The sequence below is a fragment of the Gorilla gorilla genome, chromosome 3 (genome assembly GCF_029281585.2).
Source record: "Gorilla gorilla gorilla isolate KB3781 chromosome 3, NHGRI_mGorGor1-v2.1_pri, whole genome shotgun sequence".
NCBI lineage: Eukaryota > Metazoa > Chordata > Mammalia > Primates > Hominidae > Gorilla > Gorilla gorilla.
In genome coordinates this window covers 103,666,491-103,810,669 of record NC_073227.2, presented here as the reverse complement: position 1 = coordinate 103,810,669, position 144,179 = coordinate 103,666,491, and the positions used below count along the sequence as shown (strand labels likewise).

Below are 144,179 nucleotides of genomic sequence, written 5' to 3'. Positions count from 1 at the left end.
CACAAAAAAGAAGAGAAGCAGGATTTTCTTTTTCCCCTCCTGAAGTGGGGACACTTTCCTCCTCCTGCCCTTGGAAATAAGAACTCCAGACTTGGCCTTGCAACTTCAGACTTACACCAGCAACCCTGCATGTGCTCAGGTCTTTGACCTCAAACTGAGAATTACACATCAGCTTTCCTGGTTCTGAGGCTGTCAGACTTGGACTGAGCCACACTACCAGCATCCCAGAATCTCCAGCTTACAACTGCCTGTTGTGGGACTTCTCAGCCTCCATAATCACATGAACCAAGTCCTCTAATAAATTCCCACTATCTGTCTATATTCTATTGGTTCTGCTCTCTGGAGAACACTAACACACTTTATAAAAGTGCTCCTGAGGGGCAGTTCCTTTTTCTTTTCTTTTTTTTTTTTTTTTTTTTTAAGGCAGAGTCTTACTCTGTTGCCCAGGCTGGAGTGCAGTGATGCAGTCTTGGCTCATTGCAACTTACACCTCCTGGGTTCAAGTTATTCTCAGGCCTCAGCCTCCTGAGTAGCTGGGACCACAGGTGCGCACCACCATGCCCAGCTAATTTTGTATTTTCAGTAGAGACAGGGTTTCATCATGTTGCCCAGGCTGTTCTCAAACTCCTGGCCTCAGGTGATCCTCCTGCCTCAGCCTCCCAAAGTGCTGGGATTATAGACATGAGCCACCAGCCTGGGGAAGTTTCTTTTCTTTTCTTTTCTTTTTCTTTCTTTCTTTTTTTTTTTTTTGAGACAGAGTCTTGCTCTGTCGCCAGCCTGGAGTGCAGTGGTGCGACCTCGGCTCACTGCAACCTCCGCCTCCTGGGTTCAAGTGATTCTCCTGCCTCAGCCTCCCAAGTAGCTGGGATTACAGGCACGCGCCACCACACCCAACTAATTTTTGTATTTTTAGAAGAGACAGGGTTTCACCATGTTGGCCAGGATGGTCTCAATCTTTTGCCCTCATAATCCACACACCTCAGCCTCCCAAAGTGCTGGGATTACAGGCGTGAGCCACCGCGCCCAGCTGGGGCAGTTTCTTACTAGCTCCTCTCCTATCTAGATAATACCAAGAGACCTGGATAATACTGTGACCCAGTCTCCCCAGCATTCCTATAGCCAAGGCCATGCAAATGTATAAATCTCTTGCAGAGATCCTGCAAGATTGCCTAGGAATGAGCTATCCTGATGAGACAGGTTCCTTCTGTAGGAGTCCTGTGTTGTTACAGTGAGACAGAATGTCAAAAACAGGGGCCCAGCACTACCTAAAAGTGTGATTATCTCCCTTTGATATACATGAAGTGGCTTTCTTTTTTCAGACGGAGTTTTGCTCTTGTTGCCCAGGCTGGAGTGCAATGGCGCAGTCTCGGCTCACTGCAACCTCCACCTCCCGGATTCAAGCAATTCTCCTGACTCAGCCTCCTGAGTAGCTGGGATTACAGGTACCTGCCACCATGCCTGGCTAATTTTTGTATTTTTAGTGGAGACCAGGTTTCACCATGTTGGTCAGGCTGGTCTCAAACTTCTGACCTCAGGTGATCTGCCCACCTCAGCCTCCCAAAGTGCTGGGATTACAGGCATGAGCCACCACACCCGGCCGTGGCTCTTAAATTTTAAGATCAAAACCATGATTTCATCAAAAATCTTGTGGCCAGTTCATAATAATCAAATTCACAGGAGACTGAGTTATAAGTCAGAATGCCATGTACAGTGCTGTATGTATTTTTCTAGTAACTAGAACATCTTTGAAATATAATGCCTCCTCCTTCACTATGTCAGAGGGATGGAAGTCCAAACTCATCATCAGAAGAAATGAGAGTGAGAGAGCAGTATACTATTGAGGGCTTTTTTATCCAGGCCAGGAAAAGCCTGAAATGAGGCCACTGTTGTGTGGCTAAAGGATGAGTGACCAACATGCAGTGCCTCTGTTGGCCAGGTGACCTGCACACAGTCCAGGTGGGGCTCTCTGATGTCTCTCTTTGTTCCCGATTCACCTGGACTCCCTGTCTTCCTTCGTTAAACAGATTACAATAACCAGTGATATCACAACTTACTTTCATATTAGTCATATTTTTAGTCATTTATCTGGGAAATCTACTCAGGTCAGCTTCATGGGTGTTCCCCACATCTCTTCAGGACCACATTTACCAGTTTTTTTGTAATGGGATTTATTGCTACAAATGACATTATGCATAGTTTCAATCATCCTCTTGGTTCAGAATAAGTAATTGAGGGAGGAAATGATAGGCAATAAATAAATATATATATTATTCTCATTCTCAAAGAATATTCTTATTTTCAAATTCTGAACAATCTGGGGATGTCTTACTCCATACATATAATTACTTTATTAGTAATCTCCTAATGAAAAAGTCCATTTATTCCATAGGCAAATGTGGAAGGCATAATATATTATATATATCCCAGATATGATGATGAATCTTAGGAGGTTAATGAATAAAATGATCCCATGCCTGGTGAAGAAAGGCCTATAAATACAGAGTAACCTAGAAGGAATCCGCTTTTGCATCTTTCAAACTATTTTCCACTCTGCTGTTAGAGCTGTCATTTCTAAAGCAAGCATCACTGTATTGTGATTCACTCAGTCTTATAGTCATGTGTAAGTTATCAACAATCCAGCATAGGTTGGGTTATGCCAAGCCCAGTCTCATCCCTCCTTACTGCTCTCCTGGTCGAGGGTAAAGACTCTATCCAGGACAAAATCTCTGACCTTCGGCAAGCAATTCTTTTTTTTCTTTTTCTTTTTCCAACTGGGTCTCACTGTGTCACACAGGCTGGAGTGCAGTAGCAAGATCGTAGCTCACTGCAACCTCAACCTCCTGGGCTCAAGCAATCCTCCTACCTCAGCCTCCTGAATAGCTGGGACTACAGGTGTGTGCCACTATGCCTGGCTATTTTTAAAATAATTTGTAGGCCGGGCATGGTGGCTCATGCCTGTAATCCCAACACTTTGGGAGGCTGAGGTGGGCAGATCACCTGAGGTCAGGAGTTCGAGACCACCCTGGCCAGCGATGGCCAACGTGATGAAACTCCATCTCTACTAAACATACAAAAATAGGCTGGGTATGGTGGCTCATGCTTGTAATCCCAGCACTTTGGGAGGCCAAGGCGGGCAGATCACTTGAGGTCAGGAGTTTGTGACCAGCCTGGCCAACATGGTGAAACCTCTTCTCTACTAAAAACTACAAAAATTAGCCAGGTGTGGTGGCAGGCACCTGTAATCTCAGCTACTTGGGAGGCTGAGGCAGGAGAATTGCTTGAACCTGGGAGGAGGAGGGTGTAGTGAGCAGAGATGGCGCCACTGCATGGCAGCCTGGGCAACAAAGTGAGACTGTCTCAAAAAAAGAAATAAAATAAAATAAATAAATGAATAAATAAATAATTTGCAGAGACAGGGTCTTACTATGTTGTCCAGACTAAAGCAATTCTTGAGTAAGCTCACACCTATCTTCCCAAGGGAAGGTCTACTTTGCTGTACCACACTCATCAGGTGTAAATAAAGTCAAGAAACATCTTTCAACACAGAAGTAAATGAGTCCCAGGGCACAGTAATCATTTAACTATACACAATTACTTAAAATTGGCACTGCCCACCACTTATGTCTAAAACATCTACAATCTTTTCTTTCAGTTTCCTCCTAAAAATGAAGGATAAGTGCTTGCTTTACATTTGTGCAATTAAAGGGTCCATTCACATGATTTCCCACAACAAAGAAACGGTTCACAGTTGACTCAAAATGAGATTCCAAAATATATTTTAGTTTTCTCTTTCAGCTCAGGCAACCCTTTCCCCAAGTTTTGATCATCACTGCAGAAGTCTTATTTGTAGTAAGAGGTCATAAGGTAGAGAGCTGCAAATAGTGCTGCCCTAAATTGGAAAGTGGTCTATTTGTCAACAATGTGCTTAAGATTGAAACTGGCCCGCTAACGCCATTTTAGGCCTGAGCCTGCCTGTACCCAGGCGCTCATTAAAACAGCATGTTGCTCCATACCGCCCCATATTGTCTGTCAGCTCGCTCTCAGGGTTCAGACCGATACAAGACCCTTACATCTGGTGCCGAAACCCGGGAGGGGTTCAGGTCTGCATCCCCTGTGGACCTACCCCTCCACCCCAGAAAGCAGGCCACAGTAGCCAGACAAAGGAAGCTCCTCAGCCTCCAGTCACCTCTCTGTGCATGCACATACGTCACTGAACTCGCCTACTGGTAAGTTTCCCCGGGAGCCTGGTTTGGTTTACAGGGGAAAATCTGCATGGCTTCTCTTGGTTTCTCCGGTACGAAAAATCCAACATTGGTCCAAGAAGGCTCCCGTGTGTGCCAGGCACTTGCTGATCATCTGGTCTTAGGGGGACACCTCTAAGCCATTTGATCCTGTTCCCAAACGAAAAAGGCAGCGGTGATGATTGCTCCTTTTATTGTCTCCCTCCGGCCGTCCAGGACGGTCTACTTTTCCCTGTTCTCCCGAGCCTACCCTCAGTTATGGGAAACTCCTGGTCCTACATTCCAAAAAACAACCCTCTAGGCTGCCTCTCCAAATGGCCCACAATGGAACATTCGAGTTTACAGTTTTAACTGACTTAAGCAATTTTTGCCAACGTATGGAGAAATGGGGAGAAATTCCTTATGTCCAGGCCTTTTTGCATTCAGCTCACAACCTGACCTCTGCAATTCTCGCTTATCTGTTCAAATCCTTCTCCTCCATTCTCGCCGCCCTGATAGCCTTTCTCCACCCGACCCTACCTCTTTTTCCCTCGTTCAATCCAGCTGACTGCTGTCCACCCCTCCCAGCCCCTACCCCTTCCTCTCGATCATCTTCTTTAACCCCCCAACCCTCCTTGTTATCTTCTCAGCCGCCATCTTCCCAGCTGCCATTTTCCCAGCCAACGTCTTCCCAGTGATCATCTTCCCAGCCACCATCTTCCCAGTCAGCTGTATCCACTTCTTTTCCTACACCATCCCCTCCTCAGGACAATTCTAGTATTGCCTGTACCCATTCTCCTCCTCTACTGCCCTCTCCAGAGGCTTGTAAACCCATTCCACCACCTTACGCCCCTATCTATCCTCCACTGCCTGTTAACTCCCCTTCCCCCTTCAAACCCTCAGCAGGAACCACTTCCAAGTTCTTCCTTCTCTCCTGCCCATACTGGCTCAGGCGCCATCTTTGGCCCATACCCCATTCTTACTTCAGCGCCTTGCTAGAGTGCCCCCTTCAGGAAGCAGCAGGAACTGAAGGTATTGTTAGAGTTCATGTTCCCTTCTCCCTCACTTATCTCTCTCAAATTAACAAAAGACTCAGTTCATTTTCAGAAGACCCGACCTCTTATATTTGGGAGTTTCAGCACCTTATGCAGTCTTATGAACTAACCTGGCATGACCTGTACATTATCCTCTCTTCCACCCTCACCCCAGAAGACTGGGACCATATCTGGACCCTAGCTCAGGTATATGCTGATACAATTCATCACCAAGCTCCTGCCCAGCCTACTGGTGCAAAGGGGGTCCCCAACCAGGACCCCCACTGGGATTATCAAAACAGGGGCCTCTGGATGCCGCCATCAAGACCACATGATTGTGTGTCTCCTTGCAGGACTCAAAAAGGGTTCCCATAAAGCGGTAAACTATGAAAAACTTTCAGAAATCACCCAAGGTCCTGACGAAAACCCAGCCCTTTTTCTCTCTCATTTAACTGAAACCATGAGAAAATATACCAACCTAGACCCAGCCAGCCCAGAAGGAACCACCATTTTAAACCTTCGGTTCATCTCCCAATCCACCCCCGATATTTGGTGCAAGCTTCAGAAGCTTGACGACAGCCCTCAAACCCCACAACGAGACCTTCTTAATTTAGCTTTCAAAGTCTTTAACAGTCATGATGAGGAAAGTAAAAGGCAAAAACACGCAGAGTTTCAAATGTTTGCCTCTGCCATTAGAGGCCCTGCAGGCCCACGAGGCCACAGCTCCACACAGAAGCCTCCTAGCAATCCACCTCCACTTGGCACCTGTTTCAAGTGCGGCAATGAAGGCTACTTGTCCAAACAATGCCCAAACCCAAGTAAGACCACCAAGCCGTGCCCCCTCTGCAGAGGACCCCACTGGCAGTTGGACTGTGAGCAGCCCCCACAAGGACTGCCCCCATCCCTTCCTGAGCTGGCCAGAACCTCCTACCTGGATCTCATCGGCCTAGTGGCTGAAGACTGATGGTGCCCTGGAACGGACACCCTGGCAACTACCATCGCTTCATCCAAGCCAAGGGTAACCCTGATGGTGGCGGGTAGGCCAGTATGTTTTTTTAATTAATACCGAGCAACCTACTACTCTGCTTTACCTAATTTTTCAGGACCCATCCAGTCCTCCCAAGTCTCTGTTGTGGGAATTGATACAGAAGTCTCCAAACCCCGAGCCCCCCACTTCATTTTTCTGCTCCCCGAACACCTTTTCCTTCACTCACTCTTTCTTAGTCCTGCCCTCGAGCCCATCTCCGCTCCTAGGCAGAGATATCCTTTCAAAACTTCACAATACTCTCCACTTCCACGTTCCCCATCACACCCAACACATCAACCCAGACCCCTCTGGGGCTTCTAACTTTCTTCTACTCCTCCAACCTCCCACCTTAAAACATGCAACCTCTTCTTATCCCCCATCCATAGTTAACCCCGCTTTTTGGGATACTTCCACACCCTCAGTCGCAGAACACCACACCTCCGTCCACATTACCCTTAAACAGCCCACCCATTTCCTAACACAGAAGCAGTATCCCATCCCCCAAGCAGCTCTCATAGGCCTAAAGCCTATCATTTCTCACCTCCTTACCAGTCGTCTACTCTGCCCAACAAACTCCCCTTTTAACACACCAATTCTACCTGTTAAAAAGCCAGATGGAACTTAATCACTTAGTCCAGGACCTCAGGCTCATTAACCAAGCTGTACTCCCAGTATGTCCAGTAGTTCCTAACCCATGTACTTCACTTTCCGCAGTTCCCTCCAATACCACCCATTTTTCTGTCCTAAACTTAAAGGATGCTTTTTTCATAATTCCTTTACACCCTGATTCCCAAAACCTCTTTGCCTTTACGTGGGAAAACCCTGACACCCACATTTCACGTCCACTCACCTGGTGCGTACTACCTCAAGGTTTCAGAGACAGTGCCCACCTTTTCAGACAGGCCCTTGCTTGTGACCTCTGTACCTTATCCCTAAAACCGTCCACTCTCCTTCAATGTGTTAATGATCTGCTCCTGTGTAGCCCCTCCCAAAGAGACTGCAACGCCCATAGTATCTCTCTGTTTTAAACTTCTTGGCAGAACAGGGGTATCAGGTCTGCCCTAAGAAAGCACAAATATGCACCCCCTCATTCACTATCTAGGCCTAGCCCTTACCCCGCTAACCCGAGGGCTCACAACCGACCACGTATCCCTCCTCCAGTCCCTCCCGCCTCCACAAACTAAGCAAGACATTCTCTCTTTTCTAGGACTAGCAGGATATTTTAGACTCTGGGTTCCCTCCTTTGCTCTACTTGCCAAACTGTTATGCCAAGCCGCTAAAGGCCCTCTCCATGGGCCTTCAAACCCTGCACAGCCTATTACCCAGTCTTTCCATCTACTCTAAAAGGCTCTCATCTCAGCCCCTCTCCTCACTCTCCCAGACCTCACCAAACCTTTCTCCCTCTATAGCGACGAACGGCGTGGAGTTGCATTAGGTGTTCTAACCCAGTCTAAGGGACCCACCCTCCAGGTTGTTGCCTACCTCTCTTAAACAGCTTAAAGCCACAGTTCTCAGATGGCCTGCCTGTCTCTGAGCATTGGTGGCAGCTGCTCTCCTTTTAGGCCTTGAAAGCCTAAAACTTTCTGTCCATGCCAACCTAACAGTTTATTCAACCCATGACATCAAAGACATGCTGGCTCACCACAGTGTACTAAGTCTTTTCTCTGCCCCACGGCTCCTCCAACTGTATGCTCTATTCATTGAAACTCCCCACATCACCATGCTAACCAGCTCCCATCTAAACCCAGCCATGCTCTCTCCCTATCCTTGTTCTCTCCTCTTTACTCCTCAGAAGAAAAGGAGGACTTCCGGGCCCAAAACCTTCAAAAGCAAGGACCATGGTATGTCAAGAAACGGAGCTTTATTCTTCCTCACTCTCAAAGCCTTCCTCACCTCCAAAGCCTCCACAACTCTTTCCATGTTGGTTACAAACCTCTCCTGCAACTTCTCCGCCCTATTCTCACTTGTCCTCACCTTTCCAGCCGTGTTTGAGAAATTATCCAGTCCTGCTCTATCTGCCACTCAGTGTCACCCCAGGGCTCCCTCCTGCCTCGGACTTTTCCTACCCACCAAGCCCAGGGCCAGGTACCTGGGCAAGATTGGCAAGTAGACTTCACTCACATGCCACCCGATAAACAGCTCTGCTATCTTCTAGTTTTTGTCTGTACTTTCTCCGGGTGGGTAGAAGCATTCCCAACAACTTCACAAACTTCAGAAAGTGCAAATATTGTCACACAAACTCTCATCATGCATATAATTCCCGGTTTCGGACTCCCAATAGCCATCCAGTCCGATAACGGACCCGCCTTCACCAGCCAAATTACCCAAGGTGTCTCTACATCCTTAGGTATAAAATGGGTCCTCCACACACCCTAAAGGCCTCAATCTTCAGGCAAAGTTTAAAAAGTTAACTCTGTCCTTAAAGCCCAACTCACCAAGCTGGCTCTAGACACCCACCAGTCGTGAACAAAAACAATCTCCCTTTTGCCCTCATGAGACTCTACACAACACCAAAGACATCCTCTTTTTATAGTCCCTTTGAAATCATGTATGGCCAAACTTTTGTTTTGGGGCCTCTACCCTTACCAGACTCTGAGCCACTCAAGAATTACCTCCCTTCCTTAATCCAGACATGATCTTTCATTTGTGAAGCAGCAAATGAGGCCATCCCTCTCCCTGTCAACACCACCTTGTCCTCTCAACATAACTGTCTTGCAGGCATAGAAGTGTTTCCAGACAATCCAGACAATGCTCCTGCTACAACGACATGGTGGATACCAACCCATCTCTCAAGAATACCCAAAAAATTGAGGTTTTCTTTTTCCAAGGTACCCACGCCACCCCCTATGTCATGCCTGAAGTAGTTATTGAGAAAGTCATTCCTTTTCCCTTTGCTATAACCAAATAGACAAGAATGTAAGGTTCTCCCCAGGGCCTGAAAGCTTAAGGGGATGAGTGATTCCTGCCTGCTCAGGCCCAGTCCCAAGGCGCAAGGCCACTTGCGTCAGCAGTGTTTGTCAGCAAGATAGCAGAAGCAAGAAGAGAGCCAGCCAGAAGACACGTACCCCTGAAGATCAAGAAAGAGGCCATCCAGGTACAACGTAGCAGTTACGTCAGACTGGGACACTTCCTGCTTATAAAATCTTTGCCTCATCTTCACTTGGGGCTGACACCATTTTAGACCTCAGCCCGCCTGCACCCAAGTGCTCATTAAAACAGCATGTTGCTCCAAAAAAAAAAAAGATTGAAACTGGCCCAATAGTCTCATAGACTATTCTTTTTGATAAACACAGAAATTGACCCTTCTGGCCTCAGCTTGAAAGTTATATTTATTTTATCAGAGTTCCTTCCTCAGGAAAGGACCTTCAGGCCTCTCAAAATATAAGTATCAAAGAACTGAAAGTCACCAGATCACGGCACCAGGTGACTGCTTCCTTGCCCCTCCCCAGTTCTTGTTTTCTTACACATTGTTACACTTCGTCCCTGATATATAAACCTGGCATTTTAGTAGTCAGGGAGATGGACTTGAGACTGAGCTCACATCTCCTTGGCTGCAGCATCTGGCTAAAGCTTTCTTCCTTGGTAATACTCGTCGTTTCAGTGATTGGCTTTCTATGCAGCAAGCAGCAGGACCTAGACCAAACCACTGGTGTTTCAGTAACAAGATCTCTGTCCCCAGGCTACAGGTTCACTCACAGTGAACTCAGGTGAAGGTGCAGACCTTAGAGTCAGATAACAGTGAGTTTGAGTTGAAGGAAAGCATTAAGCCTCAGTTTCTTCCTAAATAGAAAAAGAACAGCATCTCTTAGGACCTTAGTGAGACAAAATTATGTAATACAATGAATGCAAAGTGTCTGGTCTGAAGTGAGCATGGCCTTCAGCAAATAACTTCTGTGAGCCTAAATTTTTTAATCTATGACTTTGATATAGTAGAATAGTGGTTTGTTATGAAATGAAATAGTGTACAAACACAACAGACACACAGTACTTCTGCACTTCCTGCCCCTGCCCCTGCCCCCAGCCCCAGCCAGCCAATCACAACTTTTACATTACAAAAAAGTCTGTTTCAATTTCCTGACGCATTTCTGTGAAGAGTAACTCACCACAATAATGAGCAAAGATTAATTTAAAACATAAATAGGGCTTAGGCAACATAGGAAGACTCTGTCTCTACAAAAAAATTTTTTTATTAGCCAGGTGTGGTGGCACATGCCTGTGGTCTCAGCTACTTGGGAAGCTGAGATGGGAGGATCACTGGATCCTGGTAGGTTGAGGCTATGGAGAGTCATGACTGTGCCACTACACTCCCGCCTGGGTAACAGAGCAAGACCCTGTCTCAGACGCACACACAAAAACACACACACATAAATAGGCTGGGTGCAGTAGATCACACCTGTAATCCCAGCACAGCACTTTGGGAGGCCAAGGTGAGAGGATTGCTTGAGCCTAGGAGTTCAAAGTTGCAGTGAGCCATGATTGTGCCACTGCACTCCAGCCAATGCGACAAAGCGAGACTCAATCTCAGAAATAAATAAAATGAAATAGGGATGAAAAATATATGAGTGAAGAAAAAAATGACCATCTTAAGAAAAAAACCTGAAAAGTCCAAATGCATGAGACAATATTGTAGCATATATGCAACCTTCAAAATATGCCCAGTGGTATATCACTGGTTTCTTTCTCCGATGAATAAAGAAAAAAGTTTGGGGAAAGAGTCCAATTTTTGGAAATTGGGCCACTTGTACCATAGTTTATTCTTCTTAAAAAATTATGACTTCACTTTTATGTTAAATATTTGTTTGAAACAAGCTGAGGCAAGTTTTATTAAAGAAAAATTTTGCTTGATGGCTGGGCACGGTGGCTCATGCCTGTAATCCCAGCACTTTGGGAGGCCGAGGCGGGCAGATCACTTGAGGTCAGGAGTTCAAAACTAGCCTGGCCAACATGGTGAAACCCCTTCTCTATGAAAAATACAAAACTTAGCTGGGCATGGTGGCAGGCGCCTATAATCCTAACTACTTGGGAGGCTGAGGCAGGAGAGAGAATTGCTTGAACCTAGGAGACGAGGTTGCAGTGATCCAAGATCACATGCCACTGCACTCCAGCCTGGACAAAAAAAAAAAAAGAAAAAGAAAAAAATAAAAAGAAAAATTGTGCTTGTTTTACTTTTCACCAGTCTGCTCTGGCATGCTACTAATGATATTAGAATGGGGTCAATGATAGCCAGTGTGTGTAGTATTTTCCCCACCCTGTGCCCAATTCCAAATTATTGCCACTGTGGTGATGGACACCAGTTTTGGCCAGTGTGGCATTGTACTTTATTTTATATTTCCTCAAAGCTGGGCAGTTGTGGTGAGGTCAACTGATTTCGCTTTGCCTTGTCTGATCATATTCAGAGTCTGCTTGCATCCCAGCATGTACTATCCACTTTTCACAATGAGTTGGAACCTAGAGTTTATCAACTCTAGTGACTTTTTCATCTTCACTGCAGCCAGCATCTTCCTGCCTTAGGTATGCGATGCCCCCCAGTCAAGAGCAGCCACCAAGATAGCCAGGGAGCAAGAAAGGAAGGAGTTCTCACAATGCAAAGTTCTTCACAGCCTACATTAAATATTTTTTAAAATCATAGTCTCCGGTTCTGCCTTTTGGGTACATTCCCCATTTTTGCAGGCTTTAATGACTTCCCACTAAAATTTAACAGGTTTATAATGGGGTTCTATAAACATATATATTACTGGTATACTAAAACCTGATTTTCCAAGTGCTATTTATACTACTTCCCAATCCCACTATTCAGCCACTTATACAAAATCCTCATTCATATATTCTAGTACTTTCTTTTAGTTGGGATGTAAATGTGTTGTTAATTAATTTACTTAAAATGGCATCAAATGCCATTACCTTGTTAAAGGGTGCCACAGATTTAAGCAAAATATTCAATGGGGCTGGGTACAGTGGCTCACACCTGTAATCCCAGCATGTTGGGAGTCTGGGGCGGGTGGATCATTTGAGACCAGGAGTTCGAGACCAGCCTGGCCAACATGGAGAAACCCCATCTCTACTAAAAACACAAAAATTAGCCGGGCGTAGTGGCAAGTGCCTGTAATCCCAGCTACTCTGGAGGTTGAGGCACGAGAATCGTTTGAGCCTGGGAGGCAGAAGTTGCAGTGAGCCGAGATAGCACCACTGCACTCCAACCTGGGTGACAGAGCAAGACTCTGTCAAAAAAAAAAGAGAGAGAAAGGGAGAGAGAGAGACAGAGAAAGAAGAAAGAAAGAAAAGAAAGAAGAAAGGAAAGAAAAGAGAGAAAGAAAGGAAAGAAAGAAAGAAAGAAGGAAAGAAAAGAAAGAGAAAGAAAGGAAAGAAAGAAGGAAAGAAAGAGAAAGAAAGAAAGAAAGAAAGAAAGAAAGAAAGAAAGAAAGAAAGAAAGAAAGAAAGAAGAAAGAAAGAGAAATGTTCAATGGGTTCTGAGGCAATTGGTCTAAGAGAGTTGTGGAGGGCAAGACCACACCCTCTGTGATGGTGCAGTTCTTCCCTTGGAGGTGTGGCAGTCCTCCTGAGGGGAGACGGATTCTAGAACAGAAAATAATGTGGGGCAGTGCACCTTTCATTAGAAGGAGGAAGGAAAACCTTTCCTTTATCTTGTCTTCTGCCATTCGGCTTAGACTCTGAGAGTAGAGAATCTTAACGCTACACACAGTAGTAGTGGGACTGAGACTTGGGCTATAGCAGTGTTGGTTTGGGGCCAGTCAGAGAAAGTTCCATAAAAGACCCTGAGTAAGGGTCTGGCCCTTATAGTTTTTTGTTTTGTTTTGTTTTTAACCTTAATTTTAGGCTGGGTGCAGTGGCTCACGCCTGTAATCTCAGCACTTTGGGAGGCCGAGGTGGGTGGATCACCAGGTCAGGAGTTCAAGACCAGCCTGGCCAACATAGTGAAACCCATCTCTACTAAAAATACAAAAAAAAATAGCCAGGCGTGGTGGCGGGTGCCTGTAGTCCTAGCTACTTGGGAGGCTGCGGCAGGACAATCGCTTGAACCTGGGAGGTAAAGGTTCGCAGTGTGCCAAGATTGCACCACTGCACTCCAGCCTGGGCAACACAGCGAGACTCTGTCTAAAAAATAAATAAGTAAAATAAAAAACTTTAAGTTCAGGGATACGTGTGCAGGTTTGTTACATAGGTAAGTCTGTGTCATGGGGGTTTGGTGTACAGATTATTTCATCACGCAGGTATTAAGCCTAGTACCCATTAGTTATTTTTCCTGATCCTCTCCCTCCTCCCACCCTCCACCCTCCTGTAGACCCCAGTGTCTGTTGTTCCCTTCTTTGTGTTCATGTGTTCTCGTCATTTAGCTACTACTTGTTAGTGAAAACATGCATATTCAGTTTTCTGTTCCTGGATTAGTTTGCTAAGGATAATTGTTACAGGTAGTTAGGCATGGGGTGGGGGAGGCAGGAGAAGACTCCCCAACCCACTAGGAATGTGGATGATGATTCAGTAATTATCACATCACCTCTCTAAAAGTGATAAATTGGCAGCCGGTGCCAGGGAGAGGCCATTTCCTGATGGTCCACACCTTTTGCACTAAGGTGTTAATTGAATACAGACACCAGGGTGAAGCAACTTCCCAGGCATGCGCATTAAGAGACAAAATGGTGGAGTATGACCCTCCAAGAAAACAACACCGAAAAAGGGGAGAAAGCTTCAGATGGGCATGTGTACAACTTCCTAAACACGTGCACCCAAAGATAAGGAGGGCGCTGTGTGTGTGGGCAGCCCATCCTAAGGGAAGAGTCATGGGAAAGCCAGCCTATAAAGTTCCAGGGTCAAGGTTAAACACCACACTTGATCTCAGTGTCTGCTTGGGTCTCTTACAAGCCTACTCTCCTTTTCTTTCTTTCCTGTTCTAAAGCCTTTTAAATAAACTCCCACTCCTGCTCTGAAATTTGTTTCGGTCTCCTTTTCTGCCTTATACCTCTCAGTTGAATTCTTTCTTCTGAAGAGGTAAGAATTGAGGTTGCTGCAGACCCGTACAGATTTGCCACCAGTAACTCAGATACCTTCCACCAGTAACATAATGGCCTCCAGCTCCATCCATATTCTTGCAAAGGACATGCTCTCATCAATGGAAGACTAGATAAAGAAAATGTGGTGGAGGAGAGCCAAGATGGCCGAATAGGAACAGCTCCGGTCTACAGCTCCCAGCGTGAGCGACGCAGAAGACGGGTGATTTCTGCATTTCCATCTGAGGTACCGGGTTCATCTCACTAGGGAGTGCCAGACAGTGGGCGCAGCCCAGTGGGTGCGCGCACCGTGCGCGAGCCGAAGCAGGGTGAGGCATTGCCTCACCTGGGAAGCGCAAGGGGTCAGGGAGTTCCCTTTCTGAGTCAAAGAAAGGGGTGACGGACGCACCTGGAAAATCGGGTCACTCCCACCCGAATATTGCGCTTTTCAGACCGGCTTAAAAAACGGCGCACCACGAGACTATATCCCACACCTGACTCGGAGGGTCCTACGCCCACGGAATCTCGCTGATTGCTAGCACAGCAGTCTGAGATCAAACTGCAAGGCAGCAGCGAGGCTGGGGGAGGGGCGCCCGCCATTGCCCAGGCTTGATTAGGTAAACAAAGCAGCCTGGAAGCTCTAACTGGGTGGAGCCCACCACAGCTCAAGGAGGCTTGCCTGCCTCTGTAGGCTCCACCTCTGGGGGCAGGGCACAGACAAACAAAAAGACAGCAGTAACCTCTGCAGACTTAAATGTCCCTGTCTGACAGCTTTGAAGAGAGCAGTGGTTCTCCCAGCACGCAGCTGGAGATCTGAGAACGGGCAGACTGCCTCCTCAAGTGGGTCCCTGACCCCTGACCCCCGAGCAGCCTAACTGGGAGGCACCCCCCAGCAGGGGCACACTGACACCTCACAAGGCAGGGTATTCCAACAGACCTGCAGCTGAGGGTCCTGTCTGTTAGAAGGAAAACTAACAAACAGAAAGGACATCCACACTGAAAACCCATCTGTACATCACCATCATCAAAGACCAAAAGTTGATAAAACCACAAAGATGGGGAAAAAACAGAACAGAAAAACTGGAAACTCTAAAACGCAGAGCACCTCTCCTCCTCCAAAGGAACGCAGTCCCTCACCAGCAACGGAACAAAGCTGGATGGAGAATGAGTTTGACGAGCTGAGAGAAGAAGGCTTCAGACGATCAAATTACTCTGAGCTACGGGAGGACATTCAAACCAAAGGCAAAGAAGTTGAAAACTTTGAAAAAAATTTAGAAGAATGTATAACTAGAATAACCAATACAGAGAAGTGCTTAAAGGAGCTGATGGAGCTGAAAACCAAGGCTCGAGAACTACGTGAAGAATGCAGAAGCCTCAGGAGCCGATGCGATCAACTGGAAGAAAGGGTATCAGCAATGGAAGATGAAATGAATGAAATGAAGCGAGAAGGGAAGTCTAGAGAAAAAAGAATAAAAAGAAATGAGCAAAGCCTCCAAGAAATATGGGACTATGTGAAAAGACCAAATCTACGTCTGATTGGTGTACCTGAAAGTGATGCGGAGAATGGAACCAAGTTGGAAAACACTCTGCAGGATATTATCCAGGAGAACTTCCCCAATCTAGCAAGGCAGGCCAACATTCAGATTCAGGAAATACAGAGAACGCCACAAAGATACTCCTCGAGAAGAGCAACTCCAAGACACATAATTGTCAGATTCACCAAAGTTGAAATGAAGGAAAAAATGTTAAGGGCAGCCAGAGAGAAAGGTCGGGTTACCCTCAAAGGGAAGCCCATCAGACTAACAGCGGATTTCTCGGCAGAAACCCTACAAGCCAGAAGAGAGTGGGGGCCAATATTCAACATTCTTAAAGAAAAGAATTTTCAACCCAGAATTTCATATCCAGCCAAACTAAGCTTCATAAGTGAAGGAGGAATAAAATACTTTACAGACAAGCAAATGCTGAGAGATTTTGTCACCACCAGGCCTGCCCTAAAAGAGCTCCTGAAGGAAGCGCTAAACATGGAAAGGAACAACCGGTACCAGCCGCTGCAAAATCATGCCAAAATGTAAAGACCATTGAGACTAGGAAGAAACCGCATCAACTAATGAGCAAAATCACCAGCTAACATCATAATGACAGGATCAAATTCACACATAACAATATTAACTTTAAATGTAAATGGACTAAATTCTCCAATTAAAAGACACAGACTGGCAAGTTGGATAAAGAGTCAAGACCCATCAGTATGCTGTATTCAGGAAACCCATCTCACGTGCAGAGACACACATAGGCTCAAAATAAAAGGATGGAGGAAGATCTACCAAGCAAATGGAAAACAAAAAAAGGCAGGGGTTGCAATCCTAGTCTCTGACAAAACAGACTTTAAACCAACAAAGATCAAAAGAGACAAAGAAGGCCATTACATAATGGTAAAGGGATCAATTCAACAAGAGGAGCTAACTATCCTAAATATATATGCACCCAATACAGGAGCACCCAGATTCATAAAGCAAGTCCTGAGTGACCTACAAAGAGACTTAGACTCCCACACATTAATAATGGGAGACTTTAACACCCCACTGTCAACATTAGACAGATCAACGAGACAGAAAGTCAACAAGGATACCCAGGAATTGAACTCAGCTCTGCACCAAGTGGACCTAATAGACATCTACAGAACTCTCCACCCCAAATCAACAGAATATACATTTTTTTCAGCACCACACCACACCTATTCCAAAATTGACCACATAGTTGGAAGTAAAGCTCTCCTCAGCAAATGTAAAAGAACAGAAATTATAACAAACTATCTCTCAGACCACAGTGCAATCAAACTAGAACTCAGGATTAAAAATCTCACTCAAAGCCGCTCAACTACATGGAAACTGAACAACCTGCTCCTGAATGACTACTGGGTACATAACGAAATGAAGGCAGAAATAAAGATGTTCTTTGAAACCAACGAGAACAAAGACACAACATACCAGAATCTCTGGGATGCATTCAAAGCAGTGTGTAGAGGGAAATTTATAGCACTAAATGCCCACAAGAGAAAGCAGGAAAGATCCAAAATTGACACCCTAACATCACAATTAAAAGAACTAGAAAAGCAAGAGCAAACACATTCAAAAGCTAGCAGAAGGCAAGAAATAACTAAAATCAGAGCAGAACTGAAGGAAATAGAGACACAAAAAACCCTTCAAAAAATCAATGAATCCAGGAGCTGGTTTTTTGAAAGGATCAACAAAATTGATAGACCGCTAGCAAGACTAATAAAGAAAAAAAGAGAGAAGAATCAAATAGACACAATAAAAAATGATAATGGGGATATCACCACCGATCCCACAGAAATACAAACTACCATCAGAGAATACTACAAACACCTCTACGCAAATAAACTAGAAAATCTAGAAGAAATGGATACATTCCTTGACACATACACTCTCCCAAGACTAAACCAGGAAGAAGTTGAATCTCTGAATAGACCAATAACAGGATCTGAAATTGTGGCAATAATCAATAGTTTACCAACCAAAAAGAGTCCAGGACCAGATGGATTCACAGCCGAATTCTACCAGAGGTACAAGGAGGAACTGGTACCATTCCTTCTGAAACTATTCCAATCAATAGAAAAAGAGGGAATCCTCCCTAACTCATTTTATGAGGCCAGCATCATTCTGATACCAAAGCCGGGCAGAGACACAACCAAAAAAGAGAATTTTAGACCAATATCCTTGATGAACATTGATGCAAAAATCCTCAATAAAATACTGGCAAACCGAATCCAGCAGCACATCAAAAAGCTTATCCACCATGATCAAGTGGGCTTCATCCCCGGGATGCAAGGCTGGTTCAATATACGCAAATCAATAAATGTAATCCAGCATATAAACAGAGCCAAAGACAAAAACCACATGATTATCTCAATAGATGCAGAAAAAGCCTTTGACAAAATTCAACAACCCTTCATGCTAAAAACTCTCAATAAATTAGGTATTGATGGGACGTATTTCAAAATAATAAGAGCTATCTATGACAAACCCACAGCCAATATCATACTGAATGGGCAAAAACTGGAAGCATTCCCTTTGAAAACTGGCACAAGACAGGGATGCCCTCTCTCACCGCTCCTATTCAACATAGTGTTGGAAGTTCTGGCCAGGGCAATCAGGCAGGAGAAGGAAATAAAGGGTATTCAATTAGGAAAAGAGGAAGTCAAATTGTCCCTGTTTGCAGACGACATGATTGTTTATCTAGAAAACCCCATTGTCTCAGCCCAAAATCTCCTTAAGCTGATAAGCAACTTCAGCAAAGTCTCAGGATACAAAATCAATGTAGAAAAATCACAAGCATTCTTATACACCAACAACAGACAAACAGAGAGCCAAATCATGAGTGAACTCCCATTCACAATTGCTTCAAAGAGAATAAAATACCTAGGAATCCAACTTACAAGGGATGTGAAGGACCTCTTCAAGGAGAACTACAAACCACTGCTCAAGGAAATAAAAGAGGATACAAACAAATGGAAGAACATTCCATGCTCATGGGTAGGAAGAATCAATATCGTGAAAATGGCCATACTGCCCAAGGTAATTTACAGATTCAATGCCATCCCCATCAAGCTACCAATGACTTTCTTCACAGAATTGGAAAAAACTACTTTAAAGTTCATATGGAACCAAAAAAGAGCCCGCATTGCCAAGTCAATCCTAAGCCAAAAGAACAAAGCTGGAGGCATCACACTACCTGACTTCAAACTCTACTACAAGGCTACAGTAACCAAAACAGCATGGTACTGGTACCAAAACAGAGATATAGATCAATGGAACAGAACAGAGCCCTCAGAAATAACGCCGCATACCTACAACTATCTGATCTTTGACAAACCTGAGAAAAACAAGCAATGGGGAAAGGATTCCCTATTTAATAAATGGTGCTGGGAAAACTGGCTAGCCATATGTAGAAAGCTGAAACTGGATCCCTTCCTTACACCTTATACAAAAATCAATTCAAGATGGATTAAAGATTTAAACCTTAGACCTAAAACCATAAAAACCCTAGAAGAAAACCTAGGCATTACCATTCAGGACATAGGCGTGGGCAAGGACTTCATGTCCAAAACACCAAAAGCAATGGCAACAAAAGACAAAATTGACAAATGGGATCTAATTAAACTAAAGAGCTTCTGCACAGCAAAAGAAACTACCATCAGAGTGAACAGGCAACCTACAACATGGGAGAAAATTTTCGCAACCTACTCATCTGACAAAGGGCTAATATCCAGAATCTACAATGAACTCAAACAAATTTACAAGAAAAAAACAAACAACCCCATCAAAAAGTGGGCGAAGGACATGAACAGACACTTCTCAAAAGAAGACATTTATGCAGCCAAAAAACACATGAAAAAATGCTCATCATCACTGGCCATCAGAGAAATGCAAATCAAAACCACTATGAGATATCATCTCACACCAGTTAGAATGGCAATCATTAAAAAGTCAGGAAACAACAGGTGCTGGAGAGGATGTGGAGAAATAGGAACACTTTTACACTGTTGGTGGGACTGTAAACTAGTTCAACCATTGTGGAAGTCAGTGTGGCGATTCCTCAGGGATCTAGAACTAGAAATACCATTTGACCCAGCCATCCCATTACTGGGTATATACCCAAAGGACTATAAATCATGCTGCTATAAAGACACATGCACACGTATGTTTATTGCGGCATTATTCACAATAGCAAAGACTTGGAACCAACCCAAATGTCCAACAATGATAGACTGGATTAAGAAAATGTGGCACATATACACCATGGAATACTATGCAGCCATAAAAAATGATGAGTTCATGTCCTTTGTAGGGACATGGATGAAATTGGAAACCATCATTCTCAGTAAACTATCGCAAGAACAAAAAACCAAACACCGCATATTCTCACTCATAGGTGGGAATTGAACAATGAGATCACATGGACACAGGAAGGGGAATATCACACTCTGGGGACTGTTGTGGGGTGGGGGGAGGGGGGAGGGATAGCATTGGGAGATATACCACCAGCATGGCACATGTATACATATGTAACTAACCTGCACAATGTGCACATGTACCCTAAAACTTAAAGTATAATAAAAAAAAAAAAAAAAGAAAAAAAAAAGAAAATGTGGTACATATACTCCATGGAATACTATGCAGCCCTTGTAGTTTTGCATTACTCTTAGCTTTCCGTATCTGTAAAGCATTCAGTAAAGCTACATCAATTGTCAGGCCATGAGCCATCCAGCTTCTTTCTCTCTGGAGACCGTATGTCCCAAATTATCATCACAGTCTCATGGATTAAGAACAGCAGATGGCTGGGCACGTGGCCCATGCCTGTAAACCCAGAACTTTGGGAGGCCAAGGTGGGAGGATCACTTGAAGCCAGGAGTTCCAGACCAGCCTGGGCAACACACCAAGACCCCATGTCTACAAAAAAAATTTTTTTAATTAGCTGACTGGTGGTGGATGTCTATAGTCCCAGCCACTCAGGAGACTGAAAAATACATAAATGGCCAGGTACGGTGCTCATGCCTGTAACCCTAGCACTTTGGGAGGCTGAGGCGGGTGGATTGTCTGAGCTCAGGAGTTCTCGACCAGCCTGGGCAACACAGTGAAACCCCGTCTCTGCTGAAAAATACAAAAAATTAGCCGGGCGTGGCAGCATGTGCCTGTAATCCCGGCTACTGGGGAGGCGGAGACAGGAGAATCACTTGAACCCGGGAGGCAGGGGTTGCAGTGAGCCGAGATCGCACCATTGCACTGCAGCCTGGGCGGCAGAGCACGTCTCCATCTCAAAAACAATCAAACAAACCAAAAAAACCATAAACATTTAGGCTGGGTGTGGTGGCTCACGCCTGTAATCCCAGCAGTTTGGGAGGCCAAGGCTGGCAGATTACTTGACGTCAGGAGTTAAGACCAGCCTGGCCAACATGGCAAAACCCTGACTCTCCTAAAAATACAAAAATGAGCTGGGCATGGGGGTGCATGCCTTTAATGCTGGCTACTCGGGAGGCTGAGGCACGATAATTGCTTGGACCTGGGAGGTATAGGTTGCAGTGAGCTGAGATTGTGCCAGTGCATTTCAGCCTGGGTGACAGAGCAAGACTGTCTCAAAAAAATAAAAATAAACATTTAAACAAGATATTTTAGTTTTCTCTTGCTTCATAAAAAAAATCACTCTAAAAGTTAGTAGCTTAAAATAACAATGATCTATTATTTCTCTTGATTCTGTAGGTTGACTGAATTTAGCTGGGTGGTTCTTCCACTCCACTTGTTGTATTTGAAGTCACTCATGAGGCTATGTTCAGCCCGAAGCACACCTGGGGCCAAACCATTCCAGAGAAGCTCATCTTCTAGAGTGTCTCTCCACATGGCTGTCATCATTCAGTGGTCTGGCCTGAGCTTTTGTACAGCACAGAGGCTGACTTCAAAGATGTTGAAGGTGGAAGCTTCCAGAACACTTAAAGCCTAAGTGTGGAAATGGCAGAGTCACACAGGATGCATTGTATTGATTAAAGGAAGTCACAAGGCCACCTCAGTTAAAAGGAAGGGAAAATAGACTACTTGATGGGAGAAGCAGCATGAGTGCATAGGGTAGGAGAAATTGTTGATGGCCATGTTTGCAGACAAACTACCACACACAGTAATATATAAGATCATTATATGTATTTCCTCTCTGTCTCTTTAAACAGCTATCAAAGAATTTGTCCTTATTTTATTGTTTTTTAACTTTTTAGCATGAACCCACAGGACATAGAGAGTCCATTTTCCTTCTTTTTTTCCTTCTTTCTCTCTCTCTCTTTTTCTTTCTTTCTTTCCTTTTTCTTTCTTTCCCTCTCTTCTTTCTTTCTCTCTCTCCTCTCCTCTTTTCTTTTCCTTCTTTTTCTCCAAGAGACAAGTTTTTGCTCCATTGCCCAGGCTGTAGTACAGTGGTACAGTCATAGTTCACTGTAGCCTCTTAACTCCTATGCTCAAGCAATCTTCCTGCTCCGGCCTCCCAAAGTTGTAGGATTAAGGTGTAAGCCACTGCACCTAGCCTAATTGTCACATCTAAATGCAGTAACTTTTCCACAACTTTGTGAAGGTAGCAATTTATTTTGAAATAAAATTTACATAGCCCAGATCCTCTCTCAGTTGTGTTTGCAGCTGCTCAGCCATCTCTTTCTGGTATCAATACCACCTCTAGCTTGCTGAGCTCCAGGCAAAAGGCAGGGGGCTGGTAAGGAACAAGTTTTCTATACCACAGCTCTTTCTAAGCTGATTGCCTGCAAATCAAGCAGGGAGTGAAGAAATCTTATCACTACAGGCCTGGCACTCTGGCATTCCTTGAAACCAGACATTGTTAGAAGTTCACTAAACTTTTATTTTTCAAATGTCTCATCCAGCATCTGGTGTGAGAAATTGTGTAGGACTTTAACACTGATCTTGGAGTTTCCAGAGTATAGCTTTTGGTGCTTGAAGGAGGCACGTGAAGCCTATCTGACTGCCCTATTTGAAGTTACTAACTAGTACGTGATCCTAGTGTAATAATTATGAAAAAAGACATCCAGCTATTCCCTAGTATATCTACAAAAAGAGCTTAAAATCCACTATGATCAGGTGCATCTCATTCTCAAACAAAACAAAACATGTTTGTCTTCCCTGTTATTATTTATTCTGACCATTAGATATTTGGTGGGGGCAGGGAGAGAAGTCAAAAGGTATCTAAATACACTATTGTTACATTGGACTGGGTGGCTTAAAAAACAGAAATGTACTTTCTTACAGTTCTGGAAGCTCTAAGTTCAAAATCAAGATGTCACCAGGCTTGGTTCTACAAATGAGACCTCAAAAGCACAGACAACAGAAGCAAAAATAAACAAATGGGATTATATCAAACTAAAAATCTTCTGCACGGCAGAGGAAACAATCAAGAGAGTGAAAAGACAACCTACAGGATCAGAGAAAATATTTGCAGACTACTCATCCCACAGGGGATTAATATCCAGAAGATACAAAGAATTCAAACATCTCAATAGCAAAAAACAAAACAAGAAAACGTCTGATTATAAAGTAGGCAAATGATCTTAACAGAAAGTTAAATACCGCATATTCTCACTCACATGTGGAAGCTAAAAAAAGTTGATCTAATAGAAGTAAAATGTGGAACCAGAGGATATTAGAGACTGGGAAGGGGAGGATAGGTAGAGATTTGCTAAAGGATACGAAATTACAGCTAGATAGGAGGAGTAAGTTCTAGTGCTCTGCAGCATTGCAGGTTGCTTATAATTAACAATAATGCGCTGTATAGTTTCAAATAGCTAGAAGAGAGGATAGTGAATGTTGCTCTGTGTGTGTGTGTGTGTTTGTGTGTGTGTGTGTGTGTGTGTGTGTGTTTTAAGATGGAGTTTTGCTCTGTCACTTAGGCTGGAGGGCAGTGGTGCAATCTTGGCTTATTGCAACCTCCACGTCCCCGGTTCAAGCAATTTTAGTGCCTCAGCCTCCCAAGTAGCTGGGATTACAGGTGTGCACCACCATGCCCAGCTAATTTTTGTATTTTCAGTAGAGATGGGGTTTCACCATGTTGTCCAGGGTGGTCTCAAACTCCTGACCTCAGGTGATCCCCCGGCCTCCGCCTCCCAAAGTACTGGGATTACAGGCATGAGCCACTACGCCTGGCAGGATATTTGCTAGAGCAGGAGCACTGTCATCTCGGACAAACACCACCACTTTAAGTTCCAGCTCCCTTTCTAGCCTCATGCATTTCAAGGAAATCACTTCTCTTCTAACTACAAGCAGCCAGAAAGAGCAGACAGTAAAACACAGATAAGACCGCTTGGGCACAGAGGGAGGTGAGGAGAAAGTCTCTTGGGTAACTGCCAAACTTCACCCTCATACAATGGGCCCCAGTAAAACGGCCTTAATAAGCACTTTTCTTTCCCTTCAGGTACACTAAGATAGAGAAGCTAAAAGCAGACTTGGGGGATATGCCTGCAGCTGCAAAAAGGTGTATGGGAATAGACACGCAACTGTCCCTCCCAGATAAGCACAACAAAGAGACACAGAAGCAGTCCAAGCCTCTTATAAACTCTCCTATCCTGAATCTTTAGAAACTCTTAGTCTGTAAGAGAGTGTGGCTCTGACCTAACTCGGCCAACTGCCCTTCTCAGGTTTATTTAAAATAAACCTGCCCTGTTGACTGAAAAGCCATCCTTTGTGTTTCTCTCCTCTTTCTTTAATTCTTACAATATTAAATGTTGTCAACACAAAGAAATGATAAATCTTTGAAATTACTAATATGCTAATTACCCTGATCTGATCACTATGCATTGTTTGTATTAAAACATTATGTAGGGCCGAGCGCCGTGGCTCACGCCTGTAATCCCAGCACTTTCGGAGGTGAGACGGGCAGATCACGAGGTCAGGAGATCGAGACCATCCTGGCCAACACAGTGAAATACCGTCTCTACTAAAAATACAAAAAATTAGCCGGGCATGATGGCGGGCCCCTGTAGTCCCAGCTACTCGGAAGGCTGAGGCAGGAGAATGGTGTGAACCCGGGAGGCGGAGCTTGCAGTGAGCCAAGATTGTACCACTGCACTCCGGCCTGGGCAAAAGAGCGAGACTCCGTCCCCTAAAAAAAAAAAAAACATTATGTAGCCCATGAATGTATATAATTATTATTTTTTTAAAAATGAAAAAAACATGTAAATGTAATATTGACAGCAACTAATTAGATGAGTTTTGTAACATTTTTAGCTTCTATCCATTCAGTATTCTTTTTTTTAGACAGAGTCTGGCTCTGTCACCCAGTCTGGAGTGCAGTGGAGTGATCTTGGCTCACAGCAACCTCTGCCTCCTGGGTTCAAGCAATTCTCCTGCCTCAGCCTCCCTAGTAGCTGGGATTACAGGAGTGTGCCACCATACCTGGCTAATTTTTGTATTTTTAATAGAGATGGGGTTTCACTGTGTTGGCCAGGCTGGTCTCGAACTCCTGACCTCAACTTATCTTCCCACCTCGGCCTCCCAAAGTGCTGGGATTACAGGCGTGAGCCACCACATCCAGCCCATTCAGTATCTTTTTATAATTAAATTTAATTTTTTAAAGTTTTTTTTATATATATGTTTATATATATTTTATATATGTGTTTATATATATTTTATATGTTTATATATAAAACATAAATATATATTTATATATAAGAATATAAAAACATATATATAAAATATATAAACATATAATATATAAACATATGTTTATATATATTTTAAATATTTATATATAATTTATATATATTTATATATAAATATACTTATAAAAATTATATATAATTTTTAAAAATATTTATATAGAAACATATAAAAATATATAAACATATGTTTTATATATATATATATATATTTTTTTTTTTTTTTTAGACAGAGTCTCACTGTTGCCCAGGCTGGAATGCAGTGGTGCAATCTCAGCTCACTGCAACCTCTGCCTCTCAGGCTTAAGCGATTCTAGTGCCTCAGCCTCTGGAGTAGCTGGGATTACAGGCGCCTGATACCATGCCCAGCTAATTTTTGTATTTTTAATAGAGATGGGGTTTCACCATGTTAGTGAGGCTGGTCTCCAACTCCTGGCCTTGGCCTCCCAAAGTGCTAGGATTACAGGCCTGGGTCACCGGCCATTTCCACAATGTTTTGTTTTTTTTTTTGAGATTGAGTCTTGCTCTGTCGCCCAGGCTGGAGTGCAGTGGCGTGATCTCAGCTCGCTGCGACCTCCACCTCCTGGGTTCAAGCAATTCTCTTGCCTCAGCCTCCTGAGTAGCTGGGACTACAGGTGCGTGCCACCACACCCAGGTAATTTTTTGTATTTTTAGTAGAGACAGGGTTTCACCATGTTAGCCAGGATGGTCTCGATCTCCTGACCTTGTGATCCGCCCACCTTGACCTCTCAAAATGCTGGAATTACAGGCGTAAGCCACCACGCATGGCCTTTTTTTTCTTTCTTTCCTTTTTTTTTTTTTTTTTTTTGAGACACAGTCTTGCTCTGTCGCCCAGGCTAGAGGGCAGTGGCACGATCTCGGCTCACTGCAACCTCTGCTTCCTGGGTTCAAGTGACTCTCCTGCCTCAGCCTCCCAAGTAGCTAGGATTACAGATGCCTGCCACCACTCTCGGCTAATTTTTTGTATTTTTAGTAGAGACGGGGTTTTGTCACGTTGGCCAGGCTGGTATCAAACTCCTGAACTCAGGTGATCCACTCGCCTTGCCCTCCCAAAGGGCTGAGATTACAGGTGTGAGCCACCGCACCTGGCTGTTTCCACTCTTTTAAGATAAATTCTGGACCGGGCGTGTTGGCTTACACCTGTAATCCCAACATTTTGGGGGGCTAAGGTGGGACGATTGCTGGAGCCCAGGAGTTGGAGATCAGCCTGGGAAACATGGCGGAATCCTATTGCTACAAAAATTAGCCTGGTGTGGTGTTGCATGCTTGTAGTCCCAACTGCTCAGGAGGCTGAAGGGGCAGAAACACCTGAACCCAGGGAGGTTGAGGCTGCAGCGAGCCATGATCGTGCCACTGCACCACAGCCTGGACAACAAAGTGAAACCTTGTTTCAAAACCAAAAAGACAAATTCTAAAATCCTATGCTACAACAGCCAGCATGGTCTGGCCGTTCTCACTAGCCAGCTTTTACCTCCTGCCTCCCTCCCTCCCACACTCCAGGTTTTAGAATCTTCTAATTGCCTCAGGGTGTTCACACATGGTGTTCCTTTAACTGAGAACACTCTTCCCCACTTCTTTTCCTTTTCCCAAGTATCCAGATCCTTGAGAAGACTTTCTCTGATCGCAGCAATAGGGGAGTGGGTATCTCAGTTACCCTTGCTTCTAGTTTTCTGTTTTTCCTACTACATATTTATTAGAATCGTAATTATGTCATCATATGAGAGATGATGTATGTAATTTTCCTTTCCCCCACTGGATTATAAATACTATTAGGGCAGGCACTATTCTATTTTGTTATTCAATGTACCTCCAGCAACTAGCACCGTGCCTGATGTAAAGCAGGCAGTCAATAGCTGTGAATTCATGAACATAAGGAAAGTGGAAAGCAAGATTTTTGCCCTTTAAGAGATGAGAATCTTCCTGCGGAAAGAAAAAAAAAATCCAGGAAACACTTAGCTGTGCCCAACTATGCCCAGCGGTTCAATAATTAAGAACCAAAATGCCAGGTACAGTGGCTCACAACTGTAATACCTAATCCCAATACTTTGGCAGGCCAAGGCGGGAGGATCACTTGAACCCAGGAGACTGAGGCTGTAGTGAGAAGCTGGGCAACAGAGCAAAACCTAGTCTCAAAAAAAAAAAAAAGTGACATGGCCAGGAAAGATATCATAAATCCAGGGCAAGTTTTTTTTAATACAGATTAAGGTGATGCCTTTTCCAATGATTAAGTCTCTAAAGATTTAGTCGTCCTCTTCCTGATTCAGAGAGGGAGATACACTTACAAATAGAGATTTCCTTTATAGCTTTAAATTTCTCTTACAAAAGGGTAACTTTCCAGAACTTCTCCTATGTCTGTCGTTTCTCAAAATAACCAGCTCAAAATAATTCTTATGACAAAGAGGCATATTTGGGATAGCACATTCTGGATTCTACAGTCCTATTTTGGGGTGGTGTGTCCTGAACCCCATTAATAAGTTTAAATTACAAAAATTAATAATAAAGTATAATATGTATTTTTAAAAGTGAAAATAGATTTTCACTTTTAAATGATTTTCACTCACACCTGTAATCCCTGCACTTTGGGAGGCCAAGGCAGGAGGATTACCTGAGCTCAGGAGTTCGAGACCAGCCTGGCCAATATGGCGAAACCCCGTCTCTACTAAAAATACAAAAATTAGCTGGGAATGGTGCTCACCTGTAGTCTCTGCTACTTGGGGGCTGAGGCAGGAGAATCGCTTGAACCCGGGAGGTAGAGGCTGGAGTGAGCCAAGATAGTGCCACTGCACTCCAGCCTGGGCAACAGAGTGAGAATCTCTCAAAAAAATAAATAAATATAATATAATATAATAATCAAAATATACACAAATACCTATATACATTAATACACATATGAATAGATAAAAACCTGAAAGAATATAAGCCAAACCATTCACTGTAATATCTTTGGATGGAAGGATTATGGGAACTTTCTCTTATTTCATTATATAAATATATAACATATTTTTTGTCTGTTTGTGACAGCACGTTGCTCTGTTGCCCAGACTAAAGTGCAGTGGTGCCATCATAACTCACTGTAACATTGAATTCCTGGGCTCAAGTAATCCTCCCACCTCAGCCACTCTAGTAGTTGGCATTACAGGTGTGAGCCACCTCACCCAGAGGCAGGTGCTTTTTTTGTTCAACCCAAGCCAGTCACTTATTCATTATTTAAACTAGCATAAATTATTCACTGAAGCTATAGAAATTAATTTTCTACCACAAACAACCTTATACCTAGAGTTGTCCATACAAGCTCAGATCAAACTAATGCCTCTTGGAATTCTCTATCAGAATGCCTTCTCAGGATTAGCTGAACTAACACTGCTGAAACTTTTACTTTGCTCTTGGAATTTATCTTAAGGAGGACTCTGTTGGAATTCAAATTAGCTTCTTAACCCTATCTGCAATAATTCTTAAAGCACCAGTCAGCACTACTATTTCTGCAGTTACTTTATCTCCTTTGCCAGAGTTCTATTGTTTTTATATTTGTGGATGTGCAAGGGTATTTTTTTTTTAAAAACCAATGATTCTTATCCAAGATACATCATTTAAGTCATTTTTACTAAACCACCATGGATTTTCAAAGTAGCCTATTTTAACACATTATAACAGATTAGGCCCTATTAACTATTTTTACATAATAATAATCTCTGAACCCCAATCAAAGGCCTTTTCCTTCAGAACTACTATCACAGTGTCCCCTGCAGGTCACCAGGTAGAGGTGCATCCTGAGGGGGCATATTTCTTAACGGTGTTTGTGTAATTTTCCTTATGCCTCTTTAACAGATGGAATGAAATAATAACAAGTTGGAATGTTATCACATTAATACATCTTCAAATTTCCCTGGAACCTCAGATAAATTTATTTCTGTGTCTATAATCTTAGAGTTATATCAAGTTTTATCAGAGATTTTTAAAACTCTCATTACGTTTTTAATACACAAAAATATTACAAAGAAAACAAAATGTGTTTATAATAGTATTTCCCAGATAACATAGCCTTAACAAATAATACTTATCTAGATGCAGTGGCTCACTCCTGTAATCCCAGCCTTTTGAGAGACTGAGGCGGGAGGATTGCTTGAGATCGAGAGTTCGAGACCAGCCTGGGCCACATAGTGAGACCTCCCCATCTCAACAAACCATCAGAAAATTAGCCAGGGATGGTGGCGTGCACCTGTAATCCCAGCTACTCAAGAGGCTGAGGTGGGAGAATCGCTTGACCCTGGGAGGTGGAGGCTGCAGTAAGCCATGATCACACAGCTGTACTCCAGCCTGGGCAACAGGATTCAGATCCTGTCTAAAAAAAAAAATTAAAATAATACTTGTTCACCATTAGAAATAAATCATGTCTATAATTAAAAAATGAAATTCATCATATTATATTTTGAGTATGTTTGCATTTGACGTTTTTTTAAATTGGCAGATATTTGAAAATGTGATCTTTATGGCTCTGAAAGCCCTTTATAGGTGATATGGAAAAGCAAGCACTTTGTTTCACTTTGGATGCTCTGAAAAGCAGACACAAAGACAGGAGTCCATGTGCAAGAGAGAGACCTATTGGGGAAACATCTGTGAAAGATAAAGGGAAGAGAGCAGGAGTAAGCAAGGAGAGGCTGCAGAAAACCATGCTTATCTGACACCTGGGAAAGGAGAAAGGGAAGGATAGGAGTCTCAGACTTCAGTGCAAGCTAACATAATCTTAGCCAGGCTAATGGAGAGTCCTTGAGCCAAAGTCCCATTACAGGAATCCTGCATCTTGTAAGAATGGGCCTGTGTTAATACCCCACCATGGTCACTGACGCTGTGGCAGGGAAGGTTAGAGGGCAGCAATGCTCACAGGAGCTGAAGGGGGAGGCTTTCAGCCAACCATGGCTCCCCCAGCAGGTTCAACCAGAGTGGAGCATGTCCATGGCCATCACATTCTCCATTCATTTTGAATAAATTGTATAATTAATAATATGCTATGAAGATAAGATATATTTCCCTTTATGATACTCATTTATTTGCAAGCATATTTGTTTAAAAGTTGATCTGTTGTGAGTGAAATCATTACTTAAAAATCATATCCTTTTCATGTGAAAAAAATCAATATCTAAAAATTCAAATAGAAAAGTAAAAGATACAGTTTTTTCTTGAAATTATTTGAGGTTCCATTAACCCTCCTATTTAAAATAGAATACCAAAAATTTAACAGAGATGAATATTATTGGATCCCAATTTAAGCAAGCAAGCACATCCTTCTGAAGCAATCAACCCTATCATTAACATGATTCTAATACAGCAGCTAAAATGTTTCTCTTATTTTCATAGTTATTCTTCTTTCTAATTTTTTTTTTTAAGAGAAAAGGTCTCATTCTGTCTCCCAGGCTGAGGTGGCACAATCAAAGCTCACTGCAGCTTCAAGCTCCTGGACTCAAGCAATCCTCCCGCCTCAGCCTCCCCAGTAGCTGGGACTGCAGGTGTGCACTACCACACTTGACTGATTTTTTTTTTTTTTTTAGCTGGGTCTGGCCCAGGCTAGAGTACAGTGGCATGATCTCAGCTCACTGCAACTTCTGCCTCCTGGGCTCAAGCGATCCTCCCACCTCAGCCTCCTAAATTGCTGGGATTACAGGCCCACAAACTTTTTTAATTTTTTTTTTTTTTTGAGACAGAGTCTCACTCTGTTGCCCAGGCTGGAGGGCAGTGGCACAATCTTGCCTCACTGCACCTTTGGCCTCCTGGGTTCAAGCACCTCTGCCTCAGCTTCCCGAGTAGCTGGGATTACAGGCACACGCCACCACACCTCACTAATTTTGTATTTTTAGTAGAGACAGGGTTTCACCATGTTGGCCAGGCTGGTCTCGAACTCCCGACCTCAGGTGATCCACCTGCCTTGGCCTCTCAAAGTGCTGGGATTACTGGCGTGAGTTGGATTACAGGCACGAGCTACCGCACCTGGACTAATTTTTTGTTTGTTTGTTTGTTTTTGTTTTGAGATGGAGTCTTGCTCTGTCACCTAGGCTAGAGTGCAGTGGCGTGATCTCAGCTCACTGCAACCTCCGCCTCCTGGGTTCAAGTGATTCTCCTGCCTCAGCCTCCCAAGTAGCTGGGATTACAGGTGCCCACCACCATGGTCGGCTAATTTTTGTATTTTTAGTAGAGACGGGGTTTCATCATATTGGCAGTCTGGTCTCCAACTCCTGACCTCGTGATCCACCCATCTTGGCCTCCCAAAGTGCTGAGATTACAGGCATGAGCCACCACACCTGGCCTAATTTTTAAACGTTTTTGAAGAGATAGAGTCTTGCTATGTTTCCCAGGCTGGTCTCAAACTCCTGACCTCAAGCCATACTCTCTGCTCAGACTCCCAAAACACTGGAATTACAAGCATGAGTGACTGTGCCCAATCTTTTGTTTGTTTGTTTGTTTGTTTTTGAGACAGATTCTCACTCTGTTGCCCAGGCTGGAGTGCAGTGGAAGGATCTCGGCTCACTGAATCTCCACCTCCCAGGTTCAAGTGATTCTCCTGCCTCAGCCTTCCAAGTAGCTGCGATTACAGGCGCATGCCACCAGGCCTGGCTAATTTTTGTATTTTTAGTAGAGATGGGGTTTTGTCATGTTGGTCAGGCTGGTCTCAAACTTGTATTTCAGGTGATCTGCCCACCTCAGCCTCCCAAAGTGCTGGGACTATAGGTATGAGCCACTGTTCCCGGCCAGGTATTTCTTTATAGCAATGCAAGAAGGGACGAATACACTCTCCCATGAGTCATTCTTTAGCATACAAAAACCAGTAAATTCCTAAGGTTTTAGAAGCTCCCACGCCAGGAACTCAGGACAAAGACTAAATATTTATTTTCTTTTTTACTATACTACAGACAAATCCTTGATCTTTGACCACAGATTCCCTATAGCAAAGAATCATAAAAGTTAAAAGATAGTTGCACATTTCTAAAACCCCATTCAATTACTAATAACCTGTCCAGTCCATCAGCCTATCATATGAAAATGCCAGGCCGGGCGCGGTGGCTCACGCCTGTAATCCCAGCACTTTGGGAGTCCGAGGTGGGTGGATCACGAGGTCAGGAGATCAAGACCATCCTGGCTAACACAGTGAAACCCTGTCTCTACTAAAAATACAAAAAATTAGCCGGGCATGGTGGCGGACGCCTGTAATCCCAGCTACTCAGGAGGCTGAGGCAGGAGAATGGCGTGAACCCAGGAGGTGGAGCTTGCAGTGAGCCAAGATCACGCCACTGCACTCCAGCCTGGGAGACAGAGCGAGACTCCGTCTCAAAAAAAAAAAAAAAAAGAAAAAGGAAAGAAAATGCCTCCCAGGGTGTGGCCACTCAGGCTTCCATTTGACCTTTTCAGGTTTCAAAAGCAGAGTTCTTAGCAATATATATCTTCATTATTTCAGGCATCTGATATAATTAAGATAAGAGACAATATCATCCCTTGCTTTGAGTTTCTTTGGAGGTCTTAATGAATATTGGATTTCCCTCATTATATAACCCGTTTATTTATTCCTTTACTCTCATCTACTATTTCTCCTTATCTCCACTCGTACCCAAGCTTTTTTGGCTTCCGAAGGAGTATTTGGTTCAGCTACTGTGCTGCTCTGGGTTGCAGGAAGTAAAACTAGTGATGTGGTTCAGGACACACTACTCCAAAATATAGCACCTGAGCATTTGAGAAAATAGCAGAGCAAAGAGGTCATTTTCACCTTCCCCTCACTCCTTTTGCCCTGAAGCAGGCCATAAACCATAGAAAGAATACTCTGGCCATCTCCCTTGAGGCAGGCCATAAAACCCAGTGTCCTTCCCTGAAGTAGGTCATAAGACCATCATTTAAGAGGTACCCTCCCTTTACATAGAGAAAAGGAACATCCTTACCTCTGAAGACACCAGGACACAGAGAAGAACCTGAACAAACAGCCCATTCTAAGTTCCCCCAGTTTGTTACCATTACATCATACTCCCTCTGTGTAATCATACTCCTGCACGACTGTCCACTCTTTATCAACCCTACAACAATTGTCTTCCACCCCTTCATTGAAATTTCATTATCTACTGACTGTGGGAAGAAGACTGAAAGTCAAACATCAAATCCAGAGCCCAGAGGAACTTTGTACGAAGTTATTGACTTCTGTTTGGGCTCATCGAACTTCCACAAAGAATTCTTTGCAAGCAATCCCTCAAGCTCATCCAAAGAATCAATTGTGATCCTCAAAATTACTTACATTCCTCCATCTCCCTCTCCCTTATGAAAAAGTGTACATAAGCATCTGAACCTCATTGGATTATTGGGTAATCACTCTACTGTGATTTTCTCCAGGGCACATTAATAAATTTGTATGCCAGCCGGGAGCGCCTGTAATCCCAGCACTTTGGGAGGCCGAAGGGGGCAGATCACCCGAGGTCAGGAGTTCGAAACCAGCCTGGCCAACATGGTGAAACCTTGTCTCTAATAAAAATACAAAAAAATAAATAAATAAGCTGGGCTTGGTGGCACGTGCCTGTAATCCCAGCTACTCAGGAGGCTGAGGCAGAAGAATCGCTTGAACCCGGGAAGTGGAGGCTGCAGTGAGCTGAGATGGTGCCACTGCACCCTGGCCTGGGTGACCGAGCGAGACTCAGTCTCAAAAAAATAAAAAATAAAATAAATTCGTATGCCTTTTTCTTCTGTTCATCTTTTCTTTTGTTAGTTCACTCCAGTGAACCTTCAGAGGGCAGAGCTTTCCCTTCACCCCTACAAAATGAAGGCAAGAAACTTAATTCTAGGGAATAAATATATAATCATTAATTATATACATATGTATTGTGTGTTACGCAGCCACAGACAACTGCTTGACAACAAAACCCACAAATGTGCCACACTAATTCAGTAGTCTGCTATTATGCTTACTTTCAGTCATTTAAGAAACATAGCTTTACGTGTGTGTGTGCATGTGTGTAAAATATATTTGCCAAGCCCTGGTCCACTCACCTTACCATTTACATTAAATGAACCAGCTCACTATGATTATGCCCATCATTAAACTGTCACAACATTAAATATCCATGTATTGTTTAAATTAGGCTGAAGTTTTCCAAAAGCAAGGAAACACACACATGCACACACACAAACACACACACAGAGAACATGGCTAGAGAGTTCTAGCAGAGACAATCCCCAAATGGTTATTAGTATTCTGTAAGTTTCAGTGAGTGAAGGGTGCTAAAATGCAGCTTGAAAACCAAAACCGTGGCATATCCATTGTGGCATCGTAATGTTGCTACTCAACTCTTTTATTCTTGTAATCATTGCTTGTCTTAAAATGACCCTGTCAACCGTGTTCATTTTGATAGCTTTGCATGTTTGTGACAGGTCGCTCAGCAGGCGCAGGCCACCAAAAGGCAATTCGCAGCCCTCTGCAGTGGTACCGACACGCAGCCGACTTCCGGGAGAGGCCGGCAGCAGAGGTGAAGGAGGAGCCGAGCGCGCGGCTGGGGACCCGCCCGCGCCCGCCCTCAGCCCCCTCGCCCCGCCCCTCTGCGGAGCGCGCAGCAGCCCGTGCGCCGGCGCAGGCCCCGCCTCCTCGCTGGGCCCCGCCTCGCTGCCACCACAGGATCCTGGCTCCGCGCGCCCCGCCCTCGTCCTCTTGTGTAGCCTGAGGCGGCGGTAGCATGGAGGGGGAGAGTACGTCGGCGGTGCTCTCGGGCTTTGTGCTCGGCGCACTCGCTTTCCAGCACCTCAACACGGACTCGGACACGGTGAGCCGAGGGACGGGGCGGGGTCCGGCGTCGCCTGGGAAGAGCCTTGCGCGCGGCCTGCCTCTCCGCTGTTGCTCCCGTCCCCGCCCGCTCCCCCGACGCCGCCGCGCCTCCTCCCTGCGGTCGCGGCTCTGCCTTCTCTCCCCCTCAGCGGTCCCTGAGGTGCCTCGTGCCCACGAAGTCTTCTCCAGCATTAGCCCTCCCTCTGCTATCCTCCGTTATTTCCCTTTTCCGACCCAAGTGTCCCACACGCTCCCATCTTTCCTCGGCGCCCCTGTCGCTGTGGAAACTTGGGCGTGAAAAGATGGAAAGTTCACGGAGCGTCTTTCCGCTGCTCTGCGGAGCCTGCGGTAAACTTTCCGTTTCTCGCGACGCCCGACAGGCGTTTGCAAAGCCAGCCGGACTTTTTCATGCAGAGCAGCGTCTGTGCGTGTTTGTTGAGATGGTAGGATGGTAAGGGAAAAAAATAGATGTTGCGTCCAGTGGCAAATCTTAGTGGATGGAACAGCTTAATCTGGTATATCAGATATCTTTTTATTTGCGTTATTAAATTTGTTAAAACGGTTTTTAAAAGTACGTTGCCTATTTTCTAAAAGTTCTATGAAATTAAAGAAACGCTGTAAAACGTTGAGCTCGGAAGTAGTTAATGTCCTGTAGTACTTTCAGTAACTTGCAGAAAGAAAGTCTAAGCATCTAAAATACACTTCCCTGCTGTGTGGTACAGTTCGGAGAATACCCTGCTGAACGATGCCTAGTAATTTCCGCTAAGTTCATTTTAAGATATAACGTCTGTTTTACTCAAAATTGCCTTAATATAGGTCGGGCGCGGTGGCTCACGCCTGTAATTCCAGCACTTTGGGAAGACGAGGCGGGTGAATCACCTGAGCCCATGAGTTCGAGACCATCGGGGACAACCTAGTGAGACCCGGTCTCTACAAAATCTAAACATTACAAAATTGCTCTTTAGCACAATCCTAATAAAGGTTGGAATTGGTATGTTTTATGTATACAATTTCAGATAACCTTACAAAGTAATACCTAATAAAGAACAAATATATGACCATTTAAAATATATGTGTAGCTGTGGAAATTATTTTGGAATGCCTGTAGTGTAGACCCTAAGTGGGACCCTAAGTCCTCGGTAGCTTAAACGATTAGCCCTTGGGAAGTACCTGAGTGCTAGGGAGGCCCCTGTTTCTCAGATCTTTTTCCTGAAGTCTTTAAAGGGTGGTTTTTCTGGCTAGTTGCACTTGCATTGCCCCTGCTTCCCTTCCCTGAGTTCGTCTTCTGAGTATCAAAATCAAGAACACTAGATTCTGGATATCCCCCCGCGTGATTCCAGTAAAGACTCACATTGTGGAAATAATCCTTTTTTACTTTTAGGGGAAAACATTATTAATTATAAAGAATATAAAATATTTCTGTAATCCCAGCACTTTGGGAGGCGGAGGCAGGAGGATCATTTGAGCCCAGGAGTTCAAGACCAGCGTGGGCAACATAAGGAGACCTCATGTCTACAAAAAAATTTTAAAAATTAGCCCGGCGTGGTGGCACGTGCCTGTAGACCCAGCTACTTGGAAGGCTGAGGCAGGAGGATTGCTTGAGCCCGGGAGGTCAAAGCTGCAGTGAGTAGTGATTGCACCACTGCACTCCAGCCTGGGTGATGACAGAGCTAGACCTCTTCTCAAAAAAAAAAAAAAGATATAAAATCTTCATTGTCAAGCACATTGGGTCTTTAAGTGTGCCTAGAGAAATTGAATTCTCCAAAACTCAGATAGATTACCACGGGGGTGGCAGAATACAAGTAGTTTTAAAAGAATCGGGCTTACAGCACTCCTTTTAGAAAGCAGACTCTGAAATTGAATTTTAATCTTTCATATTGTGCATGAGTTAATCAGAAAACACTAATCATGTCTTTTCGTACCTTAGAAGCTTTCTGTAACTCCCAGAAGCACATGTGGTTAAATCCAGAGTAGTCATTCGGGGTGTCCCATTATTGGCTCGTTCTTATTTATCTTTGATTTCCTTCTGCTCCAAGGCAAAGTGCTCTGCTCATTCTTCAGTGTGTGCTCATTTCTGGCTTTAAGTCTTATATGCTTCCAAGTGTGCCGAGTGCTCCATGCTCTGCCTACACAAATATTGCCCATAGCTTTAGTCTAATCTGTAGCCTCCCCAGGGCCTACTCTAATTATTTCAGGCTAGGCTAATCTCTTTCCCTTCCTCTCCTCTTTATTTCTACTTTTTTTTCTTTTGAGGCAGTCTCACTCTATCGCCTGGGCTGGAGTGCAGTGGCGCGATCATAGCTCACTGCAGCCTCAACCTCCTGGGTTCAGGTCATCCCAAGTAGCTGGGACTACAGGCATGTGCCACCATGCCTAACTAATTTTTCTCGTATTTTTTGTACAGACGGAGTTTTACCCTGTTGCCCAGGCTAGTCTTTAACTCCTGGGTTCAAACTATCTGCCCACCTTGGCCTGCCAGTGCTAGGATTACAGGCGTGAGCCATCTTGCCTAGCCTCTTCTCATTTTTATTTAACTCTTCATCTTTCCCAAGTAAACTAGAAGCATCTCAGATCTTACATATGTGCCCCCAACTGGTAGCACATACTTGTATACATAGTAAAATACTCAGAAAATACGGTTAGTTAGGTGCACAGTAATTCTATCAGTGTATTCTATATATTGCCTCTTTATCTTCATAGGAAGGTTTTCTTCTTGGGGAAGTAAAAGGTGAAGCCAAGAACAGCATTACTGATTCCCAAATGGATGATGTTGAAGTTGTTTATACAATTGGTGAGTTATTTATTTCTCATATATTTGAATCATCTGTGTCTCCTATATTTGATAGTTTATGCTGAAAGGGGTCAGCATAAGTTATTGTTTTTAAATTAGGAAATACAGAGGCTGGGCAAGGTGGCTCACACCTGTAATCCCAGCACTTTGGGAGGCCAAGGCGGATTACCTGAGGTCGGGAGTTTGAGACCAGCCTGGCCAACATGGTGAAACCCATCTCTACTAAAAATACAAAAATTAGCCAGGTGTAGTGGTGCATGTCTGTAATCCCAGTTACTTGGGAGGCTGAGGCACGAGAATTGCTTGAACCTGAGAGGCAGAAGTTGCAGTGAGCCAAGACTGTGCCACTGCACTACAGCCTGGGCAACAAAGCGAGACTCTGTCTCAAAAAAAGAAAAATAAGAAATATATATTAATTTTAAAATAATTTAAAAGGATATGTTGTACTCATTTTGCAGTTAAAATTATGGCCATGGACTGGTCTAAAGTAAGAAATAGTATGAGACTTAGGAAACAGATAAGATTACTGCCAGGGAAACAAGGATGAAACACCTGCTGTTTAGTAGGAAGATGGCCTGGCAATAGGAATACCAAGGAAAAAGATAAAATGTTAAATGCTGCAGAAAAGTTGCAAGATGAGAACTGAGAAAATGCAGTAATTAGATTATTAGATGACTGAAAATCCTCAGTAATTTCTGGAGCGTAATGGGGAAGAGACCAGGCTGTAAAGGGTTTGAGGAGTGGGTGCTAAAGCAGTTATAACTGGTGGCAGCTTCTCTTTTAGGGAAAAGCAGGGGAGAACCTTTAAAATGTATAGGGAAAAAAATGTTTAAAAGAAATAAAATGTATAGGGAGTTTTCTGACTGTCTAGTTTTTCTCTATATATGTGTATGTATTTTTAAACAAAATTGGTAGTGTACTTTATAAAAGGTTTGGCATCATATTGTGTCATGATCACTTTACAATGTTGCATAATCCTCTACAATATTATTTTTCTTTTCTTTTCTTTTTCTGAGGCAGAGTCTCACTCTGTTGCCCAGGCTGGAGTGCAGTGGCGCAATCCTGGCTCACTGCAACCTCCGCCTCCCAGGTTCAAGCGATTCTCCTGCTTCAGCCTCCCAAGTAGCTGGGATTACAGACGTGTGCCGCCATGCCCGGCTAACTTTTCGTATTTTTATTAGAGATGGGGTTTCATTATGTTGGCGAGGCTAGTCTTGAACTCCTGACTTCAAGTGATCCACTTGCCTCGGTCTCCCAAAGAGCTGGGATGACAGGTGTGAGCCACCATGCCTGGCCTACAATACCATTTTTCATAACTGCATTGTGTTCTACCCTGTGGCCTTACTGTGATTTAAACATTCCTTTAAATATGTTATAATCAGCTGTTTCTAGTTTTTCATTATCATAAAGTATACTACAGTGAATATCCTTGTATATCAATATTTGGCGTTATCTATTATAGATTCCTAGATATGGTATTACTGTGTCACAGGGTATGAACACTTGTAAGGTTTTTGATCTGCATTAGCAGATTGCTTTCTGGAAAGATTATATCAGTTTGTACTCATACTGTATGTTATTTTTGTTTGCTACTTTAAAAGTTTAAAAATAGAAATATATAAAGTAGGAAATAAAAAATTTAAACTCTCATTAGTTTCCTTAGTGGCAACTACTGTTTCATGGATTTTTACTAGCTTGCAATATTCATAAAACACACAAATGTAAATGTGTGTGTGTGTATATATACACATACATATGTGTATATATATATTTTGTTTTTGTTTTGAGATGGAGTCTCATTCTGTCGCCCAGACTGGAGTGAAGTGGCATGATCTCGGCTCACTGCAACCTCTGCCTCTCAAGGTCAAGCGATTCTCCTGCCTCGGCCTCCAGAGTAGCTGGGATTACAGGCACACGCAACCATGCCCGGCTAATTTTTTTGTATTTTTAGTAGAGATGGGGTTTCACCATGTTGGCCAGGCTGGTCTCGAACTCCTGACCTCAAGTGATCCTCTCACCTCGGCCTCCCAAAGTGCTGGGATTGCAGGCGTGAGCCACCATGCCCGGCCAAATGTGTATACTTTTTATTTTCACAAATGGGATCTTACTATATGTGCCTAATATCTCCCAAGATATCACAAGTACAGAATAGTATCTGTGTGTATAATTCATCACTCTTTGTTTTTTTTTTTTTGAGACGAGGTCTTGCTCTTTCAGCCAGGCTGGAGTGTAGTGGCACAAACACTGGTCACTGCAGCCTCGACCTCCTGGGCTTAAGCAGTCCTCCTGCCTCAGCCTCCTGTATTGCTGGGACCATAGGTATGCACCACCACGCCTGGCTAATTTTTTATTGTTTGTAGAGACAGGTTCTCACTTTGTTGCCCAGGCTGGTCTCAAACTCCTAGGCTCAAGCAATCCTCCTGTCATTACAAAGTGTTGGGATTACTGGGGTGAGCCACCATATTCGGCCCATCATTCTTTCTGCTGGCTGCATATATCCTGTTGTATAGACATACCATATTTTTTTAACCATCTAAGAATGATTTTCTGTTTTTTTGTTAACATAAACAGTATTACCATGAACATTTAGTATTGTACATTTCTTTGTGCTGTTGAGTGTATATTTGAAAGTCACATTCCTGGAGGTAGACTAGCTGATTGCCTTTTGGAAAACTTATGCCATTTTAGGCTTCTCCACAGTATATAAAAGTGCCTAGGTCCCCATACTCTTTTTTTTTTTTTTTTTTTTTTTGAAACAGAGTCTCACTCTGTCGCCCAGGCTGGAGTGCAGTGGTGGGATTCCGGCTCACTGCAACCTCTGCTTCCCGGGTTCAAGTGATTACCCCTGTCTCAGCCTCCCGAGTAGCTGGGATTACAGGCGACTGCCACCACACCCAGCCAATATTTGTATTTTTAGTAGAGACGGGGCTTCGCCATGTTGGCCAAGCTGGTCTCAAACACCTGACCTCAGGTGATCTGCCCGCCCTGGCCTCCCAAAGTGCTGGGATTACAGGCATGAGCCACCATGCCCGGCCCCATGCTTTTGCCAACACTAGGTATTATCAAATCTTTTAATCTTTGCCAATTTGATAAGTGAAAAAAATAGCATTTTAATTTGCATTTCTTAATTACAAAAGAGGTTAAGTATTTTTTTTGATACTTTTTACTTTTTTTCTTGGCCATTTTCTTTGAAAAAGATAGGCCTATCCTATTCTTTGGCTGCATTTGTACTATTTTGCTTTTAGTGATTTGTAATCACATTACTTAAGGAAACTGGGCTTTTGTCATGTTTTATACATAGGCTAATACAGTTTATAATTCTTTTTCTGTCAATAAACACTTTAATGAGAACTGAGGTCTATAATATATATAGCAGTAACCACCCTGGCATATGCCTTCTGCTCTAGCCCAAGTCTGGGGCCCAACCAGTTACATTTAACCCATATTTGGAAAGCAGGCCATTTTCAGTGTCATCCATTAGTATCTATCTTCATAGAAGATACCAATCTGGGGCTAGAGTCTCAATGTTAACACTTTCTCTCAGGGAAAAGTTAACATGGTAACACAAACATATAAATAACTTTGAACCAACATCCTACTGTTCTTCCATCAGGAGGCCCTAAGGAGACCAACGGTTTGGTAAACACTTACAACTTTGCCAAAATACATTAGAACACGGGAAAAGGGAAAAGGAGTAGAAAGGCTGGCAGGGCTGGGCTCACATATAATTCAGTCCTTAGATTTAAAGCCTCTTGAGCTACTCATATGTAATTTAAAGAATGATGTTCCAGGGTCCAAGCCAAAGCCAGTTTAGCCAAAATCGTTTAGAATACAAAAAAGCCCTTATGTTTCCACATTTTTAAAATACCATCCAAAGTGCCCTTATAGAGATCCACATGTCCCACGATTGCCCTCTGGTTCATCACATGAGTGCCTGCCACATCACCTGGATTAGAGGCAAGAGCCCCAGCCAAACCACATGTAAAGCTGGAAACAAAGTGAGTTAAAGTTGTGTCTTCCATCATTCCTGACAATATTAAGTGCTTCTTAGTAAAATCATAGACTGGTAGCTCTACTCCCACAACGATGGCAGCATGCTGAGCAGTTGGAACCACACCCCTCCACAGACCCCTGGTGCCTTCCTGTTGGTATATATCGATGAAGCTGCCAATCATGCTCCCTTGGAACAAACTTCCTTGAGCCTGCATTCGAATCTTTAGAACATCGGTGGGATTGGCTATAGTGGAAAATATCACCCGTGACACTACCCCACAGATCATGTTGATTAAAAGAGTTTCATCTTCTAAACGTTCTACAAATAATTGCTTCAAGCTTTGGTAAATCCCAATTTTAATGGTGCCATATGATGCTTGTCTTCGCAAAATAGGAGCAATTCCTGAATATAGAGCCAATACACCTTCCTGTTTATAGATCCAAAACAAAGCATGAAACATTCGTCTATATTTTGTTTCTTTGAAACAGACATCAATGCTTTGGCCTTGAACCTACCTGAAGTCGTGTTTTGGCAAGGTCCATGGGGAAAGTTCCAAACTCAGCAGTGATAGAGGCAAGGTGTCATATACAAAGGGTTTCCAGTTCAGACGAGACATCTCATGGCTTACAGTGGTACTTTTCTGCTGCTGCTCAGGCTCATCAGACGACTGGGAAACTGAGGCTCCCACAGTCAGAAATGCCACTGCAGTGGCAACCCGGAAGCATTGAAACCTTGTAGTTTATAATTTTACTGTAGTTTTTTTTTTTTGGTTCGGACACTTGAGTTTTAACAGCAAGCCCTTTATAGCAATACAAGATTATTTTTTAAAAATTAAAAAATAAAAGCAAGCCCTTAGAGCATTTTTTTCCCTAATTGAAATTAGCGTGCCGCCCAAAGTATCTAACATAGTTCTAGGCATTTAATTAAGCAAATGTGTACTGAGCAACTGCATTGTGGTATTAGGTACAGTGCTAAGCTCTGAGGTATTTGCTCCAATTATTTTAAATGTTGGATTATCACAGATGTTTAAACACGTAAAATCCAAGATCAACATATTATTCCATTGCTTTGGTTAAGGAGATTTTCATCATTTTAAATTCCTTTAACAGGTGAGTTTATTAATTGGGCACATTTAGAGCACAGCCTTTTTAGAACTCGGTGAAAATGTGACAACTTTGAATTTATCTTTTGTGTTGGACTTATTAGACCATTATTTAGAGGAAATACAGAATTGTGGTTCCAGGCGAGGCTCTGGGTTTTGAACTCTGGCCCTACCACTGGATTGGGCAAGCCACTTATCTCTCTTTACCTGTTATATCATCTTTGAAAGGGGAATAATGATAGTATATGTCGCAGATTTGTTGTGAGGATAAAAATCAGATAATCAGTGGTAAAGTACTTCCTGGCATGAGGTAAAGGCTCAATATGCAGTATTCAGGTGATTCTGAATTGAATTAATGTAATAACTAAAAATCCTTTTCTTCCAGACATTCAGAAATATATTCCATGCTATCAGCTTTTTAGGTAAGTAGTAGTGCTAGTAAGTAAATGATCCATTGTGAAAATTACTCTCTGCGAGTGAAATAGTTTTTAAAACTAACAGATTATCTTAGTTATCACCTATACATGGTGGTACTGAGTAGAATGGAAAGTTTTTTTTAAATAGCTGAAAAAATCACTTGTGTATTGTCAACCCTAGTAGTTCTTTCTCTGTATTTATATTACTTTAAGCTGATCTTCATTACCTTTCCCAGGCACCAGTTTACCTTGAGAATTGCTTTTTCTTCTCACACCCAGTCACCTCATTGCATATTATAAACTCAGTAAATGAAGTGTTCTTATTCATCATCAATAGCAGCCCTTTTTTCTACCCTTTTATTTCAGCATATTTTAGCAACTGGTTCCTCACTTATATTTTTTAGTGTTATTTTTTGTCTGTTAGCTGGTTATGTTCTTTTTCTTTTTGAGACAGGGTCTCACTCTGTCACTCAGGCTGGAGTGCAGTGGCGTGAACACAGCTCACTGCAGCCTTCACCTTCTGGGCTCAGGTGACCCTCTCCACCTCAGCACCCCAAGTAGCTGGGACCACAGGCAGCAGCCACCACACCCAGCTAATTTTTATATTTTGGTAGAGACAGGGTTTTGCCATGTTGCCCAGGCTGGTCTCAAACTCCTGGGCTCAAGCCATCCTCCTTCCTCTGCTTCCCAAAGTACTGGGATTACAGGCATGAGTCATTGCACTCAGCTGGTTATGTTCTTTAACCTGTTTCTTATTGCTTTTCTAGGATGAACGCTTGCACTTAGTCCTACAGATAGTCATAGTACTGTTAACTCTAATACATTGTGTATTTTTTAGCTTTTATTGAGTATAACATACACGTAGAAAAGTACACAAATAAATGAATTTTCACAAAGCAAACACATGTAATCATGTAACCATAGCATGGTGTAATTTTAATGAAATAGTTTTATGATTTATATAAACCACACAAGAAAAATCAGCACAAACAGCCTGGGCAACATGGTGAAACACTGTCTCCACTAAAAATACAAAAATTAGCCAGGAGTGATGGCATGCTTCTGTAGTCCCAGCTACTGGGGAGGCTGAGGCAGGAGGATCACTTGAGCTCAGGAGAAAGAGGCTGACGTGCGCTGAGGTCATGCCACTGCACTCCAGCCTGGGTGACAGAGCAAGACCCTGTCTCCAAAAAAAGGAAAAGAAAAATCAGCATAACTATCTTACAGACTATGTACTATACACATCTTTAAAGTTACGTAAGAATTACAGTGGAGCATATGGTTAAGGTGAGAACTAATTGTAGGAGGAGAACAGAAAAAAGGAGCTTAATGTGGTCTTTTAAACTGCTATACCAAGAAAAGGTACAGTTCCTGTACTGCCGTATGTGTAATGGACATACAAAAATATTTGTTAGATGACTGAGGAATTCTTAGTGGAGACTCATAAAAAGGATTTTATTGAAGGATCTTCTGGACCAACAAAGGATTTAAAGGAACAGCAGAAAGTGATTCAGTACCTTTTTCAACCACGTTAATAATTAGACTAACTTAATAGAAGCTGAGACCTGAAGAAACCATCTATTTCAGTGATGAGAAACCAATGCCTGAGCCTTTTAGCTCTTACAGGATTAAAGCGGGGTGGAAAGGCATTAGGAGAGACATGTGAAATACCTCTCATTCAGAGGGTAACTACATACTTCATTAAACAACACAATAATAGGCCTGAAAAGTTCATGATTTAACCAAGACCACAGATCTAGTTAATGGTAGGGCAAAAATAAGAAGAATAAGGATTTCTTGAGCTCTAATCCAGCATCATACTATGCAGTTTCTTCCTCTTCCTGCTCTAATTACAGGGGTTGCTAAAATAGAGCCCCACGATGTAGTTTTTATGTGGCCCTCGATCTGAGACTGTTTACTACTTTTTTTTTTTTTTTTTTTTTTTTTGAGACAGAGTCTTGCTCTGTCGTCAGGCTGGAGTGCAGTGGCGCAATCTCGGCTCACTGCAACCTCTGCCTCCCAGATCCAAGCAATTCTTCTGCCTCAGCCTCCAAGTAGCTGGGACTCCAGATGGGTGCCACCAAGCCCGGCTAATTTTTTTTGTATTTTTAGTAGAGATGAAGTTTCACCATGTTGGCCAGGATGGTTTTGATCTCTTGACCTCGTGATCCGCCCACCGCGGCCTCCCAGAGTGCTAGGATTACAGGCGTGAGACACCCACGCCTGGCCTTGTTTACTACATTTTTTAAGGGTTGTAAAAAAAGGAGGAAAAATATGCAATAGAGATGTGGCCGTCAAAGCCTGAAATATTTTCTATACAAGCCTTTACAGAAAGTTTGTTAACCCTGCACTAAATACATTAGGATGCAGACTTTTCCACTGAAATACACTGATTTGGTTACCTCAGAAATCTGGAGGAAGTACCTGGGAAATAGCCTACTGAAACTTAGTGTGTGGATGGATAGATAGAGATTTTATTTATTTATTTATTTATTTATTTATTTATTTATTTATTAGACAAGGTCTCACTCTGTTGCCCAGGCTGGAGTGCAGTGGTGTGATCTCAGTTGACTGCAACCTCCCAACTCCCAGGTTCAGGCGATTCTCCCACCTCAGCCTCATGAGTATTTGGGACCACAGGCCTGCACCACCATGCCTGGCTAATTTTTTTTTTTTTTTTTTGTATTTTTAGTAGAGATGGGGTTTTGCCATGTTGGCCAGGCTGGTTTCAATCTCCTGACCTCAAGTGATCCACCCACTTCAGCCTCCCAAAGTACTAGGATTAAGGCGTGAGCCACTGTGCCCGGCTTCTGAAACTTAAAGTCACTTTTTAAAAAATTACGCAGGTGGGTCGTGGTGGCTCATGCCTATAATTCCAGCACTTTGGGAGGTGAGGTGGGTGGATCACTTGAGCTCAGGGAGTTGGAGACCAGCCTGGTAACATGGCAAAACTCCCTCTTTACAAAAAATACAAAACAGTTAGCTGGGTGTGTTGGCATGCCTGTAGTCCCAGTTACTAGGGAGGGTGAGGTGAAAGGATTGCTTGAGGGCAGAGGTCAAGGCTATAGTGAGCCCAGGTGACAGAGCGAGACCGTGTCTCAAAAAAAATTATGCAGTTTGACATGAATTCTGCATGTTATATCAGTTTCTACATAAAATGCCACCCCCTTCATCTTCTCCCGAGAAACTTCACATAAACCTAGTGCTTCCACAGATGATGTGCACTGTTATCCTGTTGCTAATCTTACCCTAATATACTGCTTTATGCTCCGATTTGAGCTCAGAAGTGGACCATTCTAGGGAAATATAGGAATAAATTCTTGTATTTAGAGAAGAATTTCTTGTATTTTCATATTGGAACTGTAAGTAGACAAATATTGGAAATATAAATAGATGACAGAGTCTGCTCTGTTGCCCAGCCTGGAGTGCAGTAGTGCCATCTCATCTCACTGCAAATTCTGCCTCCCAGGCTCAAGTGATCCTCCCATCTTGCTCTCTCTAGAAACTGGGACTACAGGCACACACCACCACACCCCAGCTAATTTTTGTATTTTTTATGTAGACAGGGTTTTGCCACATTGCGCAGGTTGGTCTCAAACTTCTGGGCTCGAGCCATCCACCCCCCTCAGCCTCCCAAAATGCTGGGATTACAAGTGTGAGCCACCATGCCCTGGCAAAAATTATTTATAAAGGATTTTGTATAACATATTTAACCATCATAGAAAATATTGTTGATCTTAATGAGTGGTAAAAAGAAGAAAATATTATTTGCAGTCTCTGTTATTGGAAGGGAAAGAAAGCTGGAAGTAGAATCATTTGGAATTATCTTTTAATTCTTCCTACATTTTGGATATTCCAACTCCTGAACAAACTGTTCTAAACCAAACAAAACCTATTCCCTTCCCCCACCCCAAAAAACCCAGCCACCTCCTAAAATACATAGCTTTTGTAACTAGCAGTGAATAATAGTCTTTTTGTTATTGTGCTTCATTACTGGTTATACATTCTTTTGTATGTATCAATGTTATAAAAAATATAAATGAGTAAACTGAATGAATTGTGAACCGGTTATGTGAACTTACATTTTAATACCTGTATTTCATGGATAGTTTACTGTTTTAGGTTCAAAAAAAACAATTCCCAAAACTTGTCTCTTAAGTTACTCCTTTTTCCTTTTCATTGCTTTATGGACTTTATGTTTCTACCACTTTAAGTCAGTTAATTTGAGAACTTTCTCTACTGTTTATTTTAGGACTTCATCTGACAGGCAAATAGGTATATGGGCTTTGGTAGTTGGGTTAGGAATAAACTAAAATTTAAAATACTAATAAAATTACTTATATTTTTAGCATATTTGAAATACCTTTAATTTTGGCTTTTACAGCTTTTATAATTCTTCAGGTGAAGTAAATGAGCAAGCACTGAAGAAAATATTATCAAATGTCAAAAAGGTATTCTCTAATTTATCTTCCCTTTTTTTGGGTATTATTTGCATTGTTTTTGGTTCTTAAAAACACACAGTACTTTGACAGAATTTTTAAGCAGTGTTTGACATCATGGTATCCTGTAAAGTAAGAAAGAAAAGGTTTGTTCTTCCCAGAAATTGAAAGTGGTTGCTCTGAAAATAAAACTAGTAATTAAAAATATTAATTTTGTTCTCATCCTTTATTTGACTACTATAATTAACATTTATCTCTTTCTCTTATATTTCCACCACACCTCTTCCCGCTACCATTTATTCTGTGACCCAATCAGTTCTGTTATTTTACTTGGCTGTAGTGTTTTGGGTTTTTTTGTTTTGTTTTTTTTTTGGAGACAGAGTCTTGCTCTGTCACCCAGGCTGGAGTGCAGTGGTGTGATCTCGGCTGACTACATCCTGCACCTCCTGGGTTCAAGCGATTCTCCTGCCTCAGCCTCCTGAATAGCTGGGATTATAGGCACCTGCCACCACACACCATGCCTGGCCTCAGTTATTATTTTTGATAGATACTGCAGGGATGTTTCCTATATAGCACTGAATTTGGATCCTCTATAACATACTTTGTGTTTGGTTAAAAGTTGTTGAATGATCAAAATGGATTTTTTCCCCAAACACAAAATTTTTTCAAGGCACTACTTTTTCTCTTAAAACTTTGATTTGAAAATAAAAATAGATTAATTGAAAGATGTTTCTTGGCTGGGCACGGTGGCTTATGCCTTTAATCCCAGTACTTTGGTAGGCTGCGGAGGGCGGATCACAAGGTCAGGAGTTCGAGACCAGCCTGACCAACACGGTGAAACCCTATCTCTACTAAAAATAGAAGGAAAAAAAAAAGCCGGGCGTGGTGGCACATGCCTGTAATCCGAGCTACTCAGGAGGCAGAGGCAGGAGAATCACTTGAACCCGGGAGGCAGAGGTTGCAGTGAGCTGAGATCATGCCATTGCACTCCAGCCTGGGCAACAGAGCCAGACTGTCTCAAAAAAAAAAAAAAAAAAAGATGTTTGTTTCAACAAATATGTTTGGCTGAAAATGCTTGTGTTTTTTTCCCCCCAATTATTATTTGAGTATTTAAAATTGCACCTGTAAAAATGCCTTATTTTTAAAAACTAATTTTAATTTCCTCAATTCAAATGTGCAAATATATAATTTAGTTGCCGAAACTCACAGATCTCTAAGCAAAGTGATTGGTTTTCTCTTTGTCTTAAGTAAAGGAGAATTATTTTCCGAGTTAAAAAAAGGTCTAGTAATATTAACACATTTGCTTAGTATGTTGTAGTTTACAAAACCCTTTAATGTGATCTTAATCTTGATTGTCGGGTAGGTGATATCATTCCCATAAAAATTTTAGGTAAAAGCTGTAGGGTTCAGCTTAACTTATTTAACAAACCAAGTGTCCATACAGGCGATTAATTTATTTTCAGGGAGGGATTGCCTTTTAAGTGAATCAATGGCATTGATATTTTTTTCATTTAAATTTTGAGTAAAGAGTAAGATTGCAAGATAGCAAATGCCATAAAAGAAACTACAGAAAGTCAAGAATTTATTTCTCCCTTTTAATCTATATTGATGAAAACCGTACCCTTTTAAATGAATGGAAAGTAAGTCAGTTTGTATGTTTTACAAAAGTAAAGCATATGATTAAATGTATTCTTTGTTTATATATGCCCAAAATCTTTCTAAATATTAAGAAAGCCATTTTAAGGTTGTTTATTTTATTTAATTATAATAGTAAGACATATCATTGTAACTATTAAGATGTATATCCTTTTTTTTCTGTGTTTCAGAATGTGGTAGGTTGGTACAAATTCCGTCGTCATTCAGATCAGATCATGACGTTTAGAGAGAGGCTGCTTCACAAAAACTTGCAGGAGCATTTTTCAAACCAAGACCTTGTTTTTCTGCTATTAACACCAAGTATAATAACAGAAAGCTGCTCTACTCATCGACTGGAACATTCCTTATATAAACCTCAAAAAGGGTAAATGTTGGCCAGTTACTGGCTGTATTAAACTAATAGAAAAATATATCTAATACTTAGTACTTTTTGCAGCTCACAAAGTGTTCTCATATATTGTCGCATCAGATTGTCACGATAACCCTCAGAAGTAGATCTTACCATCTGTTAATTTATAGGTGGGAAAATAATGGTCAGACAAGGAAATTAGAAGCCCAGTGAGGAATGATGACTTGTATTCTGGCACTGAAGATTTGCTCTTATTTACTACTTAAGGTGGAAAAAAACTGTTTTTTTAATTGACTGATAAAGGGTATAATTTAGAATTTAGAATTTAAGCCTAGATACTTGAGCAGTTTTTCTGTAACTGAACAAAGAAACAAAGTAGCTCTTGATGGTCCAGTAAAATGAGTCTAACCACGGACTCCTTACAGGTTATATATAGTAAACTACATTTTCGTGGAATATGAGAATTACGTTAAAAGAGTACCAAGTAAGAATAATTTTATTGTTCATGGAAGATAGGGTAAATCTCAATGTTAATACTGCCTTATTTATACATGTACTAATCAAAGGAGCCATTAAACTGTTTTTCCACACTATTATACTAAGCACATTTCACAGCTTTACATGTCATCTGGGCCCAGTGTGGTGACTCATACCTGTAATCCCAGCACTTTGGGAGGCCAAGGCAGGAGGATCACTGAGCAACATTAGGAGACCTCATCTCTACAAAAAACTTAAAAATTAGTCGGGTGTGGTGATGGGTGCCTGTAGTCCCAGCTACTTGGGAGGCTGAGGCAAGAGGATTGCTTGACCACGGGAGGTTGAAGCTGCATTATTGAGCCATGATCACACCACTGCACTACAGCCTGGGAGACTGAGTGAGACCCTGTCTCAAAAAAAAAAAAAAAAAACAGTTGTTTCAAGTCAGTAAATTCTATTTTGGATAAGTAGTAAAGAATGGGTTTTGGGGGGTGTATTTTTTTAAATCTTGTAGGGGACAAGTAGTCTGTTCCAGCAGGTAGATACTAGTCTTTATTTTCATTCTAAGTTTATACTCTAAAGTTTTATTTTGTCAGACTTTTTCACAGGGTACCTTTAGTGGTTGCCAATCTGGGCATGTCTGAACAACTGGGTTATAAAACTGCATCAGGTTCCTGTATGTCCACTGGTTTTAGCCGAGCAGTACAAACACACAGGTAAGATTCAACTGCTTTCTCACAAAACTTCTATTCATCTTTGAAATTAATTTTCTTATTTCTCAAACAATAGCAGAATAAAAACTCAAGGGAAAATTAATCCATTACTCAAGTAAACTAGGCTGTTTTTACCTTCCTCATACTCCTGTTAGTGCTTGTCTACTTACAAGATACAAAAAAGGTGGTGGTTAGTCCAGGCATGGTGGCTCACACCTGCAAATCCCAGCACTTTGGGAGGCTGAGGCAGGAGGATCACTTGAGCTGAGGAGTTGGAGACTAGCCTGGGCAACACAGCAAAACCCCATCTCTACAAAAGAAATTTTAAAAAAATAGTACTGGGAGGAGCTTGTTGCATATCCTGTAAAGTTTAGCGTATCTATTCTAGGTTAGAATAAGTATATAGCCTAAAAATTATAATTTTCTAAGGCAGTGGTTCAGATTAAAGGCGTGAAATTAGATATTTGTAAAAATCAGACTTTAGCCAAGACTCACTCATACTATAGGCTGCTTAGATATAACTTTCTTTGTGGCCGTTAAGTAAGGAAGTAATGTCAAAAACAGCAACACTGGTACTATACGATACCTACTAGAGTGTAAACTTTGAGAATAAGGGGTTAGGTTTTACTTACTTTTGTGTCCCCACAGTGCTAGCAGTTTAAAAACTGAATACCGTATTTCATTGATTCTGAGGTGCACATTTTCCTTTTTTTTTTTTTTTTTTTTTTTCTTTTAAAGACAGAGTTTCACTCTTGTTGTCCAGGCCAGGGTGTAATGGCATGATTTCAGCTCACTGCAACCTGTCCCTCCCGGGTTCAAGTGATTCTCCTGCTTCAGCCTGAGTAGCTGGGATTACAGGCATGCACCACCATGCCCGGCTAATTTTGTATTTTTTGTAGTAGAGACGGGGTTTCTCCATGTTGGTCAGGCTGGTCTCAAACTCCCGACCTCAGGTGATCCGCCTGCCTCAGCCTCCTAATGTGTTGGGATTACGGGCATGAGCCACCGCGCCCAGCAAGATGCACATTTTTCATATTTATCTCTGACATTGGGATGTCCTACAAGTCATGCCTTCTTAGAATTACTTTCTTCCTTATTTTATGGATCATAAAATAATGATGTCTCTTTCAAGTAAAGGTAACTTGAATTCAGTAAAATATTTTAAAAATTGACTCCGGTTCCCATTGCCAATAGAGACTTTTTTTCCTTCCTTCAATTTTTATCTATTTTTATGCAATCTTCCCCCATCCCCCGCCCATCCTCGCCTTTTTGGGAGACCTGGCAATAGTACTTAGGAGGCTAAAAAGTTTGCTAATGTGAAGATCAATGAAGTAGGTTTTGTGGTTGGTTTTTCTCTATACACATAGATTGACAAAATTATGGTTCCTACAAAACCAGTAAAAAGACTCTTCTATTGCTCCTTGACAATGAATAAGTTTTTCACCTTATCATTAAAATGAGTTTTGTGTATTTGCCTGAGGAAATGGTAATCTTTTACAGCTCTAAATTTTTTGAAGAAGATGGATCCTTAAAGGAGGTACATAAGATAAATGAAATGTATGCTTCATTACAAGAGGAATTAAAGGTAAGTTAACATATCAAACACATCAACCACTTCTAGATAGAGTTCATATCAAGTTAATGACTGACATTTTTTAGGGATAACCTGACATCTTGATTAGATTTATACAGTTATGAGTTGCTTAATGAAGGCTATATACCTTCTGAGAAATGTGTCATTAGGCAGTTTTATCATTGTGCAAACATATACTTACACAAACCTATATGTATTTTTACTTTTTAGTTTTCATAGGGAAAACCAAATGTCCCCAAATTATTATTGAATATCAGTCATTTCCCCTATTTGATCTGTAATGCCAATATCAAGTGCTATATATCAGCTTTCTATATGTGCTCCATTATAATCTTGTGAGACCCCATCATAGATGCTGTCCCTTATTGAACGAGATGTCGTTATTCCTTTAGCTTCATTGACTGAGATGTATTTCTTTAGCTGTAGTTAACAAAGATTGCAATCTCAGTGGCTTACAACAACCATGGTTTAGTCTTGCTCACATTTTATCTTGGCTGTAGCTCTACTCCTTTTCTGAATGTCATCTTCATCCAGGATCCAGGCTGAAGGAGCAGCCCTTATTTGGGACATGTTCTCATGGCATAAGGCAAAGAGCAAGAAAGCTAGTAGAGCCGGGCGCGGTGGCTCACGCCTGTAATCCCAGCACTTTGGGAGGCTGAGGCAGGCAGATCACGAGGTCAGGAGATCGAGACCATCCTGGCTAACACAGTGAAACCCCGTCTCTACTAAAAATACAAAAAAAATTAGCTGGGCATGGTGGTGGGCGCCTGTAGTCCCAGCTACTCAGGTGGCTGAGGCAGGAGAATGGTGCGAACCCAGGAGGTGGAGCTTGCAGTGAGCCGAGATCGTGCCACTGCACTCCAGCCTGGGCAACAGAACGAGACTCCGTCTCAAAAAAAAAAAAAACAAAAAAAAAAAACTAGTGGAGATTCACAACAGCTCTTAAAACTTTGCTTAAAACGGCCATGTCACTTCTACTCACATTTCATTGGCCTGAACACATCACATGGTAATAGGCAGGGATATATAATCCTTCTTACAGAATAGAGGGAAGTATATTTGGGAACAGTATACTTCCCTCTACTTCATGTGTCAGTTCTTCTTCATGTGTCAGTTCAGGTCCTTTTAGAACTAGATGTCAAGATGGGATTATAAGTGCAGGAGATTTATTGGGCCTGAGAAGGATAAAGAAGAGGAAGAAAGAACAGGCAGGAAGAGCCTTCAGACAACACTGCAAGTCTGACCCCTGAGAAAGGAGAGGGGGATAAGAAGACAAGTGGTTAGGAAGAGCCTCAGACTGCAGTGCCATTTTAAGAAAGTTCCACTAGACTGATGGGGAGTCTTTGAGCAAAGTTGCCCGAAAATTGTTCTAAAGGCATGGACTTGCACTAATACCTGCACTGTGCTTAGTCATTGGCTAGGAACAGCCCAGGGGAAGTGTGGCTTAAGAGCAAACACAGTGGTAGGTCCAAAGCTGGGGCTGTTAAGTCAACTATGCTTCCCCCAGTTGGAGATCTTACTAAGGAGTATATTTCCATGGCCACCATACTCATCAGTAGAGCACACTAACAGAAAAGCAGTTAAAATATTTTGATTCATATTACACGACTTTTTCATATGAAACAGGAATTTTAGATGGTAAAAACATCCAGAATCTCACCATCTTATTTTTTAGAGACAGTGTCTTGCTCTATTACCCAGGCTGGAGAGCAATGGCATGATCTCAGTTCACTACAACCACCACCTCCTGGGTTCAAGTGATCCTCCTCTCTCAGCCTCCAGAGTAGCTGAAACCACAGGTGTGCACCACTACACCCAGCTAATTTTTTGTATTTTGTGTAGAGACAGGATTTCACCATGTTCCCAGGCTGGTCTCCATCCCCTGCGCTCAAGCAATCCACCTTCCTTGGCCTCCCAAAGTACTCGGATTACAGGTGTGAGCCACCACATCCAGCCTGGAATCTCACCATTTTAACATAACTATTTTCACTCTGCCATTTGCTCCAGTTTTTCCTTAATATATGTATACTTTGATATAGTCGATAGTCATGGTGACATAAATTTGTCATGATTTTTAAAAAACTTGGTACATAAAACATTGTTTCTGTTGCTACATATTCTTTAGTTGTTTTTTGTTTCTTTTTGTTTTTTTTTGTTTTTTTTTTTTTTTTGAGACAGAGTCTCACTGTGTCGCCTGGACTGGAGTGCAATGGCATGATCTTGGCTCACTGTAACCTCCGCCTCCCTGGTTCAAGAGATTCTCTTGTCTCAGCCTCCCAAGTAGCTGAGATTACACGCACCCACCACTACGCCAGGCTAATTTTTGTATTTTAAGTAGAGACAGGGTTTCGCCATGTTGGCCAGGTTGGTCTCGAACCCAAGACCTCAGGTGATCTACCTGCCTCAGCCTCCCAAAGTGCTGGGATCACAGGTGTGAGCCACCTTGCCCGGCCTCTTTATTTTTAATGGCAGTATATTTCATAGAGAATGTTATGGAAAAATACCAACTTGGGCTAAAATAGGGAATGTAGAGGTATATCATAAGAACTGTAGGCAGAAAGCAGCTGAACTTTAGGAAGGAATTGGAACCAGGAGCTAGAATGCCAGTAGAACTTTCTGTGTCTGCACATTGCTATCCTTCCAGACCTTTTTGTTTCTTCATCCACTGGCAGGCCAGAAAACAGCCAACCCACAGCTCCTGCATTTAGATCTCTTCTAGAGCATAAGATTTGCCAGTTGGCTATGTAATACCTCCAGATTGCCAGGCAAGAATCTCATTGGTTCTGTTTGGGTCAGCTCTGGTGAAAGGTGGGTACAGGGGTAACTGGCAAACTCTTATGTCAGGGCAAAAAAAGTTTGTAAAAAGTAGGCTTGGCAGACATCCTAAAAAGTGTCCACTAAAACTGGCAAAACAACTATTACCCTACAGTTGGAAATTAATTGTTTTTTTTTACTAATTAGTTGTTCTCCCCTCCCCCAGTTGTTTTATGTTATACTAAGAAACATCATCTTATATTTTTTTTGTTATTCAGATATACTCCCAAATGGAATTATGGCATCAAAAGTTATTGGTATTCATACTTTTAAAACTAAAGACACACAGAGTGATCTGCTTTTCAAAAGTAGTTTCTTTTACAGGAAAAAATCTTCAATAGTATCCTTTCGTAATAGTAAGATAGTCACTTTGTTTCACTTACTGTGAGTTTCTTAGTGTTAAATTTATGCAGTAACTCTGCATCTGTATTTTTTTGTTTCAAAGTTTGTTTTTTTGTTTGTTTTTGTTTGAGACAGGGTCTCACTCTGTCGCTCAGGCTGGAGTGCAGTGGTGCAATTTTGGCTCACTGCAACCTCTGCTTCCTGGGCTCAAGCGATTCACCTGCCTCAGTCTCCTGAGTAGCTGGGACTACAGGCATGCATCACCACACCTGGATAATTTTTTACATTTTTAGTAGAGACAGGGTTTCACCATGTTGCCCAGGCGGGTCTCGAACTCCTGAGCTCAGGTAGTCTACCCACCTCAGCCTCCCAAAGTGCTGGGATTACAGGCGTGAGCCACCGCAGCTGGCCCATGAGTTAATATTTCAGTTTATTTCTGTATATTTTCAACAAACTAACTGGCATGATAAAAACTGTATAAATGAGAAGTTACATCTGAAAAAGCATTTTACAACCTATAAGGCTTATTTATAACCTACAAGTGCGCTTGTTACTGAGATCCTCCAGAAAATAAAATTTATATAAAAGGCAAATAGTTTTGGGTATTATATACCACCAATGATTTTATATTATTTGTGAATCTAGACTGTATTAGTACAGAGCTTGAAATATTACCTATGCCCTTAAATTACTTTATTTTGCAGAGTATATGCAAAAAAGTGGAAGACAGTGAACAAGCAGTAGATAAACTAGTAAAGGATGTAAACAGATTAAAACGAGAAATTGAGAAAAGGAGAGGAGCACAGATTCAGGCAGCAAGTAAGTAAACAACACATCTCTACTTTCTGTGCTAAAAATTTTTATTTTTATTTTTTTGAGACGGAGTCTCGCTCTGTCGCCTAGGTTGGAGTGCAAAGGTGTGATCTCAGCTTACTGCAACCTCTGCCTCCTGGGGTCAAGCGATTCTCCTGCCTCAGCCTCCTGAAATGCTGGGATTCCAGGTGCCTGCCACCATGCCTGGCTAATTTTTTTTGTATTTTTAATAGAGACAGGGTTTCACCATGTTGGCCAGGCTGGTCTTGAACTTCTGACCTCAAGTGATCCACCCGCCTCAGCCTCCCAAAGTGCTGGGATTATAGGTGTGAGCCACTGCGCTCGGCCCTTTCTGTGCTTTTAAAGAACATAATACTATGGTAGCTATATTGCTGACATGAAAGAACACAACTTTAAGTTTGTCTTAGAATACTGTGGCATATAAATTAGAATTCAGAATTATGTATGTTATCCTCACTTTAGATAATACAACTGTTAAAATCTTTTTGACTTAATTTTACTTACAAATAGTTAATTATAAAAGCTTTGTACAAATAGGAGTTAATTATAAAAGCTTTGTAGAAGAAATGTTATATGTTGAACTTATTCTATTTTGTTTAGGAGAGAAGAACATCCAAAAAGACCCTCAGGAGAACATTTTTCTTTGTCAGGCATTACGGACCTTTTTTCCAAATTCTGAATTTCTTCATTCATGTGTTATGTCTTTAAAAAATAGACATGTTTCTAAAAGTAGCTGTAACTACAACCACCATCTCGATGTAGTAGACAATCTGACCTTAATGGTAGAACACACTGACATTCCTGAAGCTAGTCCAGCTAGTACACCACAAATCATTAAGCATAAAGCCTTAGACTTAGATGACAGATGGCAATTCAAGAGATCTCGGTTGTTAGATACACAAGACAAACGATCTAAAGCAGATACTGATAGTAGTAACCAAGATAAAGCGTCCAAAATGAGCAGCCCAGAAACAGATGAAGAAATTGAAAAGATGAAAGGTTTTGGTGAATATTCACGGTCTCCTACATTTTGATCCTTTTAACCTTACAAGGAGATTTTTTTATTTGGCTGATGGGTAAAGCCAAACATTTCTATTGTTTTTACTATGTTGAGCTACTTGCAGTAAGTTCGTTTGTTTTTACTATGTTCACCTGTTTGCAGTAATACACAGATAACTCTTAGTGCATTTACTTCACAAAGTACTTTTTCAAACATCAGATGCTTTTATTTCCAAACCTTTTTTTCACCTTTCACTAAGTTGTTGAGGGGAAGGCTTACAGACACATTCTTTAGAATTGGAAAAGTGAGACCAGGCACAGTGGCTCACACCTGTAATCCCAGCACTTAGGGAAGACAAGTCAGGAGGATTGATTGAAGCCAGGAGTTAGAGACCAGCCTGGGCAACGTATTTAGACCATGTCTATTAAAAAATAAAATGGAAAAGCAAGAATAGCCTTATTTTCAAAATATGGAAAGAAATTTATATGAAAATTTATCTGAGTCATTAAAATTCTCCTTAAGTGATACTTTTTTAGAAGTACGTTATGGCTAGAGTTGCCAGATAAAATGCTGCATACCATGCAATAAATTTGCAAAACATCATCTAAAATTTAAATTTGTCCTACATTTGTGCTTGCTAAATCTGGCAGCCTTAGTTATTACACAACTATAACACAACACAAACAGTAATCTCTCCCCTAGTTTAGAGTCCAAATTTAGCAAATCTATCATTTTGAATACAGTACAAGCCTGGTAATCCAGTGTATTTGGGATAGGCCAGTGGAACTCAGAACTGATACATATATACATGTATGTCTATCATATTCAATGTCTATTAGGTATAAATCATCTCTTTATGTAAAAGACACTACTGGTTTGAGGATAGACTCGTCTAGGAATATTTTGTCCTGTGACAGCACCACTATCCATCCCAATGTAACATTTCTACAAAGGGAAGATATCTTAACCAGGCATACTTATATTTGCTAGTTGGAAAATCATTCTGAACAGTTTTAATTCCATTCCATTGAATGGATTATTGTATGAGCTATTTGGGGATCAGATATAAATGACAATCACACAGAACCACTTTTATTCAACATAGATAAAATGCGATGAGTGTTAACATTTTAAATAAGCAATCTGCTTAATGGACATTGGTATGAAGGGGAAGTGTCATTCTTTACCTCACTCCGGAAACACTTTTCTATCCAAAGGTTGGTTTGAGTCAGTATTGGCATCATACAACCACTTACTGTAAAATAAGTTTATTAGTGGTAACGTGATATAATTTATTCCCGATATCTGATGTTACAAACTTTAGGGTCCTTGAGATATGCAGGATCCTTGTATGTAACTGGCATAAACCCTGTAAAGAGATAATTAAAGTTCTTGACAAAACATAATGAGCAAAATTTCAGCTAGCTCAATTCAGTTGTTGAGGTATTCTTTCTTACCCATTATTTGAGCTCTCTTAATTGCTTTTGTGATTTCTTTCTGTTTCTTCCCACAAAGACCTGTAAAATAAAAAGCTTTCTTATTCATAAAAAATGTCAATATTTAAAGTTTGCAGTTTTTTTTTTGAGATGGAGTCTCGCTGTGTCACCCAGGCTGGAGTACAGTGGCGCTCTCTCGCCTCACCGCAACCTCCGCCACCCAGGCTCAATCGATTATCTTGCCTCAGCCTCCTTAGTAACTGGGATTACAGGCATGCACCGCCACACCCGGATAATTTTTTTGTATTTGTAGTAGAAACAGGGTTTCACCATATTGGCCAGGCTGGTCCTGAACTCCTGGCCTCAGGTGATCCGCCCACCTCAGCCTCCCAAAGTGCTGGGATTACAGGTGTGAGCCACCATGCCCAGCCTCAACAAGTTTTTAAGTCAAGGATTGGTAAATCATTTTTGTCAAGGGCCAGAATAATAATATTCTAGGTTTTGTGGGCCATACAGTCTCCATCACTGCCACTCAACTCTGCTGTTGTAGCTCGAAAACAACCATATGGCGCTATGTAAACAAAACTACAAAAGCAAGTGGGGTTGGGTGCAGTGGCTCACACCTGTAATCCCAGCACTTTGGGAGGCCTAGGCAGGTGGATCACCTGAGGTCAGGAATTCAAGACCAGCCTGGCCAACATGGAGAAACCCCATCTCTAAAAATACAAAAACTAGCCAGGCATGGTGGTGCATGCCTGTAATCCCAGCTATTCGGAAGGCTGAGGCATGAGAATCACTTGAACCCAGGAGGCAGAGGTTGCAGTGAGCCGAGATTGTGCCACAACACTCCAGCCTGGGTGACAGTGAGATTCCATCTCAAAAAAAAAAAAAAGTGGCATTTGTATATGATGAACCTAATCAAGATAAAAAGGGGGCAGGTCGGATTTGGCCTATGGGCCATAGTTTGCTGACAACAAGTTTAAGTATCAATCTAGGAATGATTATAGTATATTCCAAAACATCAACAACAGTTTTTTAAAGCCCAATTTTTCTGTATAGTTAACTCTGCATAAGACAGCAAAATAATAATCCTCTTGGCCTAAGAGGCTTTTGCATAGTAACTAGCTCTAGTCCCTGTAGTATCTGATCTAGTAGTAATTTATAGCACAATTTGAAAATTTGACAGTTTTCTTAAATGATAGAAATAGGTTGATATAATTCGTATCTACATTTATATTCCCATGATAAAAAAGAAAATACCTGTAATGTGCCTTCCATAAATGCATCCAGTAAATGGAGAAACAAACTGGGACAAAAGCTGTTTTGGAGTTTTATGTGGAGGGGAAAAAAAAGTATTTGTTATTTATTTCTGAATGCGTAAATTTCAAAAAACAACCTTCAAGTTATATAAAGCTTTACTAAATTTCAGACACATTTCATAAAATATAAGAAAAAAACATTGTTATCCTCCTGTTACCTTTTAAATATTTTCTAGCCAGTGTGTCAAGTCTATGTATAATTAAACAGCAGATTAATCAGCATATTCATTCAATGGTAAATCTGTTTTCTTGACTTCCACAGATACCTTTCTAAAATATCGCTTGAAACAGGCTACTAAAAAATTTCATCTATCCTGACAAGCTATCACATTACCCTCTGATAATAATCATTAAGATAAATTATCAGAGGGTAATGAGATTTTCAAGAGGTAGAAGTACACCAGGCATTTGCTATAATTTATGTTTTATTTAAATACTTCTTTAGAACTTTCTAGGTGCTAGTCATTATTCTTGGCACTTTGCATAATCTTCCTAGTATGTGTGTTTTTGTAATTTCTTGGTTCTTCCTCAAAGGCAGCTATCACCTTATACTATTGTCAATATACGGAATTCTTTTTTTTTTTTTTTGACAGAGTTTCACTCTTGTCACCCAGGCTGGAGTGCAATGGTATGATCTCAGCTCAATGCAACTTCCGCCTCCTGGGTTCAAGCGAATCTCCTGCCTCAGCCTCCCAAGTAGCTGGGATTACAGGCATGCACCACCACACTCAGCTAATTTTTGTATTTTTAATAGAGACGGGGTTTCACCACATTGGCCAGGCTGGTCTCAAACTCCTGACCTCAGGTGATCCGCCCGCCTTGGCCTCCCAAAGTGCTGGGATTACAGGCGTGAGCCACCACACCCAGCCAACATACAGAATTCTAGCGCTATTCACTTGCCCCAAATTTGCAACTTCTAACTTGCTGAGAGTTAGACAAGAGATAAGTAATATGTGAATCAGTGATACGGGTGGTGAGATAAAGAGATCAGCTTCACCAGATGAGCTTTTTCCAAAGTTCTGACCCTGACCAATTGAGAATTACTGCCACAGTGAGCTATTAAGATGTTTGGGGTAGTGAAAAAAACAGAGTGGAAATAATAGTAAGTGGGGGAGAGCCAAGGTGCTTTTACTTGAATAAAGCAGAGATAAGCTTATACATAGAATTATAACCAAATTTGAAATTATGAAGTTGCTAAAACAGTTACCTCTACAAAAGCCTGCTATAAACTGACTTGATTCTCTTTAAGCAGATCTATCAGAAGCAAAACCCTAAAATATAGTGAAGTAAAACCAGATCTCACCTGTACATTCTTATAATCTACATGCTTTCCACACAAGATACATTTCTTAAGAGGTTCTTTATAAGGATTTTCCATTGAAATGGGCTAGGGAAAAAAATGAAAAGTCTGATAATAGGATGTGTTAATTCTGAATTTTAAAAGGTTACTATTCTACATTCAAATCCATTCAAAGGATTAGTTATACCTTTCTTACTGTGTACATATTTTGTATAAGCACTTTATTTTGTTTTAGTTTAGCCTACAAATTAACACATGGGAAGATTCTGGAATAAAGTACAATCTTCATAGAATAAAATTTTATGGCAGAACAAAAATGATGTCTGGTAAGAAAGTGATTGTTCCAATGCTTTGCTCAGATTGTAGATAATGAAAAAATTTTTAGATTTCAGAAAACTTACAACACAATAGATAACATATGCCATTCTTAAATGAGTACAATCCCAAATTTATCCATCCCCATGTCTCTATCAAGTATTTTATCACTATTTTTATACACAGATAATGGCCCATGACTTACTGTAATAAAAGGTTCTTTGACTTTATCACCCCAGGCTACTATATAAGTTTCTATCAGTCTTTTTGGCTTTTCTGTTACCACCACTGCCTCTAATGCTTTTGTCACAGTGCCTCCTTCCTACCGTCAGTATGGCTGTCTCCAGGATAGAGGTTCTTAATCTAGAAATGGCTTTGAAGCCCATGACTCCCTGTAATCGTATGCAAAACTTCAAATGAATGGGACTGTGTGCCTTTTTCTGTGGAGAGGGTCCATAACTTTGATTAGAGACAAAGTGGGATTTATGAACTAAAAAAGAAATAATGTCCCTTTACTTTCTTAAAGTATGGTGCATGGATTAGATTACCAAGACAGATGCTCAGAGAAACTAGACAAGTTCTTTTGTTTTTTCCAATTCCTCAAACTTTCCAATTTACATTCAGCTCACGTAACTACTCTTCAGCTCTGTGCCAAGTGCTTTGTATGGTCTGATTAGTGTCAAAATACGTTTGCATGTAGTAAGAACCTGTGCTTTCAAGTCCATGTTAATACTATAGCCAACCTATAGCTAAGCTTTGTACAGTCTCTTTTCAGTTATCTAAAATTCTACTCACCCAAACTACCTTTTAAAATTCCCATATCATTTGCTTACAAAGGGCTATGTAAAAAAAAAAAAACAATTCCCAAATCACATATCCTTAAATTGAAGATCTAGGAAGAAAAATATGGTATTATAGCAGCTTTGCTTCTAATCTAGGAATTCCCCTACTTCAAAACTCAGCTGACTACATGACTACAATCAATTCATCATCATTTCTGAACTCAGAGTAATTATCAAATTGTTTTGTCCTACGGCAGAACTCTATTCAAGTAGCTAAAATAAAAGATGTTAGAGTCTAATACCAGATCTCATTTTAAAAAGAAAAACATTTTGGTCATATTTGCAAAGGCCTTACTAATAGAAAAAAATATTCTTACCAGGTCCTCGTTGCTGGATACCTGTTGTGAACAACCTCTTCTCCAAAGCACTGCGATTAAACAGAAACAGCAATTAACCATTTCTTTTTCTTAGCTGAATAGCTAAAGATTTTTGTTTTTATGGAGACAGGATGAATTAAGGGACACGATATTAAAGGTTTTGTATTCATTATATTCAGAATGGTTAAAAACTTTTATATTTGGGACAGAGTAAGACTCAACATGGGTGTGCTTTCCAGGGCTTTGGGGGAAAAGAACATATTTTCCCGCCCATACCTGCTCTTTCTGACATTTATTTTCCCTTCATTCCATGGTCAGAGAAAATTCTTAATGCAAATTCTTATAGGAGAAGCAACAGAAAGGCACTGTCATACCAAAAAGAAAGTAAGTAACAGACCCGTCCCAGAGAGAATTTATAGAGAAGCACAGAGAAGATAAGATTGCAAAAATTATACAATTTTGTTCTGTTTGGGGACCTTAGACATCTGGAATTTGCTGCTGGGCGACTCTGGAAATGTTCCTTCCTAAGATTATCCAGAGATCTTAGGGAAGTCTCTGCTTTTTAAGAACCACTCCAACTTCCTCGTACGTTTAAATACTTTAAAGGAGTGGATTAGACGACACTAAAACAGTCAAAGGCAATTACAGATTCCCACCCATCTTGGAGAAACTTAATCGTCTAGAAACCAGAGTCGTTTTGCTAACAGGGACGACTCCAACCATTAGGACTAAGGTTAATGCCTGCAACGCTACAATAGAGCATAGGATATGGAGACTTTACCCGTCTGAGTTCCGGGATGTGTAAGGCTGACAGCAGCCGTTACCAAGTGTGTTAACTTCTTCCTCCTTAGACCACCGCAAACAGCAACCATAGCGGCCATGGTTCCGCGTTTCTTCCACTTCCTTTCATTCCAAATCATTCGGAAAGGCCCCTTCCGCTGCTCTTCCCTGTGGGCTCGAGTACCCCGGTTCAAAGGTTCCGCAGGAGAACGCTTGAGGACCCGCGAGAGTAGGTGAGGTTTTAATACGCATGCGCAGCACCTTTCTGTTCTTGCCCTCGCTACGCGGCAGGTCACGTGAGGCTTATGATTGGACAGGGTAGAAGTTTATGCGTGCTTCCGGTCCGCGAGCCCTGAGAGCTAACTTGGGGTCTTTTCCCAAGGTGGATGTAGAAGCGGGCGCCGGCCTCCCACTCTCCCTTCCATATGGGCTTAGAGTCTGAGTCACTGAGAACGACGTCTGAATAGGGCCCTGGGTCCTTGCCATGGATGAATGTGGTTCCCGCATCCGCCGGCGGGTGTCTCTCCCCAAAAGGAACCGTCCAAGCCTGGGGTGTATTTTTGGCGCTCCCACCGCGGCCGAGCTCGATCCCGGAGATGAGGGGAAAGAGGAGGAGGAAATGGTGGCTGAGAACAGGAGGCGGAAAACCGCGGGCGTACTGCCGGTTGAGGTACAGCCCCTTCTACTCTCAGATTCCCCGGAATGTCTCGTCCTTGGAGGTGGTGATACAAACCCGGACCTCCTACGTCACATGCCCACTGACAGAGGGGTGGGAGACCAGGTACGGAGGACTTGGAACTTGAAACTGCAAACTTTTGGCATCCTTCCCAGATGCAAAGAGTTGACCAGTTTTATCGCCTTCGTTTACTTCTCTCGTCTTCGTTACCACTGTTAATCGGCACTTACGAGGTATTGATTGCCTTGTTATTTACATTTCTATATAAATATGAAATGTAGACCCCGAGACATAAAAGTTGTACACGCAGCAGATAAGTGGCATGAGTGAGACACAAATCTAGGCTTCCAGATAACTGCAGCTCCTACTGTACAAATAAAATCCGCTGTTTATTGAAGACCCGTTATGTTAAGCTAGTTACATTATCTAGATTTTACGACAGTAATCAGGCCCTGAAAAGTTGAGATACTACAGTTCTTGCTCCAAATCCTGTTGTCTTAATCACTTTACTATATTGCTGCCTCCAGGTTTGTGTCTCTTCTGTGTAGCAGACCACTCCAAGTCAGTATTCAGTTTCTCAGTCTCAATTCCAAATTCCTAGGAACTCCTTGGAGTGTCTAGTAGTACAACCATGTTTCTGTTAGAGGCCAGTCACTGTAGATTGTAGTCTGGGAGGGAAGCGCTGCAGTTATCAGAAACTTCGAATGCGCTGACATTTCAGTAGACGTCTACCAGTCTTCCTGCTGTTTTAGTACAGCTTTAAGAATTACAATCTGGCCGAGTGCGGTGGCTCATGCCTATAATCCCAGTGCTTTAGGAGGCAGAGATGGGATGATCACTTAAGCCCAGAAGTTCGCGTTCAAAACCAGCCTAGGCAACAGAGACCCAGTCTCTACAAAAAAAAAAAAAAATTTTTTTTTTAATTAGCCGGGTGTGGTGGCCTGCACCTGTAGTCCTAGCTACTTGGGAGACTGAGGCAGGAGGATCGCTTGAGCCCAGGATGTCAAGACTGCAGTGAGCTGTGATCGTGCAGTGGCTGGAGCCACTGTGCTCCAGCCTGGGTGACAGAGCCAGACCCTATCTCAAAAATTAGAATCTCAGTATCATCGTAACACTCCTGAACCTGCTGCTTAGGCAAGTAATTTAACCTCTTTGGGCCTCCATTTCTTCAGCTGTAAGATATCTATTTACATATAGGTCTGTGATCCATATGTGACCATATAATTATATATTTGGTACAGCCCTAGGCTGAAGTGTTTTTTGGGGGTTTTGTTTGTTTGTTTGTTTTGTTTTTTTTGAGACAGAGTCCCACTCTGTTGCCCAGGCTGGAGTGCAATGGCGCGATCTGGGCTCACCGCAACCTCCGCTTCCCAGGTTCAAGCAATTAACCTGCCTGAGCCTCCGAGTAGCTGGGATTACAGGAGCATGCCACTATGCCCGGCTAATTTTTGTATTTTCTGTAGACACGGGGTTTGACCATGTTGGCCAGGCTGGTGAAGCTTTTATTCTTAATGAAACTGGAATTGACCATAAGCGTTTTTGTTCTCTTTGCAGCATAATGACAGTGAAGTGGACATGTTTGGTGACTATGATAGCTTTACTGAAAACTCCTTTATAGCTCAAGTTGACGACCTGGAACAAAAATATATGCGACTCCCTGAACATAAGAAACATGCTACAGACTTTGCCACTGAAAATCTTTGCTCGGAAAGTATCAAAAACAAACTCAGCATTACTACCATAGGCAACCTTACTGAATTACAAACTGATAAGCACACAGAGAACCAGAGTGGATATGAAGGTGTCACTATTGAACCTGGAGCTGATCTTTTGTATGATGTACCTTCCTCACAGGCTATATACTTTGAAAATTTGCAGAACTCTTCAAATGATTTGGGTGATCATTCTGTGAAAGAAAGGGATTGGAAGTCATCCTCTCACAACACTGTGAATGAGGAACTGCCCCATAATTGCATAGAGCAACCCCAGCAAAATGATGAGTCCTCTTCCAAAGTCAGAACTAGTTCAGACATGAATAGGAGAAAAAGTATTAAAGATCATCTAAAAAGTGCCATGACTGGAAATGCCAAGGCCCAGACACCAATATTTTCTAGAAGTAAACAGCTCAAAGACACTATCCTATCTGAGGAAATTAATGTTGCTAAGAAAACAATTGAGTCATCATCAAATGACCTTGGTCCTTTTTATTCATTACCCAGCAAAGTGAGAGACCTTTATGCCCAATTCAAGGGAATTGAAAAATTATATGGTATGCTTTTTGCTGGAATAAAAAAATTTTTTTCCTATCATTACCATAATATTAGTGCAAGTAAATAGAAGCAAATGCTTTCATGTTCCATACTATTTCTCATTTTGAAAACAAAATATCAGTGATCTCTCAGCCCCTTCCATTCCTACCTGTCCTGCTACCACTGAACCTCTTTCCTTCCCTCACAGTCACACTTATCAAACCAGTTATCCTTTCTGTCTGTTTCCTTACCTGACATAATTCCTCTAATTCCTCATCTATAAGAAAGGGATAATAAGTTGTTAGCAAGTCAGATTCTGGTTCAAAGACATGCCAAATTCAATGTTGGTAATGATTTTCAATAATTACATTGGTAGCTTCTAAGTAAGAACTTTAGTAAATTACCCCACTCTAATTCTGGGTTCTGTGCTCTCATTCTCTCACTTAAAATCTGATGACTGAGACATCTAAACACAGTGTTACTTTTAATGTTTACCTTGCCTGACTTCTCAATAACTTACCTGATGCTATTGACTACACCCTTCTTGAAATTCTTGTTTCTGGATGTCCTTACAACCACTCCTGTTTTTTGACCCCGATTGTCTGGTAGAGATCCTCAGCTTTCTTAGCTTGTATTTCTTTGGCTGGCTCTGTCTTCTCTACCAAAACCCAGCTGTTGTGGTATGTCTTTGACACTCATATGTCTTGAGTGAAAGAAGTCAGTTATTAGTAATACTGTTGATTAAACCAAACATCTTTCACCCCACACCAGCAGCCGCAGCCACCTCTCCCCACGGGCACATCCCTGCCACCACCCAGATGCTCTGCCTTGTGCTGCCTTTCCCAAAGCTAGACATCTTTAAAGACAGCTACAATTAAGTTTTAAGTCAGGGATGTCCAATCTTTTGGCTTCCTTGGGCCACTTTGGAAAAAGTATTGTCTTGAGCCACAATAAAATACAGTAACACGATAGCTGATGAGCCAAGAAAAAAAATTGCAAAAAAAAATCTCATAATGTTTTAAGAAAGTTTACAAATTTGTGTTGGGCCGCATTCAAAGCCATTCTGGGCCTCATGAGGGCCGTGGGTTGGACAAACTTGTTTTAAGTGCAAAGAAGCAATAATATTAAGAAGGTATCTTGTAATGTTTTTCAAAAATCCAGGGTCCTTGCATATATTTCAGATATGTGTCATTTTAGACCAAGAAGGGACAGTTGCTGCCATACTGGAGGGTCAGCCCCATCAACCTTCCACTTTGTAAGTTTTCTGGAACTCCTATTAGGATCTTATGAATGATATGAAAACTTGGGTTCTTACAGAGAAGACAATCAGGTTGGAGAAGCAGAACTACAGGAAACAAAGTCTAATAAAAGACTACAAGAATCTAAATTGTGAGGTTCATGGCTTAAGAGCTAATGGTGTGTATTACCCTGGAAGTAGACGTTAACTTTCTTCGCTCTGTTTTTCTGCTAGCAGCTTGCTTTTTGTTTAGTCTGCCAGAATGAATATCCTGAGGACAAGGCTCTATCTAACTCATCCTTTTCTTTTTTTTTTTTTTTTTTGAGACGGAGTCTCGCTGTGTTGCCCAGGCTGGAGTGCAGTGGCGCATCTCAGCTCACTGCAAGCTCCGCCTCCTGGGTTCGCACCATTTTCCTGCATCAGACTCCCCAGTAGCTGGGACTACAGGCGCCCGCCACCATGCCCGGCTAATTTTTTTTTTTTTGTATTTTTAGTAGAGACAAGGTTTCACCGTGTTAGCCAGGATGGTCTCGATCTCCTGACCTTGTGATCCGCCTGCCTCAGCCTCCCAAAGTGCTGGGATTACAGGCGTGAGCCACCGAGCCCGGCCTAACTCATCTTTTTCTTAACTAGCACTGTGCCTGGTATACTCTGGTAGGTTCTCAACTGCTGGGGATTGTCACTTAAAAATGCAACTTTAGCACTTTGGGCCTAGTTCCTCATCTGTAAAAAGGGATTATTTTTTTTTTTTTGCAAGTTAGAGTCTGTTAAGGACATGCCAAATTAGATGTTGGTAATGATTGTCAGTAATTACATTGGTAGCTTCTAAGTAAGAACTTCAGTAAATAACAACTTTTTAAATCTTTTTGCCTCTAAATCTGGCTTAATAACATGACCAGATTAAAGCATAAATACATGTGCTACTTTTTATTAAGCTGAAGCAGTGGTTCTCAAGTGTGGTTCCTGGACTGCAGCATCAACATCACCTGGAAATTTGTTGAAGTGCATGTTCTCAGACACTTCCCTAGACCTACTGCATCAGAACCTCTAGGAATACGACCTGGCAATCTGTGATCGTGGCTCACTACAGCGTCAACCTCCCAGGCTCAAGCAATCCTCCCACTTCAGCCTCCCAAGTCGTGGGGACTATAGGCATGCGCCACCATACCCAGTTAATTTTTTTATATTTTGTAGAGATAGGGTCTCATTTTGTTGCCTAGGCTGGTCCTGAACTCCTGGGCTTAAGCAGTCCTGCTGTCTCAGCCTCCCAAAGGGTTGGAATTACAGATATGAGCCATTGTACCCGGCTAGTTTTTTTTTTTTTTTTTTGATGTGAAGATTGTATTCATAAATATTAGTTATTTTGTCATGTTATACTTAAGAATCTGAATTGGATAAAATGTGGCTATGGTTAAGTTATACTTTGGCATAAACATCTAATTTGATAACTCGGGTGATACCAATCTGAAGTATTTTTCAATATTTATTGAATATTAAATTTAAGTATTTTTGAAATATTTTTAAAGAAAAAATATTCACAGTCACTTGTAGTATTTGGGAATCACCCAAAAGCACAATAAGTTAAAGTTACTTGTAACTGTCATTCAGATATAACTTTCTTTTTTTTTTTTAATAGAGATGGGCTCATCTTGAAATCCTGGTCTCAAGTGATCCTCTTGCCTTAGGCTCCCAAAGTGCTGGGATTACAGACATGATCCACCACTCCGGGGCAATGATCTGCTTTTTTTTTTTTTTTTTTTTTTTTTTTACTTAACTGTATATTGAACATACATAGATCCATCTACTCTTCATTTTTAAACTGCAAAGAATCTTATTGGTTGATTGTACAATAATTCATTCGGCCTTTACCCCCACCACCATGGCACTTTGTTACCTACAAACAATGCTGTGTTTTATATGCTTTGGCTTCCGTTCTATAGATGTAGAATCCCAAAAGTAATACTACCAGATCAAAGGCAATGTGCAGTTCTATTTTATACTAGGTTACTTTCCACAAGGATTCTAGCAGTTTATGTTCTCATAACCATACATGAGAATGGCTGTTTTTCCCCATGTTAGTCAGCTCTGGATTTTGCATGTGTGGGGCTTTTTTTTTTTTTTGATAGTTATTTGTTTTTTATTTTAAAAATTTATTTTGCCAACCCAGTAGAGAACAGCTGAGCATCTTCTCATGTATTTATTGGCCATTTGCATTTCTGCTGCTTATTGGCCATGTATTTATTGGCCATTTGCCATCTGCTGTGAAATGTCTTAAATTTTTTGCCCATTTTTCTAGTGATAAAAAACACTGAAGCACATTTTTAAAGACTTCTGATGATTTTTATTATCAAATTATCCTACAGAGTAATCAATACTAGTTTTCACATGGTATCTTGGATCTGATCTATTTTCATGAATCCCGCCTTGCCAAATTGTGGGAATCCTAGACGTGTCAGTTAATAATACTAGTCTTGTGGTTTAAAGAGTTTTAACAGTTTAAAATGGTTTTGGACCCATTCGAAGTTCAGGTCTCCATGAGAGCTAGTTAAAGTTTATATTAGTTTGTGTACAACCTAATAGATTTGTTTCCCTCCTTCCCCTGCTTCTCTCTGAGATGGCTTTTGGCTGAATGAGGAAGGGAAGCTTATATAATCTCCTTGCAGAACATAAGACGAAGACATTAGAATTCAGATAGGTCCTTGTACTGTCCCTTTGTTCCTCTGATATCTCAGATGGCACTCCTTGTCCACGAGGCTGCTACCTGCCCTGCTGTAATATTGGACCCAAGTCTGCAGCTGGTGAATAAATGGGCTGGTTGCCCACCTTGCTGCCTAGGCCTGAACTAGGCTCTCACTGGCTGTACTACTTGCACATTTGGGATTTTTGACATGTAACATTGGTTATAATTGAATTTATCCTTATGAGAGGATTGCTCCACAGGAAGGGATTTGATTTTTTTTCTTAGAAAACTTTTGAGTTTCAAAGTTTGGAAGGGGAAAATAATGCCTTTTTTTTTTAATTCCACAGAATGGCAACATACTTGTTTAACATTGAATTCTGTGCAAGAAAGAAAAAATTTAATATATTCCTTGCCAACAAGTGGTGGAAAAACCCTCGTGGCTGAGATTTTAATGCTGCAAGAACTGCTTTGCTGTCGGAAAGATGTTTTAATGATTCTTCCATATGTGGCAATTGTCCAAGAAAAGGTGTGTGTGTGTGTATGTTTTAAAACAAATGTTATTTGCTAGTACTTTGACGTTAAGATCTGTAAATGTGATAACTTTGTATTGTTGAGAAGTACCTCTTTTTTTTTTTTTTTTTTGAGGTGGAGTCTTGCTCTGTCACCCAGGTTGGAGTGCAGTGCCACCATCTTGGCTCACTGCAACCTCCGCCTCCCAGGTTCAAGCGATTCTCCTGCCTCAGCCTCCCGAGTAGCTGGGATTACAGGCCCATGCCACCATACCCAGCTAATTTTTGTGTTTTTAGTAGAGGCGGGGTTTCACCATATTGGCCAGGCTGGTCTCAAACTCCTGATCTCCAGTGATCCACCCGCCTCAGCCTCCCAGGCTGAGATTACAGGCATGAGCCACTGCGCCTGGTGAGAAGTACCTCTTAATGATGGAGAATTAATATTTTTAGAATGTATAAAAGCAGTATACACTACCTAAAATATCTTCAAATACTAATTACCAGTTGTTGAAAGTTTTACTTTTTCTAAACTGGTGGATTAAACATCATCTTAAATGTTCTATTACTATTTACCCTGCTTTTTCTTTTTTGAGATATAGTCTCCCTCTGTCGCCCAGGCTGGAGTGCAGTGGCACAATCTCTGCTCACTGCAACCTCCGCCTCTTGGGTTCAAGTGATTCTCCTGCTTCAGCCTCCCAAGTAGCTAGGATTACAGGTGTGTGCCACCATGCCTGGCTAATTTTTGTATTTTTAGTAGAGATGGGTTTTCATCATGTTGGACAGGCTGGTCTCGAACTTCTGACCTGAAGTGATCCTCCCACCTCGGCCCCCCAAAGTGCTGGGATTACAGGTATGAGCCACTGTGCCCGGCCTTACCTTGCTTTTTCAAGCAGAAACTATTATTACTAAAATGAGTTATTCTGATGCTTTTTTTTTTTTTTTTTTTTTGAGACAGTCTTGCTCTGTCACCCAGGCTGGAGTGCAGTGGCATGATCTCAGCTCACTGCAACCCCCACCTCCCAGACTCAAGTAATTCTCATGCCCCACGACCCCACCCAACAGCCAGAATTGCAAGCACACGCCACCACGCCCGGCTAATTTTTTTATTTTTAGTAGAGATGGTGTCTCGCCATGTTGGCCAGGCTGATCTCAAACGCCTGTCCTCAAGTGATCCACCTGCCTTAGCCTCCTAAAATGCTGAGATTACAGGCATGAGCCAACACACCCCTGATGCTTTTTGGTATCAAAGGCGACAGTTGAAATTTATTTTCACATGTATTTTAGAAGTTGCATTTATTTTGCAAAGATCGAGACATTACAGCATTTCTTACGTATGTCTTGCCTGTGACCTTGTTCCTGTTGATGGGTATTAAACACTACTTTAGCTTTTTTGAACCCCAAGAGCACCTAGTAGAGGGGTTTTTTACTTGTGTTTTTGGTTTTGTTTATTTATTTATTTTTGAGTCAGGGTCTTGCTCTGTCGCCCAGGCTGGAGTGCAGTGGCATGACCAAGGCTTACTGCAGCCTCAATTCCCTGGGCTCAAGCAGTCCTCCCACCTCAGCTTCCCAAGTAGCTGAGACTACAGGCCTGTGCCACCACAGCCAGCGAATTTTTTATTTTTTATAGAGATGAGGTCTCACTGTGTTGCCCAGGCTGGTCTCACCTTCCTGAGCTCAAGTGATCTTCCCGCCTCAGCCTCCCAAGGTACTGGGATTACAGGCATTGGCCACAATGCCTGGCCAATTTTTCTTTATTTTAACTAATATTCTAGATTTCAGGTTTGTCAAGTTTTGGTATAGAACTCGGTTTCTTTGTTGAAGAATATGCTGGAAGCAAAGGAAGATTTCCTCCAACTAAAAGAAGGGAAAAGAAATCACTCTATATTGCCACTATTGAAAAAGGACATAGCTTGGTGAACTCCTTGATTGAAACTGGAAGAATTGACAGTCTGGGTCTGGTTGTTGTAGACGAGGTTGGTTAATACTTTTGTAATTTGTCAATATTTTTATTATACTAAATATTTATTCTGGTTATTGTGTGGATCTACTTAGTACCTTAGTACCTCTATAAAAATAAATTTATTTGAACATATAGACAATATAGGTGAAGACATTCTATGCTTGATAATCTTAAATTTGGTTTTGTGTCAAGTGTTTGTTGAAATGTGAACACGTATGTGTGTAGTATACAATTTTATAGGCCGGGCGTGGTGGCTCATGCCTGTAATCCTAGCACTTTGGGAGGCCGAGGCAGGTGAATCACTTGATGTTAGGAGTTCAAGACCAGCCTGGCCAACAGGTGAAACCCTGTCTCTACTAAAAATACAAAAATTAGCCGGGCGTGGTGGTGGGCGCCTGTAATCCCAGCCACTCGGGAGGCTGAGGCAGGAGAATCGCTTTAACCCAGGAGGTGGAGGTTGCAGTGAGCCAGGATCATCATGCCATTGCACTCCAGCCTGGGGGTCAAGAGCCAAACTCTGTTTCAAAAAAAAAAAAATTTTTAGTAGTACTTATGAATCCCAGATTTATAAGGATTTTGTACCAAAAGCTCATTAACCTAAATACCAGTGAAATAATATACATGTATTATAGTTGTTATATTCAAAATACTTAAAAGTTATAAGCAACTCTTTACAAACAAATTTCATATGAATATATGCATGTTTTATATGAGCATTATTATATGAAGATTTACTTCTCTGCCCTTTTTAAAAAAAATCTCGAAGTTGCACATGATTGGTGAAGGAAGCCGTGGAGCTACACTGGAAATGACCCTAGCAAAAATCCTCTACACTAGCAGTAAGTATTTTTTTAAATGAGGTCATGAATTGATTTATAATCAAGAGACTTATAAAATACTTAATTCTATCACTAGCTACAGTATGTAACCTAAAGCAAGATACTTAAGCTTTTTGCCTTTGTTTTAAAATTTCTAATGAATAGAATTTTGAAGGTAAATGAAATTGGTATTTGAAGAAGTCCTCTATTATTATCCGCCACTTACTAGCTATGTGTGCCCCGGCACATCCCTCAACCTCTATGTTTCTTTATCTGTAAAACAAGGATAATAATGGTACCAGCCTGATGGGATTGTTGTAAGGATAGTGTGAGTTAACACATGTATTGCATTCAGCAGTGCTTAGCACACTGCATTCAGTAAGGGTTTGCTGCTGCTACTGTGGCCATCATCATCATCACCATAATAATACATATAACATAAATATTATAATAATAATATTGTAAAGCAATACATTTAAATAGGTCACTTTAAGGAGCTATTTTGCAGCATCAGGTAGTCTTTAAAGTTTATGAAAAATTTATTCTAAATGTCATAACCTACTATTGATATGCTATTGCAATATTTACCTTATATATGGAAAAATTAACTATAAAGGTCAAATCTTAAAAAGTATTTAAAAATTTCAACAGCAATAATATTTAAGCAGGTTATAGCATTTTATAATTGTTCATTCAAAAAAATATTGATCACCTACTGTGTGCTAGGCACTATTTTAAGTGCTAGGGATACAGCAGTGAATAAAATAGTCCCTGCTTTCATCAAGCCTGTATTTTAGGGCATCCCTATTTGAATATTCTTTGAACAGCTAAGCCTAACTAAGGCTTAGTCTGAGCCAAACTCATTTCCTTCAAAGCCGTTCTTCAGCCTGAATTCTCAGCCACCACTCTCCAGCCAGCCAAGCCAGGATCCTACATATTCTATCAGCAACCAAATCCTATCTGGTTTACCTCATAAATATATTGTTACTTCTGTCTCTCCTATCCCTCATTACCACTAAGTCTTTATTTAGTTCAGTACCTCATCCTTTCTACCTGGATTGCCACAGAAATCACCAAGTTCTTCTGTGTACCCACTGCCCTTCATCCACCAAATCCATCTTTCTTTAGCGCAAGTAGAATGATCTTTCCCAAATGCAAATCCAATTAGTTTAGTTTACTGTTTACCATTCTTTAATAGCTCCCCTTTGCTTTCTGCATAAATCCCTAATTTCTTAGCACAGCCTTTCTTGATTTGACCCCATGCCCACCTCTTCAGCTTTGTAGTCTATCCTTATGGAATGAGAAGGATACTCCCACTTATTCCTCTTTCAGCGAGTTTCTTGAATGATCATTTCAAGACATAGGAGCAATGAAGAAACATTTGCAAAGAAGGCCTATTTGGGTTTTCATTCAATAGCTAAGTCTATAGAAAGCAGCCATTTTGTATTGCCCAGGATGTCATATGGCTTCATAAGCTTCACTCCACCTTTATTTAAAACATCAACAAAAACTATAGTCCCAACTACTCGGGAGGTTGGGGCAGGAGAACTGCTTGAACCCAGGAGGTGGAGATTGCAGTGAGCCGAGATCATGCCACTGCACTCCAGCCTGGGCAACAGAGCAAGACTCTTGTCTCAAAAAAATAAATAAATAAATAAAATTAAAAGTTAGCTTGATAGCAAGATCTCATAGAGGACTTTTTATGGGCCAAGAGTTCGAGACGCATTTAGCCCTCTATCCTACTACCTCTACATCTGTCTATAGTCATACCTGTGGAACATATCATAGCTCTTCGTAAAGGGGATCCAGGTAGACAGTTATAAGCAAATTTATACTCATTTATTATTGTTTAGAAGCCTTAATATCCTAGTTCTTGCCAAGTTTGAAACTCTGTAAACTTCTAAGTAGTAACTTTCAGGATACCTGAAAAATTTCATTCTTCAAATGCCAGATTAATACTCTGGTAATATATTTGTAGTTTTCTTTTTTTAAGAGGTCAGGTCTCACTGTTGCCCAAGCTGCAGTGCAGTGACACAATCATGGCTCACTGCAGCCTTGACTTCCTGGGCTCAAGTGATCCTCCCACCTCAGCCTCCTAAGTAGCTGGGACTACAGGCGTGCACTACCATGCCCAGGTAATTTTTAATTTTTTTGTAGAGATGAGGTCTTACTATGTTGCCCAGGCTAGTGTTGAAGTCCTGGCCTCAAGCGATCTTCCCACCTCAGCCTCCCAAAGTGTTGAGATTACAGATGTGAGCCAGGCACCCAGCTATTTGTATTTTTCTTACTTACCTCTCCCACCCCTTTCCCAAATCACTCAGGATGAATTCAGAGCACAAAAGATTTGCTAAAATTACTTTATGATATATTAAATAACATATTTTCCTTAACACTTTGGCTTTTGTTTGTTTGTGTTTTAGAAACGACTCAAATTATTGGTATGAGTGCAACATTAAACAATGTTGAAGACCTACAAAAGTTTCTTCAAGCAGAATATTATACCAGTCAATTTAGACCAGTATGTACCTAAGGTTTGCACTGTATTGATTTGTTTCGTATTCATCTAACTTAGAAATGAAAGTAGTAAACATAGGATTTAAAGAATTCTGTAGAGTAGTGAAGGGGCATATTTTAGTCACCATGACTATATGCTAATAAGAGGTTGTGTATAGAGAATTTAAGAGTTTGTGTATAGGTCAGGGATCTTGGGTTGGGTCACTAATGTATCTATAGCCTGGCCCACAGGCTCTCAATGAACGTTCATTGAATGAGTTTTCCCAAACCCCCATTTTATTTTTTCACTTCTTATTCTGTAAACTAAATTTTTTTATTTGGCAAAATTTTAGTGAGACATGTTTTGAGTTATTGGCACATTAAAAAATATATCTTAAAATTTAAAATATTTTTAAATATTTATATGTTAGTAGTTATAATACTTTTTTAATAAGTTAAGGCTTCACATGGATTTACATGAAAACTCCTCAACAGCAGCATTCCCAAAATGCTTGAAGAAAGTAAACAAATGTAATTTGTGGTTATTTGAAAATAGCTTGTAATGTATATATATTTTTGTGTGCAGTACTAGTGTGTATGTTTTGTGTCTAAATAGCTTTTCAGTGTCTAAATAGGTTTTCAGAAAATATTTTTTTAATTGCCAAATTTTAATTTAAAATTTGATGTTTTAGCTGGGTGCAGTGGCTCACACCTGCAGTGCCAACACTTTAAGAGGCCGGGGCAGGAGGATTGCTTGAGTCCAGGAGTTCAAGACCAGCCTGGGCAACATGGCGAGACCCCTGTCTCTACAAAAAATTTAAAAATTAGGGCAGCCAGGCGCGGTGGCTCACACCTGTAATCCCAGCACTTTGGGAGGCCGAGGTGGGCAGATCACGAGGTCAAGAGATCGAGACCATCCTGGCCAACATGGTGAAACCCCGACTCTACTAAAAAATACAAAAATTAGCAGGACATGGTGACGCATGCCTGTAGTCCCAGCTACTCTGGAGGCTGAGGCAGGAGAATCGCTTGAACCCAGTGGGGCGGAGGTTGCAGCGAGCCAAGATTGCGCCACTGCACTCCAGCCTTGCAACAGAGAGAAAAAAAAAATTAGAGCATATTAGCGCTCACATATAGTCCCAGCTACTTGAGAGGGTGAGATGGGAGGATCACTTAAGCCCAGAAGGTCGAGGATACAGTAAGCTGTGTTTGTGCCACTACACCCCAGCCTGGACTACAGAGTGAGACCCTGTCTCAAAAAAAAAAAAAAAATTGATGTTTTTACATTTGTACCAGATAGGAAGATTTTCAAGAGATATTTTTTAACTTAATTGCCACAGTAGACATTGTTATTGTTATTATAAAATGCAATGAGCTGTGTTTACAAACTGTTTTTGTCTACAAATAAAGAAAAATAGTGTGGTGGTATTTAGAATTAAAACTGATGAATAATAAGACAGAAAGTTTTGGCTGGACACGGTGGCTCATGCATGTAATCCTAGCACTTTGAGAGGCTGTGGCAAGAGGATCGCTTGAGCCCAGGAGTTCAAGACCAGCCTCAGCAACATAGAGGAACCCCATCTCTATAAAAATTAGCCTGGCGTGGTAGCGCATGCCTGTCATCCCAGCTACTCAGGAGGCTGAGGTAGGAGGATAGCATGAGCCCTGGAGGTTGAGGCTGCAGTGGGCTGTGATCATGCTACTGCACTCCAAGCCTGGGTGATAGAGTGAGACCTGTCTCAAAAGAAAAAAAAAAAAGACAAAGTTTTAGATCTTGAGACATAAAACACATGATACCTTAGTAAAACCAAGAACTCAAGTAAGAACACCAAGACTCACACTTTTTGTGACAAATACAGAAGTGTGTGGTTTCTTTTTTGGATATGATGTTTACTGAATTCAAACATATTTCTTCAAGGATATTGATCCCTATTTTGATTTTAAGGGAAAAAGAGACCAAAACAGAAGAAGAAGAAGAAATGGTAAAGCAAGAACTTTTAAGTTGAAGCATGTTTTATGTATCTTAGAAAAGCTAAACTCTTTTATAGCTGTCCTTTCTTAACCTATTTTACAACATTTAAAATGCTGGAAAGATGAATTTATATGTGGTATTAATTGCAAATGTCCTTTTAATTCAAGGTTGAGTTAAAAGAATATCTGAAAATAAATGATACAATATATGAAGTTGACAGCAAAGCTGAGAATGGCATGACTTTTTCACGTCTCCTTAATTATAAGGTAACGTTGATAACCTTTAAATTCCAGGTTATCAGACTTTGTGTCTGGGGCACAACAAGAGTTTCCAATGGGTTCCGTAGAATAGTCTAGATTTTTCAGAGAAACAGCTGATGCTTGACTTTTGTTGGACACCATGCAGACTGCCAGTTCAAGATAGCTCGTTTCCAGTTTCAACATTAGGTCACACCATATTCTTTTCTATGACATCGTATCTTTGTGAAGTTGGGGTTTTTACAGTTGCTGTAAGCAAGTACCGTGTGAAAATCAATCTGGAACAGAAGAGAATAGCTGTGTCCAGTCTTACTTCAGAGTTTGAAAGACAGTACCAAGTTGTGCACACATCCCATTAGTGAGCTGTTGTGGTTATTTAAGAATGAAATAAAAATATTTTTTCACTCAACTGATGTGTATTATTTATTCTAACAGCTACTAAATTGTGAGGAAGTACGTATTTATTAAGTTGTTTGGACCTCACTATTTAATTAACAAAACTGTAAAGTATTTCTTTGGGCACTGGGGCTGTGAACAAAGAAAATTTGGAAAACTCTCCTGTAAATGTTTATTCATACAACAACAACAACAAAAGAATAATTTATGGGCCATGTAGTTCAGATATTGGTGTATAAAATGTTAATGTCTACTATGTAAATTTTAGTGTTTTATGACTTGTATGAAGGATATTAAAAAGGGGAAGAAGGGATTATACAGTAGTTTTAGAATTCTGTGAAGATGTGTTATTCTACAGCTATGTCTTTAGTAAAGTTGAAGAAATAGATTTTAAATAACTTCACATTTTTTCTTCATGTTCTTTGTGTTCCTCATGTCACTACAAAAATTGTCATAATTCAGTAGTATGATTGAATCTGTGTTTTTGAAAACTTAACGGTTGTAAAGGGCATGTCTTATTTACACAGTCCGTTAACTATTATTAGGATCAATCTGTGTTTCTCTCTGTGGACTTTTTTGTTCTGCTGTGGTGGAGATGGGCATGTAGTGAGGCTATTAATAACATTAACTATTTTCACTTCTTTAATTTTCTTTAATTCACTTGTTTAATTCTAGGTTTTTTTTTAGACTAACTAGACCTAAGAAAATCATAATAACCTAAAAGAAAAGTGAGATTGAACATTTTGATGTTTAATATAGATTTCATCTTTTCTTTTAAATGATCAGATTTATTAAATTAGAAGTTTAGAATTATAGATGGTTTATTTACCTTTCAAATCACGCTGGTAAAAAATTGACAGGGTTTCATGTTTACTAACCACCTTGTTCCTACATCTTGTTGTTTTGCAGTATTCTGATACCCTAAAAAAGATGGATCCTGATCACTTGGTAGCATTGGTGACAGAAGTTATTCCCAATTATTCCTGCTTAGTTTTTTGTCCTAGTAAGAAGAACTGTGAAAATGTAGCAGAAATGATATGCAAATTTTTAAGCAAGTATGTTAATATTTTTTAAATATCCTGTTTTATTTTTATTAGGAATTACAGACTATGTATTAATTTTATTGGGCAAACACTAATTATGCCTTGCAAAACATCATATTAAGTTGTTTTAGTATACTGAAGGCCTTGACCTTGAAGAAAGAAATTTTAACTGTGAAAAATCACATGTGAAATAGCCAGAGAAACATTCTAAGGTGGCTGGGCACCATGGCTCATGCCTGTAATCCCAGCACTTTGGGACGCCGAGGTGGGTGGAACACTTGAGGTCAGGAGTTTGAGACGAGCCTGGCCAACACGGTGAAACCCCATCTCTACTAAAAATACAAAAAATTAGCTGGGTGTGGCGCCTTGCACCTATAATCCCAGTTACTGGGGAGGCTGAGGCATGAGAATCTGTTGGACCTGGGAGGCGGAGGTTGCAGTTAGCTGAGATCGCACTACTGCACTCCAGCCTGCGTGACACAGCGAGACTCCATCAAAAAAAAAAAAAAAAAGAAGGCCAGGCATGGTGGCTCACGCCTGTAATCCCAGCACTTTGGGAAGCCAAGGTGTGCGGATCATGAGGTCAGGAGTTCAAGACCAGCCTGGCCAACATAGTGAAATCCTGTCTCTACTGAAAATACAAAATTAGCTGGGTGTGGTGGCGTGCACCTGTAGTCCTAGCTACTCGGGAGGCTAAGGCGGGAGAATCACTTGAACCTGGGAGACAGAGGTTGCAGTGAGCTGAGACCACACCATTGCACTCCAGCCTGGGTGACAGAGGGAGACTCCGTCTCAAAAAGAAAAGGAAAAAAAAAAGACAAAACCCTAAGACTATATGTATGAGAATGTTAAGTAATATTAGTCAGTGATTCAAAACCTTGGGTGCATAGTGAATCATCTTGGAGGCTTTTAAAAATTCCAAAGTCCAGGCTACATCTTAGACAAATTAGAATCTCTGGGAGTGACACCCAGATATCATTTTGTAAAGCTCCCCAGGCAAGTCCAACATATAGCCAAGGACAGGAACAACTGGCTTAGTCAGTCAAAGGACTAATCACTGTTACCACTGTGGAAATGAATTGTATCTTCCATTGCCTTTTTTTCTCTTTTCCTTTTTTTTTTTTTTTTTTTTCCTGAGACAGGGTTTCACTCTGTCACCTATGCTGGAATGCAGTGGCACAAATTCAGCTTACTGCAGCCTCTGTCTCCTGGGCTCAAGTGATCCTCCTACCTCAGCCTCCCAAGTAGCTGGGACTACAGGCACACACCACCACTCCCAACTAATTTTTTGTAATTTTCATGGAGATAGTATTTCACCATGTTGCCCAGGCTGGTTTCGAACTCCTGAGCTCAAGCAATCCGCCCCCCATAGCCTCCCAAAGTGCTGGAATTACAGGCGTGAGCCACTGCTCCTGGCCTGCCTTTGTTTTCTTAGTAAACTTCACACTTAGTTGTATGGACATTTGGATATAATTTCCTGAGTAAGAAATGTGTTGTCTTGTAATTTTGTAGTATCTTAATATTGGCTCTGTCATATTCATAGAGATAAGTATGAAGTTACTTTAACTACTAACAGTTCAGTTTTTTATACACCTGTTTGTCCCATGTGTGGTTTTATCATTTTCTGAGATTTCTTTCAGCCCCTTAGCTAATGCTGTATCACTATTCATAGTCTATTAACCTGAATGCTAGTCTAGGCAACCTCTACCTCCTCTTTCAACCCTGCTATCATGGATTGGTCTGAGATAGACTTAAATTTATTGAATAGCAAAACATAAAAATGTTTGGAATAAGATGAAGGAGTTGCTCATTTCGGTAACAGTCTGCTTTTATAATGATTTTGATTATAAAAGCTTAAGGAAATTAAATTATCATTAAAAAAATTCTCAGTAAATCATTCATTTTCTTAGAATAATTCAAGGTAATAAGATGGAGACACTGGCTAAGTGATGGAAACATTATAGGATGTGAAGTTTCTAAAGTGCTAGTGTTTAGGCAGTGTTTTACCATAGAAGTATGATTTAATAATATGTATGTTTCCATCTTCGGAAAAGAAACTTTATGTCTTTAAAAAAACTATCCCCTATAAAGATATATGTTATAAAGAAAAAAACAGTTATAACATCCAGAGCAAAGGTCTAAACCTGGTGTCCATGGATTCAAAGGAAGTACGGGAATGAATTTTAGGAAATCCATGAACCCTCTGAAATTATATGTAAAGTGTTTAAAGTGTTGTATTTATGTAAATAGTTATATTTTTCCTTTTTTTTTTTTTTTTTAGACAAGGCTTTGCTCTTTCACCCAGGCTGGTAGGTTCATAGCTCATTGCAACCTCAAACTCCCGGGTTCAAGCAATCATCCCACCTCATCCTCCCCCATAGCCTGGGACTGCAGGTGCATGCACCACCATGCCCGGCTAATTTTTGTTATTTTTTGTAGAGGTGGTCTCGCTTCACTACCCAAGCTGATCTTGAACTCTTGGGCTCAAGCAGTCCTTCTGCCTCTACCTCCCAAAGTGCTGGGATTACAGGCGTGAGCCATCACATTCCGTCTTTCCTTAGTTTTGATAAGATTTTCACAGGGTTCTGTAATCCACAAAAAAGATTGAGAGACTGCCTAATAGTTAATGAAGTCAGAATCAAAATTCTAAGAACATTTAATGTACTTAACTCAATGGAAATAGTACATTAAAGAATGTTTACATTAGCATCTACTAAAATGAAAATGGTAGAAATTTTGTCACTAAAAGATCAAGGGCTCATATTTCTAACAGATCTTTTTCATAGGGAATATCTGAAACACAAGGAGAAAGAAAAATGTGAGGTGATTAAGAACTTGAAGAATATTGGCAATGGCAACCTGTGTCCTGTTTTAAAGCGCACTATCCCGTTTGGAGTTGCCTATCACCATAGTGGCTTAACAAGTGATGAAAGGAAACTCTTGGAGGAGGCCTACTCCACAGGAGTGCTCTGTCTTTTTACCTGCACATCTACCCTAGCGGCAGGTGTCAACCTACCAGCTCGAAGGTAAGAGATAAGTAAGTGTTGACCAGGCTCAGAACTTTTCCATTTCTAGCTTGCGAGGAGTTTTGTTGTTTTATGCTTTCTCAGTAGTGGATGAGAATTTATCAAATGTTCTTTTAGCATATGCTATGTTGATTGGTTGGTTTATTTTCTTTAATATTTTAATGAATATGTAATGAAATATGTAATGAAAAATAACGTTAATAGATTTCTTGATATTAGAATTCCATCCTTTTTGCTCTTTATATCTGGTTTTGATGTTAGGGTCTATTAATCTGGTTTTGTAGAAATAGTTGGCAAGTGTTTTACCTTTTTTATGATATGAAATAGTTTATTTAACATAGAGATTTACTTGAAATCTTGGAGAGCTGATCCATAGGCAATTTGTGTCTAATATATGTATTTTAAAGCAGATCCTTGATTACCTTTTCAGTTATTACCAAAGGTGTAGGCCTGTGTAATTGACTTCTACCCTTTATAATTTATGATCATGGGGTATTTTGCTAATAAATGATCAATTTTTATAAACTTTCCATGAGTGTTTAAAAAAATATGTATTTTCAGTTGAATATGCAGTTTTATACATCTCAGCGAGATCACAGAGGTTCATTGTGTTATCAGCTTCTCTATTTTCTTACTATAATTGATTCCTTGGTCTATCAATTTCAGAGAAGTGTGTTAGTCTCCCACTTTAATTATGTAGTTATCAGTTCCTCCTTTTTGCATTTCTAGAAGTTATTACTTTTTATATTTCAAAACTATTTAGATATACAAAGGTTTACTTCAAATATCTTATTGCCGAATTATGCCTTTTATCAATACAATAAATACTTGTTTTGCTCATTTAATAATTTTGCTTTGAATACCAGGACTCATTTTTTTTTCCACGTATGTACCTTTTTCCATTCTTTTATTTTCAATTTCTGTCTCTGATTAAGTTTTCCATTTTTCAGACAATTGAAGAAAAAAATGAAAGTTATATATCCTGTTTCTATTATTCCAGTGGTTACTCTTAAAATTTTAAGTTGTAACCAAACATTTTTTATTACTTTAGAATTAATCAATAACTCTCCTCTCCTGAACATAAAAAGAGGCTTAGCATGTCCTTAGTATATTCTACTCTGCCCCATGAATGTTGCAATTACTTAGAATTTTAGTGCCAGATTTAAACATTTTCTTTCATCTTATGTAGTATTTAAACTTACCTGTAAATCATACTTCTTTTTTGCTTACCACTGCCTCTTATATCCCACATCTTTCTTCTCTGATTTTTTTTTTTTTAATTTTGCCTTCCTCGAGTAATCCTTTTTAGAATACCGCTTTAGGGGGTAAAACATTTTGACTCTTTGCATAGTTGAAGATATCTGTATTTTGGCCTCACACTTTTACACTTCACTAGCAAAAGAATTCTAGATTCAATTTTTTTCCTTTAGGGACTTTGTAAATATTGTTCCGTATTTTCTAGAGGCCAGTGTTGCTCATTTTTGTCTCTGCATGGATTTTCTGTTTTTCCTTTCCAGAAACTTTTAGACTTTTCTCTTATAACCTCCCAATTTCATCATGGTGTATAATAATAGTTGTAGTTACTACATTCCCCTCCCCTTCATGTAGTAACAACTTTACATGCATTAACTTGATACAGCTTCACAAAAACTCTGTGAGGAAGGTCATATTTTATTACACACCTATTATAGAAGGGGAAACTGAGGCACTAAATAATTAAATAATTTTCCCAACTTTAAAAAGTTATGTAACTTTTTCCCAACTCATTTTCCAACAAATGAGTTTTAAAGCCGGTGTTTGAACCCAGGAAGTTTGATTTTACAATCCCAGCAGTACTACTTTTCATTCATAGGGCTTAGCACTTGGGTGGATGCTTTTAATCTAAGCTTTATGCCTTTCTTCTTTGAGTAATTTTTTTTTCTGTTATTTCTTTTTCTTCCCATTATCTCTGTTCCTTGCTTTTATAATTTCACTTAGGCAGGGTTGAGGCCTCTTAGATTCAGCTTTCATATCTCTTTTCTTACACATTTTTCAGAATGTGTAAGAATGTAAGCACACGTTTGTGCCATGTAATTTTTTTCAACTTCACCTTCCATATCAAAAAATCAGTTTTTTGTAATCCCAGCACTTTGGGAGGCAAAGGTAGGAGAATTGCTTGAGCCCAGGAGTTTGAGACCAGTCTGGACAACATAGCAAGACCTCATCTCTACTAAAAAATTAAAAAATTAGCTGGGCGTGGTGGCATACACTTGTGATCCCAGCTGCTCGAGAGGCTGAGGTGGGAAGATTGCTTGAGCCCAGGACATCGAGGCTGCAGTTAGCTATGATTGTACCACTGCACTCCAGCCTGGGCAACAGTGAGACCCTGTCTCAAAAAAAAAAATCAGTTTTTAACTGATATCCATTAACTACATTAACTGTATCCATTAACTATTTTCATTCATTATTCAGTTCTTCAATTGAATTTTCTTTTTTGTGAGACAAAGTCTTACTCTGTTGCCCAGTGGCCAGGCTGGAGTGCAGTGGTGCGGTCTCGGCTCACTGCAACCTCCGTCTACTGGGTTCAAGCGATTCTCCTGCCTCAGCCTCCCAAGTAGCTGAGATTACAGGCGCCCACCACCACACCTGGCTAATTTTTATATTTTTAGTGGAGTCGGGGTTTCGCCATGTTGGCCAGGCTGGTCTCAAACTCCTGACCTCAGGTGATCTGCCCACCGTGGCCTCCTGAAGTGCTAGATTGACAGGTGTGAGCCACCACACCTGGCCCTTCAAATTTTTTATGAATTTTTAAATAAAGTTAATTTTTTTTATTTCTAAGAACTCTGTTTTGTTGTTCTTTCCTTATAATAGTCTACTCCTTTTTTTTTTTTTGAGACGGAGTCTCGCTTTGTCGCCAGGTTGGAGTGCAGTGGCATGATATCTGCTCACTGCAACCTCTGCCTCCCGGGTTCAAGTGATTCTCCTGCCTCAGCCTCCCAAGTAGCTGGGATTACAGGCACACAACACAATGTTTTTTAGTTTTTGTGTTTTTAGTAGAGACGGGGTTTCACCATGTTGGCCAGGGTGGTCTCAATCTATTGACCTTGTGATCCTCCTGCCTTCGCCTTCCAAAGTGCTGGGATTTACAGGCATGAGCTACCACACGCGGCCAATAGTCAACTCCTTTTTTTTTTTTCTTTTTGAGACGGAGTCTCGCTCTGTCACCCAGGCTGGAGTGCAGTGGCGCAATCTCCGCTCACTGCAAGCTCCGCCTCCTGGGTTCACACCAGTCTCCTGCCTCAGCCTCCTGAGTAGCTGGGACTACAGGCGCCTGCCACCACTACCAGCTAATTTTTTTATTTTTAGTAGAGACGGGGTTTCACTGTGTTAGCCAGGATGGTCTCCATCTCCTGACCTCGTGATCCGCCCCCCTCAGCCTCTCAAAGTGCTGGGATTACAGGCATGAGCCACCACGCCCGGCCAATAGTCTACTCTTATATTGTGGATATAATACTCTTTGGAATTTTCTGTTAATGCTAATTAAGATTTTTAAAAGTTCTCTTCTGATCCATATATTATCTGGTTTTTGTGGTCATTTATTCTGTATATTCATGTTATGTTTCTTTTATGTTATTCGTTTTCTTCAAGTATTTGGTAATCTTTTCTGCATATGAGATTTATAAATAAAGAGGAAGTTGACTAGTATAGGTAAACAATAGGTTTTTTCTTCCCTTTGGATAGGAAAGCTGACTAACTGACTATAGACTTCTGTATATATGAACATAATTGAAATTGCTTTTTTTTTTTAAGAGATGGGGTTTCACTCTGTTGCCCAGGCTGGAGTGCAGTGATGTAATCACAATTTACTGCAGCCTCAACCTCCTAGGCTCAAGTGATCCTCCCACCTTAGCCTCCCAAGTATCTGGGACTACAGGGGCACACTACCATGCCCAGCCAGTTTTTTTTTGTTGTTGTTGTTGTTGTTGTTGTAGAGACTGCATCTCACTATATTGCCCAAGCTGGTCTCAAACTCCTGGACTCAAGCAAACCTCCCACATCAGCCCTCCAAAGTGCTGGGATTACAGGCATGAGCCACTGAGCCTGGCTGAAATCACCATTTTTGTAGGTCAAAAACAGTTGACATCTGCAATTTTATACAGTTCCAAATAATAAAAATTCATAAATAGATATGTATATGTTAGTGGTGTGTGATCATATTTTTTATTTATGGAGTATAAAGTCCAAACGCTTTGGAGACTACTGCTACAGATTGATCATAGGCATTGCAGCTAGGCAGACTTGAGTTCAAATGATAGCTCTGGTAATTACTAATTTTTTAGTTTAGGGTAAGTCAGTTAACTGAGTTGTAATTAATTCCTTTATAAAAATGAAATAAAAAAGTATATTATAACTAAGAGTTTTGTAAGAATTATAGATAATATGTGTAAAAACCTAAGAAATCATAGATTCTTGGTAAACACTAGTTACCTATTATTTTGTGTTAGTATGTCATTAAATTTAATACCACAAATCTATAATGAAATTAATAATTTTTTAAATTGGTGCTGTTTTCTGTAGAGTATCACTTTTCATTAATTCCACAGAGTTATTATAAGAGCTCCCTATGTTGCTAAGGAATTTTTAAAGAGGAATCAATATAAACAGATGATTGGCAGAGCTGGTCGTGCTGGAATAGATACTATTGGGGAGAGTATCCTCATATTGCAAGAAAAAGACAAACAACAGGTAATACTCAATTCGGTTGGTTGGTTGTTTTTGTCTTTTTCTTGGTAGTTGGTCTAGCCCTTTTATGAAATCATCTTTTAAAAATTATTAATTTTCTTTAAATGATGCTTTCTTTCCTATATGATTAAGAATTACAGTGGTTTGAAAATGTATGTATTTCAGACAATGAAAAAATATTTTTCCTATTTGTTTTTCTTCCATTTTTAATGAAGATAAATGTTAAATTCTTTTGTCTTTACTTTTTTGGTCTCCTTCTGGTTCCACAAGATTTATGTAAAGTATAAAATATTTATATTAAATGCCATTTATTTTTAATAATAACACAAGGCATGGTTTTGCTTTAACCTTTATAGGTATTGGAGTTAATAACTAAACCATTGGAAAACTGTTACAGCCATCTTGTTCAGGAATTCACCAAGGGAATCCAAACATTATTTCTCTCTTTGATTGGTTTGAAGGTATTTTTCTTAAATTTTTTATCTTATTACTGTTATCTGAGATAATAGAGGTTAAAAAGTTATGCAATAACTTTATATATGCAACTGTGTAGATTTTATACTAATTTTTTATTTAATAATTTTTTCTTTTAATTTTTTTCTTTTTAATTTTGTTTGTTTTCTCATCCCCTTCAGTGATTAACGTAAATAATTTTTAAAAGATCATGGAATGGTTAGGTGCAGTAGCTCACACCTGTGATCCCACCTCTTAGGGAGGCTGAGACAGGAGGATCGTTTGAGCCCAGGAGTTCAAGACCAGCCTGGGCAACATAGCAAGACCCCATCTCAGAAAAAAAAAAGATCACTGAATCTAATGCTTGGCAAGTGGTTGGCACTTAATAAATACTTGAATTAATGAAATTGGCTTTTTTTTTCGTTAGCGATGGGGTCTTACTATGTTGGTTAGATTGGTCTTGAACTCTTGTCCTCAAACAGTCCTCCCACCTTAGCCTCCCAAAGTGCTAGGATTATAGGCATGAGCCACTGCGCCTGGCCTGTTTTGTTTGTTTGTTTGTTTGTCTGTTTTTTCTTTAATCTGGGACATGGTGATGAAATTAACTTTGGAACTGAGCGTGGGTGAACTTCCAAGTTGGGGAAGTGGAGAATCTGTATTTGAGAAGCCAGAAGCAGAGGCTGGCCCAGTGGGTTTCAATTACTATGTCAAAAACTTTTTCAGGGAGGAATAGAAAGATAACATGATGGTAGATAGAGGGATCAAGTAAAGGTTCCCCTGCCCCCCTGCACTCTTCCACACCCAGTGTTAACTCTAATCATTTAGGTAGGAAACAGTACAAAAACAAAGTACATGAATAATCCAAAAACCAAGTATCAGTTCTTAAACATCTTAAAAGTATAATTTTAGCTTAATTGAATACTATATTAATAATGATTTTTATTAAAGTTGGAAGAAGCAATAGAAAATGTCTGTGCTCCATTATATTTTTCTTACCCCTTATATTGGTTTAATATGAAATTATGACTTAAATTTTCCAGTTGAAATAGCATCAGAATTGTAAGAGAGAGAAATATACTTATTGATTGACTATATTTTAGTATAACATGCTGATTTCATTGAAATTGGCTAATAAAAATTATTCTAATTCAGAGTCAGCTCTACATCTGAATACTAAATGGAGGGTTAAGTATTCCTTATGATTGCCATTGTAAGTTATAAATAGTGAATAACAGTGAAAGAACAAGAAATGGAGATAGGAATGAGAGAGACAAAAATAGGTAGAGATCAACTATTTTTAGGTAACATTTTAGGCAAAATATTGTCTGACGCTGTTTTAGTGGAAACTTGTATTTTTTTTCAGTTTTTTTTAATTTATTTTGTTTTTTATTTTTTTTTATTATACTTTAAGTTCTAGGGTACATGTGCACAATGTGCAGGTATGTTACATATGTATACATGTGCCATGTTGGTGTGCTGCACCCAGAAACTGTTGTATTTTCCTTTTTTTTTTTCTTTAATGCAACTTTTAGAGCTAAAGGATGTTTTCACAGGTGGGTGGAATGCAGTGCAGGGAAGATCCCTAAAGGAGGCTGAGTGAGAATTAGTGAAAATTGGTTGGGGAGTAAATAGCACAGTTCTGGAGATATTGTGAAAAATTATTTAAAGATCTATTCAAAGGAGTTTTGGAATGAAAAATGAGTACATGTTTTCGTAAAAAGCATGAATATAATAACTATCATCCCCCTAAATTTTTTGTTAATTTTTAATTGCCATTATAAATTTATATATGCAACTGTGTAGATTTAATACTAATTTTTTATTTAAATAGCTTTGAGGTATGGAAATGAGTTATCTTGATTAATATGCATTCAAGGTGATGCCTTGAATTAAGGAAAATGCTCCAATGATGTCCTGAATTGTTTCAGATTGCAACGAATCTTGATGATATCTATCACTTCATGAATGGTACATTTTTTGGTGTTCAGCAAAAGATTTTATTGAAAGAAAAAAGTCTCTGGGAAATAACTGTTGAATCACTTAGATACCTGACAGAAAAAGGACTCCTGCAAAAAGACACTATTTATAAGTCTGAAGAAGAGGTCCAATATAATTTTCATATTACAAAGTTGGGACGTGCTTCATTTAAGGGTAAGAGTTTACCTAAATCTTATTGATCATAGGAAACACATTGGAAAAAATGAAAATTAAATTATACTTTCTTTAAGCTGGGCACAGTGGCTCACGCCTGTAATCCCAACACTCTGGGAGGCCAAGGGGAGCAAATCACTTGAGGTTGGGAGTTTGAGACCAGCCTGGCCAATATAGTAAAACCCTGTCTCTACTAAAATACAAAAAAAATTAGCCAGGCATGGTGATACATGCCTGTAGTCCCAGCTACTCAGGAGGCTGAGGCACAGGAATTGTTCGAACCTGGGAGGCAGAGGTTGCAGTGAGTCGAGATCATACCACACTGCACTCCAGGCTGGGCAACAGAGCCGAGACTCCATCTCAAAAATAAAAAAATAAAAATTATACTTTATTTAAGTTGTATTTATAATTTTATATTAATTACATTAATCTTATTTTATAAGCTGATAACTCCTTCAACTTTCAAAAGTTGAAAAATGTTTTGAATTATAAGTAAAGTACTACAGAAGTATATAGAGAATAAGGTAGGCATCCCTCCTTCATGCTTCCCTCCCAGCAACCATACAAATCTTAATATTCTACCAAGAATAACAATTTGGTGTATATCTTTCCAGACCTTTACTGTACATTTCATTTCAGTGCATAATATGTACATATGTACAGTTTTAAGTTTTTGTCTTTAAACAAATAATCGTTTATATTATTCTGAAACTTTTTATAAATTAAAAAAAATTTTTTTCTTTTTTTAAACATAGAGGCAAAATCTCGCTATGTTTGCCAGGGTGGTCTCAAACTTCTCACCTAAAGTAATCCTCCTCCCTCCCAAAGTGCTGAGATTACAGGCATGAGACAACACATTTGGCCTGCAACTTGCTTTTTTTTCTGAATATAATGTCTTAGAGATTGTTTCATGACAGTGAATAAAGTGTTGTGGGGGTTGTTTTGGTTGGTTTGTTTGTTTGCTTGTTTTTGACAGGGTCTTGCTCTGCTGCCGAGGCCAAAATGCAGTGGCGCAATCTCAGCTCGCTGCAACCTTCGTCTCCTGGGCTCAAATGATTCTCCCACCTCAGCCCCACAAGCCGCTGGGACTACAGGTGCATGCCACCATGCCTGGCTAATTTTTGTATTTTTAGTAGAGATGGGGTTTCACGATGATGCCCAGGCTGAGGCTCTTTTTTAGTGAAAAATAATACATGTCTGTTGTTAAAAAAAAAAAAACCTAAGAACTCAGAATTATGTTAAGGAAAGTGCCATATTCCTGTCCCATTTCAGGAGCTACTACTACCAGTTTGATATGTATTCTTCCAAATATTTTTATGTGTGTATTTATTTTTCAAATGGAATGATCGTTTAAATATTTTTTTCCAAATTACATTTCTCGTAAGATATCATGAACATCTTAACAGATGAGTCTCTTTAAATCTATCTCATTTTTCTTTTAATACTACAGTCATCTATAGTATGGATGTACCGTAATTTATTTAACCATTTGATGTTGATGGACACTTGCATTCTTTTTGATTTTTCTCTGTTATAAACAAGGCTGCATGGACATCTCTATGTATTTTGGGGTACATATGGAAATGTTTCTCTGGATTAGATTCCCCAAAATAGTTGGTTCAGAAGGTATGTACTTATTAAGTGTTGATGAGTACTATCAAAATGACCTCCAAAATAGTTATATAGTAAGATGTTATAAGAGATTTTGAAGACTTTTTGCTATATTTAAGCAATTTCTACACAATATTTAAAACCATCTCTTTGCCCCTCTGGTAATTGTGAAAGATTGAATATTTGTATCTTTCTTTTAGGAACTATAGATTTAGCTTATTGTGACATTCTGTACAGAGACTTGAAGAAAGGTCTTGAAGGACTTGTGCTTGAAAGCCTTCTTCATCTAATCTACCTAACAACCCCCTATGATCTGGTTTCACAGTGTAACCCTGATTGGATGATATACTTCAGGCAGGTGAGAATATAACGTTTTTTTAACTTAGGCTACTTTGTTTATGAATTATTACATGCTGTTTTGTTTTGTTTTTTAGAGATGAGGCTTTGCCATGTTGCCCAGGCTGGTCTCAAACTCCTAGGCTCAAGCGATCCTCCCACGTTGGCCTCCCAAAGTGCTAGGATTACAAGTGTAAGCCACTGTACCCGGCCTATTATATGCTTTTTATGAAGTGATTATTCACTTTTTTTCTCTATTAAAATATATTTGGAATTGGATAATTTTTTCTTTCAGTTTTTAAAAATTATAATCTGGCAACAGCATTTATGGTTTGTTTAACTTTAATGTTACTTTTCTCTGAAATATAAACATATTTGTTATTGAAAAAAGTAAAGGTTAAAAAAAAGAAAAAAAGATTATCTGTGGTCCTATTTCCCCACAGAAAGTTACTGTTATGATCACTGCATTATATAATGCCTAGAATGCAAAGAAAACAGTGAAAACCATCTCTGATGATTTAGAGTTTAATTACATGAAAGCTCGGTCAGAGCCAAGTATGATAATACATTAAACCCAATGACGTTAATAACTGAAAAGGAATATTTATTTTACAACCCATCACAAAGTAGAACTGTCCATACTTATTATAAAGCCAAGTGGTAACATACAGTATATTATGATTTTACTGTGAACAGGCTAGCTGTATAAATGTATATTAGGGCTGCATGTGGTGGCTTATGCCTGTAATCCCAGCATTTTGGGAGGCCAAGGTGGGAGGATCACTTGAGGTCTGGAGTTTGAGACCAGCCTGGCCAACACGGTGAAACCCCGTCTCTTCTAAAAGAATACAGAAATTAGCCGGTCATAGTGGCGCACACCAGTAGTCCCAGCTACTCAGGAGGCTGAGGCAGTAGAATTGCTTGAACCCAGGAGGCGGAGGTTGCAGTAAGCTGAGATCACGCCACTGCACTCCAGCCTGGGTGACAGAATGAGACTGTCTCCAAAAAAAAACAAAAACAGAAACAAAAACGTATATTAGACAGAGGTAGTATACATCTTTTAATGACAGGAAATTAACTTTCTTTTTAATGTCATATTTTTAAATCATTACGGTTTTTTTTTTTCTTTTCTCCATCTCTTCTCAACTTCCTGAGTTTACATTACTCAGGAAGTAAGCTTTTTTTAAGTAGCACTATATAATGCAATTACTCTCAAAACCTTTCCTTCTCCTTCCCCTCAGCCATCTGGTATTAAACATAGTCATATAGTCCATGGAAACCAGTACTTGTGGCTATGCCTTTAAGTAATTCTAAAGTATGTTATATCCTAATGATGTAACTTTAAAACCTGCAATATTTACAAATATATTTATCTTGTTTTTTGTATCCTGAATCATGAGAATGTGATATCAAAAGAAATACTGGATTTGGTTCACATGACAGATTTTTTGATGTTTCCATCTATTTGCTCTTTTTCCATGTAGTTCAGCCAACTCAGTCCAGCAGAACAAAATGTAGCTGCCATTCTTGGAGTCTCTGAAAGCTTTATTGGGAAGAAAGCATCAGGCCAAGCCATCGGAAAGGTACCACATTCTTTTTTTCTTCCTAAATAATAAGTTCACTCAACACTTAGTTCACTCACTAAGTTCACTCAACAAAATTAATACCATTATATTGATCTTTTTTGGTTTACATTTTTTCCTTTAAATTAGTATAGTGCTCATTTTACTACTTAAAACATACCTGAGCACCCAAAATGTATGAATATTTTTAAACAACATTTATTTCTGGGTAGTGTGATGGCCTTTTTTTGGGTAGCATGAAATGTTTTCATAATATTACACAATCCTGATATAAGTTCAATTCAAACGAGGAAATACATTTTCTAGAAACTATGTTAGGCTTTCTATTTGGTATCAAGGATTCTAAGATAGGACAGGTCTGGGTTTTTTGTTACTGCTTTTGTCATCCTCAAAGAACTCCTAGTCTAGTACTTATATTACATAAAGGATTTTAGAAGGTTAAAGGGGATAAGCTAATACTCGTTGGTGTGATATCTTATATTTTGGTGTTTTAAAATTCAGTCTGCAGGCATGAAGCAAGTTATCAAATGCATACACTAACTTTAAGAGAAATTGAAGTAATTCTTTCATAACCATACCTTCGATTTCCTTAAGAGAATGTTATTTTCCCCCTTGTAATACACTTTCTTTTTCATTTTAAATTTTATTTGGCAATCCAATTTACATTGAAACCTAGTTACCTTCCATTTTCCCCCACACCTTTTTTTTTTTTTTTTTGAGGTGCAGTCTCACTCTGTCGCCCAGGCTGGAATGCAGTGGCATGATCTTGGGTCACTGACACCTCCACCTTCCAGGTTCAAGCAATTCTCCTGCCTTAGCCTCCTGAGTCACTGGGATTACAGGCGCCTGCCACCACGCCTAGCTAATTTTTGTATTTTTAGGAGAGACAGGGTTTCACCATGTTGACCAGGCTGGTCTCAAACTCCTGACCTCAGGTGATCCACCTGCCTCGTTCTCCCAAAGCACTGGGATTACAGGTGGCTCTCAGGTTGGGAGCCACCGCACCCAACCTCCCCTATACCTTTTAAATTTGCATAGACAGTACAGATTTCATTTTGTAAAATGGAAGATGATGTTTACATACACTTAAATTGATGGTGCAGTGTCCCATGCATCACTGTGTCATAAAATCAAAAATATTGGGCCCGGCACAGTGGCTCATGCCTGTAATCCCAGCACTTTGGGAGGCCAAGGTGGGCAACCATGAGGTCAGGAGTTCAAGACCAGCCTGACCAACATGGTGAAACCCCGTCTCCACTAAAAATACAAAAATTAGCTATGTGTGGTGGTGGGCACCTGTAATCCCAGCTACTCAGGAGGCTGAGGCAGGAGACTCACGTGATCTCGGAGGTGGAGGTTGCAGTAAGCTGAGATCACACCACTGCACTCCAGCTTGGGTGACAGAGCAAGACTCTGTCTCAAAAAAAAATTCCATGAGCCCAGCACAGTGGCACACACCTGTACTCCTAGCTTCTCAGGAAGCTGAGGCAAAAGACTTGCTTGTACTCAGGAGTTTCAGGATAGCATGGGCAACACAGTGAGACCCTGTCTCAAAAATAAAAATAAAAGTATCTGTAGTGTTTAAGCATTCATGTTATCACAATTTTTAGATTGGGTCTTTTACTTTGGAAATGGCTATGTTGTTTAGACCTTCAAAATGCTGAATAAAAATATTTCTTAAAACAAACTTTTTATATCAAACTCTGAAATGTAAAATAAAAACAATATCATTAATTTGGAACTAATTATCAAATAATAATAAACATGCAAAAATCTTATTAGAATAATATATCTTTTTAAGCTTGAATCCAGAATTTTTGTTACATTTAATGTAATATAGTCAACAAATATTTGCCAAATTGATACATATTTAAAATAGTATGGACATGAACTTATCTTAATTACAAATGGATTAATTACTAGTTTAATGTTTTGGAGGTATAATTTTTTAAAACTCTGGAGAACATATTTAAATACTTAAAATCTAATTGATTTCTCCACATTGAAAAAGAGGCCCCCCACCTGACCTTTTTTGAACATTCTTGTTTTCTTGCAAAAGATTTTTTTTTTTTTTTTTTGATACAGAGTCTCGCTCTTGTTGCCCAGGCTCCAGGCTGGAGTGCAATGACACGATCTCAGCTCACTGCAACCTCCGCCTCCCAAGTTCAAGTGATTTTCCTGCCTTAGCCTCCCAAGTAGCTGGGATTACAGGTGCCCGCCACCACACACAGCTAATTTTTGTATTTTTAGTAGAGATGGGGTTTCACCGTGTTGGCCAGGCTGATCTTAAACTCTTGACCTCAGGTGATACGCCTACCTCAACCTCCAAAAGTGCTGGGATTACAGGCGTGAGCCACCGTGCCCTGCCACAAAAGATCTTGAAATTGGCATAAAGCATTGTATTTTGCCATATAATAATTATATCATTTTTCTTGGCTTAGGAAATACATTCTAAGAAAAAACCTACATTGACTCAATTTATAGTTAGTACTGAAGATGCACTAAAATTGGGAAATTAAATAGCTCTTTTCCTACTTGATGTTCAGCTGTCATACTTTTTCAGCTTAATGCTTTTAAAAAAGTGATCCAGTATCAACATGCAGAATATGTAACTCATACATCCTTCAATTTGTCACCGTAAGTTCTCATTTCATTCTTTTACTATGGTGGAGGATATAATTTTATATTTTATTTTATTTTTTATTATTTTACAGTTTTTTTTAAATAGAGACAGGGTTTCACCATGTTGCCCAAGCTGGTCTTGAACTCCTGAACTTAAGAGATCCTCCTGCCTCAGCCTTCCAGAGTGCTGGGATTACAGGTGTGAGCTACCACTCCCAACCTCTATTTTATTTTTTATACCTACTTTTTCTTTTTTAAGTTCATCTTTTTGCCCTCAATTTTAAGAATTAATTAGTTTCTAAGCTAGCTATGAAATCCTTTATGCACAAATATGGTCATCAGGCACCACAGGCAAAAGCAGGTACACAGAATCGAAATCATCAAGTACAGGAAGCATTTTTCTATCTCTTTCAGGTGTTTTAGCATGGACCATGTGGAAATCATAGGATCTAATATTTACTCTTAGTTTATAATATAGACAAGCTTATTAACATATTTATCTAAAGTACATTTGTCTAATTTATAATAATAATCACATACGTACACAATTTACAAATACCAAGTAACTGTAAAAGTGTCTCTTCCCAATTCCTTCCTTTCCTGTATTCATTTTCTACAACCGCCATAACAAATTACCGCAAATGGGTGGCTTAAAACAACAGAAATTTATTCTCCCACAGTTCAGGTGACCAAAAGTCCAAAATCAAGGTATTAGCAATGTTGATTCCTTCAGGAGCCTCTGAGGAAAAAGCCATCCGTGCCTCTTTCCTAGCTTCTGATGGTTACTGGCAGTCCTTGGTGTTCCTTGGCTTATAGATGCATCCCTCCAATCTCAGCCTCCATCTTCTCATTGCTGCCTTCTCTGTGTCTCTCTGTGTCTTCTCCTCTTATAAGGACACTAATCATTGAATTTAGAGCCTACTGTAAATCCAGGGTGATTTCACCTAGAGATCCTTAACTAATTGTATCTGCAAATATCTTGTTTCCAAGTAAGATCACATTCACAGGTACCAGGGGTTAGGATTTGTACATTTCTTTTTGTGGAGTGATGGAGAGGGGGTACAATTCCTTCCCTGTAGAAGGAAGTTTAATTTAGATTAGAAATAATTTGGTTTATCTTTTAACTTTTATTTATTTTTATTTTTATTTTTTTGAGACAGGGTCTCACTCTGTCTCCCAGGCTGAGTGCAGTGGTGCTATCTCGGCTCCCTGCAACCTCTGTCTCCTGGGCTCAAGTGATCCCTCAGCCTCCCAAGTAGCCAGGACTACAGGTGTGCACTACCACACCCGGCACGTTTTTTGTTTGTTTTTTTGTGGAGACGGAGTTTTGCCATGTTGTCCAGGCTGATCTCAAACTCCTGGGCTCTTGCGATCCATCTGCCACAGCCTCCCAGAGTGCTGGGATTACAGGCATGAGCCACTCTGCCTGGCCTTATCTTTTTATTATAGTTGGAAAAATGATAATAAATTTTAATTAATCTGAAGTACATCTGTTAGAAATTAGTTTTGTTTCTATGGAATTATTCTATCCTTGCTATTCTGTAATACAACTTCAGTTTTCCTTTTGTCCAATTTTAATAACATACATTTTTAGCAGGTCTAGTAAACGAATTTATTTGTGTCTTTCTAGAAGGTGGACAAGGACGTTGTCAACAGGCTATATCTGTCTTTTGTTCTTTATACCTTGCTCAAAGAGACCAACATTTGGACTGTATCTGAAAAATTTAATATGCCTCGAGGATATATACAAAATCTTCTCACTGGAACTGCCTCATTCTCATCTTGTGTGTTACATTTCTGTGAGGTAATTTCATTGAATATATGATATGTACTTTGTGCATCTTCTGGTTTTAACTGTTACTAAACTAATAAGCCAGTTAGTCAGTATGTCAGCATTTTCTCCTTGTTGACATATTCTGTTATTACAGAGCACTAAAAAACTATTTAAAATGTATGTTTGTTTTTATCTGTTTATGAAACTACTATTATGTACTTATGGTAACAATACAAAAATTCCTGAGTCAACTAAAACACATAATGAAAAGTGTCTTTTTGACCCAACTCTTAAAGCCACCATTAATAGTTTCAGGTATTCAGAATTAACTGTTAAAAACAACGTATTGATGTAGATTCCATGTGAATGTCTTTCACCTGAGTAATAAAAATGTCAGGTGTTTGGTTAGAAAGTTACCTATATCCAACAGCTACCATGTGACTATTTAGTACCATATTCTCTTTTTAAAAAAATTTAATTTTGACTGGATGCCATGGCCCCCGCCTGTAATCCTAGCACTTTGGGAGGCTGAGGCAGGTGGATCACTTGAGCCCAGGAGTTCGAGATCAGCTGCTTGAGCAATGTGGGAAAACCCCGTCTCTACAAAAAATAACAAAAATTAGCCAGGCGTGGTGGCACACGCCTGTGGTCCCAGCTACTTGGGTCTCACTCTGACGCCCAGGCTGGAGTGTAGTGGTGTAATCCAGGCTCACTGCAGCTTTGACCTCCAGGGCTCAGGCAATCCTTCTGCCTCAGCCTCCTGAGTAGCTGGGATCACAGACATGTGCCACCACACCTGGCTAATTTTTTTTGTTTTTTTTGAGATGGAGTCTCAGGCTGGAGTACAGTGGCGCAATCTTAGCTAACTGCAACCCCCGCCTCCCGGGTTCATGCAATTCTCCTGCCTCAGCCTCTAGAGTAGCTGGGATTATAGTCACACAACACCACTCCCAGTTAACTTATGTATTTTTAGTAGAGATAGGGTTTCACCATATTGGCCAGGCTGATCTCAAACTCCGGACCTCAAGTGATCCACCTGCCTGGGCTTCGCAAAGTGTTGGGATTACAGGCATGAGCCACAGCGCCCAACCAATTTTTTAAATTTTTTTGTACAAAGGGTTGGTGGGGGGGGGGGTCTCACTATGATGCCCAGCCTGGTCTTGAACTTCAGGCTGAAGCGATCCTCCAGGTTGGCCTTCCAAAGTGCTGTGATTACAGGCATGAGCTGCCACGCCTGGCCCCATATTCTCTTGATTGCCACTGTAATTTAATATATTTGCTTCCAGTGTCAGGCAGCTATTTAAAGCTTTTACATCAAATGTGTATTTTATAGAACAATTTAAGAAGGAAACCTTATACTGGCCGTATGCATTTGTGATGGATTTAAAACTTTATTAAAATAAGCTTTCAGAATTCCTTTAAATAGCACAATAAAGCTTACCAGGCTTTTACATCCAGATACTTTTTTAATGTGTTTATAATATAAGCCATTTTTGCTGCGTTTAAATTTCTTCTTATTGGGTGGCATAATAATCCTTTCCATATTTGTTTCCAAGTCAATTTTTTAAAACTTTTTTCCCATGAATTGTTTTCTGAATTTAAAATTTACTTTATTTTCCCTTTCTTAAACCTTCATATTCTGTATATGTATATGGCAATTAATTCTATCATATGTGCTAATGAAAGGAGTAAATAATTCAAAAATACTTGGCTTTCAATTGAATGATAATTATTTTAACAAATTTAGCTTTCTAAATATCTTTTACTTGTGCTGATTTTTAAATGTTGGTTTATACCCCCTGAGCACATGCTAGTTAAACAGAAGACAAAAGTGATGGGTAATAAGGAGAAGCTAGCCTTTAAAATGTAGTTTCTTAAGTCTTGTATATTTGTTGTTTTGTATATTTAAAGATGCTTTCCCTAATATTTTTTCCCTTTGTTTTCATTGCGACTATGAGGACTTGAGCCTTATAGAATCGTTTAAGTAAAAAACTCTATGAAGCGTCAAGAAAAACAGCAATAATTTGATGACTAATCCTAAGAAAAATCTAGCTGACAATTTGTACTCTAATTTACTTCATTTATAAAATCATAATTATATAATTACATATAATATAAATATATAATTATATGATATATATTACATGTATATAATTTTTCAAATTATTATCAATAGAGACAGGGATCTTGCTGTGTTGCCCAGGCTGGCCTCAAACTCCTGGACTCAAGCGGTCCTCCCACCTTGGCCTGCCAGAGTGCTGGGATTACAGGCATGAGCCACCACACCTGGTCTACTTTCAATATTTCAAGGCAGGGGTGTTCAATCTTTTGGCTTCCCTGGGCCACATTGGAAGAAGAATCGTCTTGAGCCACACATAAAATACACTAACAATAGCTTATGAGCTAAAAAAAAAAAAAAAAAAAAAAAAAAAATCTCATGATGTTGTAAGAAAGTTTACCAATTTGTTTTGGGTGACATTCAAAGCCATCCTGGGCCGCATGTGGCCTGTGGGCCACAGGTTGGACAAACTTGTTTTAAGGTATTTTTTATTTTAAAAAGTTATAAATGGTATGAAATGGTACATTAATTGTGTTAGTTAAGATGCTTTTAACTACAAGTTACAGAAAAACCCATCAAGGTTTAAACAATAAGAAAAAATAATTATTTTATATAACAGGCATGCCAGAACTAAGGCAACTTCAGGGTTGATTGATTCAATAGTTCTGTTCAAGGTTTTCTTCTTTTTACTCTGCCATCTTCATTACGTTGATTTCTTTCTTAGTAGTCACAAGATGGCTAGCTAATGCTGTTCCATTCATCATGTACTTTCACAGTGATATCCAAAGGCTAGAAAGGGACCTTTAAAATAAAATAAACTACTATAATAGAATATTGCAAATATCTATGACAAAATATTATATTGAATTCCCATTTACCCATCTAGCTTTAACAGTTACTGACTCATGGCTTCCAGTATTTTTATTATTGTATTGTTGCATTGAACATCATGTTACATTTGAATATTTCCATATTTAATATTCATCTTCCAGATAAATTCCAGATGTAGGAATTGTTTTTAGTCACTTGGAAATGAAAAACTATGCATTTGCTTCCAGGTATTTTGATTAAAATGACCAGAACTCTTTTTATTGACTTATTTTTCAATTTTCAATCTTTTCCTCATCCTAAAACCAGTTCCTCAAATTCCTCAGGGTCCTCCCCGTTTCTTCACATCTGTTTTGCTTAGAATCATCTTTCATCTCTGGCTTAACTCAAGTTCCAGAACTTATGTAAGGAACATTCTCTCTGAGCCCCTTATCACACAAACCAAACTTTGAAATAACTTACAAAATTTAAATTTTATATATTTCTTTGTGTTCTACAGGAGCTTGAGGAGTTTTGGGTTTACAGAGCCCTTTTGGTAGAACTTACCAAGAAGCTGACTTACTGTGTAAAGGCAGAATTAATCCCTCTCATGGAAGTTACTGGAGTTTTAGAGGTCAGTAGCTTGCTGGTTTCCCAATTGAAATTATGTTGAATTAATACAGAAGCCAGGTTTTATTATTTTCTGAAGTCTTAATACAGAGGAAGTGATAGCAAGAGCCTTATTGCTCATTTGTCATGGGAATCTTTTATTTAAAACAAATAGCTGTTATGGCCTTCCAGAAATCCACTGTTACTAGATGGCATACCTGATGAAAAATCTCAGTTGTGAAAAAAAAACACAACAGGAAGGGTGGGAGTGACTGTCTCCAAATATGTTGTGCTACCGGTTGTCCTTAACACTTCTTCCTTCCTCCACTCCTTTGAAGAATTACCTTCTGTCAGTTTGGACTCAGTGCTTGTTTAAGATAATGGTGATTCAGTGGCAGAAAGGGTCATTTGTATTTTTTCTAAGAGAGTAAGAAGAAAGGGTTCGCAACTGGTTTTCCAGCTTTCTATTTTCAGCCAACCCTCAACTTCAGTTTATTCTCTGTTATTCAGTTCTTGAGTCAGAGGAGTTCTGCTTAGGACACACACACACACAGAGAGAGAGACACCAGTGGTCGCCTGAGTAGATGGTGAGAACACTAAAAGATACTGGACTTGGCCTGATGATGTGGCTCATGCTGCAATCACAGCACTTTGGGAGGCCAAGGTGGGTGGATCACTTGAGGTCAGGAGTTCAAAACCAACCTGGCCCACATGGTGAAACCCCATCTTTACTAAAAATACAAAAATTAGCCAGGTGTGGTGTCATGCGCCTGTAATCCCAGCTACTTGGGAGGCTGAGGCAAGAAAATTTTGTGAACGTGAGTGGTGCAGGTTGCCATGAGCCAAGATCGCACCATTGCACTCCAGCCTGGGCAACAGAGCAAGACTCTTTCTCAAAAAAAAAAAAGAAAAGAAAAGAAAAAGAAGAAAGAAAGAAAGATACTGGACTGGAACATTTTACTTGAGGATATGAGATGATGCCACCAACCTAAGTGGGTTTCTTTTCTTGATTGCAGCACACATCAGTTGACTCAAGCTGCATAGAACTATAGTTACCTTGTAGTCAGTTTGGAACCACCCAAATGCATTTTTAAAAATTCCTCAGTATTCTCATGTCTTGTCTCTTCATATTTACTTTATTTTATCCCAGTCTCTTACATGCAGTTTTTGTTCTTTTCAGTAAAGTGCTTAATTTTCTTTTTTCTAATCCCAAACTATTATCCTACTGATTTTTGTAACACTTTTCAGGGTCGAGCAAAACAGTTATACAGTGCAGGTTACAAAAGTCTAATGCACTTAGCTAATGCAAATCCTGAAGTGCTCGTAAGGACAATTGATCATTTATCAAGACGCCAAGCCAAGCAAATTGTTTCATCAGCAAAGGTAAGCAAACAAACCATTTTTTAACCTTAATAATCTTGCGTAGTGTTATTTCCTTGTATTATAGACATCAGAACAAAAACATTTCACATTGCATAACTGTTTATTTCTATAGATACAAAAGTACATACTCTTATTTGTGAGTAAAAACAGTGCATCTGTTGTGACACAAGCCTTGCTAAACAGAAAAAGGACCTGCTAAAAAATAAAGAAAATTTCAGTGGTGGCTCATGCCTGTAATCCCAGCTGTTTGGAAGGTCAAGATGGGAGGATGGCTTGAAATCAGGAGTTTGAGACCAGCCTGGGCAACATAATGAGACTCTGTTTCTGCAAAAAAATTTAAAAACTAACTGGGTGTGGTGGTTTGTGCTGTAGTTCTAGCTACTCCGGAGACTGAGGCAAGAGGATCACTTGAGCCCAGGAGTTCAAGGCTGCACTGAGCTAGGATGACAGAGTGAGACCCTGTCCCCCCCACCGCCAAAAAAAATGCCAGGCATGGTGCCTCATGCCTGTAATCCCAGCACTTTGGGAGGCCGAGGCAGGTGGATTACCTGAGGTCAGGAGTTCGAGACCAGCCTGGCCAACATGGTGAAACCCCATCTCTACTAAAAATACAAAAGTTTAGCCAGACTTGGTGGCACACGCCTATAATCCCAGCTACTCGGGAGGCTGAGGCAGGAGAATTGCTTGAGCCCAGGAGACGGAGATGGCAGTGAGCCGAGATCATACCACTGCACTCCAGCCTGGCCGACAGAGCGAGATTCTGTCTCAAAAAAAAAAAAAAAAAAAAGAAAATGGCTGGGTTCGGTGGCTCACACCTGTAATCCCAGCACTTTGGGAGGCCAAGGCAGGTGGATCACTTGAAGCCAGGAGGAATTTGAGACCAGCCTGGCCAACATGGTAAAACCCTGTCTCTACTAAAAATATAAAAATTAGCCAGGTGTGGTGGCCCACACCTGTAGGCCCACACCTGTAATCCCAGCTACTCAGGAAGCTGAGGTGTGAGAATCACTTGAACCCAGGAGGTGGAGGTCGTAGTGAGCCAAGATTACGCCACTGCACTCCAACCTGGGTGACAGAGTGAGAGTCTGTCTTAAAAAAAAAAAAAGACAATTTCAAGGGTTCATTGAAGTATAAAGAACCCTGGAAGTCACTGAGCTCTGTCTCCCAAAGTTCTCTTCACAGGAATCCTTTCCTCAGCATCCCAGCATCTGGTCTCTCCACCTTTGAGCACCAGCACTGACAAGGAGCCTGCATCATCAAAAATTAGGTTGTCTATTTTTGTACACTCTTAGTGTTACAAAAATTATCCTGATATACTGAGGCTAAATTTTGCCTTCTTAAAATTTCTACCATTGCATCAGAGTACCACCTCTGGAACTGGACTCTTTTTTTGTTTGTGTGCTGTTTTCCACATATTCAAAAACAGCTCTTATTGCCCCCAAGGGTTTCTCTTTTCTGTTGCTTTTATCTGTATTAAATAATCAAGTTTTAGGCCATTCACTGTCCTAGTTACCCTTTGCTAGATGCAACCCAGTTTGCCATTGCCTTCTGCTCCCTGTGGGTAAAGCCATTCCACAGCAATTTGAGATTATTTCCTTCTTGATCTCAACAACAGTTCTAAGTCTGAAATTGCTTGGCTTCTTTGAAGTTTCATTGTTTTACTATTTTCATATATAAATCAGAATTAGGTTTCCATCATTTTTTAATGGTGCTCACATTGCTTACATTACCTTAATTGTTCTTTACAACAAACCTATGAGGTGGACAAAGTCAGTGTTACCCCCAGTTTATAGATGAAACCACTAAGATTGACCTTGTCCCGTTAAATTAGGAGTTCTTGGGGTTGGTAGGGATGAAGTTATAGTCATTTCCTTTGCTATAGCACCTAAAAAAAAAAAGGTTCATTAAACTTTCACACACTTGTTTCAGCATTTACTAGTGATGTTTGCCTAACTCCATTATTTCCATGATGCTTATCAAGAGGTGATTTTCTAACTTCATTATTCCTTCTGGATTTATTTACTGATGTTTTACTGTGAGGAAAAGCTTTCCCTTTATTTATTCATTTATCAGTATGTGCTCATAGGTTCAAACATATTCAACGGGTTATAACCCATTAATAACATTACCTATTTTGGTGCTCAAATGGCCTCAGATTTGGCCAGTGGAAGCCCCTGAAAACTGGTTTGTGTGGCTTTTTGACCTGTCATCATCATTCTTGAAGTATTTTCTTACTTTCTGGCTGTGTCTGTCAGCATCTAATCATTAGGAGGCAGAAACCACACAGTAATTTGAACAGGCGTCTAAGGGGTCAACAGAACTTTAAAGAATTCAGGAAGGAATACATTTGAGAGACGGTCCACCCCCACCCCCCAGCACCCCTGTGGATGGGATCCGGACTTCATTGCCACTGGATGCTGGGAAGTTTGTTGTGGTGCTACAGCCAAAGCTAATAAGCAGAAACTGCCTACGGAGTGCTGACAAAACTGCAAGGAAGCTGCCTACAATGTACTGTTGAACTTGCCCAGAAGTCAACTCTAGGGCCCATGGAACTAGGGCACTAGCTAGGACCACCCTAGCTGATGTATGTCTATGTATTTTTCTATACTTATGTGTAAATTACTGAAGGCCATGAGCTCATACTGATAACCCTAATTCTGATTTTTCCACGTACATACGCTACATAACAGAGTCTAACTCCAAAATTTAGTGGCTTAAAACAGCCATCTTATTTTGCTCATGTTTTTGTAGATTAGGAATTCTGGAGGGGTGCAGCTGGGTTGCTTCTCACTTGGGTCTCAGGCAACTGTAGTCAGAAGTTGACTGGAGCTATAGTCATAAGGCCCAGCCGAGCTGGATGACCCAGGTGACTCACTCACATGACCAACAGCTGATAATTGGAGGCAAATGGGGCTTTTCAGCTTTCGACTGGAGCAACTGCATATGGCCTTTCCATGTGGCTTCAGTCTTTATGGCATAGAAACTAGGTTTTGAGAGGGAATGTCCAGAAAATGAGCATTCTAAGATATCCAGGCAGAAAATGCAAGAAGTCTTCTGAGCCAACCTCAGAAGTTATACAGTGTCATTTCCGCTGCATACTGTTGGTTACTAGAAAACCGTTAAGACCTAGATTGAAAGGAAAGGGGATCAGACCACCTCTTCATGAGAAGAGTGTCAAATAATTTGCGGTCATCTTTAAAATCTGCCCTCTGGTCACAAATTGTTTCTGTTCCTCCCACATGCAAAATATATTAACCCCCAAAAGGCTTTTCCATTATAGTTTCTATTAGGAAAAACTCAAAGTCTTTTTTGTTGTTGTTGTTCCCCCACTCAACACTCAACAAACACAACACAGACAGAAGATTTCTGTGACCAAATGTGAGGGATTTCTCCCCAAAAAACAAGCAATCATTTCTGTAGCAGACATCAGCTGGGTGTCCTGACACTATCTAGCTGGAGTCTGGGCTTCTAAAACTTCTTACCAATTCAAGTTGGGGTTCCCTCACCCTCTTCTCTGGGTTCAGTCAGCTCACGAAACTCAGGAAAACATGCGTATAATAAAGGATATCACAAAGATACAGATGAAGAGATTCATAGGTCAAGGTATGGGGGAAGTGGCACAGAGCTTTCATGCCCTCCCTGGGCACAGCACCCTCCATGTGTTCAGCTGTCTGGAAGCTCTGTGAATCCTGTACTCTTAGACCTCTTATGGAAACTTTATTGGGTTGGCATGATTGACAATCATGTAGAAATGTGACTGGACAGAAAGGATATGATTTATTAATAATACTAACAGATTGAGTGGGGAAACCCAGCAAGACCCGTCTGTTCAGATTCTTCCGGCCTCTCTGTGCAGCATTCCTTTCTTCAGAGTATGGGGCAGGACACTCTGGGATGAGGGTCTTTTTACTTGTTTTTGGAGACAGGGTCTTGCTCTGTTGCCCAGGCTGGAGTGCAATGGCACAATCATAGATCACTGCAGCCTTCCCCTCCCAGGCTCAGGCAGTTCTCCCATCTCAGCCTCATGAGTAGCTAGGAATAGAGACAGGTGCCATGCCTGGCTAATGTTTTTAATTTTTAATAGAGACAAGGTTTTGCTATGTTGCCCAGGCTGGTCTTGAACTCCTGGCCTCAAGCAATCCTTCCATCTTGGCTTCCCAAAGTGTTGGGATTACAACATGAGCCACTGCACCCAGCCTGGAATGAGGGTTTTAAGACCCAATGATCAGATTAGAGTTCTGCCTTAGGCAGGCAAAAGGAGGGCAGAAGAAGTTCAGAGAGAGAAATTCTGTTTTCTGAGGTCTAAAGTGCCCCATCATTGTAAGAAGGGCTGTGGGAGTTATGAGCCAGGAACCGTGGATGAAGACCAATATATGTCTATCATAATATCACAGCATCAGACTCAGATCCAGTATTCTAAATCAAGTCCGAGTGTGAGTGATACACATTCAGTACAGTTTCACAAGTTACAGTTCTTCTTAATCTGAAGACCAGTGAACTAAAGAGACACTACATAAAACAGTGAAACTAGAAATAGGATAACCATAGTATACTCTCATTCATAAAGAAGGAAAATGGGTAGTGCATAGCAGCAGTTCTGAAATCCAGCCAGTCATATGTGGCCAGTTCCTTAATTATGTCCCAGTTCTTCTCTCTGGGAATGGTTTTTCTTGGCTTTGGGTTCTCTCATTTGTGTCATTCTCCCTTTTCCATAAGCAATAAACCCATGTTTGCTGCTAGGTAGCTTTCTCAATGTGCTTCCTATATGTAGTTCAAGAATATTGAAGTTCAAGAGTTCAGGCTTAGGTGTAGTGGCTCACACCTGTAATCCCAGCACTTTGAGAGACCAGAGTGGGAGAATTACTTAAGGCCAGGAGTTTGAGGTCAGCCTGGGCAACATAGCAAGACCCTGTTCCTACAAAAGAAATTTTTTTTTTTAATTAGCCAGGCATGGTGATGTGTGCCTGTGGTACTCATGAAGCTGCAATGGGAGGATCATTTGAGCCTGGGAGATGAAGGCTGCAATCAGCTATGATCATGCCACTGCACTCCAACCTGGGCAACAAAGCGAGACCTTATCTCTATTTTATTTTTAATTTAATTAAATTAATTAATTTTATTTATTTATTTATTTATTTTGAGACAGGGTCTCAATCTGTCACCCAGGCTGGAGTGCAGTAGCATGATCTTGGCTTGCTGCAGCCTTAACCTGCCAGGCTCAAGCAATCCTCCTCATTCAGCCTCCCAAGTAGCTGCGACCACAGGCAGGCACCGCTATGCCTAACTAAATTACCTTTTTAAATTTATTTTCCACCATGCTGCCCAGGCTGGTCTCCAACTCCTGAGCTCAAGCGATCCACCCTCCTCAGCCTCCCAAAATGCTGGGATTACGAGTGAGCCACCATGCCTGGGGGAGACCCTATCTCTAAATTAAAAAAAAAAAAAGTTCAAAGGCACTTGATGTTTTGTATTGTCTGTCTCTTTTTATTCAATCTGGTATAATATGTTTTAAAACACTGCAGTTTCTTATTTATTTATAATCTCTATGTTGCTTGACTTTCTTTTTTTTTTTTTTTTTTTGAGACAAGGTCTCCCTCTCACTCCAACTGGAATGCAGTGGCACAATCATGCCTCACTGCAACCTTAGCCTCCCAAGCTCAGGTGATCCTCCCACTTCAGCCTCCCAAGTAGCTGGGACCACAGGCATGCACCACCACACTCAGCTAATTTATGTAATTTTTTTTTTTTTTTTTAGAGATGGGGTTTCTCCATGTTGCCCGGTTTGGTCTCGAACTCCTGGGCTCAAGCAATCTGCCCACCTTGGCCTCCCAAAGTGCTGGGGTTACAAGTGTGAGCCACCTTGCCTATCCTAGCTTGGCTTTCTTACAGTGTGGATGCTAGGGTCGGAGGGGGAGGATTCACATGACCTTGGAATGATCTCATTTCAAGACCCCAAGGCCTTTCTTAAACTGAGCCCTGTCATGTGGCATCATTTCTTCTGCATTCTATTAGTTATAAGTGAATCACAAAGGCTAGCACAGATTCAAGAGGAGAATTAGATCCCGTCTCTCAATGAAGGTGTCAAAGAATTTCCAATCATCTTTAATTTGCCACACTAATCCCATACAGGACTTGCTATATAGTCTTCCTCTTTTTCATATTTGTACTTCCTTTCTCCAATAATGAGAAACCTCATCCCTGTGTTTATTAATATATTTCTCTGTTTTCCTCAATCTTAGAATGCACTGAAAGTAACTGCAGAATTGTTAAATTATACCACTCCAAAAAAAAACAAACATTCAGTATTTATTTACAGCACTTTTTGTCTTCAGTCTGAGAGTATATAATTAAAATAATGTGTTAAAATGTTACTTGGTTTGGGGTTTAAAAAAAATCTGCTTCAGTGTGGCTGTTATACATTTGAAACACAAATTCTACTGGTATTCCATTTTAGTTCCTCTCCTTCCCTCACAGATATTTTTTTAGGGGGAGTGGGGAGGAACTAGGTCTCTGTCACCCAGGCTAGAGTGCAGTAGCACCATCATAGCTCGCTGCAGCCTTGAACTCCCAGGCTCAAGTGATCCCACCTTAGCCTCCTGAGTGGCTGGGACTATAGGTATGGGCCACCATTCCTGGCCAATTTTTTGTTGTTGTTGTAGAGGCTTGGTCTCACTACATTGCCCAGGCTAGTCTCTAACTTCTGGCCTCAAGCAATCCTCCTGCCTCAACCTCCCAAAGTGCTGGGATTATAGGTCTGAGCCACCATGCCCGGCCTATCTCATTTTTATTCTCTTTATTGTTTTCCTGCTTTTTAAATTTTTTTGGTGGCCCTAATTAGGCTTTTTATTTAAATCTGTTTTTCTATGGACACCCAGTTATTTCGTTATAGTTATTAGTTTTTATTTCTAATATGATTTTGCCTTTTTCTTTTATTTCATTCCTGAGCTCAGTCAACTTTTGTATCATTTCTTCTAGTTTTTGTCCATGTCGGTTCTTAGTTTTTTAACTTCTTATTTAGAGAGCATTTCTACTCCTCCTCATATCTCCAGATTTTTATTTGAGAATATTTAATTTTGTTTGGAGTGTTGTGTTACAGTTTTTCTGCTTCATGGTTTGCTTTCAGGGAGGGAAATTTTTATGAGCTGAAGAGTTTGGGTTCTTATTTGTTTTCTTTTCTCTTTTTTTTTTTTTTTTTTTTGAGACAGAGTATCGCTCTCTTGCCCAGGCTGGAGTGCAGTGGTGCAATCTCGGCTCACTGCAAGCTCCACCTCCCAGGTTCACGCCATTCTCCTGCCTCAGCCTCCTGAGTAGCTCGGACTACAGGCGCCCGCCACCTTGCCTGGCTAATTTTTTTTTTGTATTTTTAGTAGAGATGGGGTTTCACTGTATTAGCCAGGATGGTCTCGATCTCCTGACCTCATGATCCACCCACCTTGGCCTCTCAAAGTGCTGGGATTACAGGCGTGAGCTACCACGACCAGCCTTGTTTTCTTTTTATATAGTAGTTTTGTATAGATGAGAACTGCTTGTGCCTCTGCATATCTTGGACAACACAGTCATTTGGAATGGTTTATGAGATCCCAGTTCAAGAGTGTTCTCTTCTGTCAGAGTAGCAAAGTATTTTTCTTTAATGGATGACTTGGGGTGGGAGAGGAATGCAAGGAGGGTTTGTATCCTTTGTTTTTTTGTTTGTTTGTTTGTTTAATTTCCTTTTGCCCTACAAGATTGTAAATTTTGTCCTTTTTTCCTCTTCCCCTCATGGCTGAGCTTCCAAAAGGCACCTCCCTTTTCACCCATTCTCTCCCCTAAAAGCATTGCCTTTCCAAGACTGCCTCCTAGAGTCCCACATGCATTTTAAATATCTTCCTATAAACAATGCTTTAATCAGCCAACATTCTTTTTTCAGTGTTTTTATATTTGGGTAGGCTTTTTCTCTCTGGAGGTGATCTTATTTCATTTTAGACCCTCTATTTACCTCTTATCTTGTTCATGTGTTTTTTTTTTCTCAACCCCATCTGGATCTCTGCAAACACTTGGGTGGGAGCTCAAGAAACTGGTTTTGGCTGAGTGTAGTGGCTCACACTATAATCCAAGCACTTTGGGAGGCCAAGGCAGGAGGATCGTTTGAGCCCAAGAGTTTGAGAACAGCCTGGACAACATAGGGAGATCCAGTCTCTACAAAAAAAGCTTTTTAAATTTTTTCTAATTAAAAAAAAAAAAAGAGGCTGGGCATGGTGGCTCACACCTGTAATCCCAGCACTTTGGGAGGCTGAGGCAGGCAGATCATGAGGTCAAGCAGTGGAGACTATCCTGGCCAACATGATGAAACCCCATCTCTACTAAAAATACAAAAATTAGCTGGGTGTGGTGGTGCGTGCCTGTAGTCCCAGCTACTCAGAAGGCTGAGGCCTTCTGAATCACTTGAACCTGGGAGGCGGAGGTTGCAGTGAGCTGAGATCACGCCACCGTGCTCCAGCCTGGCGACAGAACAAGACTCCGTCTAAAAAAAAAAAAAGGCGGGTGGGGGGAAGTGGAATTTATTCTTCCACAAATTGGTGGGCTTTTTTAAACAAGTAATTTGAGGTTGTTGATATTCTCTGTATTATAGTAATACTAACACAAGGGTTTTGTGTAGTTTACTTATTATTCTTATTGATCTATATAGCTTATTATTCGGCAAAAATTCATTGACATCTTTCATATGCCATGTTTGGAAATACTTTTTTTGCTCATTATGTTGCTTTTGAAATTAACAGTTTTAAGTTTAGGAACTTGAATAAAACTTTTATTTGAAATACTGGTAGCTTTTTAAAGCGTACTAAATTTTGAGGAATAATAAAATGCATATATATAAAGGATAACATTTTTCAGGAGCTAATTAAATTTTTGCAAAATTGTCTTAGATTTTATAGATTAAAAGTTAATTTTTAAGTGGCTGAGTCTTCAATAAAACAAATCTTTGGGAGAATTAAAGCTCCTTTATTTTTGGTATACTAAAAGGCAGTGATCAGCTAAAATGGTTTTAACTAAATGCCTCATCTTCATTGACTATAATCGTTTATTCTTAAGTGGCCATTTTTCAATCTCATTATAGTTTTAATGTCTAGATTTCTGATGTGTAAGGATTCAGGTGTTCAATGGACAGTGGTAAAATTGTTGGCAATTCTCTAGCAATGCATATTTTGGCCTCACGTCTTAATTTTTTAATGTAGATGCTGTTGCATGAAAAAGCAGAGGCCCTGCAAGAAGAGGTAGAAGAGCTACTAAGATTGCCTTCTGATTTCCCTGGTGCTGTGGCTTCTTCCACTGACAAAGCATGAAGCTATCTGATGAGCATTTTCATATATGAATTATTTATTGTACATGTGTGTTATTAAAGATAACTTATACTTTATAAATGAAAAAATACATTTCAATTATACATTAAGAACTATGAATAATGTTTGAATATACCTCTTTCCACTAACAATTCATTCTTTGGAATACTTACACATTATTTCTCTGCTAAACAGACTATAGTGTCCACCACAAACTGAAATTCACTTCATCAACATTGTGCTCAACCTTTGTATCTTTCATTATTCTCTTACCCATTTATTTCATCAAATTGGACTATTTGAAATCCCCAGAATTTTCCCTAGGATTTCCAAACCCTCCATTTCCTAACTGCTTTATGTTATTTCCAATGCATGAAAATTATCTTTAAAATGCACTAATACTTCAAGGATTAACTAAAAAATGCTAAAATACTGTCTCTTCTATGAAATTATTCCAGGTTCATCCTCACCCCTACCCCATATCTGGGTGTTCTTTCCCTCCTATAAGCATCATAGACCCCACATTTATGCCCAGGTCTTTTTGCTGCTGCTACTTTATAATCTGGATGTCCAAGTCCTGCATGTGTGTATGCGACCAGCACCCACACACTTCACTGCACGAAGTAGGAATCTCAGTGAAGAATGAATAAATACTACCCACAATTAACAATTGGAAGCTTTTCTTTAAACACAATTTAAATATTGCCTCTCCCTTTTTACAATCATAGCTCAAATGTAGATGACACTAGTGCAAGAAAGTGTTAACTAGCAATATTTATGAGTACTGAACTTGTTTGAGTAATGATTAACCCACCTAAGAAACATCCTTTGGAAACTTTGCAAATAGATCCATAGTCTAAGTTATTTGTGCCTTAACATTTTAGGCCATTATAATCTGCTAGTCATTTACCTGGAGTACTAGGTAAATACACAGAAAATATCTATGTGCCAGGAACTCTTGTAAGTGCTTTATATGAATTAACTAATTTAATTCTTATACAATAGTACCTGTAAGACAGGTACTATTATTATCGTCATTTTACAGATGAATAAACTGACACACAGAGAAACTAAAGTAACTTTCCCAAGGTCATAAACTAGTTAGTCACAGAGCAAGGATTCAGACCCATGCAGCCCCAGTGTAACATCCTCACACTTAATCATTATACAATAGTGTCTTGGTAAATTTGTCCATTTTATTCCTTCCTAAGTGTTCCTTACACCTGTCCTTGATTTTATCTTTAGCATTACATTCCATCATCCTTGCCCCACTCCCATCCCTGCATTTCCTTACATATGTCAAAGTATGGCATCCTAATGTCCTAGTAGAATTATGGGCTTCGCCGCACATGTTCCATTTGTTGCAGCTAAAAAGATTGTGAAACAGCAGCTGGCTAGCCTGTTGGCTGTTTGGACCAGCCTCTGAGTTGCATTCACAATGGGCCATAGTCCAGTCTTGAGGATTTTTTTAAAGTCTAGAAACCCCAGGTTTACTAGTTAAGTAAAGCTCTGATTCTTTTTTTTTTTTTTTTTTAGATGATAGGGTCTTGCTCTGTCACCTAGTTCGAGGCTCACTCCCGGGCTCAAGTGATTTTCCCACCTCAGCCTCCCAAGTAGCTGGGACTACAGGTGCGTGTCACCGCCCAGCTAATTTTTGTAGAGAAGAAATTTTGCCATGTTGCCCATGCTGTTCTCAAACTCCTGGGCTCAAGTGATCTGCCCGTCTTGGCCCCCACAGTGCTGGGATTACAGACGTGAGCCACTGTGCCAGGCCAAAGGTCTGATTCTTGCTAACCAATTTGTAAAAAACGGATTTATAATCCAAGATTAATGTATTAATTTAAGATTAGAGGTGAGGGGGCAGGGAGAAGGGTACCTTTACAGTAACTTGAATACCTGTATCTGCAGTTCAGGACAATCTACACACACACACACTCTTCTATCAGTGTTTCTCCAGGTCAATCTCAATAAAAGATTGTATCACGTGTAATGGTGGGTGATTAGCCCTAAAAGATATTAAAATGCAAAGAAACTGAAACAGTTTAGTTCTAGAGAAGTAGGTAAGTGGGAAGGAACAAAGTGGGGAATAGAAATAGACCCAAATATGTTTAAGAATTTAATGTAATAGACTGGGCTCAGTGGCTCATGCCTGTAATCCCAGCAATTTGGGAGGCCGAGGTGGGAAGATTGCCTGAGTTCAGTAGTTTGAGACCAGCCTGGGCAACATGGCAAAACCCCGTCTCTACTAAAAATACAAAAAATTAGCCTGGCGTGGTGGCACATGCCTGTGGTCCCAGCTACTCGGGAGACTGAGGCACGAGAATCATTTGAACCCGGGAGGCAGAGGAGGCAGTGAGCCGAGATTGCACCACTGCACTCCAACCTGGGCGACAGAACAAGACTCCATCTCAAAAAAAAAAAATAGTAATAATAATAAACATGGTTTTTCAGTTTTTAGTAATAGAAATGCAAGCATATGTAGCTTAAGCAAAAAGGGACATTTAGTGGCCATGCTCTCAAACAGTAGGCAGCAATAGAATTGGCCTTAGGGCAGCTAGAACCAGAGAATCCTAACACCGTCCATACTCACCATCTCTTCTTTGTGGGGCAGCACCAGACTTGCTTCCTTATGGCTTCAAGATGAAAGCAAAAAGAGCTCTCTGCTGCCAACTCTAGTTAGAAAAATCCCCAGGAAGGGTTCTCATTAGTCCCTTGTGGGGCCATTTCCCACCCCTATGAGCAGGATATAGGGTTTAGGTTTGGGTTTTGGTTCTTCAGGAGACAGAGAAGTGGGGTAAGCAGAGAAAACAGCTAATACAGATAACACTTCAAGTCACAGTGGAAAAGATGGATAACTCAGTGAATGGAATTGAGACAAACGGCTACCACGCCATTTAGAAAAATATTAAGCTTAGCGTGGACAACATGGCAAGACCCCGTCTCTACAAAAAATTTAAAAATTAGCTAGGCTTGGTGGCGCATACTTGTGGTCCCAGCTCCTTAGGAGGCTGTGGTGGGAGGATCACTTGAGCCTGGGAGTATGAGGCTAGAGTGAGCTGAGCACATGCTACTGCACTCCAGCCTGGGCAACAGAGCAAGACCCTCTCTCTCTCTCTCTCTCTCTCTACATATATGTATATTGAGCACTCTATCTATAATATATATTTTATATTATAAATATAAATAGACAGCTGATTTCTAGCTATTGCTTTAAACCAAATTAAACTTTAGGCAAATCAAAGATTCAAATGTGGAATTTTTGAAGGTGTCATCTGACTATGCTGAAGCATCAAAGAATGTATCTGCAGTTCCTTCTTATAAGGCTTCAAAACAGTAAAATGTCAGTAATTCCAGTGTGGTGTCAGGTTTTATTATTTTTTCTTTTTTTTTTTATTATACTTTAAGTTTTAGGGTACATGTGCACAACATGCAGGTTAATTACATATGTATACATGTGCCATACTGGTGTGCTGCACCCATTAACTCGTCATTTAACTTAGGTATATCTCCTAATGCTATCCCTCCCCACTTCCCCGACCCCACAACAGGCCCCGGTGTGTGATGTTCCCCTTCCTGTGTCCATGTGTTCTCATTGTTCAATTCCCACCTATGAGTGAGAACATGTGGTGTTTGGTTTTTTGTCCTTGCGATAGTTTGCTGAGAATGATGGTTTCCATCTTCATCCATGTCCCTACAAAGGACATGAACTCATCATTTTTTATGGCTGCGTAGTATTCCATGGTGTATATGTGCCACATTTTCTTAATCCAGTCTATCATTGTTGGACATTTGGCTTGGCTCCAAATCTCTGCTATTGTGAATAGTGCCACAATAAACATACGTGTGTATGTGTCTTTATAGTAGCATGATTTATAATCCTTTGGGTATATACCCAGTAATGGGATTGCTGGGTCAAATGGTATTTCTAGTTCAAGATCCCTGAGGAATCACCACACCGACTTCCAAAATGGTTGAACTAGTTTACAGTCCCACCAACAGTGTAAAAGTGTTCTTATTTCTCTACATCCTCTCCAGCACCTGTTGTTTCCTGACTTTTTAATGATTACCATTCTAACTGGTGTGAGATGGTATCTCATTGTGGTTTTGATTTGCATTTCTCTGATGGCCAGTGATGATGAGCATTTTTTCATGTGTCTTTTGGCTGCATAAATGTCTTCTTTTCAGAAGTGTCTGTTCATATCCTTCTCCCACTTTTTGATGGGGCTGTTTGTTTTTTTCTTATAGATTTGTTTGAGTTCATTGGAGATTCTGGATATTAGCCCTTTGTCAGATGAGTAGATTGCAAAAATTTTCCCCCATTCTGTAGGTTGCCTGTTCATTCTGATGGTAGTTTCTTTTGCTGTGCAGAAGCTCTTTAGTTGAATTAGATCCCATTTGTCAATTTTGGCTTTTGTTGCCATTGCTTTTGGTGTTTTAGACATGAAGTCCTTGCCCATGCCTATGTCCTGAATGGTATTGCCTAGGTTTTCTTGTAGGGTTTTTTTGGTTTTAGGTCTAACATTTAAGTCTTTAATCCATCTTGAATTAATTTTTGTATAAGGTGTAAGGAAGGGATCCAGTTTCAGCTTTCTACATATGGCTAGCCAGTTTTCCCAGCACCATTTATTAAATAGGGAATCCTTTCCCCATTGCTTGTTTTTGTCAGGTTTGTCAAAGATCAGATGGTTGTAGATATGCGGCGTTATTTCTGAGGGCTCTGTTCTGTTCCATTGATCTATATCTCTGTTTTGGTACCAGTACCATGCTGTTTTGGTTACTGTAGCCTTGTAGTATAGTTTGAAGTCAGGTAGTGTGATGCCTCCAGCTTTGTTCTTTTGGCTTAGGATTGACTTGGTGATGCAGGCTCTTTTTTGGTTCCATATGAACTTTAAAGTAGTTTTTTCCAATTCTGTGAAGAAAGTCATTGGTAGCTTGATGGGGATGGCATTGAATCTGTAAATTACCTTGGGCAGTATGGCCATTTTCACAATATTAATTCTTCCTACCCATGAACATGGAATGTTCTTCCATTTGTTTGTATCCTCTTTTATTTCCTTGAGCAGTGGTTTGTAGTTCTCCTTGAAGAGGTCCTTCACATCCCTTGTAAGTTGGATTCCTAGGTATTTTATTCTCTTTGAAGCAATTGTGAATGGCAGTTCACTTATGATTTGGCTCTCTGTTATTGGTGTACAGGAATGCTTGTGATTTTTGCACATTGATTTTGTATCCTGAGACTTGCTGAAGTTGCCTATCAGCTTAAGGAGATTTTGGGCTGAGACGATGGGTTTTCTAGATATACAATCATGTCATCTGCAAACAGGGACAATTTGACTTCCTCTTTTCCTAATTGAATACCCTTTATTTCTTTCTCTTGCCTGATTGCCCTGGCCAGAACTTCCAACACTTTGTTGAATAGGAGTGATGAGAGAGGGCATCCCTGTCTTGTGCCAGTTTCAAAGGGAATGCTTCCAGCTTTTGCCCATTCAGTATGATATTGGCTGTGGGTTTGTCATAGATAGCTCTTATTATCTTGAGATACGTCCCATCAATAACTAATTTATTGAGAGTTTTTAGCATGAAGCGTTGTTGAATTTTGTCAAGGGCCTTTTCTGTATCTATTGAGATAATCGTGTGATTTTTGTCTTTGGTTCTGTTTATATGCTAGATTACGTTTATTGATTTGTGTGTGTTGAACCAGCCTTGCATCCCAGGGATGAAGCCCACTTGATCATGGTGGATAAGCTTCTTGATATGCTGCTGGATTTGGTTTGCCAGTATTTTATTGAGGACTTTTGCATTGATGTTCATCAGGGATATTGGTCTAAAATTCTCTTTTTTTGTTGTGTCTCTGCCAGGCTTTGGTATCAGGATGATGCTGGCCTCATAAAATGAATTAGGGAGGATTCCCTCTTTTTCTATTGATTGGAATAGTTTCAGAAGGAATGGTACCAGCTCCTCCTTGTACCTCTGGTAGAATTCGGCTGTGAATCCATCTGGTCCTGGACCTTTTTTTTTTGGTTGGTAAACTATTAATTATTTCCTCAATTTCAGAGCCTGTTATTGGTCTATTCAGACATTGAACTTTTTCCTAGTTTAGTCTTGTGAGGGTGTATGTGTTGAGGAATTTATCCATTTCTTCTAGATTTTCTAGTTTATTTGCATAGAGGTGTTTATGGTATTCTCTGATGGTAGTTTGTATTTCTGTGGGATCAGTGGTGATATCCCCTTTATCATTTTTTATTGCATCTATTTGATTCTTCTCTCCTTTCTTCTTTATTAGTCTTGCTAGCGGTCTATGAATTTTGTTGATCTTTTCAAAAAACCAGCTCCTGGATTCATTGATTTTTTGAAGGGTTTTTTGTGTCTCTATTTCCTTCAGTTCTGCTCTGATCTTAGTTATTTCTTGCCCTCTGCTAGCTTTTGAATGTGTTTGCTCTTGCTTTTCTAGTTCTTTTAATTGTGATGTTAAGGTGTTGATTTTAGCTCTTTCCTACTCTCTCTTGTGGGCATTTAGTGCTATAAATTTCCCTCTACACACTGCTTTGAATGTGTCCCAGAGATTCTGGTATGTTGTGTCTTTGTTCTCGTTGGTTTCAAAGAACATCTTTATTACTGCCTTCATTTTGTTATGTACCCAGTAGTCATTCAGGAGCAGGTTGTTCAGTTTCCATGTAGTTGAGCGGTTTTGAGTGAGTTTCTTAATCCTGAGTTCTAGTTTGATTGCACTGTGGTCTGAGAGACAGTTTGTTATAATTTCTGTTCTTTTACATTTGCTGAGGAGTGCTTTACTTCCAACTAAGTGGTCAATTTTGGAATAAGTGCAGTATGGTGCTGAGAAGAATGTATATTCTGTTGATTTGGGGTGGAGAGTTCTGTAGATGTCTATTAAGTCTGCTTGGTGCAGAGCTGAGTTCAATTCCTGCATATCCTTGTTAACTTTCTGTCTCGTTGATCTGTCTAATATTGACAGTGGGGTGTTAACATCTCCCATTATTATTGTGTGGGAGTCTAAGTCTCTTTGTAGGTCACTAGGGACTTGCTTTATGAATCTGGGTGCTCCTGTATTGGGTGCATATATATTTAGGATAGTTAGCTCTTCTTGTTGAATTGATCCCTTTACCATTATGTAATGGCCTTCTTTGTCTCTTTTGATCTTTGTTGGTTTAAAGTCTGTTTTATCAGAGACTAGGATTGCAACTCCTGCCTTTTGTTGTTTTCCATTTGCTTGGTAGATCTTCCTCCATCCCTTTATTTTGAGCCTATGTGTGTCTCTGCACATGAGATGGGTTTCCTGAATACAGCACACTGATGGGTCTTGACTCTTTATCCAATTTGCAGGTCTGTGTCTTTTAATTGGAGCATTTAGCCCATTTACATTTAAGCTTAGTATTGTTATGTGTGAATTTGATCCTTATCATGATGTTAGCTGGTTATTTTGCTCATTAGTTGATGCAGTTTCTTCCTAGCCTCGATGGTCTTTACAATTTGGCATGTTTTTGCAGTGGCTGATATCAGTTGTTCCTTTCCATGTTTAGTGCTTCCTTCAGGAGCTCATGTAGGGCAGGCCTGGTGGTGACAAAATCTCTCAGCATTTGCTTGTCTGTAAAGGATTTTATTTCTCCTTCACTTATGAAGCTTAGTTTGGCTGGATATGAAATTCTGGGTTGAAAATTCTTTTCTTTAAGAATGTTGAATATCGGCCCCCACTCTCTTCTGGCTTGTAGAGTTTCTGCCGAGAGATCAGCTGTTAGTCTGATGGTCTTCCCTTTGTGGGTAGCCCGACCTTTCTCTCTGGCTGCCCCTTAACATTTTTTCCTTCATTTCAGCTTTGGTGAATCTGACAATTATGTGTCTTGGAGTTGCTCTTCTCGAGAAGTATCTTTGTGGTGGTCTCTGTATTTCCTGAATTGAATGTTGGCCTGCCTTGCTAGATTGGGGAAGTTCTCCTGGATAATATCCTGCAGAGTGTTTTCCAACTTGGTTCCTTTCTCCCCATCACTTTCAGGTACACCAATCAGACGTAGATTTAGTCTTTTCACATAGTCCCATATTTCTTGGAGGCTTTGTTTGTTTCTTTTTATTCTTTTTTCTCTAAACTTCTCTTCTCACTTCATTTCATTCATTTCATCTTCCATCACTGATACCCTTTCTTCCAGTTGATCGAATCGGATACTGAGGCTTGTGCATTCGTCACATAGTTCTCATGCCTTGGTTTTCAGCTCCGTCGGGTCCTTTAAGGACTTCTCTGCATTGGTTATTCTAGTTAGCCATTCGTCTAATTTTTTTTCAAAGTTTTTAACTTCTTTGCCATGGGTTCGAACTTCCTCCTTTAGCTCGGAGTAGTTTGATCACGTGAAGCCTTCTTCTCTCAACTCATCAAAGTCATTCTCCGTCTAGCTTTGTTCCGTGGCTGGTGAGGAGCTGTGTTCCTTTGGAGGAGGAGAGGTGCTCTGATTTTTGGAGTTTCCAGTTTCTCTGCTCTGTTTTTTCCCCATCTTTGTGGTTTTATCTACCTTTGGTCTTCGATGATGGTGACGTACAGATGGGGTTTTGGTTTGGATGTCCTTTCTGTTTGTTAGTTTTCCTTCTAACAGTCAGGACCCTCAGCTGCAGGTCTTTTGGAGTTTGCTGGAGGTCCACTCCAGACCCTGTTTGCCTGGGTATCAGCAGCGGAGGCTGCAGAACAGCAGATATTGGTGAACAGCAGATGTTGCTGCCTGATCATTCCTCTGGAAGTTTTGTCTCGGAGGAGTACCTGGCCATGTGAGGTGTCAGTCTGCCCCTACTGGGGGGTGCCTCCCAGTTAGGCTACTCGGGGGTCAGGGACCCACTTGAGGAGGCAGTCTGTCTGTTCTCAGATGTCCAGCTGCGTGCTGGGAGAACCACTACTCTCTTCAAGGCTGTCAGACAGGGACATTTAAGTCTGCAGAGGATTCTGCTGCCTGTTGTTTGGCTGTGCCCTGCCCCCAGAGGTGGAGTCTACAGAGGCAGGCAGACCTCCTTAAGCTGCGGTGGGCTCCACCCAGTTCGAGCTTCCCGGCAGCTTTGTTTACCTACTGAAGCCTTGGCAATGGCAGGCGCCCCTCCCCCAGCCTCGCTGCCGCCTTGCAGTTTGATCTCAGACTGCTGTGCTAGCAATGAGCGAGGCTCCGTTGGGGTAGGACCCTCCAAGCCAGGCACGGGATATAATCTCCTGGTGTGCTGTTTGCTAAGACCATTGGAAAAGCGCAGTATTAGGGGGGGAGTGACCCGATCTTCCAGGTGCCATCTGTCACCTCTTTCTTTGACTAGGAAAGGGAATTCCCTGCCCCCTTGCGCTTCCTGGGTGAGGTGATGCCTCGCCCTGCTTTGGCTCACGCTTGGTGCGCTGCACCCACTGTCCTGCACCCACTTTCCAACACTCCCCAGTGAAATGAGCCCGGTACCTCAGTTGGAAATGCAGAAATCACCCGTCTTCTGCGTTGCTCATGCTGGGAGCTGTAGACTGGAGCTGTTCCTATTTGGCCATCTTGGCTCCACCCCTATTTTTTTTTCTTTTTAGATTCTTTTCAAGCTACAAGCCAGCTGGCCCATTTCTAAGATGCTTAGCTTCAAGATCTTTCTAATGTCCAAGACTCTTCTGCTTTGCATTATAAATTTAAACAACCACCCAAAAGAGGCTTTTCTGTTGGAGCACACCCATGTTTTGGTCAAGTATGAGCCTTTTCAAACCTAGCCACCCTCTCCTCCAATCTCCATACTGGTATTTTTTCAGGAAGGACTAAGGTAAGGCCCTCCTGACTTTATGCTTTCATTTGTGAGAGCCTTTCCACACAAGCGTCACTGCAGCTTTTGAACTCCATCTCATTATGACAAGAAGTAACACCAAAAATATATAAGCATTGTTATACTTGGTTTTATATAACAATTTCTAGTAATTTATAATCATGTTGACAAGTGTGCTTTTCTTTTTTTTTTTTTTTTTTTTGTGAGACAGGAGCACAGAGTTTCCCTCTTATTGCCCAGGCTGGAGTGCAATGGCACGATCTTGGCTCACCACAAACCTCCGCCTCCCAGGTTCAAGACATTCTCCTGCCTCAGCCTCCTGAGTAGCTGGGATTACAGGCATGTGCCACCACACCCGGCTAATTTTGTATTTTTAGTAGAGATGGGGTTTCTCCATGTTGGTCAGGCTGGTCTTGAACTCCCAACCTCAGGTAATCCGTCTGCCTTGGCCTTCCAAAGTGCTGGGATTAAAGGCATGAGCCACCGCGCCTGGCCTTATTTTCCTTTTTTTGAGATGGAGTCTCACTCTGTTGCCCAGGCTGGAGTACAGTGGTGCAATCTTGGCTCACTGCAACCTCCATCTCCCGGGTTCAAGCAATTATCTTGCCTCAGCCTCCCCAGTCACTGGGACTACAGGCATGTGCCACCACACCTGGCTAATTTTTGTATTTTTAGTAGAGACAGGGTTTCACCATGTTGTCTAGGCTGGTCTGTAACTCCTCACCTCAGGTGATCTGCCCACTTCAGCCTCCCAAAGTGCTGGGATTACAGGCGTGAGCCTGCACCCAGCCAGAAGTGTATATTTTCTTTTGTTACACTCAATGACAATAAGGGTGACAATAAACTACCATTTATTGAAGGTTTGCCAAGTGCTGGCACTATGCTGAACACTTTCATGCTTTGTGTAGATGATTCCTTGCAGCCATCCGAGATGCTGTTTTTTACCTCACATTACCAATATGGAAAGTGTGGCTTGCCAGGATCACCCCATTATCAAGGGACAGAGCCTAGACTCATCCCTGATCACACTGATAATTCTGTTTTTGATTGTGTTCATTTGTAGCGCAAGCTACTCTACATGTGTTTGGAAAGAAGTGGATCAAGATGGCAGACTCAGCATATGTGTTTGCCCTTCCTCTTGCCTAAAATCCCATGAAATGATTTAAAATAGAGATTTGGGCAAGGCGCGGTGGCTCACGCCTGTAATCCCAGTACTTTGGGAGGCTGAAGTGGGTGGATCACTTGAGGTCAGGAGTTTGAGACCAGCCTGGCCAACATGGTGAAACCCCTTCTCTAATAAAAATACAAAAATTAGCTGGGCGTGGTAGTGGACGCCTGTAATCCCAGCCACTCGGGTGTCTGAGGCAGGAGAATCGCTTGAACCCTGGAAGCAGAGGTTGCAGTGAGCTAAGATCCCACCATTGTACTCCAGCCTGGGCAACAGAGCAAAACTGCATCTCAAAATAAAAAATAAATAAATAAAGTAGAGATTTGAAAATAGCCCAAGTATATAATATTGCAGAAAAACAGTGAAGACTGGCACTAACACATAGGGTCACAATGATTAAAAAGCCAAATGGAGCATCCTAGGCCAGCAGGCTTTTCCTACTCCCTCACTGATACAGAATAGTACACACTAGTGGCATTTCCTACAAAGCTAAAATGGTATCCTACAGGATCCGGCAAGGAGTGAAAGATAGAAGGTAACCTCCACACACCCACAAGAAATGCTACTGGCTCAAGCCCTCAGTGTGTTACCACAATCTGGTAACAGAAAAAGCAGAAAACAAGGATTCTCAGGTACTAAGTTGCTCAGAGAACCAAGAATGCCAAATGTTTATGAGTAAAGTCAACACCATAAAATAGAGACAGCAATTCAGTGAACAGAAGAGTTACAATCTAAGGAGGCAATTAATAAGCAACAGATCAAGATTTTAGAAAACCGTAATTAATATTTTAGGGTGGATGCTAGATAGAAGGCAAAGATCAAATTATCATACCAGAAGTTAATATTTTGATCAAAATGAAAAACTCAATAGCTGGCTGGGCACAGTGGCTCACGCCTGTAATCCCAGCACTTTGGGAGGCAAAGGCGGGTAGATTGCTTGAGTCCAGGAGTTCGAGACCAGCCTGGCCAACATGGCAAAACCCCATCTCTACTAAAAACACACACACACACACAAAATTAGCCAGGCATGATGGTGCATGCCTGTAATCCTAGCTACTCAGGTGGCTGAGGCAGGAGAATCACTTAAACCCAGGAGGTGGAGGTTGCAGTGAGCCTTGACTGCACCACTGTACTCCAGCCTGGGCAACAGAGTGAGACTCTGTGTCAAAAAAAAAAAAAAAAAAAAAAAGCTGTATTAGATAGCAGGAATAGTCAGACCTGGAGAGCCAATTAGTGATTTCCAAGTTTGAGTTGAAGAATCTTTCTGAGCTGCATAACTATAGAACAAAAAAATTGCTAACTATGAAAGAAAACAATGAAAGGCATGGGGAGAGATTCAGACATCTGTATGTCTAAAAAGCATACCAGAGGGAGAGAACAAATAAATACAAAATAAATTTCCCTGGAGCTGATGAAAAACAGGTTGAAAGGGCCCCACCAGGTCGTGACCAATACCTAGACACATGGCAATGAAAAACCAGAACACTCAGGATAAAGCCTCTAGAGAGAAAAAAATAAGAACAAATTACAGTCCAAAGGAATGAGAATTCTATCAATACCTATATATTGCTGTGCTGAAAGACAATAAAGCCATATCTTCAGAGGTATAGAGAAAAGACCCTAGTAATCTATGCCCATCCTAGTGTAGAGATAGAATAAACACCTTGAGACATGCAGGAAATTACAGAATTAGACATTCTCTCTGAGACTTCAGGCTTTTTGTGAGACAGAATTAAACTAATATATTTAAGCCATTTAAATTTTTGGGGGGCACAACAGTTTATCCTTTTTTCAAAGGATGTAACCTATTAGAACTCTGTGGCTTATTCTTCATTGACTGTAGATGTCAACACAGCGAGAGCTATTTTAGCACAATTCAGAAAGATCAGATTCAAAGGAAAATATCTAATTTGTGATTTCACCTTTCACACCTAACCTGGAATAGGAATATGTCAGTCTCTTAGAAAGGTTCTGATGTTAGCTTTGTATCTCTGAAGCAGTCTTCACTCTCTAAATACAATGGAAAATGTCCAGGTTGAAGCAAGTTCAAGAGATAAATTATTATTTCTCTTCTACTTTTAAAACATGTAGGTAGGTGTGAAGATCACAAGAAATGCAATATTGACAAGCAACAATGATTTTTTAATGTTCCTCTTGTGAAAATGTAGGATCTATCAGGATATTATATGATGGAATTCACTCAAATGTTCCTGAAAGACATTAATACATATGAAAAAGGACAGTGGGTTAAAGCTGTATTGCACCAGACTAAATAAAATGAGTGGATAGTTTTCTGAGAGCCATACCCTCCAGACAGCTGGAATAATCACACCAAAATACTGGACAATTGTTTTCTACCACTGACTGTGCACCAACGAGGGACTCTGCACTGCATAGCAGGGAGGTATGATCTGCCTTCCCCACTGAGTTGGTGGCTTTGAGCTCTCTGTTGTCCCTTGTGATTATGTTTAGAATGTTCTAAAGCAAACTTGGAGGAGAAAACTGGGTATGATGAATTAGTGGGCTTCATTTCTTTCATTTTTCACTGTTAAAATAGTCCTTCGATCCTTGTCTTCAGAAGCTATGGAAGTGATATGTGGCCACTTGAAGTACTTCTTGAAGATGTGATAAATGTCTTTCAAGACAACTACAGGTATGCAATATATAAAAATTTTGCTATTCAGAATAGGTATTACTCTGGAGGAAATAACTGGATTTTGCTTTAACTGAGCCACATGTATTAAATGATTAAACTCCCCACCAAAACAAGGTATCTGCACATCGATAGCAGCAGCAGTTTTTGTCTAAGGTCTGTGCTCAAACAAACGAGTGACCTAGCAGCACAAGTTAATACACTGGTAGACTCTGGTGTTTAAAATTCAGTACATTGCCTGGGCACAGTGGCTCACACCTGTAATCCCGACACTTTAGAAGGCCAAGGCTGGAGGATATCTTGAGGCCAGGAGTTCAAGATCAGCCTGGGCAACATAGTGAGACCCCCTTCTCTACAAAATATAAGAAAATTAGCTGGGTGTGCTCTTGCACACCTGTAGTCCCTGCTACTCATGAGGCTGAGGCAGGAGGATTGCTTGAGCCCAGGAGCTCGATGTTGCAGTGGGCTGTGATTGCACCACTGAACTCCAGCCTGGACAACAAAGTGAGACCCTGTCTCCAGAAATAAAATAAAATAGAAAGCTGTACATTTTGCATCTGAGTGTGTGTTTTGTTTCTTCTAAATATTTTAAATAACTTGTTTTTGCTGTTTTAGAATTTGAACTCAAATCTGTGAGATACCTGATGTAGTAGGCAGTAGAATGGCCGACAATAGAAGTTCAACTCCCAATTCCTGGAACGTATAAACATGTTTTGTTACAGGGCAAGAGGAAATTAAAATTGTGGATGGAATTAAGTTTGCTAGTCAGCTGACCTTGAGATGAAGAGATTGACCTGAATCATCTGGGTGGGCCCAACGTAATCACAAAGGTTCTTATAAGTGAAAGCAGGAGACAGGCGAGTTAGTCAGAGTGATCTGATCTGAGGAAGAAGCCACCAGCCAGATGGAAAGGGCCTCAAGCCAAGGAATGCAGGCGGCCTCCAGCAGCTGGAAAAGGCAAGGAAGCGGCTTCTCCTCTAGGGTTTCCAAGAAGGAACACAGCCCTCCTGACCGCTGTTGTTAGCCTAGAAATACCTTTTTCAGACTTCTGACCTCCAGAACTGTAAGGTAAATAAAGCCATGTTGTTTTAAGCCACTACATTTGTGGTAATTTGTTACAGCAGTAACAGAAAACCAATATACCTGAAAATAACTCTTCAGCATCCTGGGGTTCTGTGGAACACAAATGGAAAACCACCATTCTGGAAGGTTCCTTCTGGATCTTAGCACATGAGTAATCTAAGTTAAATACCCATGACAGGATTATTTTATATTCCTGAAAACTATATAGAAGTTAACTGTGGCTGGGCGTGGTGGCTCACGCCCGTAATCCCAACACTTTGGGAGCCTGAGGTGGGCAGATCACAAGGTCAGGAGTTCGAGACCAGCCTGGGCAACATAGTGAAACCCCATCTCTACTAAAAAATACAAAAAATTAGCCGGGCATGGTGGCAGGCGCCTGTAATCCCAGCGACTAGGGAAGCTGAGGCAGGAGAATGGCTTGAACCTGGGAGGCAGAGGTTGCAGTGACCCGAGATCATGCCACTGCACTCCAGCCTGGGTGACAGAGTGAGACTCCATCTCAAAAAAAAAAAAAAAAAAAAAAAAAAAAAAAAAAAAGAAGTTTACTGTGATGGATACCTAACATTTTTATTGATTGCACTTTTCTCCAGTGAAAAGATTTTATTTATAGTATTAGTATTATTTATTTATAGTATTATAACAGTTTAAGTAAAATGTAAAGGTCCTATCCTTAGTTGATTAAAACAGAACAACAAAGATCCAATTAACACAGATAACCAGAAGTTTGAATTACTAACTGCAGAGGAGTTTTTATGAGCCATCTAGTTAGTCTCTAACACTTTCCCAAACCTTTCTTCTCTTTTTAAAATGGGCAGAAAGGATACTATCATAAGAAAGATATGCATAAAGTTATGAAAATGTAGGCTAACAGCAATGAGAGTGTAAAGAACTAGCTATTATAATGCCAAATGCTAAACGTTTTTCCTTTGTGGTAAAATATAATATTACTGTATGATCACACATAAAATTGGAAAAAAAATCCATAGGCAATAGACTACTTACTCCATACAAAGTGCAGCAACACTAGTTTGATTTTGCATAAATTTGTAAGCATTTTGAGAGTTGTAATAAAAGTTTAATGTCCATCCTAGAAATGATGAAGGGATTCAACATCATTTTACTGAAATTTGTCAAAGCCATTGAAAGCTCATTTAAAATATTTAAGTGCATTTTACTGAATAGTTTCAATATACTAGCCTGATACTAGTAGAAGGCAGGAGGTGGAATACTTGGTCCTTATTTCTTTTAGGAGTAGTGAAATTTTGTTACCCATGGTAACAAAACGAGATGTAGAGTATGCAAGATAAATGTTCTAGGCACCAGAGTGAGCAAAGTGGGAGGTAGAGTCTGGGAAGGAACTGTGGTAGAAGAGGACCATGAACTAGATGGTAAAAGGACAGGAGAATTGGGGAAGTCAGAGAGAAGGCATTTGGGGGAGCAAGAGCACAGGTACTCTTCCAGCTGAGGCATACGAAGAAGAGGCTATGAGCTGCACCATCTGTATACTGGAGCTCTTAAAGCAGTAACGAGAAACCAAATGAGCAGCAGCACGTCGTTTGTGCTGAGCCAGCACTACTTTCTCATCTGGTCTCCCTTGTGATCAATGGACGCCATGTGTGAAACGCCTGACAGAGGTGTGCACATGCCACCGCAATATGGGCAGAGCCATCTGGAGGTCAAGTTCATAACAACCTTGGTCTTGTTAGCTCCATGGTCTGTCTGTCTAAACTAATCCCTGCTCCCTATGACAAAAAGAAAATGTATCTGACCTTTGTCAAAGACAAAGTCAGACACTAGTAAAGTACTAAAATAGACATTATTCTGTCATAACCACTGCAATAGGGAAGAGATCCAGTGTGAACTGAGCTTACTTTGATTGTGCAGAGGTGACTGGGTGTTTTAAAGGGAGAATGAGGGAGTAGGATGGGAGAACCAGACCGAGCTTGAGCAGGGACTGGGTTTGTTGATTGGTGCTTATGTGGAAGAAAAGCAGATTTCCCCTCACATCTTTATGACAGGAGATAGTGCAGCTAGTCAGAGCGCAGTGGTCACCCTACTGGGAGATGTGGTAAGGAGAGCAGAGTTATTTCCCTGAATTTTTGCATTTCAAAGAGATGGCCAGCAGGCGCAGTGGCTCACGCCAGTAATCCCACCACTTTGGGAGTTCTGGGCGGCCGGATCACTGGAGGTCAGGAATTTTAGATCAGCCTGGCCAACATGGTAAAACCCCGTCTCTACTAAAAATACAAAAATTAGCCAGATATGGCGGCAGGAGCCTGTAATCCCAGCTACCCAGGAGTCTGAGGCAGGAGAATCACTTCAACCATCTCAAAAAAAAAAAAAAAAGGGATGGCCCTCAGGTTCTTGAGGAGACAGTTCTGGATGGTGGAAATCAACATCACAAAGAGGGAGAGAAAGCATCTACACTTGCAAACTTTCTAAAGGTACTGCTCTAAGGCAGGCAGGTGAAGGGGCCTATCTGTCTATTACCAGGTTTGGGCTGGAACAGTAATTCTCCAGCAGCCTTGAGCATTCCCAGGCAGGAACTTTAAGGGGAGTGAGGGGTCATCCTAGGGGTTCAGCCTTAACTGTTAGAGACTATATTGCTGGTGGTTCGAGTCTTTTAGTGGGGAAGAGAGAGTGTGGATGAAATCATTTGTTCTGAGAGTCTGTAGTTTTTATAGGCCAAAGTTGAGGCCTCATCAAAAAGAGGGCTCAGAGGAGTCTTTCTAAAGTTTGAGCCGGGCATGGTGGCTCACGTCTATAATCCCAGAACGTTGGGAGGGTGAGGTGGCAGGATCACTTGAGCTCAGGAGATTCACGCTGCAGTGAGATATGATCATGCCATTGCACTCCAGCCTGGCAACAGACTGAGGCCCTGTATCTATTTTTAAAACATAAAGTAACAAATAAACTTTGGTCAAGAAGAGAGTTTTTGTCACCCTCCAATATTTGTTCAAAATGCTCCACTTAGCTCGTTTTTTAAAATACCATCGCTAAGCTTGACATTTGGTTGTTATAAAACCTGGGTCTTGGTCTTTAACTTAATTTTAGTTCTTGGGTTTTTCTCAGTATGATCACAGGGGAGTAGAAAGAGGGTTTTAACATAAGTTATTTCAGCCCTTTGCATAGCTCTTAAGTTCATCTTTCAAGACTCCAGCTGCAGGAGGAAGCCTTTAGAAACTGGAACGACCTTGAAAAGCTTCTTCCGCCCATCGCTTGGGCCTGAGCAGGTGCAATTCAAAATGACCTCAAGGGGGGAGTGGAGCTTTTATAGGCAACAGGCTGCACTTTAGTTGTCCCAGCCTGTGCAGACATACTAAATCAAAATTAACTGTTAATGATGGTGGTGTCAGTACCACTCTGCTGGGGAAACTAAAAGGCAGAGAAACGAGACTCTAACAGCTGTCAGTAATTGGGTCACTGCCTTCCCCTGAGCCCTGGCTGCCTACACTTTTGCCAGCACCTACTATCATTAATGGCCCTGCTGCCAAAAAGACTTACCTTTGCCAAGATGTTGGGCTGGATGAACACGTGTTCTTTCAGGAGAAGCCGAAAGTCCTTGAGAGAAGCACAAAAGTAGGACATGAGTCCACACACAGAAAAATGTGAGAAAGGTCTGATGCCTCACTAAATAGTACCGTGGGCAGAACACGCTAACAGTGGCTGCATCCGCACTTTTGTTACTGTGGGCAGAGTGAACGGCAGGTGGAGGTTGGCTTGCCTACAAGTTTCATGTGTCCTTTTTTGTTGTCTTTTCCTGAAAAATGAGTAGACACTGTCAAAACTTCTTTATTATCAATTCAGCAATGAGAAAAAGTCTTTCCCATTATTTATTCCAAATGCGTAATTGGCATGTTACTGATTCATGATGGCGAGTGGTTTCATCCATAAATAATGATCAATTGAGTTCCTGTGTCTGATACAGACCACTAAGCAGACTAAGATCAGAGAAACCCACTCAATATTTCGCTTTTCCTTAGTGAACGTCAATGATCTGTTGAATGAGAAGCTTGAATCCCACCCTTGGTAACAGATGTCCTGGCTGGTCTCTGCTAGAATTGCAGATAAAGTGTTCCACAGGTAATTCAAGTGGCTTGGAAGGAAATGAGTTCCACTCCTTATCCCTGGGAACACTCGCCACATCTATACTGTAAATTAAGAAGCTTCAGAGTGTTATTGGGGTGTTTTATTTAAGCACCTCAGTTTGGTGTTACTTACAAACCAATATAAGTTAGTAGTTACATGTATGCGACTATGGAGGGCGGTGGAGTTCTCTCAGATTAAAAGCTCTTCTTGCTTTTCAGGCAGTACCATCAAAGTGGCAATTCAAGGAAACCCGGAAGTGAACTGCTGGGCTTGCTGTCTGGGGGTAGGCAGTGTTTCTTGCATGGTAGAGTACTCCAAAAGGGGCAGTTGTGGAGCTACATCACTGATGACCACAGAAAAAGAAATGGGATGGCTGTTTATTTGTTCTCAGAACTATCCCCTGCTCTTTTCTTCTCGGAATTGTAGGGGCCAGAGCCTGGACGTTTCCATTTCCCGGTCTTCCTTGCTGACCTGGTGCTCAGTTAGGTTTATTCTGTGGGAACCCACTTGGAGCTCCAGAGCTGGTATTGTGAAAGATGTCAGAGTCAAAATGGAGTCACTGATGTTAAGAAAACCCTGACAATAGAGCCAGGGAATGCCATGAAGAGAAGGTTTCATGCTTGTATGCCTGATCATGAGAAAGACTCTACAACAAAACACAACTTTGTACATAAAATACTTCTGCAGGGACTTCTGCCCAGCAACTGCCAGTCCAACCTTGGACTGGTGCCACCATTATTATTGATCTTCATAGCCAAGGATAATTATTTCAAAACAATTACATAATCCTCATTTTTTCCTTTGAAAACCTTTGTGTTCCTTCACCTCCCTAAATATGCACATAGTTTACTACGGTATGTGCATTCCTATTGCAATGTTCCATTCCCAAATAAACATCTTTTCTTTTAGAGAGCATCTCTCTGTCATTTAGGTTGACAATATAAAGATTATTTTAAACTGAAGACATTTGAGATTCAACAGATACAGAAAGGAGCCCTCTCAGAGCTTCGTTTCTCTGACAAAAAGCAGAAACTTCTAAATGAGGGTGCCATAAATTTCCCCTTTGAAGCAGATTTTCTCCCATGAGAGAGACCAAGAGTTAACCTACCATAAATCCCCTCTTCAGTGTGGTTTCATGGCCAGAAAGAAGACAGAAAGTCTACTTACAAACAAACATTATTACAAACTTTCTTTTCTCCTGTTTTTTTTCCCCTAAAAACCTATTTGTCTTTCCTGAAGAAACCTATTTGTTCTTTCATGAGGAGACTTTTCTCCTTTCTCCCTTTCACCTATGAAGTTAGGAATGTAAGCCCCAAATTCTAACCACCACACCACACCCAGTGACTCCTCACTGAGCACTCATGTGTGCATTGCACACACAAAATGTCTTTTCTCCTGTGACTCTGTCTTTTGTCTGTTAAATTGACAGGCCCTGAGCTACTGAACGTAAGATACTAAAGGAAAAGTTTTTCCTTCTCAATAGGCCAGTGGGAGGCACTGGCAGGAGATCTGGCAGCATCTCCAACTGCGTCTCCTCTAAGGTCCCAGCTTTTTTGAGGCAGCCCCTCTGCAGCCTCAGCTCCTTGGGCAGGCTCCAAAGTGGTTAACTCCCACCAATGGTGGTGGTTCTGGCTCCTGGCTTCCCAATACCAACTTTTCTCTTGTTCTTTCTAGTCCTGTGGGTAGTAGCAGCCTCTTGCTGTTGCTAATATCTGGCTTGCCTCCTTGTCCTTTGTTTGACTTTTCAATTCTCTCAAGACTTTTGTATTTGGTTCCCTATATCAAATTCCCTCAACAAAATTATCTGAGATGGGCTCTGTTTCCCAAACAGGACACTCTCTGATAAAAGAGGTAGGCATGGCTTGGTCTTCCTCATCACTATCAGGGACTTTCCAATGCCAGTCTTCCTTAAATTCTTTATAGGAACAGGAAATTGGTTAGTGTTTGGGGGATATAGAGAAGAAAATCTTTGTCCTTCTATCCTCCTAGCTTCAATGGCTGAGGCCCGCAAATCAAACTGATAAAGGCAGATGAACAAGAAAGAAAAAACAGTTTAATTTATATATGTACAAATGAGAGAAAATGTGACTCAAGGAGGTAGCCAGATGCTTGATGCTTATACACAGACTAAGCTACACAAATAAAAGGGGCTTTGGGCTTCTGAGCAGAGGAAGCAAGTTATGGGTAGGTGAGGGGGGAAATGTAAGGTAAAGAAGACTTCTCCTGTTATGCAGATAATACTCTCTGGTGGTGGGGGTGGGGTGGAGGGGATAAGACTTGTCTCCCTGGAGTAGCTCTGTCCTTGGTACAGAGACATCTTTACAAATGGAAGTGCCCTTCAAAAATATAAACTTTTTTACAAAAAAATTTACTTACTTTGTGATATGGTTTGGATTTTTGTCCCCTCCCAAATCTCATGTTGAATTGGAGGAGGGGTCTGGTGGGAGGTGATTGGATCATGGGGGCAGATTTCCCCCTTGCTGGTCTTGTGATAGTGAGTGAGTTCTCAGGAGACCTGATTGTTTAAAAGTGATGTGGCGCCTCCCCTCCTTCCCCTGCCACCATGTGAAGAAGGTGCTTGCTTCCCTTTCCAACATGATGGTACATTTCTTGAGGCCTCCCAGTCATGCTTCCTGTTAAGCCTGCAGAACTGTGAGTCAATTAAACCTCTTTTCTTTATAAATTATCCAGCCTCAGGTAGTTCTTTACAGCAGTGTGAGAACAGACTAACACAGAAAATTGGTACCAGGAGTAATGCACTGCTATAAAGATACCTGAAAATGTAGAAACAATGCCAGAACTGGGTAATGGGCAGAGGCTGGCACAGTTTGGAGGGCTCAGAAGAAGACAGGAAGATATGGGAAAGTTTGGAGCTTCCTAGAGACTTGTTGAATGGCTTTTGACAGAAATGCTGATGGTGATATGGACAATGTAGTCCAGGCTGAGGTGGTCTCAAATGGAGAAGAGGAACTTATTGAAAACTGAAGTAAAGGTCACTCTTGCTATGCTTTAGCAAAAAGTCTGGTGGCATTTTGCCCCTGCCTTAGAGATTTATGGAAATTTGAACTTAAGAAAGATGATTTAGGGTGTCTGGCAGGAGAAATTTTTAAGCAGCAAAGCATTCAAGATATGACCTGACTGTTTGTAAAAGTGTATGTTCATATGCACAAACAAAGAGATTATCTGAAACTGGAAGCAGAGCGTGAAAGTTTGGAAAATCTGCAGCCCAGCCATGTGGTAGCCAGCCATTTTCTGGGGAGAAATTCCAGTCTGTTCTAGAAATTTTGATAAGTAAAGAGGAGCCAAATTTTAATAGCCAGGACAGTGGAGAAAATGTCTCCAGGGCATTTCAGGGACCTCCATGGCAGCCCCTCCCATCACAGACCTGGATGCCTAGTAGGAAAAAATGGTTTAGTGGGCCAGGCCCAGGGCCCTGCTCCTCTGTGCAGCCTTAGGACATGGCATCCTGCATCCCAGCTGCTCCAGCTCCAACTGTGGCTAAAAGGGGCCAAAGTACAGCTCTGGCCATGGCTTCAGAGGGTGCAAGCCCCAAGCCTTGGCAGCTTCCATGTGGTATTGGCCTATGGGTGCACAGGTTTGGGAATTGAGGTTTGGGAATCTCCACATAGATTTCAGAGGATGTATGGAAATGCCTGGATGTCCAGGGCAGACGTCTACTGCAGGTGGGGGGGTGCCCTCATGGAGAACCTCTTCTAGGGCAGTGCAGAGGGAAAATGTGGTGTTGGAGCCCCCACACAGAGTCCCCACTAGGGCACTGCCTACTGGAGCTGTGAGAAGAGGGCCACTGTCCTTCAGACTCCAGAATGGTAGATCTACTGAGAGTTTGCACTGTGTGCCTGGAAAAACCACAGGCACTAAATTTCAGCCGTGAAAGCAGCCATGTGGGCTATACCATGCAGAGCCACAGGGGTGGGGCTGCCCAAGGCATTGGGAGCCCACCTCTTGCATCAGTATGACCTGGATGTGAGACATGGCGTCAAAGGAGATTATTTTGGAGCTGTAAGATCTAATGACTTCCCTGCTGGGTTTCGGACTTGCATGGGGCCTGTAGCCCATTTGTTTTGGCTAATTTCTCCCATTTGGAATGGGAGCATTTACCCAATCCCTGTACCCCAATGTGTCTTGGAAGTAACTGTTTAATTTTACAGGCTCATAGATGGAAGGGACTTACCTTGTCTCAGGTAAGACTTTGGACCGTGGACTTTTGAGTTAATGCTGAAATGAGTAAAGAATGGGGGACTGCTGAGAACAGATAATTGTATTTTGCAATGTGAAAAGGACATGAGATTTGGGAGGGGTCAGGGGCAGAATGATATGGTTTGGATTTGTGTTCCCACCCAAATATCATGTCAAATTGGAGGAGGAGCCTGGTGGGAGGTGATTGGATCTTGGCGGCAGATTTTCCTCCTTGCTCTTCTCGTGATAGTGAGTGAGTTCTCATGAGATCTGATGGTTTAAAAAGTGTGGGGCACTTCCACCCCACTCTCCTGCTGTCATTTAAGATGTGCCTTGCTTCCCCTTTGCCTTCCGCCATGATTGGAAGACTCCTTAGTCCTCCCCAGCCATGTGGAACTGAGTCAATTAAACCTCTGTTCTTTATAAATTACCCAGTCTCAGGTAGTTCTTTACAGCAGTGCGAAAACAGACTAATACACTTTGTTTTCAGGCAGTCATCAGGAGATAAAGAGCTTTTCCTGTATCTGCTGGCTCTTAATTGCCTTTAGCTCAAAATAATTCATAAGCCAAAAAGGCATATTTTGGGCTGAGATATTCTGGTACCCTTTAAGGACAATGGGAACTGGAGAAACAGTTGTAGGCCAGCAAAGGGAGGAAAAATAGAGCTGTTTGACCACGGTGTGTTTCCATAAATATGAGCAAGAAATGATACAGAGAAGGGAAAGATGAAGTCCAGAGATCTAAGGGAGAAGAAACGGGCCTAGCTTCCAGAATCTGAACACTGCAGAAAACCTTTCTCTCATTTTACTGTGGAAACCAGAAAGGCATCAATTTAAGACCAGGTAGATTACAGTTTGGTTCCTGTTTGAAGTTGTTTCATGACACCCATACTTTCTATTGAGGGTTTGCTGTGTGCTACAGAGGATATAAAGGTGAATCTAATAGGATACAGTCCTAATGAAACATGCAGCTTAGCAGCAGAGATAAGGCATCCTCATAAATAACTGTATCAAAAGTGTTAAGAAGAGGAATTGAAGAGGAGAGGTAGGAACATAGTGCTGAAGGAGATTAGAAGAGGATGTTAAAGTTGTGTGCTTCCACCTCCACCTCACAGACCCATTCGGAAAAAAGGACGGCATGGGTATCAGAGGCATTCGAACCAGAGTGACTTTATCTTGAATAGGTGCTGGATAAAATAAGGCTGAGACATACTATGCTGCATTCCAGTAGGTCAAGCATACTTAATCACAGTATGAGGTAGGAGGTTGGCAGAAGATACAGGTCACAGAGACCTTGCTGATAAAACAGGTTGTGGTAAAGAAGTGAGCTAAAATCCACCAAAACCAAGATGATGACGAAAGTTACCTCTAGTCATCCTTACTGCTCATTTTATGCTAATTACAATGTATTACCACACTAAAAGACACTCCCACCAGTGCCATGACAGTTTACAAATGCCATGGCAACATCGGGAAGTTACCCCATATGGCCTAAAAAGGTGAGGAACCCTCAGTTCCAGGAATTGCCCACCTCTTTCCCAGAAAACTCATGAATAATCCACCCCTGTTTAGCATAAAATCAAGAAATACCTGTAAGTATACTCAGTTGAGCAGCCCATGCCACTGCTCTGCCTATGGAGTAGCCATTCTTTTATTCTTTCACTTTCTTAAAAAACTTGCTTTCACTTTACCATATGGACTTGTCCTGAATTCTTTCTTGCATGAGGTCCAAGAACCCTCTCTTAGGGTCCAGATTGGGACCCCTTTCCAGTAACATGGGGAACCTGTGAGTGCTGCGTGCCAGTGGCACACTAAGTTCTGCTAGAGAAAAAATTATTTGATGATCCTTATTAAACACAGTAAGTGACAGGGCTCAGGACATACCACTCCAAAATATGACTGCCAGAGTCCAGAATATGCCACCCCAAAATAGGCCTCTTTGGCATAAGGTTTATTTTGAGCTGGTTATTTTGAGAAACTGCAGACACAGGAGAAGTTCTGGAAAGTTACCCTTTTGTGTAAGAGAAATTTGCAGCTATAAAGGCAGTCTCCATTTTTAAGTGTGTCTCCCTCTCTGCACCAGGAGGAGAAGGAAGACTAAATCTTTAGAGATGCTTAATCAATAAAGAAGGAAGGCATCAACTTAAATCTGTACAACAAATGTGCCTTTGTTTAAGATGCTTTTTCTGGCCATCTTATCTTAGCTGGCCATTCTCTCCATCCTTATTTCTTTGTTTCAGAGAATAATGCTATTCAAGCCTGAGGTTTTAAAATCTTTCTTTGAGATCTACTCTAGAGATTTACTCATTTCTCTGGGTTATCTCCCATGTTATGGGGGTACACATGTTATTAAACTTCCATTTGTTCCTCTTTTGTTATAAAGCTCATGAAGTTTGGAGGAGGACATTATTTTTCCTCCCATACATAAAGAGAGGCAAAACGCCCTCAGGATTTGTTTTTTTCACCCCCCAAGCTGAGAACTAAATTGACATAAGAGGGATCAACAGGAAAAAAGCATACAAAAAATTTAGTACGATTTTACATGGCACAGGGGACTTCATAAGGAAATGAAGACCCAAAGATGCTGCTAGAGATCAACACTTATATAAAGAATTAAACAAAGAGTAGTAAATTGTGAAAATGTGATGCGGCAAAGGGTATTGGGTAGTGCAGTGGCTAGGAAGATAAGGATTAGTCTATGGTTTGTTCAGATTCCCCTCAGCCTCAACTTCCCATCCTTGATGATAAGAATGATACTTTCCTTCTGGAATAGGCAGAATATCCCTCATGTAGGAATTTCATCTCCTGCTTTTAGGAAACAGAAGGAAGGTCAGAGTTATCTTCTCGCATCTGCCGTTTTTTGAGTGCTCTAACTCAAAATACTCAATATGCCGGAACATATCGTGGGGTGGCAGGTTCTTAACCCCTTCATAAGGCAGACTTTATTCAGGACCATTCAGATATGTATAGGGACCACTGTGATGGGATTTTTCAGTAGGGGAGAAAGATTGGGCTCAACTCCAAATATACCGTGGGCAAGTGGGAATTTAGAGCCAAGGAGCAGGAAATGGGTCAGTGGATGGAAAATTATTAAAAGGAAACATGCAGGGTAAGGCGGGTTCTGGCTAAACCAGCCTAACAGGATTCTTGCTGAAGGCAGGCCAGGATAATCAGACGTCATCTGGGGGTGTTACAGAACTGAACTGGGGTTGCCTGGCACAGCAAAGCCAATCACTGAAATTAGAATGATGTAGGGGAGAAAAAGTAGTATCTTCTCCTCACTTGTCACAAGGTTCATAGCTGACACCCCTATAGCAAAAAACAGGCCAGGCATGGTGGCTCACGACTGTAATCTTAGCACTTTGGGAGGCTGAGGTGGGTGAATCACTTGAGCCCAGGAATTTGAATTCAGCCTGGGCAATATAGCAAGACCCTGTAAGAAGAAGGAAGAAAGGAGAAGAGAAGAGAGGAGAGGGGAGTGGAGGGCAAGGGAGGGGAGGAGAGGAGAGGAGAGGAAAATGGGAAGGAAAGGAGAAGGAAAAGGAAAAAACCTGGAAAGGATTTTCTGAACTTCCCCTGAAGCAGATCATAAGACCTCATATGAGAGGTGTCCTCCATACACCAAGGGAAATGAAACATCCTTATTTTCAAAGACACAGAGACACAGAGAAGAATTAATAAGGAAGACTTGCTGTTTCCCCTAGTTTACTACCATTAGATCATACTCTTTGCCCTATTATATTTCTCCAAGACTGTCCACTCTTCATCAAACCTAGCAAAAAAATGCTCAGGTTTACTCCATTTCTTTGGGTCTTCATTTCCTTGTGAAGGCTCCTCTGTCATGTAAAACTTATATTAAATAAATTTGGATGCTTTTCTCTTGTTAATCTGTCTTTTGTTACAGGGGCCCCCAGCCAATGAACCTAAAATGAGGGGAAGGAAAGATATTTTTCCTCCTTTACAGTGCCAAGGTTGAAAAACCCTGGCCTAGGCAATTAGGAAAGTATGTTTCTGCTGCTTTGCCAAAAAGGAAAACTGTATCCTTGACATTTGCTGAATTACCTTTTATCCCTCATTATCTAACACGAATTCAGTTTAGTAACTAACCCCAGAGTGTGTGAAAGGGTGAATAAGAAACTTAATTCTTCCTGTTGAAAATAAGGAAAGAGACCCACCTCTCTACTTCGCCCCCTCTTTTTTTAAAGAATTTCTTTCTCAGCCCCTTTCAAATGTATGTAAGTCTTTTAAATAGCTAAATAAGCCTCTTTGCAGGCTCATGATTCAAAAATGTTTTCTCAAGGACCTGGGAGTCATTTCTTTGAAATGTAACCATCAAGGAAGATAATACCCTATCTTCCCAGTCTCCTGGGAGGAGGTGGGCTAACTTTGGCTATCACCTGACTCAAATTCACAAATCACCTGCCTAATGTGATGGGTTATGTCCAGCTAGCTATATGTCAGTGGATTTCTTTCTGTCTTTGCAATCTCTTTAGCAGATTGTCTGAGCTGCACATCACATTCTGATTTAATGCTTATTTAGTCATAACACTGTTTTCTTTCTCCTCTTTGTAAAGAAGTTTTCTGAAATGGGAGTTTTTTGTTTTGTTTTGGTTTGGTTTTTTTTTTTTTTTTACTTATATTGCCCAAACAAATGCCATTTTACTTACAATGGTTAAAGTGCAAGATCTGTCAGAGATGTGGACACACAAATTTCTTCATGGTTTCGTGATAGGCTATTTGACCAAATTATTATTATTTTTTCTTTTTCTTTTTCTTTTCATTTAACAGATGAGGAAATGGAACACAAAGTTATTCTTATTTTCTTATTTCATCTTGATTGGTTTAAGATCAAGTCCTCTGTTGTTTAAATGTTTTTAGAAAGCTATTATATTATATAAATGTTCTTAGAGAGCTATTATATATGACATAAAATGTATATATGTATTAATGAACATATATAAATGTTCTTAGAAAGCTATTGTATAGTAGCTCAGAAAGCTACTATATCTATTATAATTTGGTTAAAGACCAAATTATAACAGACCAAATTATATATAATTATATATAATAGACCAAATTATAATAGATATTAGTATTATTTTCAAATAAATTGTATGTGATCTTAAAATCACCTTTGTTTCAAAAAAAGTGGCAACTGAAGAATGATGAGGTTCATAAGTATGGAAAAGAGAGCTTTATTTTTCATAAAGTGTTGCAGCCTGCAAGTGGCCGTTTTGACAGGCTGGGAAGCATAATCTCCCATCGGAAGCCAGAAACAAGCACTTCAAGGGTGAGAAGAATAAGACAGGAATTTATGCTGAAGTGGGTGGCCAAATATACGTATTCAATAAGCTATAGGAGGAGTCATGAATATTTATAAAATGAGAAACGCATGTGCAATTGACCTTCATGCCTCTTGTCACACCAAGTGTCAGGTTCCAGCCTATGCAGAGGTCCAAGGGGAGTGGGTGGATGGGTGGCAAATAGCTGAAAGAACACTCAGGGGGCCATAGGCAGGTGAAATATGGTTTTATTCAGCAGCTTTCGTACACTGTTCCTTTGTCTCAGCTGTCTGCTCTAGCTGCACCCCTTCTCGGCAGCCAGCTCTGCAGCTTTTGTCACTCCCACACTTACAGCTGCATTCCCTGACACACTTGCTGGTTTCTGGCTCCCCTCATCCATCTGCAAGATAGTTGGCTCTCCCTGCAGGGTCAGGAGCTTCACTCTCTCCCTCTGAGTGTGTGCCCCATGTACAGTGTCTGCAGGGCAGTTATAGCTTTTAAAAACAATAGTGGCTTTAAGCCAAGTATGAGCTTACACACACGCGTTATACAACAAGTGGAGTTGTGCGCCTGCACTCCAAACTTGCTGAGTCATGCTGGCCTGCATGTCTGCCTCAACCTATTCTTGACCAAAGCACATTCATTTACCTTACACCTCTCCATGAGACCCATGTTCAAAAATGGTGGCCTTAGCATGATCCCAGGGTTAAGTTTTTGGGCCTCTGATGTCAAAAGGTGAAACAGGCCAGGCATGTTGGCTCAAACCTGTAGTCCCAGCACTTTGGGAGGCCAAGATGGGCAGATCACTTAAGCCTAGGAATTTAAGACCAGCCCGGGCAACATGGCAAAACCCCATTTCTACAAAAAATACAAAAATTAGCTGGGGAGACTGCTATGATCGTGCCACTACACTCTAGCCCAGGAAACAGAGTGAGTGAGACTGTCTCAAAACAACAACAACAAAAAAAAAACAAAAAAAAAAAAACAAAATATGAAGCCGAGGACATGAAAACCCTCACTGCACATCCTCCTTAGGCTGGCAAGGACCATCCCATGGTGGAAGCCAACTTCTGGTGCCATGTTTTCTCACCAGGTCCCTGTGACAAGGAAGTGGCAGTGACAGCCATGATACAGAAGCACTACCTTGAAGCTTCAGAGCAGGGACTGCACAACAGCTGCCATGGCCAAGCCTGCTATCTCCTATGATAAGAGTACTTTTGAAGAAACGTGTCCACACTGTTTGCAGTTGCTGATTCTGGATAACTCTTGAGTGTGTCTCAAACCCAAAGCCACATTGACATCCAAAATACAGAAACTGATTAATCGAGAAGCATGAAATTATACACTCAGTTTTAAAGAAGCAAAAATTGTGAAAAAATTCAAAGACTACAAAAGTGTATTGTTGATTACTTGTAAAACATGCCACAGAACGGTGAAACATCATGGTAAGAGTAGAAGCTTTCTATCAGCATTGAAGAGCAATCCTACTACTCCTCAAGTAAACTCAGCCTGAAGACACCAAAGAGAAGGACTGCAAACCCAAATCATGAGATGTCTGGTTCCAAAGGCAAAAGCCCAGTATTGATTTCCAGAACACCTACATCTGGAGAGTCAGTATTTTCTTGCTCCCCAAAGAATGTGAGCAAAACAAAGAAACATTTCCCTCAATGAAATGTTAGCTCCCTCTTGGCTCCCTCCCAGTTTGGGGAAATGTTTTTCTACATAATTCCAGGTTTTTCTTGTAAAAAAAATGTTCCTTAGTCAGAATGAATCCCAAAAGAATCCAAAGATAGACTTCAGAAATTTCTTATCTTCTCTGAAGGGTGGACTTTGACAATAAGAAATGCCTGATGTCAGTCAGTTCTGAAACTGAAGTTAGTGAAACAACTTTTTAAACTTATTTATTTTTTGAATACATGGAAACTTGATCTGAGTGAAAAACAACAACAAAAAAGAACCAGCCCATGGTTGGTGATCTCTTATCATGAAGGAATGCTGGTTGGTTGTTTTGTGGAAGCTGCAAAAGGGAGGGGCAGTGTCAGGGTGTTGGTTAAATGAAGGGTGAAATGAGTCTTTCCAAAGGGCTGGTTTCTGTTTAATCCTTAGGGAAAAAAGTCTAATGGTGGTTAGTGAGGGAGGGGATATAATGAGGCGTGATATGGTTTGGCTGTGCCTCCTCACCAAATCTCAACTTGAATTGTATCTCCCAGAATTCCCAGGTGTTGTGGGAGGGACCCAGGGGGAGGTAATCGAATCATGGGGGCCAGTCTTTCCCATGCTATGCTATCCTTGTGATAGTGAATAAGTCTCACAATATCTGATGGGTTTATCGCTTTAGCTTCTTTTTTTTTTTTTTTTTTTTTTTTTTTTTGAGATGGAGTCTAGCTCTGTCACCCAGGCTGGAGTGCAGTGGCACAATCTCAGCTCACTGCAACCTCCGCCTTCTGGGTTCAAGCAATTCTCCTGCCTCAGCCTCCTGAGTAACTGGGATTACAGGTGCCCACCACCACGCCCAGCTAATTTTTGTATTTTTAGTAGAGATGGGGTTTCACTGTGTTGGCCAGGCTGGTCTCAAACTCCTGCCCTCATGATCTGCCCACCTCAGCCTCCCAAAGTGCTGGGATTACAAGTGTGAGCCACTGCGCCCAGCCCCGCTTTAGCTTCTTCCTCATTTTTCTCTTGCCACTGCCATGTAAGAAGTAACTTTCACCTGCTACCATGATTCTGAGGCCTCCCCAGCCATGTGGAACTGTAAGTCCAATTAAACCTCTTTTTGTTCCCAGTTTCGGGTATGTCTTAATGTGCAGCATGAAAACAAACTAATACAGTAAATTGGTACTAGTAAAGTGAGTGGGACATCGCTGAAAAGATACCTGAAAATGTGGAAGCAACTTTGGAACTGGGTAACAGGCGGATGTTGGAACAGTTTGGAGAGCTCAGAAGAAGACAGGAAAATGTGGGAGTTTGGAACTTCCTAGAAACTTATTGAATGGCTTTGCCCAAAATGCTCATAGCAATATGGACAGTAAGGTCGAGGCTGAGGTGGTGTCAGATGGAGATGAACTTGTTGGGAAT

General features: G+C 40.8%; 3 protein-coding genes and 4 pseudogenes across 14 annotated transcripts; 4 read left to right on the top strand and 3 right to left on the bottom strand.

The window, feature by feature from the left end:
- The first annotated feature begins 3,999 nt into the window (after positions 1–3,999).
- Positions 4,000–7,361, top strand: LOC129532879 (transcription factor NF-E4-like; annotated as a pseudogene).
- A 4,082-nt stretch (positions 7,362–11,443) lies between these two features.
- LOC101153097 (large ribosomal subunit protein eL30-like) lies at positions 11,444–11,779 on the bottom strand (annotated as a pseudogene).
- A 23,203-nt stretch (positions 11,780–34,982) lies between these two features.
- Positions 34,983–59,367, top strand: ABRAXAS1 (abraxas 1, BRCA1 A complex subunit). Of its 3 annotated transcripts, XM_019025756.4 has the most exons (9): positions 34,983–35,293; positions 37,996–38,086; positions 43,568–43,604; positions 47,983–48,049; positions 49,864–50,057; positions 51,116–51,235; positions 52,733–52,817; positions 56,687–56,801; positions 57,417–59,367. In XM_019025756.4, the coding sequence occupies exons 1-9, from the start codon at positions 35,207–35,209 to the stop codon at positions 57,848–57,850; spliced, it is 1,230 nt and encodes a 409-aa protein (XP_018881301.3). In that variant the 5' UTR covers positions 34,983–35,206; the 3' UTR covers positions 57,851–59,367. The 3 variants fall into 3 exon arrangements, with proteins under 3 accessions (XP_018881301.3, XP_018881302.1, XP_055240973.2); XM_019025757.4 differs by lacking the exon at positions 51,116–51,235 and having other exon boundaries at positions 35,006–35,293; XM_055384998.2 differs by lacking the exons at positions 34,983–35,293; positions 47,983–48,049 and having other exon boundaries at positions 38,037–38,086.
- On the bottom strand, positions 41,755–42,742 carry LOC101152733 (brain mitochondrial carrier protein 1-like; annotated as a pseudogene).
- Positions 58,883–64,362, bottom strand: MRPS18C (mitochondrial ribosomal protein S18C). Of its 3 annotated transcripts, XM_031010252.3 has the most exons (6): positions 64,127–64,276; positions 63,346–63,395; positions 61,875–61,958; positions 60,513–60,570; positions 59,274–59,333; positions 58,883–59,185 (listed from the first exon to the last, which is right to left on the bottom strand). In XM_031010252.3, exons 1-6 carry the CDS (start codon positions 64,263–64,265, stop codon positions 59,109–59,111), a joined length of 468 nt encoding a protein of 155 aa, XP_030866112.1. In that variant the 5' UTR covers positions 64,266–64,276; the 3' UTR covers positions 58,883–59,108. The 3 variants fall into 3 exon arrangements, with proteins under 3 accessions (XP_030866112.1, XP_030866113.1, XP_018881305.1); XM_031010253.3 differs by lacking the exon at positions 61,875–61,958 and having other exon boundaries at positions 64,127–64,362; XM_019025760.4 differs by lacking the exons at positions 58,883–59,185; positions 60,513–60,570 and having other exon boundaries at positions 59,277–59,333; positions 64,127–64,352.
- Positions 64,363–64,397: 35 nt separating this feature from the next.
- On the top strand, positions 64,398–112,957 carry HELQ (helicase, POLQ like). 8 transcript variants are annotated; one of them, XM_055384996.2, is made up of 18 exons: positions 64,398–64,795; positions 66,356–67,070; positions 71,315–71,493; positions 73,249–73,449; positions 74,203–74,275; positions 76,675–76,772; positions 78,887–78,985; positions 80,282–80,427; positions 83,202–83,441; positions 88,025–88,166; positions 88,520–88,624; positions 90,545–90,767; positions 92,579–92,736; positions 94,199–94,297; positions 98,550–98,723; positions 102,080–102,193; positions 103,417–103,551; positions 112,764–112,957. In XM_055384996.2, the coding sequence occupies exons 1-18, from the start codon at positions 64,610–64,612 to the stop codon at positions 112,869–112,871; spliced, it is 3,195 nt and encodes a 1,064-aa protein (XP_055240971.2). In that variant the 5' UTR covers positions 64,398–64,609; the 3' UTR covers positions 112,872–112,957. The 8 variants fall into 8 exon arrangements, with proteins under 8 accessions (XP_055240971.2, XP_004038961.4, XP_063561464.1 ...); XM_004038913.5 differs by having other exon boundaries at positions 64,411–64,906; XM_063705394.1 differs by having other exon boundaries at positions 64,420–65,034.
- A 29,272-nt stretch (positions 112,958–142,229) lies between these two features.
- On the top strand, positions 142,230–142,785 carry LOC101151644 (UPF0711 protein C18orf21-like; annotated as a pseudogene).
- The last annotated feature ends 1,394 nt before the right edge of the window (positions 142,786–144,179 follow it).

Excerpts from the sequence above, each read along its gene's own strand:
- ABRAXAS1 (XM_019025756.4), top strand. The coding sequence starts at position 35,207 with ATGGAGGGGGAGAGTACGTCGGCGGTGCTCTCGGGCTTTGTGCTCGGC. Across the intron at positions 48,050-49,863 it reads TATTATCAAATGTCAAAAAG|AATGTGGTAGGTTGGTACAA; the intron begins GTATTCTCTAAT and ends TCTGTGTTTCAG. Across the intron at positions 52,818-56,686 it reads CATTACAAGAGGAATTAAAG|AGTATATGCAAAAAAGTGGA; the intron begins GTAAGTTAACAT and ends TTTATTTTGCAG.
- MRPS18C (XM_031010252.3), bottom strand. The coding sequence starts at position 64,265 with ATGATTTGGAATGAAAGGAAGTGGAAGAAACGCGGAACCATGGCCGCT. Across the intron at positions 61,959-63,345 it reads TATCCAGCAACGAGGACCTG|CCCATTTCAATGGAAAATCC; the intron begins GTAAGAATATTT and ends TTTTTTCCCTAG. Across the intron at positions 60,571-61,874 it reads TAGATTATAAGAATGTACAG|CTTTTGTCCCAGTTTGTTTC; the intron begins GTGAGATCTGGT and ends ACTCCAAAACAG.
- HELQ (XM_004038913.5), top strand. The coding sequence starts at position 64,610 with ATGGATGAATGTGGTTCCCGCATCCGCCGGCGGGTGTCTCTCCCCAAA. Across the intron at positions 73,450-74,202 it reads GTCTGGTTGTTGTAGACGAG|TTGCACATGATTGGTGAAGG; the intron begins GTTGGTTAATAC and ends AAAATCTCGAAG. Across the intron at positions 74,276-76,674 it reads AAAAATCCTCTACACTAGCA|AAACGACTCAAATTATTGGT; the intron begins GTAAGTATTTTT and ends TTTGTGTTTTAG.